Source organism: Podarcis liolepis, assembly GCF_965112155.1.
Source record: "Podarcis liolepis genome assembly, chromosome: 5".
Taxonomy (NCBI): Eukaryota; Metazoa; Chordata; class Lepidosauria; order Squamata; family Lacertidae; genus Podarcis; species Podarcis liolepis.
In genome coordinates this window covers 38,762,507-38,874,320 of record NC_139556.1, presented here as the reverse complement: position 1 = coordinate 38,874,320, position 111,814 = coordinate 38,762,507, and the positions used below count along the sequence as shown (strand labels likewise).

The following is a 111,814-nucleotide window of genomic DNA, read 5'->3' as shown; positions in this document are numbered from 1 at the left end:
ACGTTTTAAAGCACTGGGCTTCCACCGAATCACAATTAGGGCTATGCTTTTGAAGATCTACCATAGCTTTGGTGGGGCGCCAGATCGTTAGTGGCTGAGTGTTGGATGAGAAAGATAAGTTGGAGACCTACCCAGGCTATGGCTCGATACCAGACCTTTTGTTAGACAAACAAAATAGTGTGTGACGCAATGAAAAGTGGAAGCAGATATGCTGTATTACTGGATTACAACAATAAGAAAGAAGAAACAAATGGAAGCTTAACATCTCACACAGAAATTTACAGGACATAAACTCCTCTTGCGGAAATAAAATTTATTAAATATGCAATTACGAATGAAAGTTATGAAATCAGTGGCTGTTAAATAAAGGATTGAGACCAGAACTCTTGTAATTGGACAAATCAAGATTATGGAAGCAGATAGAAAGAAGAACTTTTTACCCTGAAGTCCAGCACACGGGACGTCACCCAAAATTGTTTAATTCTGTGTTTGAATAATTGACTTTTTAAATTGTATTGCAATTTGGAATTGTGATAATGTGGCTCTTATTGGATTATTGTAATTAAAAATTAATAAATAATATTATACACACATATTAAAAATGGACACAATTTTATTGATTACAACTATAGGTGGACTTTGGCTCAGCCATTTTGTGTAGAGTTGTGCCTCTGAAGTTGAACAGAATCCATTACGGAAGTCCGTTTGACTTCTGAAACATTTGACTTGACTTCCAAAGCACTGCTTCTGATTGGCTGCAGAATTGGAAGCCACAGAAGCACCGTCAGGCAGTCAATTTTCAAAATAACGTTCGAAAACTGGAACACTCACTTCCGGTTTTCAATCATTCAGGAGCTGAAAAGTTTGACTCCCAAGGTGTTTGGGAGCTGAGGTACGACTGTACATCTATTTTAACCTGTCAGAGGAATGACGGAGGGCTGAAATTTTGAACAGGGCTGTGGTAAAGGTCCCCAGCCGCTCGCCCCTCCCTCACCTGCCTTTGCTCTCCGGCTGGGCCAGGTTTCTGGAGCAGGGCTGGCAGACACTTTATTTTTCAGAATCAGAACATAACAGAACTGGTAATGCTGCCACCACTCCCTTTGTCTCGGGGAACCCAGAGCCACAGACCCAGGGAAAAGGCTGTGCCCCGTTATTGCTGGTTACCCCACTCTACAAGTTGTTTCTACATACTTGCAGACAGAAATTCTCAGGCTGAGTGCAACCAAGAAGTTAGGCATTGGACTTAGCTTTCCCCTCCAGATAGGCACACAGAACAAGAAAAGTTTCTTTCTTAAAATTTATTTTAAAAACATAAGGATAACATGCTTAAAAAGCAGGCACTTCTTTTGTGGATTACAAGCTAAGAAAAAACAACAACATTGTAGAATATAACTGACTAATACTCACTTCTAACACCTAGATAGAGATAAGGTAATTCAAAGTCCTTCAGATGATCCACGTTCAAAGACAAACAGGAATCTCCATCACAAAGAGGAGGACGACTGCAGCCAGGTGGGCTGCTAACAGCCGGGCGGGCGATGTTGCAAGTTGCAGAGAGCACTTTTCCAGCCATTCTCAAGATCTTTTATCCGCAATTTGCATGTGGAACCAGAACCCCCAGGTCCAATCAATCCTTGGTTACATTCAAATTCTCCAATGACCAGCTTGTGGGCTAATAATTTTAACTTGTGACAGCTGGGCTAATTAAGGCTCCAGAACCTAGATCAAAGATGTTTCCTTCCGTGGAGCTTTGTGGAGCTTATGCAGATGCACATACTCAGGCAATTAAAGGACAGATAACAACACTGGGTGAATGTGCATAACTTTAACCCCAGGTGTCAAACCGTCAAATTAACCAGAGATTTCCTCTCCCGTAATAAACATTTTACACCCTTGGAGCCCGCTGGTCTGCGGGTTAAAGCAACATGACCTAGTTCCCATAATTCTTGTGGCTTGCTGATTTCCCACAAGGCCTTGTTCTCTGCTTGACCAAAGAACAGCTTCTTGAAATGTACTAACTTTACTACAAGGGCCCTGCCAAGGATTATGGCCTCCCTAAGATCTACTGAGGTAGTCATCACCAGGCTGCCATTGGAAGCTCTATGGCCCATCTCCCCCCAGTTGACTTCTGGACAGAGACTTCCACCTGGACCCCTCTTACGGTTTGCTCCCAAGTTCACCTGGTTTAGGTCAGGGTGATGCACTAATTCACCTCTCTTACTCTTTGGCGATCACTCGTAGCCGAGTAAGATTGTCTTCCATGAAAACGGTTTTAACAATGAGTCAGTAAATGACTGTGGAGGCCAATTCTGGATCCACACATCCTTCCACAGTGGGGACATTGGTTTCCGGATGGGAGTTGATCACAGTGTGGATTTGCCAAGCGTGCCTTCCTCTTAGCCCGTTTCTCCCTTGCATCCTGAGTTCAAGCGTCTTCAAAGCCCATGACACCTTTGGTAAAGGCTGTTCTCCACTTGGAGCGCTCACAGGCAAGTGTTTCCCAATTGTTGGTATTTATACTACATTTTTAAAAATTTGCCTTGAGACAGTCTTTAAACCTCTTTTGTTGCCCACCAGCATTACATTTTCTAATTCACCCATAACCTCGATGACTAGGATTCCACCCAGTGGAATATGGACACTATTTGAGAACCATAGCAAAGTCAACTGCAGTGGGCACAGGAAGCAAAGCAAGGTTAAGACAAGTTTAAAAATAGAAGCATGAGGGAAGGAGGCTTTGCTCTTTGGTCAACCGTACTGCCAGTGTCAGGCGCAGCTGGCTTTTAACCCTGGTCAGTGAAGAAAAGTGAGAACTTTGCCGCTCTGGTCTGCCATCCCAGCTCCTCCCACTTGGCATGTTTGCATTTGTCATGTAGAAAGTCCATTGTGGATGTTAACCAAAGAGGAATATTCAAAGTGTATTTTTTCATCATGCCAGTATGTTTGGGCAGTATGAACACCATACAGGGACGCGGACTTGTAAAAAATATTGGGGGGGCCCGGGAAAGCTCATGAATAATAAATAAGCTCATGAATATGCAAATAAAGTGGCTCCGGCCCTAAATAGAGCAAGCCACGCCCCCCCAGCCAGCCGATTGGCTGGCTGGGAGGTGTGGCCAGTCGGGATTCCCCTGTTCTCGCGGGATTTCCGGCAGTGCCTTGGCAGTCGAAGCAGCGAGGCAGAAGCCCCCGCCATTAGGGCGCGCGGCTGGCTGGCTGGCTGGCGAAGGAGGAGGCGGGGGACGGCGGCGGCGCTCTGTTGGAAGGGCGCCCGAGATTATTGGGGGGGCTGAGCCCCCCCAAAATTTTTTTTGAGGGGGCTCAAGCCCCCTCAAGCCCCATGGAGTCGGCGCCTATGACACCATATGACTACAGTGAGAAGAACAATAATGTGTCTGAAACCACCCAAAGACATGAGATTTGAACAGGGCTCCCCCCCCAGCAGGAACTCACAGGAACTGAGCTCCAGCACCTCTCAGGTGGGTGTCGCTGCCATTATTAAAGAACAACTGGAGATGTTCATGGGAAGCTCCAGCACCTATTTTTCTAGAAAAATAGCACTGGATTTGAACCATCTACCTGCTGATTGATGGTTATTACTCTTAATTAGAACACTAAACTAGCGTTTACACTTTGACAAACCTTTTGTTAAACTGAGACTGCCTACTTGCCTGGAAGAACATCAAATGGAACTCAGTGGAAATTACATGAGAGGATTATCCTGGAAGTTATTCAAGACCAAACCAATAATATCAATTAGATATGACTTGCCATTCCATGTAGGTGGTGTTTGCTCTTGACAAATAATGTCAACCTATTTAAAGTCATGTTGTCTGTCATTTCATTCCGTGGAACCTAAGTACATCTTCTCGGTGACTGAGGAGCAGTCTTGTATATCTGGGCTGAAAGATGGATTTGCTTCCACGCCAATCAATGATATGGCTCTTCGTAATGGGGGCAGGCTTGGTCCAAGTGCTTATTAGTTCGGGGATATTGTGGAAAAGAAGAAACGTAGACCCAGAAGCGACTAGGAATATTGTAAGCCATTTTCCTTTTCCTTTCTCATCTTCTTACCTCAAGGCATCTTTGACAATTAGTGTTGCTTAATGGTGCTGTATACCACATCCTTGAAGTTAATTTTCCATGGACTGCTGGGGTTTTAGGGGACAAGAAAATATTTATTATAATATTTTGAAATACCTAGTAGCCTGCCCTCCCAATGCATCATTGCTGAGGGCAGCTTGGAATTTTATTTTATTTTTAAATCTCAATAAAATTCCCAACATTTGCTTCACGGAACACCAGTGCTCTGTGAACATCAGTTAGGTGCTCTGCAGTAGCAACTCTAGCATCCTGCACAGTGCATTATAATTGTTCAGCAGCAAGAACAAAAACCATTCAGTGGTCCACCAAGTCCCTCAGCAATTTTCAAGTGGTCCAAGGGAGGGGGAGAGGGGAGGACTTTGGGAACAACAGCCATAAAAATGTAGAACAGCAGCAACAGCAGCAATTGGCTGGGAAGGTATTCTGGGAAGACATTCTGCAACAAAAGGCTCCCTTCGTTTCTAATTTCAGCAGAGGGAGGCAGGTAATCAGTTCCTGGATTTCTTTGGAACTGACAAATAAGTGATTGTGTGAGATGGTTTTACTACCTTATCTGGCTTATCACCCATCTGCACACTCCAGTTATCAATTCTATCATGTGGAAAATAAGTGTTTAGTAGTGTTTTTTTCCAGGGGGTACTCAAGGATACACAGTACCGGCAACTCTGTTTGTTTGTTTGTTTGTTTGTTTGTTTGTTTAAAAGTATGGGACTTACTATAAAAACTTCATGGTGAGTACCAGCACCTAAAAAGCAGTGGTCTGTAGACATCTAACAGTTGCTTGTTAACCTGTCCAACCACACCATCTCCACCCTGCAGAGCGAAATTATTTCTTTCAGAGGATATCCCAGTGAGGAATATGAAGTGGTGACAGACGATGGTTATATTCTGAGTATTAACAGAATCCCTCATGGCAAAAGAAATCAGTCAAACAAGGGTGAGTGTGTGCTTTGAGGTATATATTGTGTGTATGCATATATACAAATGTTCGATATTTTGGGGATTTATTATTATTATTATTAAATGATGAATTCTTGCTTTGCTAAAATTTGATTTGGTGCAAAAGAACATAGGCAGTTTGTTTGGTAATGTGCACTATTATTATGATTGTTGAGTGTGTCCTTCTTCTATTTTTTCTACAATATTGCAAAAGATAGGCCATATAGGTAGTTGAGGTCAAGTGCTTCTTACTCCTTTCCTGAACTATTAAAGAATTAAGGACATATGGTGATAAGGAGATGAGGAAGCTGGAATAAATAGTTCATAGTCCATGTTGACAGCAGCCATTTTCTGTGCTGACGTAGCTGTGCTCTCCATATACTGGGAAATGATTTATGGGGAACTGAAAAAAAATATTAAAGATGACCCCCCCCCAAATCAGAGGCCTTCCTCTTAGAAGTAACAAACTCTGATATCCCCAAGTAGGTACTTAATCTCTTCTTGTATGCAACAACAGCAGATTGAGTAATCTATGCACAAAGGTGAAAAGACCAATAAATCCCAACTAAAGAGGAGTAGCAAAATAAACCTTAGACATTCCTTAGACCTGGTGTTTACCTCTATGGATGTGGGTGATCTGACACTAAATAAAAGTGAAACAAAAGAAGTGCCATGGTCAGATCACTTCTTGGTGCAACTGGACATCTCTGCAACCCTTCCCCTCTGCAGGATGGTCTGCCCCCCCCCCCCCCACTTAATGGATCCAAATGGTTTCCAGAGAGTGGTAGGATATATTTTATCCTATGTTGATGGCCTTTCAGCTGATTCCCTGGTGGCCCGCTGGAGTGCAGAGTTAAGTAGGGCTATCAACTGTCTGGCTCCAAAGTGCCCTCTCCAACTGCATGGAGCCTGGACAGCCCCATGGTTTTTCCCAGAGCTGAGGGCAATGAAACAATCATTGAGATGGCTAGAGCACCAGTGGCCGAGAATTAGAGCTCAACATTGAGCCTACCAAGTGGCAATAGTGACGTTGAAGAGGACCTTCTTCACTGCCTCTATTGCATCTGCAGAAAACAGCAGCAGGAGACTCTTTCAGGTGGTTCCTAATTTAATGGAACCACCTGTGCCATTGGGGCCTGATAAGGCCCCCAAGACCTCCTGCAATGATTTTGCAAAAAATAATAATTTGCAGTTAAAGTTGCTCAGATTCGGAATGAGGTAGACTCCACCATGGGAGCAGGGCTGGGGTGGGAAAGTGCTAGAGTCCTGTCTAGTCAAGTTGCATGGGATCAATTCCAATCTGCTACCTCCAAGGATGTGGACAGGCTGCTTGGACGAGTGAAACCAACTATCTGTCTCCTTGATCTTTGCCCATCCTGGCTAATAAAAGCGAGCCAGGAAGGGCTGGGCGATGGGCACTGCAGGATGGTGAATACTTCCCAGCCCTGCTGAAAGAGGTGGTCATTAAACTGCTTTTTTAAAAAAACACCTTTGGACCCGCCCGATATGGCCAACTATCTCCCAGTTTCAAATCTTCTATTCTTGGGAAAGGTGATTGAGTGGATGGTTGCAGAACAACTCCAGGCATGCCTGGAGGATGCGGACCATTTTTATCCCTTCCAATCGGGATTCAGGCCAGCTCTACCTCTCTTTTAAATCAGAACCAGTGAAGGCAGTGAAGGTGCTGTGTGAGTGCCTGGAGGTGGTTGGAGGATGGATGGCAGCTAACAGATTGAGGTTGAATTCTGACAAGACAGAAGTATTATTTTGGGGGGACAGGGTGTGGGCAGGTATGAGGGACTCCCTGGTCCTGAATGGGGCTACTGTGCCTCTGAAGCACCAGGTGTGCAGCCTGGGAGTCATTTTGGACTCACAGTTGTCCATGGAGGCACAGGTCAATTCTGTGTTCAAGGCAGCCGTCTACCAGCTCCATCTGGTACACTGGCTGAGACCCTTCCTGCCCGCAGACTGTTTCACCAGAGTGGTGCATGCTCTAGTTACCTCCCACTTGGACTACTGTAGCACGCTCTATGTGGGGCTACATTTGAAGGTGACCCAGAAACTGCAACTAATCCAGAATGTGGCAGCTAGACTGGTAACTGCGAGTGGCCGCCGAGACCATATAACACTGGTCCTGAAAGAACTACATTGGCTCCCAGTACATTTCTGAGCACAATTTAAAGCCCTAAACAGCCTCGATCCAGTATACCTGAAGGAATGTCTCCACCCCCATCGTTCAGGCCTGACACTGAGGTCCAGCTCCAAGGGTCTTCTGGCAGTTTCCTCACTGTCAGAAGTGAGGTTACAGGGAACCAGGCAGAGGGCCATCTCGGTATTGGCGCCCGCCCTGTGGAATGCCCTCCCATCAGATGTCAAGGAAATAAACAACAATCTGATTTTTATTTTATTTTTTAACAACTTTTTATTCAAAATTAAAACATATTATCAAAAAACATATCATCCTTATTTCCCCCCCATTTTTCCTCCCTTCCCTCCCCCCACAGAACCCACCCAACCACACCCCCTGACTTCCCTCAGTTCCAGTCTTTGATTTCTCTAAAAATGCTATTTTGCTATTTTCTGCATGTTACACAGTTGTATAGATCCTCAAACTATTTAGCTGATTATTATCAATAAAAAGTTTGTGAATGTTTATTCAAAGTCAGCCAAGGAGTCCAGTTTGCTTTGTTGCATTTTCAAATACTTTGTAAAGGGTTCCCCTTCATTCCCATTTAAAGTCCCATTCATTCCCATTCCCATTTAAAGTCACAGTTATCCTTGTCCAGTAGCTTGTATGTCAGTTTTGCCAGTTCTGCATAGTCCATCAATTTTTCTTGCCAGGATTCTTCAGTTGGGGTTTCTTCAGTCTTCCATCCTTGTGCTATTAAAACTCCCATGGCCGTTGTCGCACACATGAAGATGTTTTTCAGCTTTTTTGGCAGATCTTTTCCTACAATCCCTAACAAAAATGCTTCAGGTTTTTTAACAAATGTTAAATGGAACATTTTCTTCAATTCGTTGTATATCATTTCTCAATTTTTTTAAATTACCTTACAATCCCACCACACATGATAAAATGTCCCCTCCTTTTCCTAACAATCCGACTTTTAGAAGACATCTGAAAGCAGCCCTTTTTAGGGAAATTTTTAATATTTGAAGTTTTATTCTGTTTTTAATGTTCTATTGAAAGCCACCAAGAGTGGCTGGGGAAACCCAGCCAGAAGAGTGGGGTAGAAATAATAAATTATTATTATTAACCAATAGATTATGTGGAGCTGGCAAGTATGAAAGCAAAAATTTGGGATCAAGAGGGGACACTGCTAAGGAAGGAGTGGAAACCCTTTGTAGAGTACTTGAAGAGGTATAACAGTCAGGTAGATTTACAAGAAGGACCTGAACTGTGAGCAGCAGAAATTAACAATTTGGGTATTATGTAGAGTGAATGAGGGTGGTTAAAGGCAATTAACATATGTATGTATTAAAATTTGAGGAAATTCTTAAGTAATAATAATAAAAGAAATGCAAAGGACAGTCTAAGGGTGTTGCTTTTCGGAAAGATATTAGGGCCACCTAATACCTGAGAAGCAAAGGTGGTGTAATGAAGGAAAGGCAAGAGGACTTAGCCACCTGCTTCCAGTGCCAAGCTCCCAATATAAGATTATAATTGAGTAAAATGGCTTAAAATGTAAGAATAAGATGACTTATTGAATAATAAGATTATATTGAGTAAGATGACTAAAAATATATCAGTTCAAGAATTTGTAATGTCACTGGCTCACTTATGCACATGTGGTGGCAATGCCCCCAAGTTTTTTTGTTTTGGAAAAAAGCTTTTTCATGAAGCAGGCCTTATGACAAGACAACATATCCCTTTGGATTCTGAAACAACACTTCTATCATAATAGTCAGAAATATTTCAACAGCTTTCCCCAAAATGTATCATTAGTCATTTAATGACTGCAGTGTAGTACTGCAAGGTGTTGGAGGTTTCTAAAGGCAGACTTGTTTGAGATCTGGATCTCACCACTCTGTGATTTAACATTCATGGACAACCTGACAACCCATGTCTGAAGAGAGCAAAACAGACAAGGCAAGGTTGGGGGAGCTTGACCTGGTGTTGCATGTAGAGGTGAGGGAATTGGATTGGCTCCGCCAACATGCACTTCTCCCTTTCCCTTCTTGCTCTCCGAAAGCACCAGCAACCCAGTTTGCTGGGAAGCCATGAGATTAACATTGCCCCACCTGCACCACTTCACTGGGTGCTACTTGAAATATGGAATGACAACAACTGCCATTGAAGGTTCTGATGGATCACTGTCTTGTTGGAAAGAAACACTGAAGTTACCTCTTATAACTATACTTAAAAGACTTCTATTGCAGATCCGAAGCCCGCAGTGTTTCTGCAACATGGCTTGTTTGGCAGTAGCGATAACTGGGTGTCAAATCTGGACAACAACAGCCTGGGCTTCATACTGGCTGATGCTGGCTATGATGTTTGGCTAGGAAATAGTAGAGGGAACACCTGGTCCATGAAACACATTAACTATACTGTGGAGCAAGAAGAATTCTGGCGATTCAGGTAGAGTGATCTTTCTAAACTTCATTATGTGTTTCTGGTTCCTAGTCTTCCTTTTGGGGTTTTTAATCTGCCATGCTCTTCTCTCTTCTTCTGTTTCAACATTGAACAGCACCCTGACAATCTAAAGGTATAGAAATATATTTCCAAGTAAATATAATTGGTAGTTGTTTCTTTAAACAAACAAACAAACAGCACATATTGTTCATGTGGGGAATTAGATGCTCTGATGAAGACTGGAAGATGATAAGATCCCCCAAAGATGTTCTCTATGGGGAGCTGACTTCAGGCAGCAGGCCCACTGGCCGACCAACTGTGTATTACAAAGATGTTTCCAAACATGATGTGAAGGCTAGCAACATCAACTCCACCTTCTGGGAATCTCTTGCAGACAACAGCAGTGCCTGGGGACAGATAGTTAGGTGGTATATCCACAGTAAAGAACAGAGGAGAAATTACCACTGGGATGAGAAATGGCGTGGTACACCTGCATCAGCAGAACCAGATGCCTTGATCTGCCCCAGCTGTGACAAAACATGGCTCTCCTGTACAAGCACAGCAGGCACTGTAACGCTTTGACAAGTAAATAAAAAATTAAAAAATTGTCTAGTAGCACCTTAGAGACGAACTAAGTTTGTTCTTGCTATAAGCTTTGACATTTTGACTTCATCCTCGGAGGCACACTCTTCCTGACCCAGATGGATGTCGGCAACAAGACAAAGCACACAGCTGGGATAACTCCAACTGAAAGGATGAAATATGGCATTGCTAAACTCCGTAGATATAAACAGATCAGGCTGGCTTCGGGTGAAACTAGATTTTATGTGGGAGGACCAAGTGCTAGTGCCAAATTTTTGTGGTGGGTGCTCAGCACCCACACAACAGGGCCTCCAAGGTGACTTCCAGGGCTCCTAGGTGCCACTGTGGCGCGTGCAATGTAATGTGACTTCATGACCTCAAGGGGCAATGTGACATCCTGACCTCACATTACGTTGCACATGCTGCTGGGCACCCTTAATCTGTGGCACAAGTCGGCGCCCCTGGGACCAAGTGTGAGTCCTGCTGATTCTGAGTAAAGTTACTTGGCCAGAATTTGAAGCTCCTCAGATATGCAGGGAGGTGAGGCAGAGCCTCCTGAAACTTCGGTTTTTTAAAAAGCTTTATGTTTCTCCTTTTGCTTCCAGTATTAGTCACACTAGTGCCAACAACAGAAGCATTCCTCTCCCCCTTCTAATCTGCCTGTGTTTTATTTTTAGACCGCCCAACAGGTTTATGGGCACTCTACTGGCAATTCCTATTTTGTGCAAATGTGTTCTAAAGTCATGACTTATTTGGCTCTCCAGGTGCTGATATTTGAGATTTAGGGACAGCTTGCCTGTTAAAACTGTCACATTGCAGGAACCCTATGGGCACTGTGAACTATTTGGTGGACTTTTAAAGTTTTCAGTGAATAGCTCATAGTGTTTCATTGACTGCTAGTGAACAGTGCCAGTGGAAATATCTAAAGAAGATGAGTCATGGCTTAATTTAAATCAGATTGTTTCACAAATGTTCAGAGAACTGGTAGTCCATGGAGGAGGTGATCTCTGGTTTGCCAGATATTGTATTGCATTGGCTGGAGAAGTCTGTATGCAAGTCTGTAAAACACAGTCTGTTATTCCTTTTCTTTGCAGTTTTGATGAAATGGCTAAATATGACCTTCCAGCTTCAATAAATTTTATCCTGAGAAAAACTGGACAAGAGAAAATATTTTATGTTGGTCATTCCCAGGGCACCACAATGGGTAGGTTAGGAAGCTTCTGAAACACATGTTGCCAATTCTAATAGCAACATGTTTATTTGTACAGTTGGTATTGTATATTAATTTCAAGAGAGATTTTGGTCATAGTACAGTGGTTACACATAGAGCCACTGGACATGGAGAACCATCTTGAATAACAATCCCTGTGTAGATTTCCTGCATTTTCCCCTTAGTAACATTTCCTATAAAAGAAATGTTTCAAAGCTGCTATGGACTTAGAGAAAGAAGTGTATGGAATATAATACAGTGGTACCTCGGGTTAAGAACTTAATTCATTCTGGAGGTCTGTACTTAACCTGAAACTGTTCTTAATCTGAGGTACCACTTTAGCTAATGGGGCCTCCCACTGCTGCTGTGTGATTTCTGTTCTCATCCTGAAGCAAAGTTCTTAACCCGAGGTACTATTTCTGGGTTAATGGAGTCTGTAACTTGAAGTGTCTGTAACCCGAGGTACCACTGTACTCCCCTCGCAAACCTTGTTTTATGTGCTTTGTGTTGCTTCAGTTCATCTCAGCTGACAAAGTCTTGTTTAATTTGAATAAAATCCTGGATTTCAAGCCAGGATCAAACCTGGTTTGTAGTTGGAATTTAAACAGAAGTTTCTGAGTCTGGATGTAACAGGAAACTGTAGCTTAACAATCCTGGAAGTACGGTACTTTATTAAGGCTCCCAAGAGGAGGGGATATGAGTGTGTACTTTCCAATATTTCGTTTGACTAGAAGCATATGACATAAGCCATTCCTCACAGGTCTTACAATCATGTATACAGTCAAACCTCAGTTGTCAAATGTAATCCATTCAGCTTCCGAAACGTTTGACACTGGGGAGTGACTTCCAATTGGTTGCAGGAGGTTCCTGCACTCAAGCGGAAGCCGCGTCTGACATTTGGCTTCCGAAAAATGTACAAAAACTGGAGCATTTACTTCTGGGTTTTCGGTGTTTGGGAGCCGAAATGTTCCAAAACAGAGCCATTGAGGAACTGAGGATTTACTGTACTTTATTGCTTTTGTGTTATGAGAAAAGGCTAAGATTTTTTTCTTGTATTGTGATCAAGGAAGTAGTGCTTGCTATATTCATTTATCTTCTATTTCTTGCTATATTCATTTATCTTCTATTTCTATTTCCCATCTTGTTTCTTACCATTCATTGCATTTTCAACCATGCCACAGCTCGCCCAGAAGATAAAAATGTTCTTTGGATTGGCACCATTGGTCAACACGGTTTATTCTATCACCCCAATATCAGCTGTGATCACTCACCTTCCTGAATCCTTGGTCAAAGTATGCATTTTGGAACAAATATTTGTTTAAAATAGAGGGTGCAAATATCTCTGGCTGTAGCTAAGAACTTGGGAATGTATCCATTATTTGACCTGAGGCCATTTGTCATTCTCATAGACACCTAAGCTGTTCAAGCTGGTGAATGCTGAAATCTGGTAACAGGGTGTTGCTCAGTCTAAGCTGATCTGTAAAAATTGGGGTGCCCATTTTTCTATCTTGCTGTAAGTAGCATGGGTGCCAGCACAAAACACCTGCTGCGGGCAGGAAAGAAAGAGGTCTGGTGTGAGAACAATCCTCAAGTGCCCAAGCAAAAGGACTTGGTACAAACTTACATGAAGATCTTGATAGTATGATGGCAGATTACACCTGTGCATAACTCAGCTGCCTTTAAAGCAATAATGCTGAACAGTTATAGGAGTGTGTATTTATTACATGGTTTATTTTAAGTATTAAACAATGTATGACTATAGGACAAGAGAGCCAAACAATCTACTGAGAAATAACTTGGGATGATCACAGTGTGGTGGGCAGTTAGAGGCACATGAGCCCATTTTCTGGGCTCAGAAACATTTGCTGATTGTGTTGGAGGCTTTTGGGGGCTTCTGTGTTGGCCAAATGTCCCCCTCACCCACTTTTAGCTCAGTAATTCATACAACAACATTGTAACATGATCAGTTTTGTTCCCAGATTAGAGTCTGGTTGGTGGGAGGATTGGGAACGAGAGATTGCGGATTGTCTAAAGCCCCATACTGACTGTGGCTAGGGGGATATTTGATTACCTTGGGGGCTTTATGATTCACAGCTCACCCCTGGCTTCTATGCTACACTACTTCTACCCTAGACAAAAGCAGATTGAAGTGCCCTTTTCAGATTGTAGGAACAGCCACTCCTTGTATTCTCAACCTGGAGAAGTCAGAAGACAAGGCAGTAAAATCATTCTCCCTTATGTTACCATGTAGACTCCTACTGAAATGATGTTCCTGAACCACGTTGCAAGGGCGCCAGTTGCACATTGCATACATCTCAAGATGCACTTTAACTGTGTCATCCTGTCTCTTTGATGGCTGAAATTACAATGTCCATGTCTTGAATATAGCAGAAGGTCCTTTTGTTTGACTGTGCATGTGGGATTTGAATTATTGCTGTTATCATTATTATGGCCATGGATTGTTGAATGGGCATTCTAGCCTAACAATCTGAGTCGAAGATTCTCATAATACTGTTTGTGATATTTTCTTGCTACCTGATATTGCTGGAAGTATCTCTAGGGAAGCAGCCTTGACTAACAAAATGACCTGTGTACTAATGTTTTTGTTTTGACAGGTGATATTTGGAACCAAGCAGTGTGCTGCTCAAAGCAAAACTTCTAAATGGTTTGCTACTAACCTGTGTAATCGTTTCTTACTTGATCATGTTTGTGCCAGTTTTTTCTTCCTAGAGATGGGCTTTAATGTGAAAAACATGAATCTGGTAAGATTTCTAACTACATAATAGGAGGTAAAGAGTGTGATCTAAAGAAAAGTATGTGGAGGCTTCTTTGAAATGGTTGCTGCTTATAACATCCAAATCTTAATTACCCCTGGAGAAGTGGATCCCAGATGACTACTTCATTGAGCACTAGTGGATAGTGTAATTTGTGATATTTTGGGCTGCGTGCGCACACAAAAACCAACCCAGGACTGCCACTTAAATTTAAGTGTTTAATTTGAGTTAAATTGGTCTACCATATTGATACAAAATGGTGCCCTGCATGCAAACATAGTTGAAGACTAATATATCCACCTCAGGAGTCCTCGTACCAAGTTTAGCGATGATATATTGAGAGGCAACCTGATTGGTTGGAGCTGTCCCACATTTTGGGCAATGATATCTTCAGAGATGTCCAAGTTGGTGAAGGTTGAAATTGTCACCTCAAATTTAAAAAAGACTTGCAGAATGGGGTGAAATATCTTCAGAGGTGTCCAAATGGGCAGAGCTATTATTATTGTTGTTGTTGTTGGAAAATTATTGTCTGGTAGCATTAAGGCAGAAACCTTAAGAGGGCACAGCTGCCACATTGAGACAATACAATATAACAAATATTAAATACACAATAGAAATATATGTATACCTGTGAAGAGATCCAAGATTTAGAACCTCAAAGCCAAAGTGAGAGCATTTGGGTCAAAATTAAGGGAGAGAAGAATAAAGAGACCTCATTGTGGGAGTTTACTATAGATCCCCAAGCCAAACTGAGGACATAGATGATGCCTTCCTGGAACAGATGGCCAAGCATGCAAAAGGAAGGGAGATAGTAATAATGAGGGACTTCAATTACCCAGATATTTGTTGGATGTCAAACTCAGCCAAGAGCATAAGGTCAAACAGATTCCTCACTGGCCTTGCAGACAACTTCATTGTCCAGAAAGTGGGAGAAGCAACAAGAGGAACAGCCATTTTAGATCTGTTCCTAACCAATGTTGATGACCTGGTTAGTGGGGTAGAAGTGGAAGGATCATTAGGCACAAGTGATCATGCTCTTCTGAAGTTTACTATACAGCGGAAAGGAGCAGCCAAGCATACTAGGACTCAATTTCTTGACTGTAAGAAAGCCAACTTCATAAAACTTAGGGAAGTGCTGGGTGAGATCCCATGGACAGTAATACTAAAAGGAAAGGGAGTTCATGATGGCTGGGAGTTTGTTAAGAGGGAGATAGTAAAAGCGCAACGTCAGGCAATACCAATGAGACGGAAACATGGAAGGTGCCTAAAGAAGCCAGAGTGGCTATCTAAAGAACTTTTAACTGAGTTAAGATTAAAAAAGGATGTATACAAAAAATGGAAAAGGGGGGAAACCACCAAAGAGGAATTCAAACAAATAGCCAGCACGTGTAGACACAAAGTCAGAAAAGTCAGAATGAACTCAGGCTTGCTAGAGAGGTTATAAGCAACAAAAAAGTCTTTTATGGGTATGTTCGTGGCAAAAGGAAGAACAAAGAAACAGTGGGGTCACTCAGAGGAGAGGATGGTGAAATGCAAACAGGGGACACAGAAAGGGATGAACTCCTCAATGCCTTCTTTGCCTCAGTCTTCTCCAATAAAGAAAACAATGCCTGACCTGAAGAATTTGGAGCAAATGATTCAGCAAAGGAAACACAGCCCAGAATAACTAAGGAGATAGTACAAGAATACTTGGCTAGTTTAGATGTATTCAAGTCTCCAGGGCCAGATGAACAGCATCCAAGAGTATTAAAAGAACTGGCAGATGTGATCTCAGAACCACTGGCAGTCATCTTTGAGAATTCCTGGAGAACAGGCGAAGTCCCGGCAGGCTGGAGGAGGGCAAATGTTGTCCCTATTTTCCAAAAGGGGAAAAGAGAGGACCCAAATAATTACCGCCCAGTCAGTCTGACATCAATACCAGGGAAGATTCTGGAGCAGATCATTAAGCGAACAGTCTGTGAGCACCTAGAAAGGAATGCTGTGATCACCAATAGTCAGCATGGATTTCTGAAAAATAAGTCATGTCAGACTAACCTGATCTCCTTTTTTGACAGAATTACAAGCCTGGTAGATGAAGGGAACGCAGTGGATGTAGCCTACCTTGATTTCAGCAAGGCATTTGACAAGGTGCCCCATGATATTCTTGTAAAGAAGCTGGTAAAATGCGATCTTGACTATGCTACCACTCAGTGGATTTGTAACTGGATGACTGACCGAACCCAAAGGGTGCTCATCAATGGTTCCTCTTCATCCTGGAGAAGAGTGACTAGTGGGGTGCCACAGGGTTCTGTCTTGGGCCTGGTCTTATTCAAAATCTTTATCAACGACTTGGATGATGGACTCAAGGGCATCCTGATCAAATTTGCAGATGACACCAAACTGGGAGGGGTGGCTAACACCCCAGAGGACAGGATCACACTTCAAAACGACCTTGACAGATTAGAGAACTGGGCAAAAACAAACAAGATGAATTTTAACAGGGAGAAATGTAAAGTATTGCACTTGGGCAAAAAAAATGAGAGGCACAAATACAAGATGGGCGACACCTGGCTTGAGAGCAGTACATGTGAAAAGGATCTAGGAGTCTTGGTTGACCACAAACTTGACATGAGCCAACAGTGTGACGCGGCAGCTAAAAAAGCCAATGCAATTCTGGGCTGCATCAATAGGAGTATAGCATCTAGATCAAGGGAAGTAATAGTGCCACTGTATTCTGCTTTTGTCAGACCTCACCTGGAGTACTGTGTCCAGTTCTGGGCACCACAATTCAAGAAGGACACTGACAAACTGGAACGTGTCCAGAGGAGGGCAACCAAAATGGTCAAAGGCCTGGAAACGATGCCTTATTAGGAACGGCTAAGGGAGCTGGGCATGTTTAGCCTGGAGAAGAGGAGGTTAAGGGGTGATATGATAGCCATGTTCAAATATATAAAATGATGTCACATAGAGGAGGGAGAAAGGTTGTTTTCTGCTGCTCCAGAGAAGCGGACATGGAGCAATGGATCCAAACTACAAGAAAGAAGATTCCACCTAAACATTAGGAAGAACTTCCTGACAGTAAGAGCTGTTCGACAGTGGAATTTGCTGCCAAGGAGTGTGGTGGAGTCTCCTTCTTTGGAGGTCTTTAAGCAGAGGCTTGACAACCATATGTCAGGAGTGCTCTGATGGTGTTTCCTGCTTGGCAGGGGGTTGGACTCGATGGCCCTTGTGGTCTCTTCCAACTCTATGATTCTATGATTCTATGAAATAAGAGGAAAAATAAGAACAAAATGAACCAATATGGCTTTGTGTACAGATACTTGTAAACTGGAACTTAATATTTGTGTTGCATTGAAAGATGCTGCACATCAGCCCAAGAAACATGTGAAGAGGTGAGAAGTCATGGTGTGCACCAAGGCCTGGTTAAGGTGCTTGGGGGCCCTTGCGCAATTCCCCATACAGGGGTCCACTTCCCCAAAACAGAATGCAGGTAATGCCTTATGGGTCACAAGAAGGCTGTGTCTTCCTTGCCACCATGATGCAATAGGACCATAGTTAAGAGCAATACTGAGTTTCAGTTCATAGTTCCTGATAAGAGTCTAGGAGTGGCCCTTAATTATGGTTGGTAACACAACTGGACATGGCACCAAAGCAGGGTGGAGTGAATTCATGTCCTACAGGAGGAATGTACACAATGGTACGGCCCACTGCACAAACGGATGTTATTTGATATGTCTGTAATTGCCCTGGTTGTACTATATAAAGAAAAATATTATAACTGGGGCTGTAATCCTGTGCATAGTTACCTGGGTGTAACCTGGTTGAACACAGTACAATTTACTTCTTAGTAAATGTGCATAGGATTGCAGTATTAGTAGAAATGTATTTATGTTGTGGGGCAATGCTTTGCTGTAAGTGAATTTCCCTCTTGTTTGGTACCACAATATTGGCATTGGCAGCTAGTTTGAAGTGTCAAGTTGATCTCCAAAACTGGCATGTAATTGCTACTTAAACACTGATTCCTGCATGATATCCAGATGTTGAGCACTAGAGAGCACTTGTTTTGTTCAAACAAACCAAATGAAATTGAAATGGCTGTTACACTTTGAGATAAATTCAGCTAATCACTTTGCTCTTTCTTTCAGACTCGAATCAATGTATATTTATCACACTGCCCAGCTAGGACATCTGTGCAGAACGTGCTTCACTGGAGTCAGGTAGCACCTAATTCCTCAGGTGTTGGTAGTGCCAACTTGCTTAGATGACAACTCCCATCACTGGCTGGGGTTGATGAGAATTGTAGTCCAGAACATCTGGAGGGTTCTAGGCTCTAGGCTAGTGAAGGTTGTGTGCCAAGAAGGGCCATGATCTGGGAGAACCTGGTGTTGAATGTAGTTGCTGGTAATTTCTTCATGGCCTTGCAAAAACAAAACAGGGTTGGGGAATCTTTTTGATACCACAGGAGGTTTTTTTATCAGAATTAGTTTCATAGGTCACATTTAAAAGCAGGGTGGGAACGCCTACCTGTCAATTACCTTTTGTAGCAATGGAGGATTTCAAGGTGTGTTGCAAGGTGCAGATGAAACTGATCCCTCCTCTTTATTTTCCCTGGAGATTCTGATGCAGACCTCTTGCTGATCTGTTTTAACAAGTCTTTTAAGAGAAACTCCTTTCTGAATTGGGAAGTGATTTGCATGGAATTATGGCAAACTGAGTAGGATTTACACCCACACCCACACCCACACACCCACACCCACCCACACACCCAGCTGGCTTCAGCGGCAATCTCAGCTGGATAGGAGGTGGGAGACTTTGGAGAAGTGTTTGGGCCAAACTGGATCCCCTGGCAGAATAAGATTGTCTTGTGGCATGGGAGTTCCTGGTTCCTGGTATATATTTTGACTTACTTAAGTCCCCATAAGTTTAATCTTCCATGAAAGATTTGGAGGATGGCCCCATAGGAACTGGCCATTTTCCCAGTATCTTCCCATTTGGGAATGCTTTCCCCAGGGAGGCTCACCCAACCCCCTCAATATATTTCTTTAGGCACTGAGCAAAAACATTCCTCTTCTCCCTGGCCTTTGGCTAATTACACAACCTATGGCCTCCTCCCCAGTGACCTCCTCCCCAGCCTGACCCTTCCAGAGAAGAAGACAGTTCAGAATTACAACAGGGATTTGAGGGACGTCACAGCTCAGAGGCAGATGAGGGGGAAAGCTGGGAAATGGTGGGAGACGTGGAGGAGGAAGAGGAAGCATCAGAGGGAGGACAGCTGACAGACACAATGTGTTTAGAAAGCATTCCAAACCCCCTCTCTCTCAGAACCCAGTGAGCCTTGAAGGTAGTAAAGCAAAGAGCTCAGAAACAGAGGGCCCTCCATGGCACCCGTAGGGAGATGATGACAATGACAAATGAAAAAAGGGGGAATGGAGAGTCACTCGGGACAACGCCATTATCCCAAGAGGCTGTGTTCCAAGCCTCTCTCTGTAAATATTGAATAAAAAGCAGATGGTAAGAACTTTTTCTTCTCTTCTACGTTCCTCACAATCTGCCGTGCCTGTTGTGTCTGTGTGTATTGTTTTGTTATTATGTTATGTGTTTTTGTGCTTTTATATAGTAAACTGCACCATGATCCTCAGGTATTTATTGATTAATAATTAACAGCAATAATAATAATTTCCCCATTTAGTTTTTTCAAAATATGGTACACTTCTTTTTTCAGAATAGGAGGAGTACGGAGTTCAAAGGTTTTGACTGGGGTAGCAAGGAAGAGAACATGGCTCACCACAACCAGGTAAGAATTTTCACTAATTGCATCTCTTTCCCCCTCTTTCTCCTCCCCTCCCTCCCTTCTCTGTTTATATGATGGTAGATATTGGTAAGGTATGGCAATTGCTACTGATGGCAAAGGCTGCTGTTCATATAATACATGGTGGATAAAATGTAGCTGCAATATGAAACAAAATAGTTAAAGGTCATAATCTTACATGACGTTTATAACCAGGCTTTATATACACAAAATGTAATGATAATGATAATGATGATAATAATGATAATGATAATGATAATGATAATGATAATGATAATGATAATGATAATGATGTACACCCCACCCATCTGGCAGTTTTCCCAGCCACTCTGGCTGGCTTACGTACTGAGAGCCAATGTAGGTCTTTCAAGACCAGTGTTATATGGTCTCGGCGGCCGCTCCGAGTCACCAGTCTAGCTGCTGCATTCTGGATTAGTTGTAGTTTCCGGGTCACCTTCAAAGGTAGCCCCACATAGAGAGAATTGCAGCAGTCCAAGTGAGAGATAACTAGAGCATGCACCACTCTGGTGAGACAGTCTGCGGGCAGGTAGGGTCTCAGCCTGCGTACTAGATGGAGCTGGTAAACAGCTGCCCTGGACACAGAATTGACCTGCGCCTCCATGGACAGCTGTGAGTTCAGAATGACTCACACGCTGTTCACCTGGTCCTTCAGGGGCACAGTTACCCCATTCAGGACCAGGGAGTCCTCCACACCCGCCCATCTCCTGTCCCCCCAAAACAGTACTTCTGTCTTGTCAGGATTCAACCTTAATCTGTTAACAGCCATGTTGGCCGGTCATGCTCCCCACTGTGCAGACAGGCAGCAGGAGGCACAGCGTGGCCCCACTTGGCTCTGGGGGCAAGGGCTGGCCTCGCACAGTGGACTCCATTCACCAGAAAATGAAGCTGCATTGCTGCATTGTGTAAATAGAGTGATGGCAATAACCAATATCCCACAGACACATATATTAAAGTCATGAAATAACTGGAATGGCAAGAAATGTGGTATATTTTCCAACAAAAGTACATCTTCAATTTGTTACATAACAGATATCCATTTACGTCCTTCTTAAGTCCACCAAGTGCTACTGTACTTAATCTATAGATCCATGTGTCTGCCTTCCTTTTAAATTGTGTCTATAATTGTTTCTCTGAACTGTGTATGTTCTTAAAGCATGAAAATATTAGATTTAGCCTAATGTTGCTCTTCTTAACCTGAAGCACTATTTCTGGGTTAGCGGAATGTGTAACCTGAAGCATATGTAACCTGAAGCATATGTAACCTGAAGCGTATGTAACCCGAGGTACCAATGTACAGTGTTTAAGCAATGGCCCATGAAGCTCTTTATTCCTTATGCAACTGCTGCATTCTCCCATCCATAGCTTGATGTTTTTCACGGTAGTGCCAATGTATAAGGACACTTGCACTGATCTTCATTAATCACGCCCTTGAGTATTGTGTTTATATGATTCATAAAGATGGTAAACTTGATTACGATCAGGATTGCTAGCAGAATTCATTTTGCCACCATTAGTACATATTCTACAATGCCCACAGAGGAAATAGTTGGCCCAGCAATACCTCTATGGTGTTAAAGAGGTTTTGGATTTACTTTAGGATGTGCCAAAATATCTCTTAGATAAGATACAGTGGTACCTCAGGTTAAGTACTTAATTCATTCCGGAGGTTGGTTCTTAACCTGAAACTGTTCTTAACCTGAAGCACCACTTTAGCTAATGGGGCCTTCTGCTGCCGCTGTGCCGCCGGAGCACGATTTCTGTTCTCACCCTGAAGCAAAATTCTTAACCTGAAGCACTATTTCTGGGTTAGCGGAGTCTGTAACCTGAAGCGTATGTAACCTGAAGCGTATGTAACCTGAGGTACCACTGTACACTGTCTACACTTTCCTCCGAGGGTCTTCTGCTGGTTACTTCACTGCGAGAAGTGAGGTTACAGGGGAACCAAGCAGAGGGCCTTCTCGGTAGTGGTGCCCGCCCTGCAGAACCCCCCCTTCATATGTCAAGGAAATAAAGAACTATTTGACTTTTAGAAGGTTGATGTTTTATCATGCTTTTTCTATTCCCTTGGGAGCTACCCAGAGTGGCTGGCGAAACCCAGACAGATGGGCAGGATATAAATAAAATAATAATAATAATAATAATAATAATAATAATAATAATAATAATAATAAATATTATTATTATATTTTTATATAGCAATATGTCACCATTATACAGACTGCTTCTGTCCAGTATGTATGTTCCTTCAAATTTATCCATATGTAGATTTGCTAACTCAGATGTCTGCTTTGCATGATGATATCTGAAATGTGCAAGAAGGATCTCTTTTAAAACTGAAATAATGTTGATTTGGTGCTCGTGTCACTAATGCAAAAATGGAATGGGTTCTCCCTCCTTCCCTCTGTCTCTCTCTATCTGCCTATATGTGTATTACTTCCATTTTCCTTAAAGGATCCTCTATCATCAATATGACTTCCTCCTGGAATGTTAGTATAAAATGAAGCTCCATGAACACTTGGTTATCAGAGAACGATATGATAAAGGAAATAATTAGACAAATTTTGTATGCAACAACCTTCTTTGACCTAGTTCCTTCCAGATGTTTTGAAGGACAGCTCCCATCAACCCAGGAAATAAAGCCAATTGGCTGCGATGATGGGAATTATAGTCCAAAACATCTGAGGGCATAAGGCTTGGGAAAGCTGGCCCTATGAAATATAGAATAATTCTTATTATCAGGTTGTGTTGGCTCTCATAGTTTGACTTAGTGTCACATACAAAACAGCTCAATTTATATTCCCCTTAACATATTTGTTGTTGTTGTTTAGTCATTGAGTCGTGTCCGACTCTTCGTGACCCCATGAACCAGAGCACGTCAGGCACTCCTGTCTTCTACTGTCTCCCGCACTGTCCAACCATCTCGTCCTCTGTCGTCCCCTTCTTCTTGTGCCCTCAATCTTTACAAACATCAGGGTGTTTTCCAGGGAGTAGTCTCCTCTCATGAGGTGGCCAAAGTATTGGAGCCTCAGCTTCAGGATCTTCCTTCCACTGAGCACTCAGGGCTGATTTCCTTCAGAATGGATAGTGTAATGGGTATGGGGTTGCTCGTGCGTAAGTTGCCGCCTCTCCTGGTTATGTTGCCTTGTTAAACCTTTCTGTCTGGACAGCCCTTCAATTCGTGGCTGCCTCAGTCACTAGCAGAATCCATCAGTGGGTGTTTCTTAAATCTTTTCCAACATAAAAGTTGTTTGACACCCAGTCTCCTCCTACTCTCTCTGCGCGGAGGTCTTCTGCGCAGGGTGGGCGTGGGTAGCGGAGGACCTGTGCTCTCCCCACTGGTGTCGGTGAAGAGTCCTGGAGCCCTCTCGCCGATTCCCCCATCAGCCCCTCTATATCCCTGATGCTGCGCTGATTTGCTTCCCCATCTGCTGAGCTGCCTCTCTCCCTGCTGGGCCCTTCTCCAGCATCATTTGGGAGCCTTCCCTCCGCCTCTAGCTCCGATGTCAGGTCCCTGACATAGGTTTGATCAGATAGGTTTGATCTTCTTGCAGTCCATGGAACTCTCCAGAATCTTCTCCAGCACCATAATTATATGGACCTTTGTTGGCAAGGTGATGTCTCTGCTTTTTAAGATGCTGTCTAGGTTTGTCATTGCTTTTCTCCCAAGAAGCAAGCATCTTTTAATATCATGACTGCTGCCACCATCTGCAGTGATCATGGAGCCCAAGAAAGTAAAATCTCTTACTGCCTCCATTTCTTCCCCTTCTATTTGCCAGGTGGCGATGGGACCAGTGGCCATGGTCTTCATTTTTTTGATGTTGAGCTTCAGACCATATTTTGCGCTCTTCTCTTTCACCCTCATTAAAAGGTTCTTTAATTCCTCCTCACTTTCTGCCATCAAGGTTGTGTTATCAGCATATCTGAGGTTGTTGATATTTCTTCTGGCAATCTTAATTTCAGTTTGGGATTCATCCAGTCCAGCCTTTCACATGATGAATTCTGCATATAAGTTAAATAAGCAGGGAGACAATATATATGTGTTTGTGTGTGTGCGCGCGTGAGCACGTGCACATTTGTTTTGGTCAGGAATTTTTTTGCAGAGTCCTAACTTATAAAGTATTTTTTAAGCTGTTATTTCCCCCTCTCTTTTAGGAAACAGCACCTTCCTATGATATTAAACAAATGACTATTCCAACAGCTCTCTGGAATGGTGGAAACGACTGGGCTTCAACTCCAAAGGATTTTGCACTGCTGCTGCCTCAGGTCTCAAACCTAGTTTACCACAAGTTTATACCTGACTGGGCACACCTGGATTTCATCTGGGGCTTTGATGCCCCACAGCGCATGTATAAAGAGATAGTTGAGTTTATGCAGAATTATCAGTGAGTTTGTGATCCTGAAATAGTCCTTCAAGAAATCAGCACCATCAGTCTATGCCTATGATGATGACGACAACAACAACAACTACAAACACTACAACTTCCGGGTTTGTGACGTTCAGGGGCTGATTTGTTTGACAACAAAGGTATTAGACAGCTGAGGTACCACTGTAGTCATGAAGGAAGGACCTATGATCTTCCCAAACTCTGTTATGCAGCGCAGTGTGAGGTAGAGACAAGTTCTTTGCTAACATCTATGGAACTGACAATATGGAAACATGATTTGGATCGTACTAAACTAAGTTTTATTCAGAGTATATCTATTGAAATTAATTGCCATGACTAAATTGAATGCCGCCCCACTGGCCATAACACAGTTAGGAAGACCAGCTCTACATTCAAGTGTTCCAAAACACTCAATCTGCATCCTGAAAGCAACCTGACATGTCACAGTTACTGAAAGACTGGCACCTTGAGACTAAGCACAATTGGAAATAATTTTTGAAATATGCACTGATATCAGTCCCTACTTGTTGGAATGCAGGTTTTGTGCATGTATTAGAATGCTGCCCTCCATGGTAGAACACCTGCTTCACACCTAGGAGGCTCCATGTTCTGCCTATAGTATCTCCAGGTGGGATCAGGAAAGAGCCCATTGTGAAGCCCTGGAGAACATCTGCCAGTCAGTGCAGAGCAGTGGTGAGGAAGTGGATGTGATCAGGAGGTTTGGGCCTTATCTTCCCCAACTGTCAATCACCTGACGTCACAATCATGTGAGGTGATTGTCATGTAATATTCTCAAGACTGAAATGGTGTGAATAGTTTTCCTTTACATGTACAGTGGTACCTCGGGTTAAGAACGTAATTCGTTCTGGAGGTCCGTTCTTAACCTGAAACTGTTCTTAACCTGAAGCACCACTTTAGCAAATGGGGCCTCCTGCTGCCGCTGCGCCGCCAGAGTACGATTTCTGTTCTCATCCTGAAGCAAAGTTCTTAACCCGAGGTACTATTTCTGGGTTAGCGGAGTCTGTAACCTGAAGCATCTGTAACCCAAGGTACCACTGTATGAGCTTTACAATGCGTTTTCCTGAAACATTTTTTGATGTGTCTAGATCCAGCCATGGAATAGGAGGAGAGGTCTTGTTGTGAATTAGTAACTGTTAATAACATGAAGTAGGAAGTAGAAATAAATGGACAGTTCTCCCAATGGAGGGAGATAGATAGTGGTTCCCCTGACTCCAGGTTTGATATTGACCCAGTGTATCGCAGCTGTGAAAAAGGTGAATTCCATATTAGGGATCATTAGGAAAGGGGTGAAGATAAAACTGCCAGTATCATAATGGCATCCTGATCAAGAGAAGATATTGAGGTGCTAGACCAGTGTTTGGAGGCAGTAACAGGATGCCACAAGATGGAGCTGTGGCCCTTATGAGTGATACTTTGTAACTCGTTTATTACATCTTTAGCTGGGAGATGCTGTTCTTGCAACATAAACAGAACATGAAAGAAACCATCCCTCCATTTAAGTACTATATCTTAAAACAAGATTCCCAATATCTAGACTGCCCTGCAACGTCGCTTCCTTTGCAGCAGCAATTTTGTTTGCTTGAGGAAAAGACCTTGTGGGTTCCTGTGTGAAGATGCAAAAACATACAAATAATAGACCTAGTAGCTGCCTCCAGTACTGCAAGTGTTTTTATAGGAAGTATTTTAAAAAGCAAGTTTGAAGCCTTCGGACTCATTCAGGCCTGCCAGTGTAGTGTAATCATTTAGGGCACACCTGATCAGGAACGTAGCAAGGGGGGGGGCAGGTCACCCCGGGTGTCCCCACTGAGGGGGGTGACAAAATGGCGTGTGGCACTCACTGCGGGGCCAGCAGTGCGCCCGAGCCACGTGCCTCTCCTGGGAGTGACGTGGTGGCTTGAGCGCCTGCAGGTTCTGCGCTGCCCCCAACAGTCCGCCCGTTGCCTCCTCCTCAGCTGTAGGGGGGCTGAGTGGGAGGAGGCAGGCAGACTCCTCGGAGGCCCCGTGGAGCATCCTGCCCCAGCTTGCCCCGCTGAGTGACTGCTGAGGCATATGAAGCCTATGAAGAGTCATTTGAAAAACACTGAGGTGGCATGGTTCCCTATCTCCCCAGGCAGAACTTTAATGTGTGGCAGCTCATTCACAAGTTGAGAGCTCCTCAATTAGATGTTGGGGGCTCCTACTCCTTTTAACTTTTTAAACTTTTAAACTTTTTAATCTTTTAACCCTCTTCTTATCAAAAGTTTGGCAACCTGGGGTTTTATATCAGAGAACTTGTGATGTTGGCGCTGTAAATTAGATCTAATGAAGTCGAACAGCTGAACAGCCACCGCCCAGCCTATTTCAAGGACGCGTAACTCTAAACAATTTAATTAATCTTCTGAACTTTTTCCGAACTGACTCTGACTCAGGCTTTGACCAGGCGCTTTAAATGAACTAAGGGAGGTGAAGCTGTGTTGCAGGAGTGTTCCGCTTGTGCTTGCCTCTGCCCTCTTGGCTTGTGGGTGGGTCCAACTGTGCTGTGTGCCTGCTCTGTCCTCCCAGCTGTGGATCCAGCTGCCCTGCATGCCAGCGGTGCTCTTGAACTGAAACAGACTGGTTGGTCAAGATATATTACTCTGCAGATGACTCAATTGAAAGGCACCTAGGGAATCCAGAGAGGAGGGTTCCACCCTCAAGACTCCAGAGACTCTTAAGCCACAGGGCTGGCAGCTGGATGCAGCAGAGGAGAGGTATCATCCTGTGGCCCTGAGAACACCAGCTGTGGGGGAAACCAGAGGACTCCTGATGCCAAGGGGAACACTTTCTCTGCCACTACAAGTGCTAGCGTGTGACGCAATGAAAAATACAGCCCCTGAGAGCAGAGAGAGAGCAAAAAAGTGGAAGCAGAGATGCTGTATTACTGGATTACAACAAGAAGAATGAAGAAACAAATGGAAGCTTAACATCTCACACATAAACTCCTCTTGCGGAAATAAAATTTATTAAATATGCAATTACGAATGAAAGTTATGAAATCAGTGGTTGTTAAATAAAGGATTGAGACCAGAACTCTTGTAATTGGACAAATCAAGATTATGGAAGCAGAAAGAAAGAAGAACTTTTTACCCTGAAGTCCAGCACACGGGACATCACCCAAAATTGTTTAATTCTGTGTTTGAATAATTGACTTTTTAAATTGTATTGTAATTTGGAATTGTGATAATGTGGCTCTTATTGGATTATTGTAATTAAAAATTAATAAAAAAATATTATACACACACACTAAAAATGGACACAATTTTATTGATTACAACTATAGGTGGACTTTGGCTCAGCCATTTTGTGTAGAATTGTGCCTCAGAAGTTGAACAGAATCCATTACGGAAGTCCGTTTGACTTCCGAAACATTTGACTTCCAAAGCACGGCTTCTGATTGGCTGTAGCAAGCCACAGAAGCCCTGTCAGGTATTCAGCTTCTGAAATAACATTCAAAAACTGGAACACTCACTTCTGGTTTTCAATCATCCGGGAGCCGAAAAGTTCTGCCTGGAAGAACATCAAATGGAACTCAGTGGAAATTACATGAGAGGATTATCCTGGAAGTTATTCAAGACCAAACCAATAATATCAATTAGATATGACTTGCCATTCCATGTAGGTGGTGTTTGCTCTTGGCAAATAATGTCAACCTATTTAAAGTTATGTTGTCTGTCATTTCATTCCGTGGAACCTAAGTACATCTTCTCGGTGACTGAGGAACAGTCTTGTATATCTGGGCTGAAAGATGGATTTGCTTCCACGCCAATCAATAATATGGCTCTTCGTAATGGGGGCAGGCTTGGTCCAAGTGCTTATTAGTTCGGGGATATTGTGGAAAAGAAGAAACGTAGATCCAGAAGCGACTATGAATATTGTAAGCCATTTTCCTTTTCCTTTCTCATCTTCTTACCTCAAGGCATCTTTGACAATTAGTGTTGCTTAATGGTGCTGTACGCCACATCCTTGAAGTTAATTTTCCATGGACTGCTGGGGTTTTAGGGGACAAGAAAATATTTATTATAATATTTTGAAATACGTAGTAGCCTGCCCTCCCAATGCATCATTGCTGAGGGCAGCTTGGAATTTTATTTTATTTTTAAATCTCAATACAATTCCCAACATTTGCTTCCAGGAACACCAGTGCTCTGTGAACATCAGTTAGGTGCTCTGCAGTAGCAACTCTAGCATCCTGCACAGTGCATTATAATTGTTCAGCAGCAAGAACAAAAATCATTCAGTGGTCCACCAAGTCCCTCAGCAATTTTCAAGTGGTCCAAGGGAGGGGGAGAGGGGAGGACTTTGGGAACAACAGCCATAAAAATGTAGAACAGCAGCAACAGCAGCAATTGGCTGGGAAGGTATTCTGGGAAGACATTCTGCAACAAAAGGCTCACTTTGTTTCTAATTTCAGCAGAGGGAGGCAGGTAATCAGTTCCTGGATTTCTTTGGAACTGACAAATAAGTGATTGTGTGAGATGGTTTTACTACCTTATCTGGCTTATCACCCATCTGCACACTCCAGTTATCAATTCTATCATGTGGAAAATAAGTGTTTAGCAGTGTTTTTTTCCAGGGGGTATTCAAGGATACACAGTACCGGCACCTCTGCTTGTTTGTTTGCTTGTTTAAAAGTATAGGACTTACTATAAAAACTTCATGGTGAGTACCAGCACCTATTTTTTTAGAAAAAAGCAGTGGTCTGTAGACATCTAACAGTTGCTTGTTAACCTGTCCAACCACACCATCTCCACCCTGCAGAGCGAAATTATTTCTTTCAGAGGATATCCCAGTGAGGAATATGAAGTGGTGACAGACGATGGTTATATTCTGAGTATTAACAGAATCCCTCATGGCAAAAGAAATCAGTCAAACAAGGGTGAGTGTGTTCTTTGAAGTATATATTGTGTGTACACATATATACAAATGTTCAATATTTTGGGGATTTATTATTATTATTATTAAATGATGAATTCTTGCTTTGCTAAAATTTGATTTAGTGCAAAAGAACATAGGCAGTTTGTTTGGTAATGTGCACTATTATTATGATTGTTGAGTGTGTCCTTCTTCTATTTTTTCTATAATATTGCAAAAGATAGGCCATATAGGCAGTTGAGGTCAAGTGCTTCTTACTCCTTTCCTGAACTATTAAAGAAGTAAGGAAATATGGTGAAAAGGAGATGAGGAAGCTGGAATAAATAGTTCATAGTCCATGTTGCCAGCAGCCATTTTCTGTGCTGATGTAGCTGTGCTCTCCATACCTTCTTGACCCAAGTCATAGGGAACTGCATGCAATCTTTTTTGTGGGGAAAAATCTCTTTAGTTGCAAAAGAGTGTTTTTGCAGTTATTTAAGATATATCTTCTTCTACCATTTATAGGGGTCACAGCCTGAATTAAAAAAAAAGGAGAAAAACACCAGGGCTGTGAAGAGTTGGTGACACTGCCAGTTCCATTGCCCAATGGCTTTGTGTGCTGTATGCAGCTTTTTCTTGAGTGAAAAGTGAAATGCAAGGGGGGGGGGGAGAAGGGGGGGGGGAACCAAGTCATGCTGGAAATTCCAAAAGATGTAGGGCATCTTCTTCCACATGTGGTAGGCATGTAAGCAAGCCAAATATACTGGGGAACTGAAAAAAATATTAAAGATGACACCCCCCCAAACCAGAGGCCTTCCTCTTAGGAGTAACAGTGGTGTAGCGTGAGGGGTGCAGGGGGGGGGGCGGGCCGCACCGGGCGCAACATCTGGGGGTTAGGGTTAGGGGGTGCAAATCCACGGGTTAGGGGCACAAATCCACGGGTTAGGGGGTGCAAATTACTTGTCTTGCCCTGGGTGCTGACAACCCACGCTACGCCACTGAGGAGTAACAAACTCTGATATCCCCAAGAAGGTACTTAATCTTTTCTTGTATGCGACAACAGCAGATTGAGTAATCTATGCACAAAGGTGAAAAGACCAAGAAATCCCAACTAAAGAGGAGTAGCAAAATAAACCTTAGACATGCCTTGGACCTGGTGTTTACCTCTATGGATGTGGGTGATCTGACACTAAGTAAAAGTGAAACAAAAGAAGTGCCATGGTCAGATCACTTCTTGGTGCAACTGGACTTCTCCGCGACCCTTCCCCTCTGCAGGGAGGTAGGACCAATTCGGATGGTCCGTGACCCCCACTTAATGGATCCAAATGGTTTCCAGAGAGTGGTAGGATATATTTTATCCTATGTTGATGGCCTTTCAGCTGATTCCCTGGTGGCCCACAATTCTTCCCAGTTTGCCGGGAAGCCATGAGAGTAACATTGCCCCACCTGTACCACTTCACTGGCTGCTACTTGCAATATGAAATGACAACAACTGCCATTGAAGGTTCTGATGGATCACTGTCTTGTTGGAAAGAAACACTGAAGTTACCTCTTATAACTATACTTAAAAGACTTCCATTGCAGATCCGAAGCCCGCAGTGTTTCTGCAACATGGCCTGTTTGGCAGTAGCGATAACTGGGTGTCAAATCTGGACAACAACAGCCTGGGCTTCATACTGGCTGATGCTGGCTATGATGTTTGGCTAGGAAATAGTAGAGGGAACACCTGGTCCATGAAACACATTAACTATACTGTGGAGCAAGAAGAATTCTGGCGATTCAGGTAGAGTGATCTTTCTAAACTTCATTATGTGTTTTTGGTTCATCGTTTTCCTTTAGGGGTTTTTAATCTGCCATGCCCTTCCTCTTCTGTTTCAACATTGAACAGCACCCTGATAATCTGAAGCTATAGAAATATATTTCCAAGTAAATATAATTGGTAGTTGTTTCTTTAAACAAACAAACAAACAGCACATATTGTTCATGTGGGGAATTAGATGCTCTGATGAAGACTGGAAGATGATAAGATCCCCCAAAGATGTTCTCTATGGGGAGCTGACTTCAGGCAGCAGGCCCACTGGCCGACCAACTGTGTATTACAAAGACGTTTCCAAACATGATGTGAAGGCTAGCAACATCAACTCCACCTTGTGGGAATCTCTTGCAGACAACAGCAGTGCCTGGGGACAGATAGTTAGGTGGTATATCCACAGTAAAGAACAGAGGAGAAATTACCACTGGGATGAGAAATGGCGTGGTACACCTGCATCAGCAGAACCAGATGCCTTGATCTGCCCCAGCTGTGACAAAACATGGCTCTCCTGTATCAGTCTCTACAAGCACAGCAGGCACTGTAACTTTTTGACAAATAAAAATAAAATAAAATAAAATAATGTCTAGTAGCACCTTAGAGACTAACTTTGTTTGTTCTTGGTATAAGCTTTCATGTGCATGCACACTTCTTCAGATACACTGAAATGAAAGTCACCAGACCCTTATATATAGTGGGAGGGTGGGGTAGGGTAATGAGATATGCTAATCATCTGCATACCATCCCTTGCCTTTTCCTGTAGGACTAATTGCAGTCGTCAACAGGTTTACTATACCCATTTAGTCAATCATCCGTCTCCTACTACCCGCTTGAAAAGTTTTCAGTGAACAGCTCATAGTGTTGCATTGACTGCTAGTGAACAGTGCCAGTGGAAATATCTAAAGAAGATGAGTCATGGCTTAATTTAAATCAGATTGTTTCGCAAATGTTCAGAGAATTGGTCGTCCATGGAGGAGGTGATCTCTGGTTTGCCAGATATTGTATTGCATTGGCTGGAGAAGTCTGTATGCAAGTTTGTAAAACACAGTCTGTTATTCCTTTTCTTTGCAGTTTTGATGAAATGGCTAAATATGACCTTCCAGCTTCAATAAATTTTATCCTGAGAAAAACTGGACAAGAGAAAATATTTTATGTTGGTCATTCCCAGGGCACCACAATGGGTAGGTTAGGAAGCTTCTGAAACACATGTTGCCAATTCTAATAGCAAGATGTTTATTTGTACAGTTGGTGTTGTATATTAATTTCAAGAGAGATTTTGGTCATAGTACAGTGGTTACACATAGAGCCACTGGACATGGAGAACCATCTTGAATAACAATCCCTGTGTAGGTTTCCTGCATTTTCCCCTTAGTAACATTTCCTATAAAAGAAATGTTTCAAAGCTGCTATGGACTTAGAGAAAGAAGTGTATGGAATATAATACAGTGGTACCTCGGGTTAAGAACTTAATTCATTCTGGAGGTCTGTACTTAACCTGAAACTGTTCTTAATCTGAGGTACCACTTTAACTAATGGGGCCTCCCACTGCTGCTGTGTGATTTCTGTTCTCATCCTGAAGCAAAGTTCTTAACCCGAGGTACTATTTCTGGGTTAATGGAGTCTGTAACTTGAAGTGTCTGTAACCCGAGGTACCACTGTACTCCCCTCGCAAACCTTGTTTTATGTGCTTTGTGTTGCTTCAGTTCATCTCAGCTGACAAAGTCTTGTTTAATTTGAATAAAATCCTGGATTTCAAGCCAGGATCAAACCTGGTTTGTAGTTGGAATTTAAACAGAAGTTTCTGAGTCTGGATGTAACAGAAAAATGTAGCTAAACAATCCTGGAAGTACGGTACTTTATTAAGGCTCCCAAGAGGAGGGGATATGAGTGTGTACTTTCCAATATTTCGTTTGACTAGAAGCATATGACATAAGCCATTCCTCACAGGTCTTACAATAATGTATACAGTCAAACTTCGGTTGTCAAATGTAATCCATTCAGCTTCCGAAACGTTTGACACTGGGGAGTGACTTCCAATTGGTTGCAGGAGCTTCCTGCACTCAAGCGGAAGCCGCGTCTGATATTTGGCTTCCGAAAAATGTACAAAATCTGGAGCATTTACTTCTGGGTTTTCAGTGTTTGGGAGCCGAAATGTTCCAAAACAGAGCCATTGAGGAACTGAGGATTGACTGTACTTTATTGCTTTTGTGTTATGAGAAAAGGCTAAGATTTTTTTCTTGTATTGTGATCAAGGCAGTAGTGCTTGCTATATTCATTTATCTTCTATTTCTTGCTGTATTCATTTATCTTCTATTTCTATTTCCCATCTTGTTTCTTAGCATTCATTGCATTTTCAACCATGCCACAGCTCGCCCAGAAGATAAAAATGTTCTTTGGATTGGCACCATTGGTCAACGCGGTTTATACTATCAGCCCAATATCAGCTGTGATCACTCACCTTCCTGAATCCTTGGTCAAAGTATGCATTTTGGACCAAATATTTGTTTAAAATAGAGGGTGCAAATATCTCTGGCTGTAGCTAAGAACTTGGGAATGTATCCATCATTTGACCTGAGGCCATTTGTCATTCTCATAGACACCTAAACTGTTCAAGCTGGCGAATGCTGAAATTTGGTATCAGGGTGGTGCTCAGTCTAAGCTGATCTGTAAAAATTGGAATGCCCATTTTTCTATCTTGCTGTAAGTAGCATGGGTGCCAGCACAAAACACCTGCTGCGGGCAGGAAAGAAAGAGGTGCTGTTGTGAGAACAATCCTCAAGAGCCCAAATGAAAGGACTTGGTACAAACTTGCAGCTCCCACTGATGGGGAAAACTGTATATATAGAAGTTCCATGAAGATCTTGATAGTATGATGGCAGATTACACCTGTGCGTAACTCAGCTGCCCTTAAAGCAATAATGCTGAACAGTTATAGGAGCGTGTATTTATTACATTATTGGTTTATTTTAAGTATTAAACAATGTATGACTATAGGACAGGAGAGCCAAACCAATCTACTGAGAAATACCTTGGGATGATCACAGTGTGGTGGGCAGTTACAGGCACATGAGCCCATTTTCTGGGCTCAGAAACATTTGCTGATTGTGTTGGAGGCTTTGGGGGGCTTCTGTGTTGGCCAAATGTCCCCCTCACCCACTTTTAGCTCAGTAATTCATACAACAACATTGTAACATGATCAGTTTTGTTCCCAGATTAGAGTCTGGTTGGAGGGAGGATTGGGAACGAGAGATTGCGGATTGTCTAAAGCCCCATACTGACTGTGGCTAGGGGGATACTTGATTACCTTGAGGGCTTTATGATTCACAGCTCACCCTTGGCTTCTATGCTACACTACCTCTACCCTAGACAAAAGGAGATTGAAGTGCCCTTTTCAGATTGTAAGAACAGCCACTCCTTGTATTCTCAACCTGTAGAAGTCAGAAGACAAGGCAGTAAAATCATTCTCCCTTATGTTACCATGTAGACAATAGAGAAGGCGTCATTTGCTGAAATTACTAGGGAATTAAGTAGGATTGCCATATTTCAAATTGTTGAGCGTTTTTGCCCAACATCTGGGCACTACTTCTGAATGTGGTATTTTGGATATGTCCGGACGTATGGCAACCCTAAATTAAGTGATTTCAAGCACAGCACAACTATTAGTCTATTGGCTATTTGTGGCTAGGTTTGCACAACAGCAAGTCTTTTGCATATTTGGGCTCCTACTGAAATGATGTTCCTGAACCACGTTGCAAGGGCGCCAGTTGCACATTGCATACATCTCAAGATGCACTTTAACTGCGTCATCCTGTCTCTTCGATGGCTGAAATTACAATGTCCATGTCTTGAATATAGCAGAAGGTCCTTTTGTTTGACTATGCATGTGGGATTTGAATTATTGCTGTTATCATTATTATGGCCATGGATTGTTGAATGGGCATTCTAGCCTAACAATATGAGTCGAAGATTCTCATAATACTGTTTGTGATATTTTCTTGCTACCCGATATTGCTGGAAGTATCTCTAGGGAAGCAATTTTGACTAACAAAATGACCTGTGTACTAATGTTTTTGTTTTGACAGGTAATATTTGGAACCACGCAGTTTAGTGCTCAAAGCAGAACTTCTAAATGGTTTGCTACTAACCTGTGTAATCGTTTCTTACTTGATCATGTTTGTGCCAGTTTTTTCTTCCTAGGGAATGGCTTTAATGTGAAAAACATAAATCTGGTAAGATTTCTAACTACATAATAGGAGGTAAAGAGTGTGATCTAAAGAAAAGTATGTGGAGGCTTCTTTGAAATGGTTGCTGCTTATAACATCCATATCTTAATTACCCCTGGAGAAGTGGATCCCTAATGACTACTTCATTGAGCACTAGTGGATAGTGTAATTTGTGATATTTTGGGCTGTGTGCGCACACAAAAACCAACCCAGGACTGCCACTTAAATTTAAGTGTTTAATTTGAGTTAAATTGGTCTACCATATTGATTCAAAATGGTGCCCTGCATGCAAACATAGTTGAAGACTAATATATCCACCTCAGGAGTCCTCGTACCAAGTTTGGCGATGATATATTGAGAGGCAACCTGATTGGTTGGAGCTGTCCCACATTTTGGGCAATGATATCTTCAGAGATGTCCAAGTTGGTGAAGGTTGAAATTGTCACCTCAAATTTAAAAAAGACTTGCAGAATGGGGTGAAATATCTTCAGAGGTGTCCAAATGGACAGAGCTATTATTATTATTATTGTTGCTGTTGTTGTTGGAAAATTATTGTCTGGTAGCATTAAGGCAGAAACCTTAAGAGGGCACAGCTGCCACATTCCTTGAGACAATACAATATAACAAATATTAAATACACAATAGAAATAAGAGCAAAAATAAGAACAAAATGAACCAATAAGGCTTTGTGTACAGATACTTGTAAACTGCAACTTAATATTTGTGTTGCATTGAAAGATGCTGCACATCAGCCCAAGAAACATGTGAAGAGGTGAGAAGTCATGGTGTGCACCAAGGCCTAGTTAAGGTGCTTGGGGGCCCTTGTGCAATTCCCCCTACAGGGGTCCACTTCCCCAAAACAGAATGCAGGTAATGCCTTATGGGTCACAAGAAGGCTGTGTCTTCCTTGCCACCATGATGCAATAGGACCATAGTTAAGAGCAATACTGAGTTTCAGTTCATAGTTCCTGATAAGAGTCTAGGAGTGGCCCTTAATTATGGTTGGTAACACAACTGGACATGGCACCAAAGCAGGGTGGAGTGAATTCATGTCCTACAGGAGGAATATACACAATGGTACGGCCCACTGCACAAACGGATGTTATTTGATATGTCTGTAATTGCCCTGGTTGTACTATATAAAGAAAAATATTATAACTGGGGCTGTAATCCTGTGCATAGTTACCTGGGTGTAACCTGGTTGAACACAGTACAATTTACTTCTTAGTAAATGTGCATAGGATTGCAGTATTAGTAGAAATGTATTTATGTTGTGGGGCAATGCTTTGCTGCAAGTGAATTTCCCTCTTGTTTTGTACCACAATATTGGCATTGGCAGCTAGTTTGAAGTGTCAAGTTGATCTCCAAAACTGGCATGTAATTGCTACTTAAACACTGATTCCTGCATGACATCCAGATGTTGAGCACTAGAGTGCACTTGTTTTGTTCAAACAAACCAAATGAAATTGAAATGGCTGTTACACTTTGAGATAAATTCAGCTAATCACTTTACTCTTTCTTTCAGACTCGAATCAATGTATATTTATCACACTGCCCAGCTGGGACATCTGTGCAGAACGTGCTTCACTGGAGTCAGGTAGCACCTAATTCCTCAGGTGTTGGTAGTGCCAACTTGCTTAGATGACAACTCCCATCACTGGCTGGGGTTGATGAGAATTGTAGTCCAGAACATCTGGAGGGTTCTAGGCTCTAGGCTAGTGAAGGCTGTGTGCCAAGAAGGGCCATGATCTGGGAGCACCTGGTGTTGAATGTAGTTGCTGGTAATTTCTTCATGGCCTTGCAAAAACAAAACAGGGTTGGGGAATCTTTTTGATACCACAGGAGTTTTTTATCAGGATTAGTTTCATAGGTCACATTTAAAAGCAGGGTGGGGCCGCCTACTTGTCAATTACCTTTTGTAGCAATGGAGGATTTCAAGGTGTGTTGTAAGGTGCAGATGAAACTGATCCCTCCTCTTTATTTTCCCTGGAGATTCTGATGCAGACCTCTTGCTGATCTGTTTTAACAAGTCTTTTAAGAGAAACTCCTTTCTGAATTGGGAAGGGATTTGCATGGAATTATGGCAAACTGAGTAGGTACATCCACACCCACACACCCCCACACCCACACACCCACACGCACCCACACACCCAGCTGGCTTCAGCGGCAATCTCAGCTGGATAGGAGGTGGGAGACTTTGGAGAAGTGTTTGGGCCAAACTGGATCCCCTGGCAGAATAAGATTGCCTTGTGGCATGGGAGTTCCTGGTTCCTGGTATATATTTTGACTTACTTAAGTCCCCATAAGTTTAATCTTCCATGAAAGATTTGGAGGATGGCCACATAGGAACTGGCCATTTTCCCAGTAGCTTCCCATTTGGGAATGCTTTCCCCAGGGAGGCTCACCGAGCCCCTTCATTATATTTCTTTAGTCACTGATCAAAAACATTCCCTTTCTCCCTGGCCTTTGGCTAATTACACAACCTATGGCCTCCTCCCCAGTGACCTCCTCCCCAGCCTGACCCTTCCAGAGAAGAAGAAGACAGTTCAGAATTACAACAGGGGTTTGAGGGAGGTCACAGCTCAGAGGCAGATGAGGGGGAAAGCTGGGAAATGGTGGGAGATGTGGAGGAGGAAGAGGAAGCACCAGAGGGAGGACAGCTGACAGACACAATGTGTTTAGAAAGCATTCCAGACCCCCTCTCTCCCAGAACCCAGTGAGCCTTGAAGGTAGTAAAGCAAAGAGCTCAGAAACAGAGTGCCCTCCGTGGTACCCGTAGGGAGATGATGACAATGACAAATGAGAAAAGGGGAGGGGGTGGAGAGTCACTCGGGACAACGCCATTATCCCAAGAGGCTGTGTTCCAAGCCTCTCTCTGTAAATATTGAATAAAAAGCAGATGGTAAGAACTTTTTCTTCTCTTCTACGTTCCTCACAACCTGCCGTGCCTGTTGTGTCTGTGCGTATTGTTTTGCTATTATGTTATGTGCTTTTGTGCTTTTATATAGTAAACTGCACTATGATCCTCAGGTATTTATTGATTAATAATTAACAGCAATAATAATAATTTCCCCATTTAGTTTTTTCAAAATATGGTACACTTCTTTTTTTCAGAATAGGAGGAGTAAGGAGTTCAAAGGTTTTGACTGGGGTAGCAAGGAAGAGAACATGGCTCACCACAACCAGGTAAGAATTTTCACTAATTGCATCTCTATCCCCCTCTTTCTCCTCCCCCTACCTCCCTCCTCTGTTTATATGATGGTAGATATTGGTAAGGTATGGCAATAGCTACTGATGGCAAAGGCTGCTGTTCATATAATACATGGTGGATAAAATGTAGCTGCAATATGAAACAAAATAGTTAAAGGTCATAATCTTACATGACGTTTATAACCAGGCTTTATATACACAAAATGTAATGATAATGATAATGATAACGATAATGATAATGATGTACACCCCACCCATCTGGCAGTTTTCCCAGCCACTCTGCCTGGCTTACATACTGAGAGCCAATATAGGTCTTTCAAGACCAGTGTTATATCGTCTCGGTGGCCGCTCCGAGTCACCAGTCTAGCTGCTGCATTCTGGATTAGTTGCAGTTTCTGGGTCACCTTCAAAGGTAACCCCACATAGAGAGCAATGCAGCAGTCCAAGTGAGAGATAACTAGAGCATGCACCACTCTGGTGAGACAGTCTGCGGGCAGGTAGGGTCTCAGCCTGCGTACTAGATGGGGCTGGTAAACAGCTGCCCTGGACACAGAATTGACCTGCGCCTCCATGGACAGCTGTGAGTTCAGAATGACTCCCAGGCTGTTCACCTGGTCCTTCAGGGGCACAGTTACCCCATTCAGGACCAGGGAGTCCCCCACACCCGCCCATCTCCTGTCCCCCCAAAACAGTACTTCTGTCTTGTCAGGATTCAACCTTAATCTGTTAACAGCCATGTTGGCCGGTCATGCTCCCCACTGTGCAGACAGGCAGCAGGAGGCACAGCGTGGCCCCACTTGGCTCTGGGGGCAAGGGCTGGCCTCGCACAGTGGACTCCATTCACCAGAAAATGAAGCTGCATTGCTGCATTGTGTAAATAGAGTGATGGCAATAACCAATATCCCACAGACACATATATTAAAGTCATGAAATAACTGGAATGGCAAGAAATGTGGTATAATTTCCAACAAAAGTACATCTTCAATTTGTTACATAACAGATATCCATTTATGTCCTTCTTAAGTCCACCAGGTGCTACTGTACTTAATCTATAGATCCATGTGTCTGCCTTCCTTTTAAATTGTGTCTATAATGGTTTCTCTGAACTGTGTATGTTCTTAAAGCATGAAAATATTAGATTTAGCATCATGTTGTTCTTCTTAAACTGAAGCACTATTTCTGGGTTAGCGGAATGTGTAACCTGAAGCATATGTAACCTGAAGCGTATGTAACCTGAAGCGTATGTAACCCGAGGTACCACTGTACAGTGTTTAAGCAATGGCCCATGAAGCTCTTTATTCCTTATGCAACTGCTGCATTCTCCTATCCATATCTTGATGTTTTTCATGGTAGTGCCAATGTATAAGGACACTTGCACTGATCTTCATTAATCACGCCCTTGAGTATTGTGTTTATATGATTCATTAAGATGGTAAACTTGATTATGATCAGGATTGCTAGCAGAATTCATTTTGCCACCATTAGTACATATTCTACAATGCCCACAGAGGAAATAGTTGGCCCAGCAATACCTCTATGGTGTTAAAGAGGTTTTGGATTTACTTTAGGATGTGCCAAAATATCTCTTAGATAAGATACAGTGGTACCTCAGGTTAAGTACTTAATTCATTCCGGAGGTCGGTTCTTAACCTGAAACTGTTCTTAACCTGAAGCACCACTTTAGCTAATGGGGCCTTCTGCTGCCGCTGTGCCGCCGGAGCACGATTTCTGTTCTCACCCTGAAGCAAAATTCTTAACCTGAAGCACTATTTCTGGGTTAGCGGAGTCTGTAACCTGAAGCGTATGTAACCTGAAGCGTATGTAACCTGAGGTACCACTGTACACTGTCTACACTTTCCTCCGAGGGTCTTCTGCTGGTTACCTCACTGCGAGAAGTGAGGTTACAGGGGAACCAAGCAGAGGGCCTTCTCGGTAGTGGTGCCCGCCCTGCAGAACCCCCCCTTCATATGTCAAGGAAATAAACAACTATTTGACTTTAGAAGCTTGATGTTTTATCATGCTTTTGCTATTCCCTTGGGAGCTACCCAGAGTGGCTGGTGAAACCCAACCAGATGGGCAGGGTATAAATAATAAAATTATTACTGCTACTACTACTACTACTACTACTATTTTTATTTTATTTTATATAGCAATATGTCACCATTATACAGATTGCTTCTGTCCAGTATGTATGTTCCTTCAAATTTATCCATATGTAGATTTGCTAACTCAGATGTCTGCTTTGCATGATGATATCTGAAATGTGCAAGAAGGATCTCTTTTAAAACTGAAATAATGTTGATTTGGTGCTCATGTCACTAATGCAAAAATGAAATGGGTTCTCCCTCCTTCCCTCTGTCTCTCTCTATCTGCCTATATGTGTATTACTTCCATTTTGCTTAAAGGATCCTCTATCATCAATATGCCTTCCTCCTGGAATGTTAGTATAAAATGAAGCTCCATGAACACTTGGTTATCAGAGAACGATATGATAAAGAAAATAAATAGACAAATTTTGTATGCAACAACCTTCTTCGACCTAGTTCCTTCCAGATGTTTTGAAGGACAGCTCCCATCAACCCAGGAAATAAAGCCAATTGGCTGCGATGATGGGAATTATAGTCCAAAACATCTGAGGGCATAAGGCTTGGGAAAGCTGGCCCTCTGATATATAGAATAATTCTTATTATCAGGTTGTGTTGGCTCTCATAGTTTGACTTAGTGTCACATACAAAACAGCTCATTTCCTCAGAATGCACAAAATGCAGCACATTCCACAAAACCTGATTGAGATTATGCAAAATGGCCAGAGAATGTACAAAGGATAGTCAATATATGCACATTGTTCCAAGCCTGTTGGAAACCATGTATATTTACCAGGAAATGTGAACAAGTTCCGTTTCATGGATGATGTGCTTATTCTCCACAATGCATCTTAAATCTGCACAATGTCCAGTTGTTATGCACTTTAAGTGCTCAATTTATATTCCCCTTAACATATTTGTTGTTGTTGTTTAGTCATTTAGTCGTGTCTGACTCTTCGTGACCCCATGAACCAGAGCACGTCAAGCACTCCTGTCTTCTACTGTCTCCCGCACTGTCCAACCATCTCGTCCTCTGTCGTCCCCTTCTTCTTGTGCCCTCAATCTTTCCAAACATCAGGGTCTTTTCCAGGGAGTAGTCTCCTCTCATGAGGTGGACAAAGTATTGGAGCCTCAGCTTCAGGATCTTCCTTCCAGTGAGCACTCAGGGCTGATTTCCTTCAGAATGGATAGGTTTGATTTTCTTGCAGTCCATGGAACTCTCCAGAATCTTCTCCAGCACCATAATTATACGGACCTTTGTTGGCAAGGTGATGTCTCTGCTTTTTAAGATGCTGTCTAGGTTTGTCATTGCTTTTCTTTTAATATCATGACTGCTGCCACCATCTGCAGTGATCATGGAGCCCAAGAAAGTAAAATCTCTTACTGCCTCCATTTCTTCCCCTTCTATTTGCCAGGTGGCGATGGGACCAGTGGCCATGGTCTTCATTTTTTTGATGTTGAGCTTCAGACCATATTTTGCGCTCTTCTCTTTCACCCTCATTAAAAGGTTCTTTAATTCCTCCTCATTTTCTGCCATCAAGGTTGTGTCATCAGCATATCTGAGGTTGTTGATATTTCTTCTGGCAATCTTAATTTCAGTTTGGGATTCATCCAGTCCAGCCTTTCACATGATGAATTCTGCATATAAGTTAAATAAGCAGGGAGACAATATATATGTGTTTGTGTGTGTGCGCGCGTGAGCACGTGCACATTTGTTTTGGTCAGGAATTTTTTTGCAGAGTCCTAACTTATAAAGTATTTTTTAAGCTGTTATTTCCCCCTCTCTTTTAGGAAACAGCACCTTCCTATGATATTAAACAAATGACTATTCCAACAGCTCTCTGGAATGGTGGAAACGACTGGGCTTCAACTCCAAAGGATTTTGCACTGCTGCTGCCTCAGGTCTCAAACCTAGTTTACCACAAGTTTATTCCCGACTGGGCACACCTGGATTTCATATTGGGCTTTGATGCCCCACAGCGCATGTATAAAGAGATAGTTGAGTTTATGCAGAATTATCAGTGAGTTTGTGATCCTGAAATAGTCCTTCAAGAAATCAGCACCATCAGTCTATGTCTATGATGACGATGACAACAACAACTACAAACACTACAACTTCCGGGTTTGCGACGTTCAGGGCTGATTTGTTTGACAACAAAGGTATTTGACAACCGAGGTACCACTGTAGTCATGAAGAAAGGACCTATGGTCTTCCCAAACTCTGTTATGCAGTGCAGTGTGAGGTACAGACAAGTTCTTTGCTAACATCTGTGGAATTGACAATATGGAAACATGATTTGGATTGTAAAGGGAAGTCTTCTTTCTGCACATAACTGTTAGTTCTCTTTCTGCACAAAACTGCTCCATTATGGGGAAGCCTTGCCCCTCCTTTCTCTTGCTTTCTGAGAAGTCTTGCTTGTAGGCTTTCCCCTGCTTTTGCACACACTGTACGAACCTGCTCTTCATGCCTAGCTGACCACATCTACAGAACTTGATTGTTACATTGTTTCATGCTATGATCAATCATTAGTAACAGACATCCTAAGCTCATGGAAGACAAACTGTACCTGCTCTCCATGCCTAGCTGACCACCTCTACAGAACTTGATTGTTATATTGTTTCGTGCCATATTAATCTCTAGTTACAATTTAATTAGGAGGCTTCATGCCTGTCTAGTTATAGCTCCGATTCTCAGCCTTTAATGTATCAGTAATAAATGATCATATGTAAATCCCACCTCTCACATGTAATTCCCGCCTTAGTACTTATGTTAACCAATCACAAGTTTCTTTGTGTATGTATCAACCAATCAGCCACAGGCCCACCTGTGGCAATGCTTGTAATATTCAATAAAAGAGGCTCTCAGGGTCCGCCCAGAGAGACGCCTCATGCTACACCTGCCTCTCGTCTCCTGTGATTTTTCATTCCTACATCTGGTGACCCCGACGTGCCAGATCCCTTGCGCAGCTGAGCAGCCAGCCAGCCCTCATACTTCACTTCGACTGGAGAAGTCTTAGCGCGCTATTTCGTGAGTATGGGAGGGGAATTGAGCAAGCTTCAAAAATTGCATGCTAGGGAATTACTGCAGCTGGTTAGGCAAAGAGGGGTGGGTGTACATATTTCTTTAAAAGAGATTGAACAATTGCTAGGTGAGATCGCATTCCAATGTCCCTGGTACCCTGAGGCAGGCTCCTTGGGGGTAGAGGCTTGGCAAAAGATTGGAAAAACTTTTTGCAGAACCCAGGGCTCCTATTCATTGTCTGCTAACTTGGCAGAAATGTGCAGATGCCGTGGCAAAATTAGGACCTCAGGCGTCCCAGGCGTCTCCCTCGGCCCCTGCATTTCTGTCTGTTGGAGACAACCCCCCTCCTTATCCTAAGCTTCTGCCTCCCTCACAACCCTGCCTGTCCCCCCCCCCTCTTGCCTGTGTCTGCATCTCCAGGACCTGTGCCTAAGCCCACATCCACCCCCAACACCCCCCCTTCCCTCCCTCCCGTGTTTCCTTTGCCTGCATCTGCTTCTTCAGAAGCTGTGTCTCAGCCAACATCCACTTCTCCCCCTCTTTCTTCCCCCCTCTTTCTTCCCCCTTCTTTCTTCCCCCCCACTTTCTTCCCTCCCTCCTTCCACCCCTCCCTTGCCTGCCTCAGCTCCTGCCTGTCTCACGGGAGCTGTCCGTGTTGCACTTTCTCAAGCTAGGCAGAAAGGTCTCCTATCCTTAGAGGAAGAGTCTGAGTGGGCTGGGGTGTTGCCATCTGCTTTCCCTATTTCTTATGCAAACCCAGACACAGCACAACAACAGGTGCTATATGAAACCCTTTCTTATTCTGTAATGCGAGAATTAAGAAGGGCCATTGTTGATTCTGGTTTAAAATCCTCCTATGTAACAGGAATGCTGGAGGGAATAGCGAATGGTTATACGATGCTACCGCAGGATTGGAAGGATCTTGTGCGTATGCTTCTGTCCCCAGCTCAGTATGTAGTTTTTGACAGTGAATTTAAACATAACTCCTCGACCCTGTCTGATCCACAGCATACAGCCAACGAACTTTATGGTGCTGGTCTGTTTGACAATATAGCAGCCCAGGCGACGCTGACACCTGCACATTTTAGTCGCACCGCGACCTGTGTACAGCGCGCCTTTCGGAAAGTCCCTGTATCAGGGCAACCACAGAGCTCCTTTGTCAATATTAAGCAACAGCATTTGGAGCCTTACCATCAATTTATAGATAGATTAAAAGAAGCAGTTACTCGGCAGATTGATAACACCACGGCTCAGAATGAGTTGATGAAAAAATTGGCTTTTGAGAATTCTAACACAGATTGCAAAAAAGCTTTACAGTCTGTCATCCAACGTGTTAAATATGACCTGGCGGATATGATAAAAGCATGTGCGGATGTTGGAAGCCAGAGTCATGCGATGTCCTTGCTTGCCGGTGCCATCCAGGCTGGCAATAAGCCAACTGGTAACTGTTTTAACTGCAAGCGCCCAGGACATTTTGCAAAAGAATGCAGAGCACCTGGCGGTGGGGCGCACAGGAATGGTGATGCCAATAAGGCTAAACCTTCCAAAAAATGCCCGAAATGCGGTAAAGGCTATCATTGGGCTAATCAATGCAGGAGTCTGGGAAACTCCATTGCGGCCCCACTCTCGGGCCAGGACAATTAGAGAGTTTTCCGCCTTTAGTTTCCGCTGCTGAAAAACTTTCTAAACATACACCTTCTGAATTTGCCATTGATTTGATAAATCAAGAGAACAAAGACACTGTGTTACCTGGTGAAATTGTGCTCATGCCTTCCCAATTGGCAGGTCCACTACCTCCTAAAGTCACAGGTTTAATTTTACCAAAATTTTCTGCGGCGAAAGAAGGGATCCAGGTTATCCCTGGTGTTCTGGATCCTGACTATGTAGGCACAATAATGGTTCAGTTTTGGAGCCATATGCCCATGCAGTTAAAAAAGGGTGAGTCTTGGGCACATTTAGTGGTGCTCCCTTCTAATCCTACTGCTTCTATTATTGATAGTAATTTGCACGAGCTCTCTCCTCTTTCTCCACAGCTATTAGCTGTAATCCAGCGGATTGGTCATCAGAAACTTCTTCGTAAGTACAAGATCAATGGAAAAGTTCTGGAAGGCTTGATTGACACGGGCGCAGACATTTCTGTAATTTCCAGTGATTGCTGGGACCCCACGTGGCCCCTTGAGTCTGCCTCTGCAGTCTGGGGCGTGGGTGGCCCCCAAAATTCTTCTAAAAGCGTACAGTGGCTGCCTGTTTCTCTGCCTGATAGTTCTGAAACCATTGCATACATCCAGCCCTGTGTGCTGAAAATCCACCTCAATCTGTGGGGAAGAGATTTACTGCAAAATAACAAGCTACCATTCAATTTAATGAGTAAGCTTGCACTTCCCCTCAACTGGAACTCTTCTGGTCGTGCCCTGGCTATACGTTTAATTACATTCCAGCAAACATCAGCCATGGCACACCTTGCTGTTTAAGCTGTTTGTCCATCATTTTACCCAAGAAGCATAATTTATCCTGCTCTCGATATCGCCGCTCTGTGAAATTGACTAATGATTGTGATGCTTTTGTCTCTTTTCTCAGTAGGTCTGAATATATCTCTTTAGTTGTTTCTCTCTTAGGAGTCCCTGGATTGGCTGTACGGAATCGTATGAACATTAATTCTTTAGCTTATTCTGCAGAAAAAGCCCTGAATTTTACTTCGGAAGCTCTTCACCTTTTGAATAAAGAACAGAGTGGACTATATAATGGACTTTTACAAAATTCCGCTATTGATTATCTATTGATGCTTCATCATTATGGATGTGAACAAGTTGACAACATGTGATGTTTTAATATTATTGATAATTCTGAAGCCATTCAAAGCCAAATCTCTCATTTGCAAAATCTTACACACCACATTAAACAAGACGTTGGATTTTCTGGCCTCTGGGATTCTTTCACCCAGTGGTTTACTGCTTGGCTACCTAATCTTACTTGGTTTCGTACCTCTTTCAATATGCCCCTTTCATTATATGCATCTTAATTTTGTTATGTTGCTTCCTCCAATGCGTTCCTGGCCTCATAAGTCTTTTCTCCCGGCTTCTCTCTCCCCCTCAACCACCTAATAAACTCCTTGCTGCCTACTTTGCGAAATGGCAACACCAACAGTAAACCTAAGGTGAGATGTGGACGGATTTATTTTGGGCATGCGTTGGCAAACCACGTATCCCGAAATATTCTTGTCCCATCGACCCTGGCGAACTTATTTTGGGCATTCGCTGGCACACCACTAATCCCAAAATATTTTTGCCTTATTTACCCAAAACGCCTTGCTAACAAGAAAAGAAAGGGGGAGATAAAGGGAAGTCTTCTTTCTGCACATAACTGTTAGTTCTCTTTCTGCACAAAACTGCTCCATTATGGGGAAGCCTTGCCCCTCCTTTCTCTTGCTTTCTGAGAAGTCTTGCTTGTAGGCTTTCCCCTGCTTTTGCACACACTGTACGAACCTGCTCTTCATGCCTAGCTGACCACATCTACAGAACTTGATTGTTACATTGTTTCATGCTATGATCAATCATTAGTAACAGACATCCTAAGCTCATGGAAAACAAACTGTACCTGCTCTCCATGCCTAGCTGACCACCTCTACAGAACTTGATTGTTATATTGTTTCGTGCCATATTAATCTCTAGTTACAATTTAATTAGGAGGCTTCATGCCTGTCTAGTTATAGCTCCGATTCTCAGCCTTTAATGTATCAGTAATAAATGATCATATGTAAGTCCCACCTCTCACATGTAATTCCCGCCTTAGTACTTATGTTAACCAATCACAAGTTTCTTTGTGTATGTATCAACCAATCAGCCACAGGCCCACCTGTGGCAATGCTTGTAATATTCAATAAAAGAGGCTCTCAGGGTCCGCCCAGAGAGACGCCTCATGTTACACCTGCCTCTCGTCTCCTGTGATTTTTCATTCCTACAGGATTGTACCAAACTAAGTTTTATTCAGAGTATATCTATTGAAATTAATTACCATGACTAAATTGAATGCCGCCCCACTGGCCATAACACAGTTAGGAAGACCAGCTCTACATTCAAGTGTTCCAAAACACTAAATCTGCATCCTGAAAGCAACCTGACATGTCACAGTTACTGAAAGACTGACACCTTGAGACTAAGCACAATTGGAAAGAATTTTTGAAATATGCACTGATATCAGTCCCTACTTGTTGGAATGAAGGTTTTGTGCATGTATTAGAATGCTGCCCTCCATGGTAGAACACCTGCTTCACACCTAGGAGGCTCCATGTTCTGCCTGTAGTATCTCCAGGTGGGATCAGGAAAGAGCCCATTGTGAAGCCCTGGAGAACATCTGCCAGTCAGTGCAGAGCAGGGGTGGGGAAGTGGATGTGATCAGGAGGTTTGGGCCTTATCTTCCCCAACTGTCAATCACCTGACGTCACAATCATGTGAGGTGATTGTCATGTAATATTCTCAAGACTGAAATGGTGTGAATAGTTTTCCTTTACATGTACAGTGGTACCTCGGGTTAAGAACGTAATTCGTTCTGGAGGTCCGTTCTTAACCTGAAACTGTTCTTAACCTGAAGCACCACTTTAGCAAATGGGGCCTCCTGCTGCCGCTGCACCGCCAGAGTACGATTTCTGTTCTCATCCTGAAGCAAAGTTCTTAACCCGAGGTACTATTTCTGGGTTAGCGGAGTCTGTAACCTGAAGCATCTGTAACCCAAGGTACCACTGTATGAGCTTTACAATGCGTTTTCCTGAAACATTTTTTGATGTGTCTAGATCCAGCCATGGAATAGGAGGAGAGGTCTTGTTGTGAATTAGTAACTGTTAATAACATGAAGTAGGAAGTAGAAATAAATGGACAGTTCTCCCAATGGAGGGAGATAGATAGTGGTTCCCCTGACTCCAGGTTTGATATTGACCCAGTGTATCGCAGCTGTGAAAAAGGTGAATTCCATATTAGGGATCATTAGGAAAGGGGTGAAGATAAAACTGCCAGTATCATAATGGCATCCTGATCAAGAGAAGATATTGAGGTGCTAGACCAGTGTTTGGAGGCAGTAACAGGATGCCACAAGATGGAGCTGTGGCCCTTATGAGTGATACTTTGTAACTCGTTTATTACATCTTTAGCTGGGAGATGCTGTTCTTGCAACATAAACAGAACATGAAAGAAACCATCCCTCCATTTAAGTACTATATCTTAAAACAAGATTCCCAATATCTAGACTGCCCTGCAACGTCGCTTCCTTTGCAGCAGCAATTTTGTTTCCTTGAGGAAAAGACCTTGTGGGTTCCTGTGTGAAGATGCAAAAACATACAAATACTAGACCTAGTAGCTGCCTCCAGTACTGCAAGTGTTTTTATAGGAAGTATTTTAAAAAGCAAGTTTGAAGCCTTCGGACTCATTCAGGCCTGCCAGTGTAGTGTAATCATTTAGGGCACACCTGATCAGGAACGTAGCAAGGGGGGGGGGGCAGGTCACCCCGGGTGTCCCCACTGAGGGGGGTGACAAAATGGCGTGTGGCACTCACTGTGACATGGTGGCTTGAGCGCCTGCAGGTTCTGCGTTGCCCCCAACAGTCCACCCGTTGCCTCCTCCTCAGCTGTAGGGGGGCTGAGTGGGAGGAGACAGGCAGACTCCTCGGAGGCCCCGTGGAGCATCCTGCCCCAGCTTGCCCTGCTGAGTGACTGCTGAGGCATATGAAGCCTATGAAGAGTCATTTGAAAAACACTGAGGTGGCATGGTTCCCTATCTCCCCAGGCAGAACTTTAATGTGTGGCAGCTCATTCACAAGTTGAGAGCTCCTCAATTAGATGTTGGGGGCTCCTACTCCTTTTAACTTTTTAAACTTTTAAACTTTTTAATCTTTTAACCCTCTTCTTATCAAAAGTTTGGCAACCTGGGGTTTTATATCAGAGAACTTGTGATGTTGGCGCTGTAAATTAGATCTAACGAAGTCGAACAGCTGAACAGCCACCGCCCAGCCTATTTCAAGGACGCGTAACTCTAAACAATTTAATTAATCTTCTGAACTTTTTCCGAACTGACTCTGACTCAGGCTTTGACCAGGCGCTTTAAATGAACTAAGGGAGGTGAAGCTGTGTTGCAGGAGTGTTCTGCTTGTGCTTGCCTCTGCCCTGTTGGCTTGTGGGTGGGTCCAACTCTGCTGTGTGCCTGCTCTGTCCTCCCAGCTGTGGATCCAGCTGCCCTGCATGCCAGCGGTGCTCTTGAACTGAAACAGACTGGTTGGTCAAGATATATTACTCTGCAGACGACTCAATTGAAAGGCACCTAGGGAATCCAGAGAGGAGGGTTCCACCCTCAAGACTCCAGAGACTCTTAAGCCACAGGGCTGGCAGCTGGATGCAGCAGAGGAGAGGTATCATCCTGTGGCCCTGAGAACACCAGCTGTGGGGGAAACCAGAGGACTCCTGATGCCAAGAGGAACACTTTCTCTGCCACTACAAGTGCTAGCGCAACAGCAAGAGGGGGCCCCCCTGAGACCATCGGGCATGGCATTGTCATCGAACAGGGCATTTACTGAGCCTGATCTGCCTTCCTCTGCCCGTCCCCTGATGTCGCCTGGTTGTTCAGGTTGGCACATTCAGAGATCATTCGAGCAGACTCAAGCTGGCGCGTGATGCTACAAGAACTTCGTCTGCTACAATAACTTTTTTTCTTTCCTTTCCCCCCCTCCCACCTTCCTTTGCCATTTGTTTTAGTTTTTTATAGTTCGTTGTTTCATGATAATATTTAAGTTCCTTGCTTACTGTTAGGTGTTTAATTGTTGCTCTTTTGCTATTTAGGTGTTTTTTCTTCCCTTAATGAATAATTCCCTTAAAGAATATCTGTGCTCACTTCTTCTTTTGCATTTTTTGGGATAAGAAAAATGGTAACTTAGAGAGATTTCCCTGCCAGACCTTTTGTTAGACTTTGACAAACAAAATAGCGTGTGACGCAATGAAAAATACAGCCCCTGAGAACAGAGAGAGAGCAAAAAAGTGGAAGCAGAGATGCTCTATTACTGGATTACAACAAGAAGAATGAAGAAACAAATGGAAGCTTAACATCTCACACAGAAATTTACGGGACATAAACTCCTCTTGCGGAAATAAAATTTATTAAATATGCAATTACGAATGAAAGTTATGAAATCAGTGGTTGTTAAATAAAGGATTGAGACCAGAACTCTTGTAATTGGACAAATCAAGATTATGGAAGCAGAAAGAAAGAAGAACTTTTTACCCTGAAGTCCAGCACACGGGACGTCACCCAAAATTGTTTAATTCTGTATTTGAATAATTGACTTTTTAAATTGTATTGTAATTTGGAATTGTGATAATGTGGCTCTTATTGGATTATTGTAATTAAAAATTAATAAAAAATATTATATACACACACACTAAAAATGGACACAATTTTATTGATTACAACTATAGGTGGACTTTGGCTCAGCCATTTTGTGTAGAATTGTGCCTCAGAAGTTGAACAGAATCCATTACGGAAGTCCGTTTGACTTCCGAAACATTTGACTTCCAAAGCACGGCTTCTGATTGGCTGTAGCAAGCCACAGAAGCCCTGTCAGGTATTCAGCTTCTGAAATAACATTCAAAAACTGGAACACTCACTTCTGGTTTTCAGTCATTCGGGAGCCGAAAAGTTCTGCCTGGAAGAACATCAAACGGAACTCAGTGGAAATTACATGAGAGGATTATCCTGGAAGTTAAGCAAGACCAAACCAATAATATCAATTAGATATGACTTGCCATTCCATGTAGGTGGTGTTTGCTCTTGGCAAATAATGTCGACCTATTTAAAGTTATGTTGTCTGTCATTTCATTCCGCGGAACCTAAGTACATCTTCTCGGTGACTGAGGAGCAGTCTTGTATATCTGGGCTGAAAGATGGATTTGCTTCCACGCCAATCAATAATATGGCTCTTCGTAATGGGGGCAGGCTTGGTCCAAGTGCTTATTAGTTCGGGGATATTGTGGAAAAGAAGAAATGTAGATCCAGAAGCGACTATGAATATTGTAAGCCATTTTCCTTTTCCTTTCTCATCTTCTTACCTCAAGGCATCTTTGACAATTAGTGTTGCTTAATGGTGCTGTATGCCACATCCTTGAAGTTAATTTTCCATGGACTGCTGGGGTTTTAGGGGACAAGAAAATATTTATTATAATATTTTGAAATACGTAGTAGCCTGCCCTCCCAATGCATCATTGCTGAGGGCAGCTTGGAATTTTATTTTATTTTTAAATCTCAATAAAATTCCCAACATTTGCTTCACGGAACACCAGTGCTCTGTGAACATCAGTTAGGTGCTCTGCAGTAGCAACTCTAGCATCCTGCACAGTGCATTATAATTGTTCAGCAGCAAGAACAAAAATCATTCAGTGGTCCACCAAGTCCCTCAGCAATTTTCAAGTGGTCCAAGGGAGGGGGAGAGGGGAGGACTTTGGGAACAACAGCCATAAATATGTAGAACAGCAGCAACAGCCGCGATTGGCTGGGAAGGTATTCTGGGAAGACATTCTGCAACAAAAGGCTCCCTTCGTTTCTAATTTCAGCAGAGGGAGGCAGGTAATCAGTTCCTGGATTTCTTTGGAACTGACAAATAAGTGATTGTGTGAGATGGTTTTACTACCTTATCTGGCTTATCACCCATCTGCACACTCCAGTTATCAATTCTATCATGTGGAAAATAAGTGTTTAGCAGTGTTTTTTTCCAGGGGGTATTCAAGGATACACAGTACCGACACCTCTGCTTGTTTGTTTGTTTGTTTGTTTAAAAGTATAGGACTTACTATAAAAACTTCATGGTGAGTACCAGCACCTATTTTTCTAGAAAAAAGCAGCGGTCTGTAGACATCTTACAGTTGCTTGTTAACCTGTCCAACCACACCATCTCCACCCTGCAGAGCGAAATTATTTCTTTCAGAGGATATCCCAGTGAGGAATATGAAGTGGTGACAGACGATGGTTATATTCTGAGTATTAACAGAATCCCTCATGGCAAAAGAAATCAGTCAAACAAGGGTGAGTGTGTGCTTTGAGGTATATATTGTGTGTATGCATATATACAAATGTTCAATATTTTGGGGATTTATTATTATTATTAAATTATGAATTCTTGCTTTGCTAAAATTTGATTTGGTGCAAAAGAACATAGCCAGTTTTTTGGTAATGTGCACTATTATTATGATTGTTGAGTGTGTCCTTCTTCTATTTTTTCTATAATATTGCAAAAGATAGGCCATATAGGTAGTTGAGGTCAAGTGCTTCTTATTCCTTTCCTGAACTATTAAAGAAGTAAGGACATATGGTGATAAGGAGATGAGGAAGCTGGAATAAATAGTTCATAGTCCATGTTGACAGCAGCCATTTTCTGTGCTGATGTAGCTGTGCTCTCCATACCTTCTTGACCCAAGTCATAGGGAACTGCATGCAATCTTTTTTGTGGGGGGGGGGGGGAATCTCTTTAGTTGCAAAAGAGTGTTTTTGCAGTTATTAAAGATATATGTTCTTCGGCCATTTATTGGGGTCACAGCCTGAATAAAAAAAAGGAGAAAAATACCAGGGCTGTGAAGAGTTGGTGACACTGCCAATTCCATTGCCCAATGGCTTTGTGTGCTGTATGCAGCTTTTTCTTGAGTGAGAAGTGAAATGCAAGGGGGGGGAGGGGGAGGGAACCAAGTCATGCTGGAAATTCCAAAAGATGTAGGGCATCTTCTTCCACATGTGGTAGGCATGTAAGCAAGCCAAATATACTGGGAAATGATTTATGGGGAACTGAAAAAAATATTAAAGATGACACCCCCCCCCCAAATCAGAGGCCTTCCTCTTAGAAGTAACAAACTCTGATATCCCCAAGTAGGTACTTAATCTCTTCTTGTATGCAACAACAGCAGATTGAGTAATCTATGCACAAAGGTGAAAAGACCAAGAAATCCCAACTAAAGAGTAGCAAAATAAACCTTAGACATGCCTTAGACCTGTTGTTTACCTCTATGGATGTGGGTGATCTGACACTAAGTAAAAGTGAAACAAAAGAAGTGCCATGGTCAGATCACTTCTTGGTGCAACTGGACATCTCTGCAACCCTTCCCCTCTGCAGGATGGTCTGCCCCCCCCCCCACTTAATGGATCCAAATGTTTTCCAGAGAGTGGTAGGATATATTTTATCCTATGTTGATGGCCTTTCAGCTGATTCCCTGGTGGCCCGCTGGAGTGCAGAGTTAAGTAGGGCTATCAACTGTCTGGCTCCAAAGTGCCCTCTCCAACTGCATGGAGCCTGGACAGCCCCATGGTTTTTCCCAGAGCTGAGGGCAATGAAACAATCATTGAGATGGCTAGAGCACCAGTGGCCGAGAATTAATTCTGAATCGGACCGGACACAGGTTAGAGTTCAGCATTGAGCCTACCAAGTGGCAATAGTGACGTTGAAGAGGACCTTCTTCACTGCCTCTATTGCATCTGCAGAAAACAGCAGCAGGAGACTCTTTCAGGTGGTTCCTAATTTAACGGAACCATCTGTGCCATTGGGGCCTGATAAGGCCCCCAAGACCTCCTGCAATGATTTCGCAAAAAATAATAATTTGCAGTTAAAGTTGCTCAGATTCGGAATGAGGTAGACTCTGTTGGCTCTGTTGCAGTATGGTAACGCTGCAGAGAGCTTGCTGGGGAGATCATGCATTAAAAAGAAAGGACTCAAAAATAACTTAAAGAAGGTTTTAATAAGAAAAACAAAAACTCCATTAACACTAAATATATTAACAAACAAACATGACCCAACCACCAACCCATCCCCCAGGGTAATGGGAGAGCTAGGTGCTGCTCCTTATATACTACACCCAGATGCTGACACACCTTAATCAAATACAACTCAGCAGCACCTGCTATGTTACACAGCTGTAAAGCTGGGTCTCGTTATCTTGCTCTGGCCCTTGCTCTGGCCCCTTAAAGACATACACATGGAGTGGAACAATGATGAACCTTTACATTTAAAGTAACCATTCAACATTTCCCCTGCGGTTCATCATTGTGGAACAAAAACATAAAGCATACTTTGTACATGTTTTTCATGTGTAACCTTTGGAAGTGCTTCTTGTAAACTGCAACCTATAATGTTTGGTATGTTTAAGGTACATTACCACTCTCTTAAGAGCAGAGAAACATTGTGTAGTGGGCTTTTCCACAAATTGATGCATCTTTTAACAAAAGCTTAACTGTTTCATATTTTACACTTGGTGAATAGCACAAATCATAATCTTCGCCTGGAATTTGTTGAAAGCCCCTAGCAACTAATCTAGCCTTGTACCTTACAACGTCATTTTTGTCATTCATTTTAACTCTATAAACCCATTTTGAATCAATAAGTCTCATATCTGGGGTTTGTGGTACAAGAGACCAAGTGTTATGCTCTTTTAAAGAAGCTATCTCAGAGTTCATAGCTTTATACTAATTTACAGCTTGGTGCATAGGTAAATTCTGAACATCACCGTAGCTTTTTGGCTCAAAAACCACCTTATTGGCATACACAGTATTAAAATGTTCATCTGCAAAACGTTGTGGCTTCTGCCTCTTTCTATCTGAACGTCTCAGTCCGGAAGGAGAGTCAGACTCCTCAGACTTAATGGGACTCAGTGAACTACTAGTTTCAGGTTGTAAATTATCATTGTCAGACTGAAGAGGTGCCTGTAGGCTAAGCTCACGGTCAGAAAACTCAAGAGAATCTAACTCCCCTCAGATGCCTGTGACTTTAAATCATCAAACAAATTATCAGATTCAACAGGCTTTTTGTCTTTTTCTATTAATTCAGAATCACCATTTCCTCCTCCTGCTGCTGCTGCTTCCTCTTCTTCCTCAGTATCATTTATACCATCAGTATCTTGGAAAACAGCAACCCATTCCAATTTACAGTTTGTATCATGCTTCTGGTAATATGAAATTTGCCAGTTGCTGGTATGTAAATTCTGTACGCCCCCTGCTGGTAGCCCATTAGTTTTCCCTGAACACTACGTTCACCCAATTTCTGCTTAGCGGGATAATGCATAATTACATCTGAACCCCAAATACGTAGGTATTTCAGATTAGGGCGTTTTTTAAACAACTTCTCATAGGGGGTGACATCTAAACCAGAATGATAACTGCGATTTCTAATATAACAAAAAGCATGGAGTGCTTCAGCCCAAAACGCTTTGGGCAGATTAGCATCGTGCAGATAAGTTTTAACCCCTGCCTGCAAGTCACGCTGCACAACTTCAACAAGCCCATTTTGCCAGGGACTTCGGGGGCAAGATAACTCATGAGTAGTCCCCTGCGCTTCCAGGAATTTCTCAAAATCCTCAAAAACAAATTCCCCACCCCGGTCAGAAAACAGGTTCTTAATTGGTTTGTTAAAGTGTGTTTTTACCCAGTTGCAAAAAACCTTGTACTTCTCAAATGCTTGGGACTTCTCAGCTATTGCATAAGTCCAACAATATCTACTATACTGGTCTATGAGAGTAAGCCAGTACTTAGAACCTCCTAATGATGGTGGGAGTGGCCCAACTAAATCACAATGTACACGCTCAAATGGCTCAGTTACTTTCCTATCTGAGCACCTACCCTTGCGTGCAACCTTAATCTTATTCTTGCAACAGGATAGACACTGCATAAAGAATTTACATGGTTTTAAGTTGAGGCCATTGACAATATTCTTTGTCTTAATTACATCAGCAAAATTCAGGTGTCCCAGAATTCTGTGCGCCACGTGGATACACCCAGAATGTGGTCTTACATTCCTCAACCCCTGGCTTGACTGTGCTGCTCTGCAATTTATATGCGATTGTGAGTAGGTGTGAAAATACAGTCTATATAAACCATCAGATTCCCGGGCATACAATAGACGTTTGTTCCCCTCGAAAAACTCACACGTAGACTTTAAGAAACGCACAGTTATGCCTTGACGGGCAAAGCACCTTACTGACAATAAATTGTCCACTGACGGGCAGTAAATGCAGTTCGCTATTGTAATGTTTAAAGAGTCAAGTTTAACGGTACCCCTGCCAAGCGACTGCAAGACTTGTGAATTGGCTAAATGTACATTACCAATTTCCTCTTCGAAAGAAATAAACAAACTTCGATCATTGCAGATATGCTGAGATGCTCTTGAGTCGACAACAAAAGACTGCCACTTGGCATCTTTAATTCTTTTACGATCTTTAGTCCGAGCGTGAAAAGCTCGCGGCTCGTTTCTGTCTCTACTATACGATGCCGGCTGCTGGGCTGACGACCGTGATTGACGAACAGAAACAGGCTTGGGAGTACTTTGCTTTCTTTTGGATCTGCAGTCCCTTGCAAAATGTCCTTGCTTATTGCAGAACCAACAACGCTTTGCAGCTTTAAATGCAGTTGTATCACCACAGGTTTGCATATGGCGTTCCTCATTCTTTCTGGAAACAGGAGTGCTTATGGCACAAGCCTCCCTTCTATCCAACTCGCCCATTAATCTTGCCGTTACCCCTTCCACAGTTAATTGTGCTGGTGGAACAGCAGATATCTGGCTAGCTATACCATCAAAGTCCTCATTAAGGGAACAAAGGATGATAAAAATATACTGAATATCAGGTATCTCCATGTCCCTTTGAATTGATTCGCCGCGTATTGCCTCCAGACGTCTCAAGTGTGCTGCCAAATCACCACCAGGCTGCAACTTCGTCTGGTACAACTGCTTGAAAAACGTCAATGCAGACGCTGACTCTTTTCTAACATGCACTGTTGCAAGACTGTCCCACATTTCTTTGGCAGTTTTCTTATTCCTTATATAGACTACTTGCTGGTCGCTGACTGCCAAATTAATTATCGCCCTGGCTTTTGCATCTCCTTTCGACCAAGCATTAGTTACAGGGTCAGGAGGGTCATCAGTTACATAGGTCCATACTTCTCTAGAGGTCAAAAGCGCCTCCACCCGAAAAGACCATAAACTATAGTTCTCATCTGTTAGCTGTGGGAAGACCAGAGCCTTCTCAGCTTCAGGAACCCGGTCAACCATTCTGGAACTCTTCCAGACCCACAAAAACTACGCTAACAGGAGAAGGAGTTTTCAAACCTTTCTCAGAGTCCAAAAATATGCAGTCATCCACTCAGCAGCTGGGCCCATAACCAAAGATGTTGGCTTTTTGCAGTATGGTAACGCTGCAGAGAGCTTGCTGGGGAGATCATGCATTAAAAAGAAAGGACTCAAAAATAACTTAAAGAAGGTTTTAATAAGAAAAACAAAAACTCCATTAACACTAAATATATTAACAAACAAACATGACCCAACCACCAACCCATCCCCCAGGGTAATGGGAGAGCTAGGTGCTGCTCCTTATATACTACACCCAGATGCTGACACACCTTAATCAAATACAACTCAGCAGCACCTGCTATGTTACACAGCTGTAAAGCTGGGTCTCGTTATCTTGCTCTGGCCCTTGCTCTGGCCCCTTAAAGACATACACATGGAGTGGAACAATGATGAACCTTTACATTTAAAGTAACCATTCAACAGACTCCACCATGGGAGCAGGGCTGGGGTGGGAAAGTGCTAGAGTCCTGTCTAGTCAAGTTTCATAGGATCAATTCCAATCTGTTACCTCCAAGGATGTGGACAGGCTGCATGGACGAGTGAAACCAACTATCTGTCTCCTTGATCTTTGCCCATGCTGGCTAATAAAAGCGAGCCAGGAAGGGCTGGGTGATGGGCACTGCAGGATGGTGAATACTTCCCAGCCCTGCTGAAAGAGGCGGTCATGAAACTGCTTCTTAAAAAACCACCTTTGGACCCGCCCAATATGGCCAACTATCGCCCAGTCTCAAATCTTCTATTCTTGGGAAAGGTGATTGAGTGGATGGTTGCAGAACAACTCCAGGCACGCCTGGAGGATGTGGACCATTTTGATCCCTTCCAATCGGGATTCAGGCCAGGTTTACCTCTCTTTTAAATCGGAACCAGTGAAGGCGAGGAAGGTCCTGTGTGAGTGCCTGGAGATGGTTGGAGGATGGATGGCAGCTAACAGATTGAGGTTGAATTCTGACAAGACAGAAGTACTATTTTGGGGGGACAGGTTGTGGGCAGGTGTGGGGGACTCCCTGGTCCTGAATGGGGCTACTGTGCCTCTGAAGCACCAGGTGTGCAGCCTGGGAGTCATTTTGGACTCACAGCTGTCCATGGAGGCACAGGTCAATTCTGTGTTCAGGGCAGCCGTCTACCAGCTCCATCTGGTACACTGGCTGAGACCCTTCCTGTCCGCAGACTGTTTCACCAGAGTGGTGCATGCTCTAGTTACCTCCCACTTGGACTACTGAAGCACGCTCTATGTGGGGCTACATTTGAAGGTGACCCAGAAACTGCAACTAATCCAGAATGTGGCAGCTAGACTGGTAACTGCGAGTGGCCGCCGAGACCATATAACACTGATCCTGAAAGAACTACATTGGCTCCCAGTACATTTCTGAGCACAATTTAAAGCCCTAAACAGCCTCGATCCAGTATACCTGAAGGAATGTCTCCACCCCCATCGTTCAGCCCTGACACTGAGGTCCAGCTCCAAGGGTCTTCTGGCAGTTTCCTCACTGTGAGAAGTGAGGTTACAGGGAACCAGGCAGAGGGCCATCTTGGTATTGGCGCCCGCCCTGTGGAATGCAAAAATTTGGGATCAAGAGGGGACACTGCTAAGGAAGGAGTGGAAACCCTTTGTAGAGTACTTGAAGAGGTGTAACAGTCAGATAGATTTACAAGAAGGACCTGAACTGTGAGCAGCAGAAATTAACAATTTGGGTATTATGTAGTGTGAATGAGGGTGGTTAAAGGCAATTAACATATGTATGTATTAAAATTTAAGGAAATTCTTAAGTAATAATAATAAAAGAAATGCAAAGGACAGTCTAAGGGTGTTGCTTTTCGGAAAGATATTAGGGCCACCTAATACCTGAGAAGCAAAGGTGGTGTAATGAAGGAAGGGCAAGAGGACTTAGCCACCTGCTTCCAGTGCCAAGCTCCCAATATAAGATTATAATTGAGTAAAATGGCTTAAAATGTAAGAATAAGATGACTTATTGAATAATAAGATTATATTGAGTAAGATGACTAAAAATATGTCAGTTCAAGAATTTGTAATGTCACTGGCTCACTTATGCACATGTGGTGGCAATGCCCCCAAGTCTTTTTGTTTTGGAACAAAGCTTTTTCATGAAGCAGGCCTTATGACAAAACAACATATCCCTTTGGATTCTGAAACAACACTTCTATCATAATAGTCAGAAATATTTTAACAGCTTCCCCCAAAATGTATCATTAGAAATTTAATGACTGCAGTGTAGTATTGCAAGGTGTTGGAGGTTTCTAAAGGCAGACTTGTTTGAGATCTGGATCTCACCACTCTGTGATTTAACATTCATAGACAAGCTGACAACCCATGTCTGAAGAGAGCAAAACAGACAAGGCAAGGTAGGGGGAGCTTGACCTGGTGTTGCATGTAGAGGTGAGGGAATTGGATTGGCTCCGCCAACATGCACTTCTCCCTTTCCCTTCTTGCTCTCCAAAAGCACCAGCAACCCAGTTTGCTGGTAAGCCATGAGATTAACATTGCCCCACCTGCACCACTTCACTGGCTGCTACTTGAAATATGGAATGACAACAACTGCCATTGAAGGTTCTGATGGATCACTGTCTTGTTGGAAAGAAACACTGAAGTTACCTCTTATAACTATACTTAAAAGACTTCCATTGCAGATCCGAAGCCCGCAGTGTTTCTGCAACATGGCTTGTCTGGCAGTAGCGATAACTGGGTGTCAAATCTGGACAACAACAGCCTGGGCTTCATACTGGCTGATGCTGGCTATGATGTTTGGCTAGGAAACAGTAGAGGGAACACCTGGTCCATGAAACACATTAATTATACTGTGGAGCAAGAAGAATTCTGGCGATTCAGGTAGAGTGATCTTTCTAAACTTCATTATGTGTTTCTGGTTCCTAGTCTTCCTTTTGGGGTTTTTAATCTGCCATGCTCTTCTCTCTTCTTCTGTTTCAACATTGAACAGCACCCTGACAATCTAAAGGTATAGAAATATATTTCCAAGTAAATATAATTGGTAGTTGTTTCTTTAAACAAACAAACAAACAGTACAGCAGGCACTGTACAAGCACAGCAGGCACTGTAACTCTTTGACAAATAAATAAAAAATAAAAAAATTGTCTAGTAGCACCTTAGAGACTAAGTTTGTTCTTGCTATAAGCTTTGACATTTTGACTTCATCCTCGAAGGCACACTCTTCCTGACCCAGATGGATGTCGGCAACAAGACAAAGCACACAGCTGGGATAACTCCAACTGAAAGGATGAAATATGGCATTGCTAAACTCCGTAGATATAAACAGATCAGGTTGGCTTCGGGTGAAACTAGATTTGATGTGGGAGGACCAAGTGCTAGTGCCAAATTTTTGTTGTGGGTGCTCAGCACCCACACAACAGGGCCTCCAAGGTGATTTCCAGGGCTCCTAGGTGCCACTGTGGCGCGTGCAATGTAATGTGACTTCATGACCTCAAGGGGCAATGTGACATCCTGACCTCACATTACGTTGCACATGCTGCTGGGCACCCTTAATCTGTGGCACAAGTCGGCGCCCCTGGGACCAAGTGTGAGTCCTGCTGATTCTGAGTAAAGTTACTTGGCCAGAATTTGAAGCTCCTCAGATATGCAGGGAGGTGAGGCAGAGCCTCCTGAAACTTCGGTTTTTTAAAAAGCTTTATGTTTCTCCTTTTGCTTCCAGTATTAGTCACACTAGTGCCAACAACAGAAGCATTCCTCTCCCCCTTCTAATCTGCCTGTGTTTTATTTTTATACCACCCAACAGGTTTATGGGCACTCTACTGGCAATTCCTATTTTGTGCAAATGTGTTCTAAAGTCATGACTTATTTGGCTCTCCAGGTGCTGATATTTGAGATTTAGGGACAGCTTGCCTGTTAAAACTGTCACATTGCAGGAACCCTATGGGCACTGTGAACTATTTGGTGGACTTTTAAAGTTTTCAGTGAATAGCTCATAGTGTTTCATTGACTGCTAGTGAACAGTGCCAGTGGAAATATCTAAAGAAGATGAGTCATGGCTTAATTTAAATCAGATTGTTTCACAAATGTTCAGAGAATTGGTAGTCCATGGAGGAGGTGATCTCTGGTTTGCCAGATATTGTATTGCATTGGCTGGAGATGTCTGTATGCAAGTCTGTAAAACACAGTCTGTTATTCCTTTTCTTTGCAGTTTTGATGAAATGGCTAAATATGACCTTCCAGCTTCAATAAATTTTATCCTGAGAAAAACTGGACAAGAGAAAATATTTTATGTTGGTCATTCTCAGGGCACCACAATGGGTAGGTTAGGAAGCTTCTGAAACACATGTTGCCAATTTTAATAGCAACATGTTTATTTGTACAGTTGGTGTTGTATATTAATTTCAAGAGAGATTTTGGTCATAGTACAGTGGTTACACATAGAGCCACTGGACATGGAGAAGCATCTTGAATAACAATCCCTGTGTAGATTTCCTGCATTTTCCCCTTAGTAACATTTCCTATAAAAGAAATGTTTCAAAGCTGCTATGGACTTAGAGAAAGAAGTGTATGGAATACCTCGGGTTAAGAACTTAATTCATTCTGGAGGTCTGTACTTAACCTGAAACTGTTCTTAATGTGAGGTACCACTTTAGCTAATGGGGCCTCCCACTGCTGCTATGTCATTTCTGTTCTCATCCTGAAGCAAAGTTCTTAACCCGAGGTACTATTTCTGGGTTAATGGAGTCTGTAACTTGAAGTGTCTGTAACCCGAGGTACCACTGTACTCCCCTCGCAAACCTTGTTTTATGTGCTTTGTGTTGCTTCAGTTCATCTCAGCTGACAAAGTCTTGTTTAATTTGAATAAAATCCTGGATTTCAAGCCAGGATCAAACCTGGTTTGTAGTTGGAATTTAAACAGAAGTTTCTGAGTCTGGATGTAACAGAAAAATGTAGCTAAACAATCCTGGAAGTACGGTACTTTATTAAGGCTCCCAAGAGGAGGGGATATGAGTGTGTACTTTCCAATATTTCGTTTGACTAGAAGCATATGACATAAGCCATTCCTCACAGGTCTTACAATAATGTATACAGTCAAACCTCGGTTGTCAAATGTAATCCATTCAGCTTCCGAAACGTTTGACACTGGGGAGTGACTTCCAATTGGTTGCAGGAGCTTCCTGCACTCAAGCGGAAGCCGCGTCTGATATTTGGCTTCCGAAAAATGTACAAAATCTGGAGCATTTACTTCTGGGTTTTCAGTGTTTGGGAGCCGAAATGTTCCAAAACAGAGCCATTGAGGTACTGAGGATTGACTGTACTTTATTGCTTTTGTGTTATGAGAAAAGGCTAAGATTTTTTTCTTGTATTGTGATCAAGGCAGTAGTGCTTGCTATATTCATTTATCTTCTATTTCTTGCTGTATTCATTTATCTTCTATTTCTATTTCCCATCTTGTTTCTTAGCATTCATTGCATTTTCAACCATGCCACAGCTCGCCCAGAAGATAAAAATGTTCTTTGGATTGGCACCATTGGTCAACGCGGTTTATACTATCAGCCCAATATCAGCTGTGATCACTCACCTTCCTGAATCCTTGGTCAAAGTATGCATTTTGGACCAAATATTTGTTTAAAATAGAGGGAGCAAATATCTCTGGCTGTAGCTAAGAACTTGGGAATGTATCCATCATTTGACCTGAGGCCATTTGTCATTCTCATAGACACCTAAACTGTTCAAGCTGGCGAATGCTGAAATTTGGTATCAGGGTGGTGCTCAGTCTAAGCTGATCTGTAAAAATTGGAATGCCCATTTTTCTATCTTGCTGTAAATAGCATGGGTGCCAGCACAAAACACCTGCTGCGGGCAGGAAAGAAAGAGGTGCTGTTGTGAGAACAATCCTCAAGAGCCCAAATGAAAGGACTTGGTACAAACTTGCAGCTCCCACTGATGGGGAAAACTGTATATATAGAAGTTCCATGAAGATCTTGATAGTATGATGGCAGATTACACCTGTGCGTAACTCAGCTGCCCTTAAAGCAATAATGCTGAACAGTTATAGGAGCGTGTATTTATTACATTATTGGTTTATTTTAAGTATTAAACAATGTATGACTATAGGACAGGAGAGCCAAACCAATCTACTGAGAAATACCTTGGGATGATCACAGTGTGGTGGGCAGTTACAGGCACATGAGCCCATTTTCTGGGCTCAGAAACATTTGCTGATTGTGCTGGAGGCTTTGGGGGGCTTCTGTGTTGGCCAAATGTCCCCCTCACCCACTTTTAGCTCAGTAATTCATATAACAACATTGTAACATGATCAGTTTGTTCCCAGATTAGAGTCTGGTTGGTGGGAGGATTGGGAACGAGAGATTGCGGATTGTCTAAAGCCCCATACTGACTGTGGCTAGGGGGATACTTGATTACCTTGAGGGCTTTATGATTCACAGCTCACCCTTGGCTTCTATGCTACACTACTTCTACCCTAGACAAAAGGAGATTGAAGTGCCCTTTTCAGATTGTAAGAACAGCCACTCCTTGTATTCTCAACCTGGAGAAGTCAGAAGACAAGGCAGTAAAATCATTCTCCCTTATGTTACCATGTAGACAATAGAGAAGGCGTCATTTGCTGAAATTACTAGGTAATTAAGTAGGATTGCCATATTTCAAATTGTTGAGCTTTTTTGCCCAACATCTGGGCACTACTTCTGAATGTGGTATTTTGGATATGTCCGGACGTATGGCAACCCTAAATTAAGTGATTTCAAGCACAGCACAACTATTAGTCTATTGGCTATTTGTGGCTAGGTTTGCACAACAGCAAGTCTTTTGCATATTTGGGCTCCTACTGAAATGATGTTCCTGAACCACGTTGCAAGGGCGCCAGTTGCACATTGCATACATCTCAAGATGCACTTTCACTGCGTCATCCTGTCTCTTCGATGGCTGAAATTACAATGTCCATGTCTTGAATATAGCAGAAGGTCCTTTTGTTTGACTATGCATGTGGGATTTGAATTATTGCTGTTATCATTATTATGGCCATGGATTGTTGAATGGGCATTCTAGCCTAACAATCTGAGTCGAAGATTCTCATAATACTGTTTGTGATATTTTCTTGCTACCTGATATTGCTGGAAGTATCTCTAGGGAAGCAGCCTTGACTAACAAAATGACCTGTGTACTAATGTTTTTGTTTTGACAGGTAATATTTGGAACCACGCAGTTTAGTGCTCAAAGCAGAACTTCTAAATGGTTTGCTACTAACCTGTGTAATCGTTTCTTACTTGATCATGTTTGTGCCAGTTTTTTCTTCCTAGGGAATGGCTTTAATGTGAAAAACATAAATCTGGTAAGATTTCTAACTACATAATAGGAGGTAAAGAGTGTGATCTAAAGAAAAGTATGTGGAGGCTTCTTTGAAATGGTTGCTGCTTATAACATCCATATCTTAATTACCCCTGGAGAAATGGATCCCTAATGACTACTTCATTGAGCACTAGTGGATAGTGTAATTTGTGATATTTTGGGCTGTGTGCGCACACAAAAACCAACCCAGGACTGCCACTTAAATTTAAGTGTTTAATTTGAGTTAAATTGGTCTACCATATTGATTCAAAATGGTGCCCTGCATGCAAACATAGTTGAAGACTAATATATCCACCTCAGGAGTCCTCGTACCAAGTTTGGCGATGATATATTGAGAGGCAACCTGATTGGTTGGAGCTGTCCCACATTTTGGGCAATGATATCTTCAGAGATGTCCAAGTTGGTGAAGGTTGAAATTGTCACCTCAAATTTAAAAAAGACTTGCAGAATGGGGTGAAATATCTTCAGAGGTGTCCAAATGGGCAGAGCTATTATTATTGTTGTTGTTGTTGTTGGAAAATTATTGTCTGGTAGCATTAAGGCAGAAACCTTAACAGGGCACAGCTGCCACATCGAGACAATACAATATAACAAATATTAAATACACAATAGAAATAAGAGCAAAGATAAGAACAAAATGAACCAATATGGCTTTGTGTACAGATACTTGTAAACTGCAACTTAATATTTGTGTTGCATTGAAAGATGCTGCACATCAGCCCAAGAAACATGTGAAGAGGTGAGAAGTCATGGTGTGCACCAAGGCCTGGTTAAGGTGCTTGGGGGCCCTTGTGCAATTCCCCCTACAGGGGTCCACTTCCCCAAAACAGAATGCAGGTAATGCCTTATGGGTCACAAGAAGGCTGTGTCCTCCTTGCCACCATGATGCAATAGGACCATAGTTAAGAGCAATACTGAGTTTCAGTTCATAGTTCCTGATAAGAGTCTAGGAGTGGCCCTTAATTATGGTTGGTAACGCAACTGGACATGACACCAAAGCAGGGTGGAGTGAATTCATGTCCTACAGGAGGAATGTACACAATGGTACGGCCCACTGCACAAATGGATGTTATTTGATATGTCTGTAATTGCCCTGGTTGTACTATATAAAGAAAAATATTATAACTGGGGCTGTAATCCTGTGCATAGTTACCTGGGTGTAACCTGGTTGAACACAGTACAATTTACTTCTTAGTAAATGTGCATAGGATTGCAGTATTAGTAGAAATGTATTTATGTTGTGGGGCAATGCTTTGCTGTAAGCGAATTTCCCTCTTGTTTGGTAACACAATATTGGCATTGGCAGCTAGTTTGAAGTGTCAAGTTGATCTCCAAAACTGGCATGTAATTGCTACTTAAACACTGATTCCTGCATGATATCCAGATGTTGAGCACTAGAGTGCACTTGTTTTGTTCAAACAAACGAAATGAAATTGAAATGGCTGTTACACTTTGAGATAAATTCAGCTAATCACTTTGCTCTTTCTTTCAGACTCGAATCAATGTATATTTATCACACAGCCCAGCTGGGACATCTGTGCAGAACGTGCTTCACTGGCGTCAGGTAGCACCTAATTCCTTAGGTGTTGGTAGTGCCAACTTGCTTAGATGACAACTCCCATCAGTCAGGCCACACTGGCTGGGGTTGATGAGAATTGTAGTCCAGAACATCTGGAGGGTTCTAGGCTAGTGAAGGCTGTGTGTCAGTAGCAGAAGTCTGGCCAAGAAGTGCCATGATCTGGGAGCACCTGGTGTTGAATGTAGTTGCTGGTAATTTCTTCATGGCCTTGCAAAAACAAAACAGGGTTGGGGAATCTTTTTGATACCACAGGAGTTTTTTATCAGGATTAGTTTCATAGGTCACATTTAAAAGCAGGGTGGGGCCACCTACCTGTCAATTACCTGTTGTAGCAATGGAAGATTTTAAGGTGTGTTGCAAGGTGCAGATGAAACTGATCCCTCCTCTTTATTTTCCCTGGAGATTCTGATGCAGACATCTTGCTGATCTGTTTTAACAAGTCTTTTAAGAGAAACTCCTTTCTGAATTGGGAAGGGATTTGCATGGAATTATGGCAAACTGAGTAGGATTTACACCCACACCCACACCTACACCCACACCCACACACCCACACGCACCCACACACCCAGCTGGCTTCAGCGGCAATCTCAGCTGGATAGGAGGTGGGAGACTTTGGAGAAGTGTTTGGGCCAAACTGGATCCCCTGGCAGAATAAGATTGCCTTGTGGCATGGAAGTTCCTGGTCCCTGGTATATATTTTGACTTACTTAAGTCCCCATAAATTTAATCCTCCATGAAAGATTTGGAGGATGGCCACATAGGAACTGGCCATTTTTCCAGTAGCTTCCCATTTGGGAATGCTTTCCCCAGGGAGGCTCACCCAGCCCCTTCATTATATTTCTTTAGGCACTGAGCAAAAACATTCCCTTTCTCCCTGGCCTTTGGCTAATTACACAACCTATGGCCTCCTCCCCAGTGACCTCCTCCCCAGCCTGACCCTTCCAGAGAAGAAGAAGACAGTTCAGAATTACAACAGGGGTTTGAGGGAGGTCACAGCTCAGAGGCAGATGAGGGGGAAAGCTGGGAAATGGTGGGAGATGTGGAGGAGGAAGAGGAAGCACCAGAGGGAGGACAGCTGACAGACACAATGTGTTTAGAAAGCATTCCAGACCCCCTCTCTCCCAGAACCCAGTGAGCCTTGAAGGTAGTAAAGCAAAGAGCTCAGAAACAGAGGGCCCTCCGTGGCACCCGTAGGGAGATGATGACAATGACAAATGAGAAAAGGGGGAATGGAGAGTCACTCGGGACGCCATTATCCCGAGAGGCTGTGTTCCAAGCCTCTCTCTGTAAATATTGAATAAAAAGCAGATGGTAAGAACTTTTTCTTCTCTTCTACGTTCCTCACAACCTGCCGTGCCTGTTGTGTCTGTGCGTATTGTTTTGTTATTATGTTATGTGCTTTTGTGCTTTTATATAGTAAACTGCACTATGATCCTCAGGTATTTGTTGATTAATAATTAACAGCAATAATAATAATTTCCCCATTTAGTTTTTTCAAAATATGGTACACTTCTTTTTTCAGAATAGGAGGAGTAAGGAGTTCAAAGGTTTTGACTGGGGTAGCAAGGAAGAGAACATGGCTCACCACAACCAGGTAAGAATTTTCACTAATTGCATCTCTTTCCCCCTCTTTCTCCTCCCCTCCCTCCCTTCTCTGTTTATATGATGGTAGATATTGGTAAGGTATGGCAATAGCTACTGATGGCAAAGGCTGCTGTTCATATAATACATGGTGGATAAAATGTAGCTGCAATATGAAACAAAATAGTTAAAGGTCATAATCTTACATGACGTTTATAACCAGGCTTTATATACACAAAATGTAATGATAATGATAATGATGATGATAATCATTTATACCCCACGCATCTGGCAGTTTTCCCAGCCACTCTGGTTGGCTTACATCATATATAAAAACATAACAAAACATCAGTCATTAAAAATTTCCCAATACAGGGCTGCCTTCTGATGTCTTCTAATTTCTGTGATGCCCATGAATACGTTAACAAATTCTAATAAATTATTTATCAAACTATTTATCTATAAACTATTTATCAAAATAATATATCCACAATTATACAATAAACCCTAATAAAAATAAAATTTCTGTACAATGCATGAGATGGTCTTATACTTCTTTAATTATATTAATTAGATAGCTGATATTGCTATATAAGATATTTTTAATGTTTTTTAATCAAACTTTCTGGATAACTGAAGTACCAAACACATTTTGGCATTTTACACTTCTTCAGTGGACTATTGTGCTATGCAGTATTCTGCATGCATGAGTTCAGTCTCTCAGTTTTGTCAAAAATTGTAACTAAAATCCAAATAAACCAATCACTTTAACGAAAAATCTCACCAAACAAGATCCAAATATTACCTTTGCTTGTGTCGTGGTCAAAATTCAATATCTTCAGTCAGTACAGGTTTGCAAAAATGCAATCATCTGTTAAAGCAATTCATATAACATTAGAAACATATCTCAAAAATAGGAACGTATGAAAGTAAGTAAGTAAATATAATGAGAAATTTACCAATTAAAATTTCTACACCGTGGGGATCATGAGTGTACTTAAGTGAAAGAAGCTATTATTTTACCCGCAATATTGCACTGTTGATCTGATGACAATAGTTTTCTAGCTCCATTTCATAGAAATTCCCCACACTGTGTCAGGGGCGCAGCATGAGGGGGCAGTGGGACCATGGCTCCGGGCACACAATTTTGAAGTGGCACAAATCAGGCACCCCTATGCAGGGATTCCTGCCCTGTTTCTGGGGGTTTCTGGGCCCTGGAATCTGGCCCAGCCTCACTGCTGTGTCCCTGGCCACCTCGCCCAGACAGCACATGCTTGCTCCTCAGTCAGATGGTGAACAGGTAACAACAACAACAACAACAACAACAACAACTTATTATTTATACCCCGCCCATCTGGCTGGGTTTCCCCAGCCACTCTGGGCGGCTTCCAACAAAACACTAAAATACAATAACCTACTAAACATTAAAAGCTTCCCTAAACAGGGCTGCCTTCAGATGTCTTCTAAATGTTTGGTAGTTATTTTTCTCTTTGACATCTGGCAGGAGGGCGTTCCACAGGGTGGGTGCCACTACTGAGAAGGCCCTCTGCCTGGTTCCCTGTAACGTGGCTTCTCGCAGTGAGGGAACCACCAGAAGGCCCTCGGCGCTGGACCTCAGGGTCCGGGCAGAATGATGGAGGTGGAGACGCTCCTTTAGATATATTGGACCGAGGCTGTTTAGGGCTTTAAAGGTCAGCACCAACACTTTGAATTGTGCTCGGAAACGTACTGAGAGCCAATGTAGGTCTTTCAAGACCAGTGTTATATGGTCTCGGCGGCCGCTCCAAGTCACCAGTCTAGCTGCCGCATTCTGGATCAGTTGTAGTTTCTGGGTCGCCTTCAAAGGTAGCCCCACATAGAGCACATTGCAGTAGTCCAAGCGAGAGATAATTAGAGCATGCACCACTCTGGCGAGAAAGTCTGCGGGTAGGTCTCGGCCTGTGGGGAACCAAGCAGAGGGCCTTCTCGGTAGTGGCGCCCGCCCTGCAGAAAACCCTCCCTTCATATGTCAAGGAAATAAACAACTATTTGACTTTTAGAAGTTTGATGTTTTATCATGCTTTTGCTATTCCCTTGGGAGCTACCCAGAGTGGCTGGCTAAACCCAGACAGATGGGCAGGATATAAATAAAATAATAATAATAAAAAATATTATTATTATATTTTTATATAGCAATATGTCACCATTATACAGACTGCTTCTGTCCAGTATGTATGTTCCTTCAAATTTATCCATATGTAGATTTGCTAACTCAGATGTCTGCTTTGCATGATGACATCTGAAATGTGCAAGAAGGATCTCTTTTAAAACTGAAATAATGTTGATTTGGTGCTCATGTCACTAATGCAAAAATGAAATGGGTTCTCCCTCCTTCCCTCTGTCTCTCTCTATCTGCCTATATGTGTATTACTTCCATTTTGCTTAAAGGATCCTCTATCATCAATATGCCTTCCTCCTATGGAATGTTAGTATAAAACGAAGCTCCATGAACACTTGGTTATCAGAGAACGATATGATAAAGAAAATAAATAGACAAATTTTGTATGCAACAACCTTCTTCGACCTAGTTCCTTCCAGATGTTTTGAAGGACAGCTCCCATCAACCCAGGAAATAAAGCCAATTGGCTGCGATGATGGGAATTATAGTCCAAAACATCTGAGGGCATAGGCTTGGGAAAGCTGGCCCTCTGATATATAGGATAATTCTTATTGTCAGGTTGTGTTGGCTCTCATAGTTTGACGTAGTGTCACATACAAAACAGCTCATTTCCTCAGAATGCACAAAATGCAGCACATTCCACAAGACCTGATTGCTATTATGCAATATGGCCAGAGAATGTACAAAGGATAGTCAATATATGCACATTGTTCAAAGCCTGTTGGAAACCGTGTATATTTACCAGGAAATGTGAACAAGTTACTTTTCATGGATGATGTGCTTATTCTTCACAATGCATCTTAAATCTGCACAATGTCCAGTTGTTATGCACTTTAAGTGCTCAATTTATATTCCCCTTAACATATTTGTTGTTGTTGTTTAGTCATTTAATAATGTCCGATTCTTCGTGACCCCATTGACCAGAGCACGTCAGGCACTCTTGTCTTCTACTGTCTCCCGCACTGTCCAACCATCTCGTCCTCTGTCATCCCCTTCTTCTTGTGCCCTCAATCTTTCCAAACATCAGGGTCTTTTCCATGGAGTCTTCTCCTCTCATGAGGTGGCCAAAGTATTGGAGCCTCAGCTTCAGGATCTTCCTTCCAGTGAGCACTCAGGGCTGATTTCCTTCAGAATGGATAGGTTTGATCTTCTTGCAGTCCATGGAACTCTCCAGAATCTCCTCCAGCACCATAATTCAAAAGCATCAATTCTTCGGCGATCAGACTTCTTTATGGTCCAGCTCTCACTTCCATATATCACTACTGGGAAAACCATAGCTTTAATTATACGGACCTTTGTTGGCAAGGTGATGTCTCTGCTTTTTAAGATGCTGTCTAGGTTTGTCATTGCTTTTCTCCCAAGAAGCAAGCGTCTTTTAATATCATGACTGCTGTCACCATCTGCAGTGATCATGGAGCCCAAGAAAGTAAAATCTCTCACTGCCTCCATTTCTTCCCCTTCTATTTGCCGGGAGGTGGTGGGACCAGTGGCCATGGTCTTAGTTTTTTTGATGTTGAGCTTCAGACCATATTTTGCGTTCTTCTCTTTCACCCTCATTAAAAGGTTCTTTAATTCCTCCTCACTTTCTGCCATCAAGGTTGTGTCATCAGCATATCTGAGGCTGTTGATATTTCTTCTGGCAATCTTAATTCCATCTTGGGATTCATCCAGTCCAGCCTTTCGCATGATGAATTCTGCATATAAGTTAAATAAGCAGGGAGACAATATATATGTGTTTGTGTGTGCGCGCGGGCACGTGCACATTTGTTTTGGTCAGGAAATTTTTTGCAGAGTCCTAACTTATAAAGTATTTTTAAAGTATTTGTTATTTCCCCCTCTCTTTTAGGAAACAGCACCTTCCTATGATATTAAACAAATGACTATTCCAACAGCTCTCTGGAATGGTGGAAACGACTGGGCTTCAACTCCAAAGGATTTTGCCCTGCTGCTGCCTCAGGTCTCAAACCTAGTTTACCACAAGTTTATTCCCGACTGGGCACACCTGGATTTCATATTGGGCTTTGATGCCCCACAGCGCATGTATAAAGAGATAGTTGAGTTTATGCAGAATTATCAGTGAGTTTGTGATCCTGAAATAGTCCTTCAAGAAATCAGCACCATCAGTCTATGTCTATGATGATGACGACGACAACAACAACTATAAAAACTACAAAAAAAAATCACCTTGGAAAGAAATCCCTGTTTGTTCACACAAAATAATTCCTTTGAAAATAATATTTTTGAACTGCTTATCATTATTTATATCCATGCATTTTTAATGGAGGTGTTGAGACATAACTCAAGTGACTTCTCATCACAGTACAGTGGTACCTGAGTAGGAGGAGGCAGGCAGACTCCTCGGAGGCCCCGTGGAGCATCCTGCCCCAGCTTGCCCCACTGAGTGACTGCTGAGGCATATGAAGCCTATGAAGAGTCATTTGAAAAACACTGAGGTGGCATGGTTCCCCACCTCCCCAGGCAGAACTTTCATATGTGGTGGCTCATTCTCATATTGTGCTTGGCATGGCAGTCTCTTCACCCATCCCTCAACAGGACCACATTTGCACCATTTGCTTCCAATTTGACACAGCTAGGCACTAGAGTGCCCATATGCCTTACTTTCCAGAGGACACTCTGTTTGAGTAGCTGTATGGTCCAAGTCCAGTTTAAAGATTGAGAAAAGACAGCAGGAGTCTTGGCATCATGCCCCATCAATGGATAACACATGGTCAGGAGTTGTTCTGGTTTAAAGTAATGGTTCATCTAGTCTAGTATTATGTTTCCTCTGTGGGTAAGCCAGATGCTTCTGGCGACTTTACAATTGGGAAATGAAGGAATCAGTTCTCTCCCTCTCTCTATCAGCGAAGCTCAGATGCTGACAGGAGAAGAAGAAGCAGGCATAGAGAGAGAACAGTTAACAGCAGAAGGCAGATAGGAGAGGGAGAGCAGCTGTAACCTGAGCTCTGAACAAAGGGGAGGTGAAAGACAGGGCCAGAGTGACAGGTGGCTGTGTGAGAGCTTCAATAGTGAGTCAGACATTGGAATGCAGGAAGCATTCTCTCCCAAATCTCGTAGGATCTCAAAAGTGGCCAAGATGTGCGAAAGATACTGGAAAAAAGGTGGGGGCTTCCGTGCTGGGGAAGGGGGAGGAACTCAGTCCGGGCAGCTCCATCTTCTGTGGAGGATGATGAGTAGAGGAGCTCCGTCCTTGTTTGTTGTTTTAGCAATAAATCTGAAATAATTAACAGCCAGAGTGGTCTCCTGTTTGTGGGAGAGACCAAGCCATAACACTCTCCCTCCCTCTCTCTGTCTTCCACTTATCTGCAAGGTCTAGGCCAGGGGTAGTTAACCTTTTTATACCTACTGCCCACTGATGTATCTTTCTTGATGGTAAAATTTCCTTACTGCCCACCAGTGCTTGATGGAAGGAGGGTTCAGCTTGTGCCATAGAACCCCCTACTGCCCACCTAGAATCCTGAAATGCCCATTAGTGGGCGGTAGGGACCAGGTGGACAACCCCTGGTCTAGGCTTTCAAGGGATATGCATTCTAAGTACGAATATTCACATTTCATTAACATGACTACTAACTCTGTGAAATTGTTAAACAACATTTTCAAAATCATCTCTGTAAGCTTCCTTGCTCTCCCGGTCTACCCAGAAGTTTTAGAGATACAGGATGCAAACTGTTGCACGGATGGATCCACCCACCCACCCACCCACATAATCTGCTCTGGATGGCTGGAGGGCCTTCCAGGAGAGAGAGAGAGAGAGAGAGAGAGAGAGAGAGAGAGAGAGCGCAAATGCTTGGGGAGAATCTGCCTTTAACTACAGTTTTAGGTTTTACATAATCATTTAAATTATAACACTAGTAGCTATTTGATTTGAATATATTGCCTGATCATCTGTGGCCAAGTAGCATGGTGTGTGATTCCATATATGTTGATATTTCTGTTTCTTCTGAGTTCTGGGAGGTAAAAAACACAAGTAAAAACCATTCAAGGTGGGCACAGATATCTTGAGGTTCCCGATCGTTACTTCAGTCAGATGGAGTGAATAAAGTTTTTTGCCTCAACTATTTCTATTGAGCAATAATCATGACATATTATTTTACTGTATTCATGATGCCTTTGATATTTCCTTCCACAATGCAGTTAATGCTTTTCTTTGAGTCTTGAGTTGTTTCAAAAAACTTTTTGAGACCTAAACTGTTTAAGAATCCCAGAGAATTAATCTCAGAGAGAAGTTTTTCAGTCTGACTCTTAAGGGGTTTTCAAAGCTTGGGGACTTCTTTATAGAAATTCCCTTGACCACTGCCTTCGTTGCTTGCCACCCTCTCTGCAGCACAGTGAAGCGGATCATGTTCCAAGTAAAGGGATGTATAAGAATCTCTGGTATCTATCAATCATCTATCTATCATCTATCTATCTATCTATCTATCTATCTATCTATCTATCTATCATCTATCATCTATCTATATCTATCTAATCTATCATCTATCTATCATCATCTATCTATTTACAAAACTGTAATAAAGTAGAAACACGAAGAGTTGTAGCCAAAACGGCACAAATTGAGTTCCACTCATGCGAAAGGTCTTGCCTTGACTTACCTATTCCCACCAAATCAGTTCCAGATGGTCCTGCAACACACTGGAGCAGCTTTTGAGGGTGCACAGGAGGCTGTAGGGGGAAGAAGAGGACATGGAATTCCACTTTGCAAGTAGAGGTCTGTTGCATGAGTGGAACAGCAATGTTGGATGCAAACTAAAGTACTCCTAATGTTTCTTTGGGGTGTTTCTAATTGGTGAATATGGTAGCACCTTGTGAATTACATAATTGGCTGTTGAAAGGTGTTTGTTGCTGCTATAAAGATAGCCACACCCCAAGTTTTCAAAGGGCCCTGGGTTAAAAAGTGTTGCCTAAACCATTTGTGTTTCACTAACCTTTTGTGCCTATCTCTCAGATGGTGTTCTTGGAGCATAATTACAGCTGCAGGAAAACATTTTATATGACTTGCCATAAGGGGTGCTGCAAGTGTGACTCAATCTGCTCCAACTTCCACTCAAATTATCATTTGGTATTTTCCATTCTGCTGCAATTGGTTTATTTTACACAAGTCTTTCTTCTATATTGTTTATTGATATTGAGATACTTAGAAAGAATTAAATCTCATAACACACAATACACATGCACACATCAGCCACCAGCAGATATTCCAAAATCAATTACCTTACCTGTGTATTCACATTCAAAGTTGAAGAATTTCCAGAAAGTTGGTCCTGTGGAACCTTAAAGGCAGAGCTCATGAAGTGAAGAATGGCCCATTTGAAAGCCATCTCTATGACTGCAATTCTAATGTGCATGTTTTAAAAAACTGTTGCGTGTTGAGTCCCACAATGCCACCCCCAAAAAATTCACACATCACACATCAATTTTTGTTTAAGGTTTTTGGCATAATTTTGGCCACAACTTTATTCAAAATACACACAAAAAAGTGAGTGGTTGCTTAGGCATTGGTTATGACTATCTGTCCTTGCCCTCAGGGACAGAGCTGGCCTTCCGGATTCCAACGGAAGCCAGCGTGGGAAACAAGTATTGGGTGAGAAAATGAAGCTGGGCATCAGTCCCTCACTTCTCACCCTCATGTTCCTGTGGGGCTTGCACAGCCCAAGTCCGATGCCAGGGACAAGGATGAAAAGAATGGCAAGCCGCTGGATTCCTTTAACGGAATTCCCTTTCCGCACCACCATTGGAGGGGTAGGCACTTACCCCTCCAACAACCAATTTTAACCAATGCCTAACCGCCATGGAGCCCTCAGCTCACCGCCAAACTACTCACACACCCAACCAAGCCTTCAGCTTAGCCACCACCGCACTCAGCCAAGCCTCATTCCCTAAGGCAGAAAGGTGCACGCCATCAGCTCTGAAAAAGGATTCAGCCTGAAAAAGAATCTCAGGATGGGAAATCACATCTCCACCCAGCTCAAAAATCTTTTTAGACACAGCAGAATTGATGCGTTTCCTGGCCCTTTTGGTGGCAGCTGGGCAACGGCTACCCATCCAAACGTGTCGTTGCAAAAGCTTTGACCAAAATATTTTTGCTGTCGGCACCACTGCCAGCAGCTTCTCCAGGTCACCCAAAATTGCAGCACGTACTGAAAAACAGTCCATGGAAACCAGGTCGTTCTCACCCAGCTGCACCACGATAGCTGTGGGTGGCCCTTCCAACAGCATCTGCCTCCGAATCAGCGGCAGGAACTCTGACCAGCGCATTCCCCGTCTGGACAGCCAAGACAACTGCACATGTGGAGAGGCACACTCAATGATGTGGGGCCCTCAACCCCGCCCTGAGTTGAGCCAGGCATGAACAGAAAGGGCGCCCAGGAGCCACCACCCTGCACATGAAATTCAGGTGTCCTAATAGTGACTGGAGTTGCCTTAGGGACACCTTCTTCAGAGGGAGCAATTCCTCTGACTTTCTTCAAGGCTACCAGCTTGTCTTTTGGCAAGCTGGAAGTTTGGGAAACCGTATCCAAAAGGATGCCCAGGTAAGTAAGCTGGGTCGAAGGACCTTCGGTCTTTTCCACAGCGAGCGGAACCCCCAGTTCCTCCGTAAGGTCAGCAAAGGCTCACAGCAACACCAAGCAATTGCCGGTATCGCGAGCCGAGGCCAATAAAAAATCATTCAAATAATGTGTGACTCCGCCCAGTCCGGTTTTAAATTTGAGGGCCCACTCCAAAAACGTGCCGAAAGATTCAAAAGCAGCACACGCTATTGAACAGCCCATAGGCATGGCTTTGTCAAAGTAATATTTGCCCTCAAACGGGAAACCTAGCAGCCAAAAATCCTCCGGATGAATTGGCAGTAAGCGAAATGCCGATTCAATATCGCATTTTGCCAATAAAGCAGCGTGGCCGAACTTCCGAATCATCTTGATCACATGATCAAGAGAGGCATACTTTACGGAGCAAAGCTCCGGAGGAATAACATCGTTGACTGAGGTACCGCTGGGATGTGATAAATTATGAATTAAACGAAATTCACCTGGAGCTTTCTTCGGCACGATACCCAATGGGGATACATGCAAATTATGAAGGGGGGGGCGCCAAAAGGACCAGCCATACAATGCAAAGCTACCTCCTTTGCAATCTTTTTCCGGGCGACCTCAGGTAGCTCGCGAACTGATTTTTGGCTAGAAGGATTCCGTGCGGGAGGAATCTGAAAACCAACAGAAAAACCATTACTCAAATAACGTGCAGCATCCCTATTGGGGTAAGACTGCAACCAAATTTGAAGGGCCGGCAAACGAACAGGAGAACGAGCCAAGGAGGTCAATACGCTATTTTCCTGTTCCTGAGGTTGAAGGGAGGGGGGCTGGCTTGGGGGGTTGCTGAGAACCCCCTCTTCCCCCACGAAAGGGCCGCCGACCACCAAAACAAGAGGAAGCTGAATGCAATCCATTGCATTTTTCACACATGTGAGCATACTTGCATGCCTGGCGCTGACAAGAGCCCTTATTAAAATCCCAGCATAGCAGACGGCGGCTAGTTCTAAAAGCTGAAGTCCTTGACTTCTGTTGTTCCGGCACTTTTTTATCGATGAGTGGGGACACGTGGGTGGTCCATACATCGAGATCCTTACAATCTCAGTGGGCCGAAGGGATCCTGGCAGCGTGGCGCCTGAAGTTCTCATCATATTTGATCGCAGCTTTTTCACCAGCTTTGGTGAAGGCGGAGCGAACAATGGATAGATAAACTATCAAATGAAGAGATCTCCGTGGGTACGCTGCCGTAACCACACAAGCAAAGACCTGGAAACAATCGAGCCAGTGTTCAAATGTCCTGTCCACAGTGGTGGCGCCAGGGCGTTTTTTGGAGGAAGAGTTTCCCTTCTCCTGATCCTCCGAAGGTGGGGCCAATTTGAAAATGTCTACATAGCGGCCGTTCAATATCCTGGAGCGTAGCTTTGCTGACTAATGGGAACCTGGTATGATATCCCTGGCAGAATTGGTAGAGACGTTAACATCAGGTACTAACACACCGTCCCTACACTTCTGGACAGCCCCATACTTTGCCCGGTATGTGTTGGCCCTTCGATCCCAGGCCCACCGTGGAAGCCCCGAAGCCAATTCTCCAAAACCCCAGTAAAGTTCCATTGAATTACCCACCTCATCATTGGAACTAGAAGGTGACGTACCAGTATAAGAGGACGATGTGTCATCCCTCCTCCGCTTGGCATGCTTCCGGGAAGACCTCCTGTGGCGATGTTTTCCGCCCGAAGACTTCCTGGCAGGGACTGGTAGACTTTCCTCAATTGACGACTCGGAGTCAAGATTCAGCTGCGATGCACCCAGGACTGACTGCGGAGAAACAACACGTGAGAGGCCAGAACCTGACGCCACTTCAGCTGAAGGCTGAGCGGGCGTACCCCGGCGGGTGGATGCTGCCAAAGGGCCCCTTCTCCTGGTGGAACGAGCTGTCCTCCGTGAATTGCCCTGGACTGCAGGTAAGTCGGGGGACTGGGTTAACTGGGGATGCACCATTGAACCCCTCGATGATGACCTTCTCTCCCATCTTCGCTAGATGATGGCAAAACCGGAGACGACACCAGTGCTGAATGAAGCGGCCTTCCAGACACGAAAGGCTGGGTGGAGCAGTGTTGAAGGAAACCATCCATTTCCACTGCAAAGCAAGATCCAGCATGGCTGGATCACCGGCCATGCTCGCCACCAAAGATTGCACCCGCCCCACCGGTTGACTTGGGGTGGGTGAGCGAAGCACCTGGGATGGGCCTCTAATAGGCCGTTTTGAGGCAGAGGCTGAGCCGGGGCGGGCGGCGACTTTCTTCGGAGCCATACCTGCTAGTTAAGGATAAGATCAACAGTCAAAGACAGCTCCCAAAAGGGGGGTGCCACAACCAATTAAATGGCTATCAAATATCAAATGAGAATTAGCAACTGCTGGCCAGTCACCGTCCAAGACGGAAGCACCACTGCTTCCCTATCAGCGCCTTCTCTAAAGAAAATAAAATAATAAATTAAATTAAAAGTGTCTATATACGGTAATTAAATTAGGTAAATTAAATAACCAACAAATTGAGTCAAAGGTAAGTAGGACAGGCTGGTATCTATCTATCATCTATCTATCTATCTATCTATCTATCTATCTATCTATCTATCATCTATCTATCTTTATTCCTAAAGAATAAGCAAGGTGCACCTCCTCAAGCCGGCCAGCAGGGGTCACCAGCTGGCCCAGGCTCAGTGGGAAGAGGCGCAGTACCAGGCTAGGCCACCGGGGGGAGCCCGGGCGCTCAGCCAAGCTGCAATAACTCTGCACAAGCACAAGGGGGCCAGCAGGGAGAAACACACCACAACAGGAAAAGTCTTCTTCAACGGAGCTGCGTACAGAAAACAGGTAAAATGGCGAGCACAATACAGCTTGCAGCCCCCCGGCACCCAGGGGGAGCTACGCAGCCGAGCCGGGCGATTGATATTGGGCGTGCAGGGAGCCCGAGGCCCAGTGCGGCAGCCACCGGCCAGTTCTTTTGCTAGGCGATGCCTGCAACGATTACGGCCGCAAAATCGGCTGCCTGTACTCTCGCACCACGTGCTCTGGGCAGCAAAATGCCGGGGGAAGGCAATTCTCCCCACAACGTCTTCCACTTGCCCCCCAAGGCCTTCAAGGAAATGCCCCCCCCCAAGAAGCGGCCGCTGCCGCAGCCCCAAGGTAAGGCCGGGACCCCGCGAACCGCCCCCGTGGCGCCGAAAGAGCTGCGAAAGGTAAGAGGGGGGGGGGGGAAAGCGCCCTTGCAACTGTCCAAAATAAAATTAACAACAAAAAAACCCCAATAAAGGAAAAAACGCTCGGCAGGTACCAGAGAGGCCCGCCGTAAGGTTCCTCCGCCAGCTGCTTGAGTGCCGGGCCTCGGGACGGGCCTGGCATCCACAGAAAGGCAAAAGTTGGGGCGCAGGAAGCAGCTACCAGCCCGTGAAAGAACCGGCCTCCAAACGCCTAAATAGAGAGGCAAAGCCTCAGACGGCCGAGGGGGGGACACCCTCTGAGCCTGGCATTTTCATCCTGCTAAAATATTTTTAAATTTTAAAACTGGGTTGAAGGGAAGAATACAATGGGATGGGAAAGGGGAAGGGGAAATGGAAGGGAGGAAAGTACTGAAGGGAAGGCGCGAGGGAGAAAAGTACTTAAAACCTAAGGCCAAGGGAAAACGAAAGTAGATTGCAAGCAAGCTCATATACAACCGTCTCCACAGCTCCTGATCTGGTGCAAAACGGCCAAGAGGACGCCCAACGTCGGGCGTCCTGTATTTAAAGACTCTGACCCCTCCTCCAAATTGGCAACAATCAAAACTCCCCAGCAACCCAATTTTAACCACTTAATGGCTTGGGTTCCTCCCAAATCTGCCCAGTAACAGCAGGGTGGCTTGTTCCCCCAACCGCAACACGTGCTCTCTGTTAGGGAGAACACACTTTAGAGGGAACTAAGGTAAAAATCATAACAGGAGTCTATGACATGAAAGAGGCTGTGCAGTACAAATACAATCTGGTTCTCATTTCATTATCAGAAAATAATTCAAATTTATTTCTGCTTCCAAGTATCTTTATTATTTTAACCACTTTAACCATTTACACCAGAATACTTTGATAATAAATACTCACAATATAAAAAGGAAGAAAAGGAGGATAAAGAAACAACTAATAACAAACTACAACAAAGAGAAAAAATATTATATAGATAATTATCTTAACCACACATATCTGTTTAACAATATAGCTAAATTATATCTAATCTTATTCCCCAATAAGGTGCTACTGGAAGGAATTTTTTATTTTGACTATGGCAGACCAACACGGCTACCTATCTACTACTGGAACCATGGAAGGCACCACATTGAGCCGCATGAAATGGAAGTCCATCAACCTCACCAAGAAACTTGCACAGGTACAGACTGATATCTTCTTTCTTACTAAATGCAAGAACCTGGACATTATACCCAAGGGTCTTAGAATTAAGAACCCTCTACAATCCACATATCCCACTGAATATGCAAGAAAACTATGCAACACTTTCTCTAAGAAGCTGCTCAAACATCTGATCAGCGTTCTCTACTCTAAACAGAAGCTAATAAAGGAGGAACTCCTTGTATTAGACAACTCTATCAGGAACCACCAAGCTTAGCAAGAGTTTCAAAAGGAAGAAACAAAACATTTACCACTCTCAACTGGAGCTACTGAAAAAACAGAAAAACAAGAAACTCTCCAACCTTTCCAACCTACAGGCTACTAATCAAAACAAGATCAACAATATTGTCAATCTCTCACAACAAGCACTCAGCCCAGCCGAGGAATCAGTCCTTTCACGTGGACTGTCATTCTGCCCTGCCAAATCCCCACACATGATTCAATTCTACGGGGATTTGGAAGCATTTTTCCGCCGTTTACTCCTGAAGGAGTATTTTCAACACACACAACAACAAGACAAATCAGAACAAACATCAACTTCACAACACAACGCCTCTCAACCCACTGGAGAACAACAACCACCCTCCCAACAGAACACGGACCACCAACTACCACCGAAAAAGTGTTACACAAAAAGGGACTCCACATGGACCCCTCCTGAGGGACGCAATACCACACTGGACTTGTACATTGACTGCTTCCGCCACAGAATCCAAACAGATGTGACCAGAAAACACCATCACTTACAACAAAATCTAAACCATGCTGAAAGGAGAGCCATAAATAATCTCAGAAACAACCCAGACATTATAATTAAAGAAGCAGACAAAGGTGGAGCTGTCGTCATCATGAACAAAACTGACTACATTCAGGAGGCTCACAAACAACTTTCCAATACCGCCTTTTACACAAAATTGGACTCAGACCCCACACAAGAATACAAGAAAGAACTAAACAAGATTGTTAAGGAGCTACCCCCACACATCCAAGAACAGATCCTCACCAACACACCAACAGAACCTCGACCAGGAACTTTCTATCTTCTACCCAAAATACACAAACCAGGAAATCCAGGACGCCCCATCATTTCAGGTATTGGCACTGTTACAGTGGGTGTCTCCAGTTATATGGACTCTGTTCTGAAACCATATGCCATCAATGCTCCCAGCTATGTACGTGACACCACAGATTTTCAGTGTATCTGAAGAAGTGTGCATGCACACGAAAGCTCATACCAAGAACTAACTTAGTTGGTCTTTAAGGTGCTACTGGAAGGAATTTCTTATTCCCCAAATATGTGTCATTCCAGGCCATAATAAATAAGGACCATGTTTCCATACAGCTACTAACAGGCACAGCCTCCTGTCTTTTATAAAATGTGAGTTCTAATAATGTTACGATTTTTCATATTTCATCAAGCCATTGTTATATAAACGATGCTGTGGTTTTCTTCTAAGAGTTTGCAGTTGCTGATTTTGCTGCAATTGGCAGAGTTATGACCATTTCCAGATCAGAATCAGGTGCCAGGAGACCTTTCTTTTTTTTTTTTTTAAAAAAAGAAATATCAGAACAGACACATATGCACTTTCTGTTGACCATCATCAACTCGGGAAATGCTGCTGAATCCTCCCCAAAGAACAACAGAGCTCATCAACTGCCCTATTCTAAAGCTTTTGTGTTCTTTTGGAAGCCCTGTTTCACCCACCCACGTGCTTCTTGTTTCTCAGTTGCCCCATGTGGACTCTGAATCCTGCTGGCACTCACCAGCTGAGGCAGCTATTAGGGGGAATGATAATTACAAGATTCTTTGTTAAAATAAAAATAAATAAACTTTAACACTTTTTGTAAATCCATTCATCCCTTTTTCACCATCTGCTAGTATCATGGAAACGACTTTTAAAATAGTGAAATGGTATCATGCCATTATATTCTTTTAAAAAGGTGACATAATATAAGTCAGAAGATATGGGGCAATAGAGGAGCATGGCTTTGAACTCTTCCATTAAATGAAGCCATTGCATGCAAGAGGGGCGGAGGAAGGGGGTGCGGTAGGTACAGCCCATCCCGGGTGTCACCATTGAGGGTATGTGTGACAAAATGCTGGGTGGCACTCACAACGGGGCCTGCAGTGCATCCAGCTATGCATCTCTCCTGGAAGAGACGTGGTGGATTGGATGTGCACAGCCTCCACACTGCCCCAACAGTCCACCCACTGCCTTGTCTCCCCCTAAGCTGTAGGGCGGCTGAGTGGAAGGAGGCAGGTAGATGCCGGAGGCCCTACGGTGTGCCCCGCCCCTGGGCGTGCCGCCCCAGGCACCCGAGAGGCTCCCTCTGGCACTGATTGCATGCAGCTTCTGGGTGTGCATATAATTGAAAAGCATCATTAAGGGCTGGATCCTGGCATCTTTTGCATGCCAAAGGGCACAGCAGCAAAAACAGGAAAGGGCATATATATAAGTTCTACTTGTACATATTCTGATTTATTAACGTGCATATCCTGATTTGTTAATGTTAAGTAACTGTTTTAAAACACCTCTCCTGGGTAGTTTTGACTTATACATTATACAATATACATGAGGTTACCAGTAGTTGCTGTATTGATTACAGTCCTGTGGAGAACCAGTGACCTCCATAATTCTCTGGAAAATTCTGGAAGCAGATTCACCCCTGGGAATGATTGGGGAGTGACTGCCTCTCTGTGCGGTTGCTGTTGTCATGTGATCAGCTTTCTCAGAAGGTCCGTTGTGCATGTCAATCACATTTGCAAAGTGTTCTTTTTCATCAATCCAACATTAACTCCATATGTCTGGGATGCGGGTGGCGCTGTGGTCTAAACCACTGAGCCTCTTGGGCTTGCTGATCGGAAGGTCATCAGTTTGAATCCACGCAAGGGGTGAGCTCCTGGTGCTCTGTCCCAGCTTCTGCCAACCTAGCAGTTTGAAAGCATACCAGCGCAAGTAGATAAATAGGTATCACTGCGATGGAAAGGTAAACAGTGTTTCCATGTGCTCAGGCACTTGTCCTCTGTGCACCAGTAGCAGTTTAATTATAATAGCTACATGACCCAGAAAGCTTTCTGTGGACAAAAGACAGCTCCCTCGGCCTGAAAAGCGAGATGAAAGCTGCACCCCATAGTTGCATTTGACTGGACTTAACTGTCCAGAGGTCCTTTACCTTTACCTATAAACTCCATAGGATTATGGTCTAAAAAATAATGTGCCTCAGGTCACCCAGATGAGCTTTGAATCAGCTACTTGCAGATTGAGCATTGCACTCTTATCTGCTGTACTAAATGATCTGCTACACGTTGACTAATCTTTTGTTGAACTGAGACTGCAGTCCTATGCCCACTTGCCTTGAAAGGTGTCACATGAAAGTCAGTGGAAATACCTTCTGAGAAGTTTGCGTAAGATGATATTGGGAGTTGGGCAAGACTGAACCAATGATATCAATTAGAGAGGATGTTTCTGTTTGTTCCAGGAACGTGTTGTACTTGGTGAAGTGTGGCAACCTACTTAAGCCACACTATCTGCCAATTCATTCTCTAGTATATGATATAGGTTAAAGCACATATTTTTAATCCAGTTTTGTGGAGCCCAGTCTTGTACTCTACACTGAAAGATGGATTTGCTTCCATGCACATCAAGGATGTGGCTCTTCATAATGGGGGCAGGATTGGTCCAAGCCCTTGTTACTTCAGGAATGTTTATGAAAAGAAGAACTGTACACCCAGAAGCTACTATGGATGTTGTAAGCCACCTATCTGTTATTCTTTTATTTGCTTAACTCAAGGCATTTTTGGTTATTCGTGCTGCTTAATTGTGCTATATTCCACATACCTAAAGTTTGTTTTTCATGGAATGCTGGGATTGCAGGGGGCAAGAAAATGATGATGATGATGATGATTTTGAAGTATGTACCCTGCCCTCTCAATGCATCATTGCTCAGGGCAGCTTGCAGCATTTTTTTGTTTTAGTTTTTTAAGCATTAACAAAGTATCTCCAAACATCTGCTTCATGTAACCCCAGCGCTCTTTGGGCTTCATTTAGGTATCAGCAGTAGCAAGTTTAGCATCTTGCTCTATGCATTATTGTTGCTCAACAGCATGAAGAAAAATAATTAAGTGGTCCACAAAGACCTTCAGCATTTTTCAAGTGGTCCAAGAGGATTGGGTGGAGTTTGGGAACCATTGCTATTAAAGATGTAGTCTTCTGTGGAAAAGAAGTGTCCAGGAGTTTTACACTCCCAGCCAAACCTTGCCTTTTCTTTTCTCCCTTTCCGCCAAGGGTGAAATGATTTCCTTCAGAGGATATCCCAGTGAGACATATGAAGTGGTGACAGATGATGGGTATATCCTGAGTATTAACAGAATTCCTCATGGGAAAAGAAATAACCGGAAATCAGGTGAGTGTGTTTTTTGAGGTATTTATTCTGTATACATGAAAATACTATGAGGACATTTAAAATTATTATTTTAAAAATGATAAGTTTTTGCTTTGGAATTCGTTTACTTATTGCAAGAAAACCTCAACAATCTGTTTGGTTATGGGTGATTCTTAATATCATTATATTAATTATATGTTTTGGTCCTATTTTTTCTAAAAAATTCCATATGTTCCGGCATACAAGGTGATCTTTTATCGCTGGAAAATCACCCCAAAAGTCGGGGGTCGTCTTATACGCTGGTTATACGCGTTGGAAAGGAGGCGAGGGAGCTGGTGAGCAGAGGAGCCCCTTCTGCCGCCACTCCTCCTCCCTCCCCACAGAAGGGGATGCAGAAAGCCCTTCCGAGTGTGGCACTCACCTTCCCGCCCGCCAAACGCTTTGCCTCGGGCTGCTGCTGCAATGTCAGAGGCAGGGGAGTGGTGTGCGCTCTGCCCCTGGCAGTGCTCAAACTCTATAACTCTAAAACTCTAAAATTGAACAGCAAAAGTTGGGGGTCGTCTTATATGCCCAGTTGCCTAATATGCCTAATATCTATGGTAGGTTAAACACATTTTAGTCCTTTCTTGAGCTATTAGCTCCTCTGCATGGAGAATATGGAGATATGCTCTTGGGTGACAGAGAAAAGGCAGAACTGCTTTGTCTTTGTCTTCTTTTTTAAATTTTTAAAATTAATTTTCACATTTAAACATTATCATCATATAAACCATAAGAAACAACTTCAATAAAATAGAAAATAGAAAATAAAACATCTTCACACCATATTAAATCCATATTTTGGGATTACTCAGATCCCCTGACTTCCCTCCATTTCCTCTCCTGGTTCTTTTATAATATCTTATATTATACATGTCTATAATTTATTAAATTTATTAAAATTTTCAATTTTAAACATTCTTAATATTGCAAGTGTTTTTAAAAGCCTGCTATTGTATTAACTTCTTTTACAATGCCTTTGTAAATATGCAGTAAACATTTCCCATTCTTTTTTATATTTGTGGTCTTCTTGATTTCTTAGACTTCCTTCCAGTTAATTTAGCCATTTCAGCATATTCCATTAATTTAAATTGCCAATCTTCTTTGGTTGGCTCTTGTTCTTTCCAATGTTGAGCTATCAATATCCGGGCGGCTGTTGTTGCATACATAAACAAGTTTTTATATTCTTTCGGAATATCTATTCCAGTTATTCGTATTAAAAAGGCTTCTGGCTTTTTAACAAATGTTATTTTTAACATTTCCCCCCCAATTCATTATAAATCTTTTCCCAGAAACTTATTATAACCTTACATTGCTACCACATATGGTAAAAAGTGCCTTCTACTTCTTTTTACTTCTAGTACTTATGATCTTTTGTCTTATGCATTTTTTTTATAATTTAACCAGAGTTAGATACCATCTGTACCTCATTTTCATATAATTCTCTTTAAGAGCCGTACATGCTGTGAATTTTATATCATTTTCCCATAATCTTTCCCCATCTGTCATCTGTATATTATGTCCCACATCTTTTGCCCTTTTTATCATAACACTTTTGACCTCTTTGTCCTTTGTTTCCCATTCCAACAAAATATTATACATTTTTTATAGTTATTTATATTCACTTTCTATTATTTTTCTCTGGAATTTTGAAATTTCATATGCAAATCCTTTCTTTTTATTTCTTTAAAATGTTTCATTTAATTGAAAATATTGTAACCAATCTGTTACCTCTTCTTTTATTTCATTATATTCCTTTAATTTTAATTTATTATCCACTTCCATTAACAGCTCTCTATAAGTTGCCCAGTTGGCTTTATTTTTTTGAATGCTATTGCTTCCAGTGGCAAAAGCCACCATGGTGTTTTTTGTTCTAATAGATCTTTATATTTCCCCCAAACTTGAAAAATTGCCTTTCTTATTATGTGGTTCTGGAAGCTTCTGTGTACCTTGGCCTTCTGTTAATAAGCCTACATTCTTTAATGTTATCCAATCCTGTATCCAACACAAACAAGAGGCTTCATAGTATAATTTTATATCCGGTAGTGAGAAGCCTCCTCTTTCTTTAAGGTCTGTTAATAATTTATATTTTATTCTTGGCTTCTTGCCTCTCCAAATGAATCTTGAAGTATGTCTCTGCCACTCTTTAAAGCAATTCACATTACTTATCACCAGGATTGATTGAAATAAAAATAACATTTTTGGCAATACATTCATGCCAGCTTCGTTCCGGAGCTGACAGAGGCTGGGAATGAGAACAGACAAAGAGAGATAAGGACCCGGGAATGTGAGCTGGAATGTGAGAGGGAGGAGGGCAGCCTAGCGGCATGGCTTCAGAGAACAGAGAGCAGGCAGCAGATAGCAATGGTAATCTGATCCCTGAGCATAGTGACCAAGGAAGGGAGAGCCAGAGCAGGGATAAACAAAATACCAATCTTAGCTCAGAAACAGATGGAGAGAGGTCAGGAATAGCCAGCCCAAAAACTCAAAGGCGTGAAAAGGTCAGTGAGAGCAGGGAAAAAGAGCGGAAGTGTAAGGGTTTTTTCCCCTGTTGGAAGAAGAGGAAGGGGTGGAGTTTAGACTCGGCAACTGAGAACTTGGAGTCAGACACAGAGTGAAGGAGCTCCAGAGTGATTTATGTGTTTGAGCAATAAACCTGAGATAATTACTACCGGTGTCTCGCTTCTGTGGGAGAGCCAAGCCATTACAATTCATCTTGACTACCCCTTTCCTTCCTAGTAAAGATAAATTCATTCTTCCCCAGATTTCTAAATTTCTTAGGGGCCGCTAGGGGCGCCTTGGAAGATGGCAGATAATAACATCTATCCAGCTCGCACGAGGTAATTAGAGGCTGATTATGGGGAGTAAATCAGTCTCCCTCATCTCTCCAGGGGGGAGAGATGCAGTTTTCACCCACAGTTGCCATAAATCACCCCCGAGTTCGGAAGAAGGAGGGGGTGAGGCACTGGGTGCACAACTCTCGGTGGGTCTTGGAACTCCTCCGAAGCTGCTTCCAGGAGCCAAACTAGTTGCGTTACTTAAAAGGAAAAAAATTGGAGAAAGATAACGCACATGCTTCAAGAGAGGCAGGAGTTTTTTATCTGCTAATAATTTTACCACCGAAATGAAGAAGATTGAGACGGAAGATTACATCAAAGTACTACAGACATGCTGGTATGTGGAATGCATCAGACGGAAAGGGGGGGGGGAATGACTTTATTTCTTGTCTTTCATGTGATTACCTAATAACCCTCCCTCTTAGAAGATCCGTCACAACAACTAATTGGCAAATGGGATTAAAAAAGAACTGTGTGGGAACAATGTGAATTTAAAGGCTGTACTCTGTGAAGGATTTGGAAAGAAGAAGGGCTACTCTGTGACGCAGCAAGAATGGAGATTTGATACGGAAAGAAAGACCTTGTTGCAGGCGGTTTGGTCTTGGGGAGGGCGAGCCGAAGATTTATTATTTGGATGCGATTGTGAACAGGAAGGGGCAGCCCTCCTGGAAAAGACTAATTTATGATGCAACAGGTCAGGAAAGTTAACGAGCGAGCTTTTAGACTGTATTTCATCGGAATGACAAGATGGCGATTGCTTGCTCGAGCAGAAACGCCTGGACTATTGGATGAGAGTGATTTATGAGAGAGCAGTACAAAGTCCACACAGAAATATAAATAAGACTGTTTTTTCATCCCACTTGCGGAGCAACTCGGAGGTGAATGAAAAGGAAATGAGTAATGACAAGGATTGAGAAGAGGGGACTGAAAATATCATTCTTAATATGAGAGCAGCAGAAATATTCAAGGATTGGACTCCTGCCGATCAAAAAGCATGGGTACCCCCCACAAAAATTTATAATTTGGAAAACAATTGGATTATATGATATGTATTGTTATAATTGGGATTAATTGGTTTGATGTGTTTAATTTGGTAATATGGAAACTTAATAAAATTATTTAAAAAACAAAACAAAACAGATTTCTAAATTTCTTTTTATTTTTTCCATATTTTTCCATAATTATCTTTTAATATATTAATATTTTTGCTGTTAACCATATTCCATCCGCCATTCATGCCGAACCGGAAGTCCCTTTGCCTCTATCTCTAACTCACAAGGAAAGTGATCCCCGACATGGTGATGACATATTAAATGATGTAAGGATGGAGCTACAGCCCAAGATAGGAAAAGAGGTGGTAAGGAAACACCTAGCTACTTTAAATGAATTCAGATCTACAGGGCCTGGTGAGCTGTGCCCCCAAATACCTCTGCCTTGCTTTCCATATTGCATTTAGAAGATACTCCTTCCAGACTCAAATTCCAGACACGTGAAATTGCTGGCCTGCTCTGCGTCCCAAGTTTATAGTTGGTGATACACACCAGTGGCCAGTGAGGGCATCGTTGCTCTCCTGGCTTCTTAACACCACTGTCACTGGTGAATATTGGGAAGGAGAGAAGAGGTCCCAAGTGAGGAGAGCTTGGCCAGGTAAGGCTGCATCTTATTGGATGGAGACACTGAAATTACATATTGTAACTATGTTTAAAACAAGGAAATAGGCAGAGGGCCTTCTTAGTAGTGGCACCCACCCTGTGGAACGTCCTCCCATCAGATGCCAAGGAAATAAATGACTTTTAGAAGACATCTGAAGGCAGCCCTGTTTAGGGAAGTTTTTAATGTCTGATGTTTTATTGTAGTTTTAATTGTGTTGGGAGCCTCCCAATGGGGCTGGGGAAAACCAGCCAGATGGGCTGGGTATAAATTCTTCTTCTTCCTCCTCTTCAGGTCCCAGGCCCGCAGTGTTCTTGCAGCATGGCCTGTTTGGTTCTAGCAGTAACTGGGTGTTTAATATGGACTACAACAGCCTGGGCTTTATATTGGCTGATGCTGGTTATGATGTTTGGCTTGGAAACGCCAGAGGTAACACTTGGTCCAGCAAACACATCAACTATACTGAGAAGCATCAAGAATTCTGGCTATTCAGGTAGAGTGAGCTTTCTAAACCTAATTTCTTGTTTCTGGTTCCTAGTTTACCATTTGGGGAAAACTTTAATTAGTCATGCTCTTCCTAGTGGAGCCATGTTTTTCCACCTCCTCTTATAATATATGATATGGAGGTATAGAAATACATTTCCAAGTAAGTAAAATTGGTAGTTGTCCCTTTAAACAAACAAACAATTTGTTTGTTCCTGGGGAAAATATGGCCTTGGTGAACTCCATAGAATAGATGATAGCAGATCAGCTTAACTTCAGGTGCAATTAGACTTGATCTGGAGAGACTCAATATTGGTCCTTCTGAATCTCTGCTGGAATTTGAAGCTTCTCAGACAGACATGGGTTGGAGGGAAAGCAGAGTCCTCTCCTGCCCACAGCATAAATACTGTTCCTCCTGAAACTGACTTTTTCAAAATGTTTTTGGTTTCCCCATTGCAGCCACATGGTTGCTCTTAACTGTGTGGTGGGCATTTTCAATTTCCAGTGAACAGCTCATAGTGTGGCCCTGCTTGCTAGTGAACAGTGAAAATAGAAATATATAAGGAAGATGAGTCATGGCTTAATTCAGATAACTGTTTCACAAATGTTCATAGACTTGGTGACTTGATGGATCCATGGAGGAGATGATCTCTGATCTGCCAGATCCAAGCCTGTTCTTGTATTGAACTGGGCGGAGAACAGGGCATTTTAGGCTTTCACAATGTAGATCCCACTGCATATACATGTCTGTTAAACATAGGCTGTTCCCTTTTCTTTGCAGTTTTGATGAAATGGCTAAATACGACCTTCCAGCTTCAATAAACTTTGTCCTGAACAAAACTGGCCAGGAAAAAATATTTTATGTTGGTCATTCCGAGGGCACCACAACGGGTAGGTTAGCAAGATTCTTAAACACATGCGGGTAATTCTATTCGCTACATAATTATATGTGCAGTTGCTGTTGTATATTAAATTCAAGAGACGTCTTGCTCATGGTACAGTGATGTTCCATGGAACCTATGGACACCCATGGAGAAGCATCTTGAATAAGAATCCCTGCATTTCGGTTTCCTGCATTTTCCTCCTTTGTGATATTCCCCATATAGGTGATGATTCAAATTGGTTAAGGGGCTTATAAAAAGTGGTTTGTCTGGACTGAGAAACTGTTAAAATCCTGGATTGCAAACCAGTATCAAGCCTAGTTTGCAGTCAGAGTTTAGGGAACAGTTTCCCAGTCTGGATGTAACAGCAAGCTATAGTTTAACAACCCCGGGATGTTAAGGCCCCTGAGACAAGAGGAGAAGAGAACTTGTTGGCTGAACACTCCTTCTTGGTCTCATAAATCATAGTTGTCAGGGAATTGACATCGGAGCAGAGGGAGAAGACGGTGCTTCCAGACTCTGCAGAAGAGGGAACGAGTAAGGGTAGAGAGAGAACGTCATCTGGGGAAGAATGTCCAGGTGACACCAGGAAGAAGGGAGAGGAAGAAAGAATCTCGGAGGAAAGGCTCCGAGACTCTGGCAGTGAAATCAGTGAGGAGGGTGGAGGGGCACCACTAGGCACGCCCACTCTGCGCAGAAGGGTTACGCGCAGAGAGGCAAGGTGAAGGTTGTCCGTCAAGGAGCTCTTATGCTGCAGGAAATTTAGGAGACGCCCACTCACGGATTCGTCGAGCGACTGAGCAGCAGCAGCACCCAGGCTGCTCAGTCAGGGAAAGACGCAATCGCCCCTAAGCAGTTTGGAACAGCTAGAGGTTTACACACAAGCAACCCCAATTCCCGTGACAATAGTTCTATAACGGAAACAGTTTGAACTTCACCTCACTTCTGTTTAACAATCCCGGGATGTAATGTGTTAAGGCCCCTGAAACAAGAGGAGAAGAGAACTTGTTGGCTGAACACTCCTTCTTGGTCTCATAAATCATAGTTCTATAACCAAACCGGTTTGAAAGTCACCTCACCTCTGACTGTCACTTCATGTTTTATTGGTTCTTAGTACAGCCTAGAGTGGCTGGAGAAACCCAGACAGATGGGCTGGGTAATTATTATGAATGTTGTTATTAGCCACAGAATGTATTACGTAAGTGAATTTACAATTATTACACCACTGAAAAAACTTATGCAGCACTAAAAAGTTTTAAGAAGGTCAGAAACAAGGCAGGGCCTTTTCTGTTGTGATGTGTAGATTATAATGCACCATTTCTAGTAGGGTCCTAGGTCAAAATGATCCCAGATCCTGAGATTTCAGGGCCGAAACCTGAGACCTAGTGGAGTTGTTATAGGGGTGGCTGTTGGTGGTGTCAGAGAGGTGAACCCCAGGGATGTCATGAAAAATGGCACATTAATCATGGTCTCTGAGAGCATGTCATTCAAATAAAAAGCTACTGGTTGGAAATCAAGACAAGAACCTCAACTGAAGGGTTGTGTGCCCAGCTACAGCTGCTCTACGAATTACTAAAGATTCTTGCTATGAAGGGGTTGAATAAGAGTGGCACTGGAGAAGTCAGTATAAGGTGCATTTTCAGCTCTGCAACAGCTGAAAGTCTGTAAATTTTGATAATATGCCCGATTTGCAATTTAGGTTGAAAAATTTCAATTGCAACTGTCTTTCTGTCTTCATTCCAGATTTTAGTTTGGAAAAATCCTCCATTTCCTTAAACACACTGCTCCCTCTTCCATCATGTCATTGATCTGTATCTCAGGTTACATGCACTTCAGATTACATACGCTTCAGGTTACGGACTCCACTAACCCAGAAATAGTGCTTCAGGTTAAGAACTTTGCTTCAGGATGAGAACAGAAATCATGCTCCGGCGGTGCGGCAGCAGCAGGAGGCCCCATTAGCTAAAGTGGTGCTTCAAGTTAAGAACAGTTTCAGGTTAAGTATGGACCTCCGGAACGAATTAAGTACTTATCCCGAGGTACCACTTTATATCCAAAAGGATTTCTTGGTGATTTCTCTGCTTCAGATTGTTGCTGTTGTTGTTTAGTCCAGTGTTTTTCAACCACTGTTCCGTGGCACACTAGTGTGCCGCGAGATGTTGCCTGGTGTGCCGTGGGAAAAATTGAAAAATTCTAAAGATTTTTTTTTTAAAAAAAAAGTCAAAATTTCGCCCACTAGGCGGGCGCTGGACTGTGTCCACCCTATTTTCCATCCATCCTGGGTGGGGATCAGATTGGATGGGATCGGATGAGAGCGGACAGGCGGTCCGCTCTCATCCGATTCCCCATAGAGAGCAGCGGGGCTCTGACATCTCCCTCTCCGCACACAGTGGTGGTGTGCCTCGTGATTTTTTTCATGAAACAAGTGTGCCTTTGCCCAAAAAAGGTTGAAAAACACTGGTTTAGTCGTTTAGTCGTGTCTGACTCTTCGTGACCCATGGACCAGAGCACGCCAGGCACTCCTGTCTTCCACTGCCTCCCGCAGTTTGGTAAAACTCATGCTGGTAGCTTCGAAAACACTATCCAAGCATCTTGTCCTCTGTCGTCCCCTTCTCCTTGTGCCCTCCATCTTTCCCAACATCAGGGTCTTTTCCAGGGAGTCTTCTCTTCTCATGAGGTGGCCAAAGTATTGGAGCCTCAGCTTCACGATCTGTCCTTCCAGTGAGCACTCAGGGCTGATTTCCTTAAGAATGGAGAGGTTTGATCTTCTTGCAGTCTATGGGACTCTCAAGAGTCTCCTCCAGCACCATAATTCAAAAGCATCAATTCTTCGGCGATCAGCCTTCTTTATGGTCCACCTTTCACTTCCATACATCACTACTGGGAAAACTATAGCTTTAACTATACGGACCTTTGTTGGCCAGGTGATGTCTCTGCTTTTTAAGATGCTGTCTAGGTTTCTCATTGCTTTTCTCCCAAGAAGCCTGTGTCTTTTAATTTCATGGCTGCTGTCACCATCTGCAGTGATCATGGAGCCAAAGAAAGTAAAACCGCTCACTGCCTCCATTTCTTCCCCTTCTATTTGCCGGGAGGTGGTGGGACCAGTGGCCATGATCTTCGTTTTTTTGATGTTGAGCTTCAAACCATATTTTGCGCTCTTCTCTTTCACCCTCATTAAAAGGTTCTTTAATTCCTCCTCATTTTCTGCCATCAAGGTTATGTCATCAGCATATCTGAGGTTGTTGATATTTCTTCCGGCAATCTTAATTCCGGCTAGGGATTCATCCAGCCCAGCCTTTCGCATGATGAATTCTGCATATAAGTTAAATAAGCAGGGACACAATATGCAGCCTCGTCGTACTCCTTTCCCAATTTTGAACCAATCAGTTGTTCCATATCCAGTTCTTGTTGGGAAAAAGCACCAAGGCAAAAGCCAGCTCCAGATGTCTGGAATGCAAAACAGTATGTTGTGGTTTCTCACTGTACTGTTGGAGAAAAGGTGGAGCCTATTCTCTGTACTGAGCACCGGATGTTAGCTCAGTGTGTCATCTGACCTGTGCTGGAAGTACAGGGGAGGAGTGTGTGACTCTTCTGATGGAGACTGAAGGGTGCAGTCACATTTCTATGTACTGTTGAGTGACAGGAATAAAACATGTAGAAAGGACTCCTGTCTGTCTCATTTCTCCTCCCTGGGAGAATGCAGGGAGGGAGAGAGAAGCAGAGAACCAGAGGGTGTGTTCTTCTCACGACTAATGAGAAGAATCGCCGGGTTTGTTTACCTAGCCTGCCGGAGGTCGCAGACGGACGGTAAGCACAGTATCTCGCTCAATTGCCTCGGGGGAGGCCAGGTACCTCTGCCTGTGAGCTGAAGATACTAACAGTTCTAACTGTAGCTTCTTGTCCCACATAGAGATTTCTCAGGAGACAGATGTGGTGATCAGGCACTCCCATTTCTTTAAGAACTTGCCATAGTTTGCTGTGGTCCACACAGTCAAAGGCTTTTGCATAGTCAGTGAAGCAGAAGTAGGTGTCTTTCTGGAACTCTCTAGCTTTCTCCATAATCCAGCGCCTGTTTGCAATTTGGTCTCTGGTTCCTCTGCCTCTTCTAAATCCAGCTTGCACTTCTGGGACTTCTCGGTCCACATACTGCTTGAGTCTTCCTTTTAGAATTTTAAGCATAAACTTGCTAGCGTGTGAAATGAGTGCAATTGTGCGGTAGTTGGAGCATTCTTTGGCACTGCCCTTCTTTGGGATCGGGATGTAGACTGATCTTCTCCAATCCTCTGGCCACTGCTGAGTTTTCCAAACTTGCTGGCATATTGAGTGTAGCACCTTAACAGCATCATCTTTTAAAATTTTAAATAGTTCAGCTGGAATACCATCACTTCCACTGGCCTTGTTATTTGCAGTGCTTTCTAAGGCCCATTTGACTTCACTCTCCAGGATGTCTGGCTCAAGGTCAGCAACCACACTACCTGGGGTGTACGAGCCATCCATATCTTTCTGGTATAATTCCTCTGTGAATTCTTGCCACGTCTTCTTGATGTCTTCTGCTTCGGTTAGGTCCTTACCACTTTTGTCCTTTATTATGGTAATCTTTGTACGAAATGTTCCTTTCATATCTCCAATTTTCTTGAACAGATCTCTGGTTCTTCCCATTCTATTGTTTTCCTCTATTTCTTTGCATTGCTCATTTAAGAAGGCCTTCTTGTCTCTCCTTGCTGTTTTTTTGGAAATCTGCATTCAATTTCCTGTATCTTTCACTATCTCCCTTGCATTTTGCTTGCCTTCTCTCCCCCATTATTTGTAAGGCCTCGTTGAACAGCCACTTTGCTTTCTTGCTTTTCCTTTTCATTGGGATGGTTTTCGTTGCTGCCTCCTGTATAATCTTGCGAGCCTGCATCCATAGTTCTTCAGGCACTCTGTCCACTAAATCTAAATCCTTAAACCTGTTCCTCACTTCCACTGTGTATTCATGAGGGATTTGACTTAGATTGTATCTCACCGGCCCAGTGGTTTTTCCTACTTTCTTCAGTTTAAGTTTGAATTTTGCTATAAGAAGCTGATGATCTGAGCCACAGTCTGCACCCGGTCTTGTTTTTGCTGACTGTATAGAGCTTGTCCATCTTTGGCTGCATTGAATATAATCAATCTCATTTTGATGCTGCCCATCTGGTGATGTCCATGTGTAGAGTCGTCTTTTGTGTTGTTGGAAAAGAGTGTTTGTGATGACCAGCTTGTTCTCTTGGCAGAACTGTATTAGCCTTTGCCCTGCTTTGTTTTGAACTCCAAGGCCAAACTTGCCAGTTGTTCCTTTTATCTCTTGATTCCGTACTTTAGCATTCCAATCCCCTATAATGAGAAGAACATCCTTCTTAGGTGTCATTTCTAGAAGGTGTTGTAAGTCTTCATAGAACTGGTCAGTTTCAGTTTCTTCAGCACCAGTGGTTGGTGCATAAACTTGGATTACTGTGACGTTAAAAGGTCTGCCTTGGATTCGTATCGAGATCATTCTATCATTTTTGAGATTGCATCCCAATACAGCTTTTGCCACTCTTTTGTTGACTATGAGGGCCACTCCATTTCTTTTACGGGTTTTTTGCCCACAGTAGTAGATATGATGGTCATCCGAACTGAATTCGCCCATTCCCGTCCATTTTAGTTCATTGATGCCCAGGATGTCAATATTTATTCTTGCCATCTCATTTTTGACCACATCCAACTTGCCTAGGTTCATGGTTCTTACATTCCAGGTTCCTATGCGATATTTTTCTTTACAGCATTGGACTTTCCTTTCACTTCCAGGCATATCCGCAACTGAGCGTCCTTTCGGCTTTGGCCCAGCTGCTTCATCAGCTCTGAATCTACTTGTAGTTGTCCTCCGCTCTTCCTCAGTAACATGTTGGATGCCTTCCGACCTGAGGGGCTCATCTTTCAAACTAAATAATAAAAACCTCCTTTAGTCTAGAACAGGGGTAGTCAACCTTTTTATACTTGCCGCCCACTAATGCATCTTTCTTGATGGTAAAATTTCCTTACCACCCACCAGTGCTCGATGGAAGGAGGATTCAGCTTGTGCCGTAGAACCCCCTACCGCCCACCTAGAATCTTGAAACGCCCACTAGTGGGCGGTAGGGAGCAAGTTGACAACTCCTGGTCAAGACTCTCTAGTCTCCACTTCTGTTAATTTTTGTCTTTGCCTCCTCTGACTTATTTGAGAGCCATCCAAGAATTGTTTTGGGGATTTTTTGCATGGGGGGAGGCAGGAAGTCTCAGCTATGGCTGTTACTCTTCATGTGCTCTGCAGCAATACACCTTGTGTCAACCACACATGCACACTCTAAAGACTTTCCTCCTCTAGAGCCCAGCCCAGTTCCTTTTCTTCCTCTGCACTCCTTCCCACCACAAAGCCCTGGAAATGGAGATTAATGAGGAGAGGGTAGGAATGAAGGAGGGAAGAGAGTCAATGTTACAATTTACAGCCAGCTCTTGCTGAGCTGAAGCTTGCAATCCTCCTGGAGGGGACCAGGCAAACCTGGAGACTAGGTCAGCCCTAGAACCCTGGCAACCCTAATACCTATAGAGTTCTGGTTTGCTGCTTCTCTTTTAAGCTTCAAGCCTTTCTATTCTGTCAGTTTTTCACTGTGATTTCATGCTCCTATTCCACTTCATTAACACTTTGCAAAACAATATGTGAGCTGAAACACAACCATCCTTCCAAATTCACACTTCTTCAGATTTTGAAATGAACTTCTGCATCCAAGAAATGTGTACAAAAATGTATAAACTAGGATAAAAATGCATGAGTGGAAATAGCATACAAAAGCATTATTTTGAGGGAAAGTGCTTTGCAAAACTGTGGGTACTAGGTAAGATTGCAGGCAATTTATGCACACAGTAATACAATTGATTTTCAAATGATACAAATGATTTTCATAAGCACTTAACAAATTGCTGTGGAAACATGGAGAACTCAACTTGAGATTTGCTCATCCTCAGTTCTAGCTACAATTATTGCTGTTGTGGTTTATTTCACTAATCTTGCAAGTGATTTTGAATTTAAAAGCAAACTTCAGATTTAATTATGAATAAATAACAGTTCATTTTGACTTGAAAAATGGCCATAAATGGTCCCCCACAGGACATACAACATTGTGTACTTGATTGCTTTTGCATTATGCAAAAATTCGGTTTAAGATTTTGTTATTGGGTTTTTTCAAGACTGCATTGCTAACTCAATTCATTTCTCTCCTCTCCCCCCACCCCACAGCATTCATTGCATTTTCAACCATGCCACACCTAGCCAAGAAGATCAAGATGTTCTTTGCATTGGCACCAGTAGTCACTGTAAAGTACTTGACCAACACGGCTTTGACCAAACTTGCAATGGTTCCTGAACCTAAGCTCAAAGTATGTATTTCGGGCAAAATATTTGTTCAAACAGAATGCAAATATTGCAGGATGTAGCTGAGTACAGTATTTGGGGATGTCTGTTTCATTTTACCTGAGGCCATTCATAATGCTCTTGGACATCTAAAAAGCTCAAGCTAGCCAATGCTGCAACTTGATAGCACAGTGTCGCTTTGGCTCTTCTGTGCCAGAACTTTTTTGGGGTAAAAAGAATGAGGGGATGGCTTTTCTCCCTTGCTATATGTGTCATGGGTTCCAGTTTCTGCTGTGCGCTGAAAAAGAAAGCTCTTGGTGCTCTATACTCATGGATACTGTTTGCATCCAGTGCCCATATTAAAGAATTTGGCGCAATTCTCTATGGTTCCTGTCAGAGCTGCTCTCAGATCCTAGCTCACAGAGGATCACGCTAGCCAGCGTTCACTTTATAAAAGTCTTTATTGAGTTACAGTTTCCATTTCCAAGCTGCTGCGTGCAGCTCTACGTCTTATAAGCTAGACCGGCGAAGCTCCGTCTGAGTCTCCGCCCCTTGTACACCAACTTAATACCCTAGCCTTACTCCACCTTTTCCGCCTGACCGTTCTCCTCTGAGTCCCTCTGCCCCCCGTGGTCTCTTCCTTCCTGGACTCTTCTGACGCTGACCCCCCGCACCCTCCTGTCTCCTTGCGTCGGGCTTTAGGACCTGGCTCCCTTTCCGGGCTGCTCACTGCGCCGCTTTCCGGTGCATTTGAACTTGGCGCGCGCGCCCAACCTTCCACTTTCCGCTTGACCGTTTCTTCGCTCTCCGATGGAGGTGTGGCCACTCCTGACTCATGCCCTCCCCCCTGCTGCGAGCTGCCAGAGCTCGATACCTGGCGCCTTTCCTCCCCACTGCGCTCTGTTGGTGGCGCTGGCCCCGATTTCCAACTGCTGCCCTCTGAACCCTCTCTGGACCCTTCTTCCTGGGGTGTCCCCCTAAGCTCCCCCCTTGCTCTGGCCACTGGCGCTCCTTTCTGTGAATCTTCTGATTCACTGGACAGGCTCGGAGATCTCGGGTCGTCGTCGTCACTCATCTTTTCTTCGGACTCCTCCCCCTCGCTCTCTGTTTCCTCCCTTGCCCTCGCCTCTGCTCCTGAACCCCTGACAGTTCCTAATAAAATTGTCACGAGAATCTTGTCAGTATGGTGGCAGATCACACCTGTGGGTAGCTCAGTTGCCTTTAAAGCAGTACAGTGGTTGGTACCTTGGGTTACATACACTTCAGGTTACATATGCTAACCCTAACCCAGAAATAGTACCTTGGGTTAAGAACTTTGCTTCAGGATGAGAACAGAAATTGCGTGGCGGTGGCGCAGCAGCAGCAGGAGGCCCCATTAGCTAAAGTGGTGCTTCAGGTTAAAAACAGTTTCAGGTTAAGAACAGACCTCTGGAACAAATTAAGTACGTAACCAGACGTACCACTGTAATGCTGAGCAGTTACATGGGAATGTATTTATTACAGCATTGCTTTCTTTACAGTACAGTAAGCCTATGCTCCAGGGATCTTGCTTAAAGCCAAAATCAAGTAGAATCAAAACCTACGGGGTTTAATGGCAGGTGGGATTGCCAAAGCCCTTTTTCCTGAAACCCTGTACCCTTCCTTCCTTCCTTCCTTCCTTCCTTCCTTCCTTTCTTTCTTTCTTTCTTTCTTTCTTTCTTTCTTTGTTGCGGACTTACTTCCTTACGAACAAGGAATAGCTGTAGGGGAAGAGAGACATGCTGATCAAATTACAGGCACATGCACCCATTTTTAGGGCTCAGAGAAACTCACTGATCATGTTGGAGGCTGTTTGCTTGGGTCTCCTGTGTTGTCTATCCCTTCCACCCTGCTGCTTTTAGCTCTGTAATCCATAAAACAACATTGGAGCATGGTCAGTTTTATCCCCATACTACAGTCACCCTTGGTTGCTATGCTACACTCATCGGAGGAATAGCTACTTCTCGTATTCTTAGCCTAGGTTCAAGTCAGGAGACATGATATTAAATTAAGTCACTAGGCATACAATAGAGCAGTAAGACACTTCTGCTGAAACTACTGGGGAATTGAATGATTTCAAGCACATCTATTTAGCTACTGGACATTTGGCAAAATGTTTGCATAACTCATGTGCTTTGTATATTTGGGCTCCTACTGAAATAGTATTCATGTTGTGGGATGCATTATAATCTAGCTTGTTCCTGAACCACTTTAGAAGGACGCCAAAAGTCTAGAAATCAACGAAGATGATAGACTATGTGGAATTACCAAAGCTGACAGGCAAGACCTGAAAGCTGAGTGACAAAGCGTTCCAGAGAGACTGGAGTAAATTTATTCAATATATAGACAGTTATTGTAAACATGTAAAGACACTTGCAAGACTGCGATAAATCTCACAACGCTCATTGGAAGGAACCTTCTACTTGTGCTTTAAGAGTATAGGACACACTTTCCCACCCCCCCCCCCAAAATGAAGGGGAAATGTGTGTGCGTCCTATGGGTCGAATGCAGGCTTTCGCTGAAGCCTGGAGAGTAAGAGGGGTAGGTGTGCACTGACCCCTCTTGCTCTCCAGGCTTCAGGAAGCTATCCGCAAGCCTTGCAAGCCCGGCGGGAGTTCCCGCGGGCTCGCAAGGCTTGTGGGCAGCAGCCTGCAGCCCGAACCATGGGGCGCCCTCCGGAGGGCACCCCGTGCTTCGCGCAGGTGTCCGCAAGCCTTGCGAGCCCGGCGGGAACTCCCGCCCTGAGCTCGGGGGACAGCGGGGAGGCGCAGCGCCACCACCCTGCTGTTCCCCAACCTAGTTTGGAGGCTGCCAGCCCCACAAGCTCGGGGGACAGATATCCACAAGCCTGGGGAGACCGGCGGGACTTCCCGCCAGGCTCCCTAGGCTTGCGGATAGCAGCCTGTTCTGGGGGCTGGGGTCGGGGGAAGCTCGGGCATCCCTCACCCCAGCCCCCGCCTATGGGGAAAATAATTCCCCCCCTTTATTTACCCCCAAAAAACTAGGTGCGTCCTATGGGTCAGTGCGTCCTATAGGGTGAAAAATACGGTACGTGGGAATGTATTTATTACAGTATTGCTTTCTTTATAGTACAGTAAGCCTATGCTCCAGGGATCTAGTTTAATGGCAAAACCTAGTAGAGTCAAAACCTTTTGGGTTCAATGGCAGCCCTTTTTCCTGAAACCCTGTCCCATTTCCACCTTCCTTCCTTCCTTCCTCCCTCCCTTCCTTCCTTCTTTCTTAGTTGCGGACTTACTTCCTTACCAACAAGGAATGGCTGTAGGGGAAGAGAGCCATGCTGATCAAATTACAGGCACATGCGCCCATTTTTTAGGGCTCAGAGATACTCACTGATCATGTTGGAGGCTGTTTGCTTGGGTCTCCTGTGTTGTCTATCTCTTCCACCCTGCTGCTTTTAGCTCTGTAATCCATAAAACAACATTGGAGCATGGTCAGTTTTATCCCCATGCTACAGTCACCCTTGGTTGCTATGCTACACTCCTGTCATTTTCAGATTGGAGGAATAGCTACCTCTTGTATTCTTAGCCTAGGGTCAAGTCAGGAGACATGACACTAAATTAAGTCACTAGGCATACAATAGAGCAGTAAGACACTTCTGCTGAAACTACTGGGGAATTGAATGATTTCAAGCACATCTATTTAGCTACTGGACATTTGGCAAAATGTTTGCATAACTCATGTCCTTTGTATATTTGGGCTCCTACTGAAATAGTATTCATGTTGTGGGAAGCATTATAATCTAGCTTGTTCCTGAACCACTTTAGAAGGACGCCAAAAGTCTAGAAATCAATGAAGATGATTGGAATGTGGAATTACCAAAGCTGACCGGCAAGATCTGAAACCTGAGTGACAAAGCGTTCCAGAGAGATTGGAGTAAATTTATTCAATAAATAGACAGTTATTGTAAACATGTAAAGACACTTGCAGGACTGCAATAAATCTCACAAAGCTCATTGGAAGGAACTTTCTACTTGTGCTTTATTACTAAAATAACCAAGAAAAAAAGTGTAGGATTGAGATGGTATAAATGTGTGGAAATATGATGTTGTTATACAAAAACCAGATAACGGAATGGAGGGAAGCCGAGTGGTTCGGTAGAGCTATGAATTAGTAAAAGGAAAGAAGATGTTATAATAATGTTAAAAATGAAAAATAATAATAAAAATATTATAAAATAAAATAAAATAAAATAAAATAAAATAAAATAAAATAAAATAAAAGAAACCAATGCCCTTAGAGGCTATGTTTGCATAACTCATGTCTTTCTTATATTTGGGCTCCTACCTAACTAGTGTTCATCTGACCATCTGACTCGGTTCATCTAACTATCTGACTCGGTTGCCCCAGCCACTCTGGGCAGCTTCCAACAAATATGAAAACATAACAAAACATTAAACATTAAAAAACTTCCCTCTATAAGGCTGCATTCAGATGCCTTCTAAAGGTTGTCTAGTGACTTATCTCCTTGTCTCGGGGGCTGCAAAGCTCCATACCCTTCATCATTTCTCCAGTGAAAATAGGGGCATCCTAAGGAACAGTGGAACTTTCTGGGATCAAATCAGAAACCAGGATGGCTTCTGTAAATCTGGGATAGCCTCCGGAAAATAGGGAAACTTGGATGGTCCAGAGGGTCATTCTGTCTGACTGTGCTTGTGGGATTTGAATGGGTATTCTATTCTCATAACAGTTTTTTTTTGGTAATATTTTGTTTCTACTCAATAGAAGTATCCATAGGAAAAAAGAGAATTGACTAACAAAATGGTGTATGTACTAATGTTTTTGTTTTGGCAGAAGATGTTTGGAACTAAGCAGTTTTTAGCTCAAGACAGAACAATGAAATGGTGTGCTACTTACTTGTGTAACCGTTTCCCAATGGATTATCTTTGTGGCAGTGTTGCCTTCATCGGAACTGGCTTTAATGTGCTAAACTTCAATGCGGTAAGATTACTTAGTAGGAGTGTGCTCTAAAAAAAAAGGTAGGTGTATGGAGGCTTCTCTGAAGTGATTACTACTTGTGCCATCCATAACAAGTGGATACCTACAAAACATAGAAGATACCTACACATTTTGCCCCATCACTTTGTGTCTATGATGGATAGAGGCTTACTTTTTAAAGGAGAGCTCAGATTCTGGGGCACTAGTAAAAGGCTTTTACTAGTCTTTGCCCTTTCTTGCTTCCTTTCCAGCTAATATTCCTCTAAATTTATTCATTATTTACATTCTACATTTCACCAGGTGGTCACAGGGTGGGTGGGATACCTTTTAAAAAAACCCAACAACAACACTTTTGTATATGTGCTGTAAGCTGCCCGGAATGGGCGGGAGATAAATATTATTATTATTATTATTATTATTATTATTATTATTATTATTATTATTATTATTATTATTACTACTACTACTACTACAACAATAAACAGCAGTCAAAAAACAGGCAATCATTTAATCACACACTTAGGTCCAATATTTGTATAAGGGTTTGTGTGCATATGCTTGTAAAATGGAACTGAACATTTGTGTGCATTGAAAGATGGTGCATATCAGCCAAGGAACATGAAGTGAGAAGCCATAAGTGCACACCAAGGCCAGGTTTGGTACTCAAGCAGGATAGGGTGAATTCATGTCCTGTAGGAGGAACATACACAATGCAATGCCTATTGCATCAATCATTGTTAGTAACCATACCTGGATTGGTTCTAGTTGTACTGTATGATGAAAAGCATTATACTTAGGCTGTAATCTAACCAGAGAGCCAGTGTGGTGTAGTGGTTAAGAGCAATAGACTCGTAATCTGGGGAACCGGGTTTGCCTCTCCGCTCCTCCACATGCAGCTGCTGGGTGATCTTGGGCCAGTCACACTTCTTTGAAATCTCTCAGCCCCACTCACCTCACAGAGTGTTTTCTGTGGGGGAGGAAGGGAAAGGAGAATGTTAGCCACTTTGAGACTCCTTCGGGTAGTGATAAAGCGGGATATCAAATCCAAACTACTACTACTACTGCTACTACTACTACTACTACTATTCTTCTTCTTCTTCTTCTTCTTCTTCTTCTTCTTCTTCTTCTTCTTCTTCTTCTTCTTCTTCTTCTTCTTCTTTTCTTGTGCAAAGGTACATGGGATGAAGCCTGGTTGAACACCGTACAATTTGCTTCTTAGTAAATGTGCATAGAATAGCACTGCAAGTAATTTGATATATAAAATGTAAAAAAAATGCATTTAAGTTCTGGGACAGTTAAAATTGAAATGCTTTGCTCTAAGCTAATTTCCATTGGGTTTTTTTTTGTTTTTTTGCAACATCATATTGGGATTAGCAACCAGTTTAGAGTGTCAAGGTGTGTAGTTACTATGTAAACATGGATTCCTGTGTGATATCCCGATGTTGAGCTCTGATGCACTGCTTTTGTGCAAGGAAACCAAATGGAAGGGAAGTGGCTGTTGCAATTTGTGATAAATTCAGCTAATCACTTTGCGCTTTCTTACAGAGTCGAATCGATGTTTATTTATCACACTGTCCAGCTGGGACATCTATCCAGAACATGCTTCACTGGACTCAGGTGGCACCGAAATCCTCTTTTCTCTTTAGAAAAAGGGTTTTCGTATCGATTGAAGAATGGGCAATCAGGACAGGCTTTGACAAAGACTTTTAAGAATGAAAATAATAAATATGATTGAAAGAAAAATTCTTAATAACTCAGCCTCTCTTTTTACAGACTCCAGAAATATGTTTTGTTTTTATGAGAAAAGGTTTAAAGCTGAGAGAGTTTTATTGTATTTAAATGTTTCCAAACAGGAGTATTTCAAAAGCTATCGATACAATAATATCCCCAATGGATTTGTTTTTATTGTCAAAATAGTCCCTCTGCATGTAGATGGACAAAATACTACGTTTCTGTGGTATTTTACTGAATTGTGTGGTACTGGGAGCTTTGCCCGCCTGTTTGGACTCCAACTCCCATCAGCCAGGACAGGCTGCCTTTTGCTGATGGGAGTTGGAGTCCAAAGCATCAGGATGGCTCCAGGCTAGACAGGCACTTTAACTTAGTGTCATCTGAATTATTTGTATAGAAACACAAAGATGACTCGCTAAAGCCACACAGTAGAAGCTTGGAGCATCTAGCTAAGATGTCCTTTCTGATCGGATATACATGGTGGAAAAGAAAATGAATAATGGCTTTGGTAACCTTTCCTTCCAAAGTGAGGGGGAATGACCTAGTTAAGCCTCGCTGGACTGTCTTAAACCCATCATGCTAACCTATAGAGCTAAACATGCTGGTTATTTGAGGCTCATATATCCCACAATCAAGTTGTTTCTTCCTAGCCACTGCTTCCCTTGAAGCTGCTCTCTATTTTGGATCAATTGTGTGAAATAATCTTTAGGATGGAGTTGGTGTTTTCTAACTCTGATTCTGTGACTTAGCCTGCATTTCTAGAAACACTTCCCTGGGAATAAGTTGAAATGAATGGTTCTGAATAGACATGATTAGATGGTATCCGCCCTCCCTTCCCCACAGGTGGGCGGGGTTTGCGGCACCAAGCGAGGCTCACCTGGGTGGGTGCCACCCACCTGCTTGAGCTGGCCTTTGAGCCACCCTCGGCCAGGGAGGACAATGGACAGATGGCCAGGGGTGGGCCTAAGGGCAAAAGAAAAGAGGCTGACTCCTATGCTCAAGCCTCTTTTGCCGTTCTTCCTTCCAGGAACCTACCATACTTCCAATGCAAACTCCTTCCTTCATCAGGAAGAGGTTTGCATGGAATACTGCCAAGCAGAGCAGAATTTAAATGAGTGAGATCAGCTGATGGGCAAGTGGGTGTCTTTGTGGGAAAGTGTTTGGGTGAGACTGGATCCCCTGGCAGACTAAGTTGGACTGTGGAGTGGAAATTCCTGATCCCTGCACAAAATTCTGATTTCTGAGCAATGGGATACCTGGGCTACTTATCCAACCACCCAACTTAATCCAGCTGCCAAGAGGCAGAGAGGAGAATTCATATTAGATCGGAAGAGAAATTTTCAGCCCAAACCTATGTGTGTATACTAAAGCCCCCCTAAGTTAGATGAGAGTTGCTTCTAGGTAGGTGTAAAACAGACAACTCATATCTAGTAGGACACATGTCAAATATTCTCAAGATATCAGATAAACTGAGGAGATGTAGAAGGTTAAGCAGTACTAAAAAACAGGTCTACTGCTTTCAAATAGCTTTGTGTAGCTTTTTTTGTATGTTTACATTAACTTTTGTTCTTCTCACTAAAGATGAAATTAGACATTATTGCATAGCCTTAATCATAGCATGGTTTTTGACACGTTCAACATCCTTGTTTATGCTGGTACCACGGTCTATTCATATCGCACAATTCTATGTAATCTGCTTTTCCCATTTGGTTTTTCAAAGTATGGCACACCTCTTTTTCAGATTGTGAAGGCTGGGAAGTTCAAAGGCTTTGACTGGGGAAGCAAGGAAGCAAACATGGCTCACCACAACCAGGTAGGAATTTATCACAAATTGAGTATTTCTCTCTGAAGGAGTTTATATGAGGGTAGATAGTGGGTAGCTTAAGTAAATCCATAGACTGAGCATGTATTAAAAGAATCAATCTACAAGGTGTTTTTAAGTTTTCTGAGCTTTATCAGTCAACTATTTTGTTATATAGCATCCTTTATGCAGAGAACCTTTCATTTAAAAAGTATTAAAGTACAAGTTGCAGAGCTGTTCCAGACAGAAAATTCCTGACTGGCAGGCTTAGTGAAGACCAAACCTGTTAACATGACAAAAAGTGTTTATGGCCCATTGGGGAGAGAAAGCTTTTAGCCTGGGGAATGAGATGTTGCCAAGGTGATAGAGTGTGTATTTGAGGGGACAGGAACAGGGTGTTTTTGAGCAAGGATCGCTGGGAGGAAGAAGCAGGTAGAAGAACAGAGACCAGGGGGACAGAACAGGGGGAACTGGTTTGGAACTGGGGGACAGAACAGGGGGGACTGGTTTGGAAGAGACACCTCAATCAGATCAGAGCCAGTGCACCTCTGAACACGGAACTTCAAGTTGAACCAGAGGGCAGAGAAATGGGTACTTAGTGAGATTCTGTGCCCAGGCCAGGGTGGGAACCAGACGGGTTACTGGTGACTGAGTTACCCAAGCAGGGCGACTTCAGGCTGGAATCCTCAGTGGCTCCATCAGCAGGGACCACTTCAGAGCCGGTCTCGCTGAGCTCCCCACTCAGACCGCGGGTACTGGAAGAACCTCCTAGGTCACCCACTCGGGCACAGGAACCGCGATGGCCCAAGTGGGAGCGGAAAAGGCCTGCACACCTTGATCACTATGTTTGTTCCTTTTGTTAGGAAGTTGGGGGGATGAGTGTTATGTATTGGGTTTATCACATTTTATGTTACAAGGCACGTTCTAGCCAATCATATAAGCGTTGGTAGACTAACGTTCTAATGACAAGTAAGCACATGCACTTTCAGCTGTCAACTGTCAACTGTCAGTGTTCATGCTCGGGTTTATTATTGTATTGTCCAGTCAGTTTGGTTCTTGTGTTCCTATGAGTGAGTTGTTGTCACTGACAAATGTTGAATAAACTTAGTTGACGAACTTATATTGCCTTGGGCTTCAGACTTTTTCTGAACATTTAACACCACTCTTGCCACCACTCGGCCGTTGGAGGGACGGGCACCTGACTTTTGTCACAGTATGCTCACCAAATCAGATCGAAATATCACCTTTGCTTATGTGAAGTCAAAAGCCAGTTAACTTTAGTTGATACGGGTTCAACTCATGTAAGAGGATCTGCTATAACTTTACCAACTATAGCAACTGCATTGATAATCAGGTTTCTAGCTCCATTTCATAGAAATTCAATGCATTATGTAAATATAGTGACAACAATAATAACTGATATGGCAATAAATGTGACACAATTTCCGTTAAAAGTACATCTTTAACTTGTTGCATAGCAGACACCCATTTTAGGTTCTCCTTAAGTCCACCGGATGCTACTGTCCTTAATCTATAGATCTCTCTGATTTCCTTCCTTTTAAATTGTGTCTACAATTGTTTCTCAGAACCATGTATGTTCTCAAAGCACCAATATTTTAGATTAAGTATCACGTTGCTCCTCTATACAGTGTTTAAGCAATAACACATTGAGGTTTTTTTTTGTCCTTATGCAACTTTTGCATTCCCATGTCCAGATCTTAATCTTTATTGTGGCAATGCCAATGTATAAAGGCATTATCATTAATCACTCCCTTGAGTATTGTGGTTATATGCTTCATTAAGGTGGTAAATTTTATTTAAATCAGGATTGCACAAGGAATTCATTTTACCACCATTACAACTCCCACATGGGAATTATTTGGCCCAGCTTGATAATATCTAGGAGGTTAAAGAGGTTTTGGATTTACTTTAAGGTAAAGGGACCCCTGACCATTAGGTCCAGTCGTGACCGACTCTGGGGTTGCGGCGCTCATCTCGCTTTATTGGCCAAGGGAGCTGGCGTACAGCTTCCGGGTCATGTGGCCAGCATGACTAAGCTGCTCCTGGCGAACCAGAGCAGCACATGGAAACACCGTTTACCTTCCCGCCAGAGTGGTCCCTATTTATCTACTTGCACTTTGACGTGCTTTTGAACTGCTAGGTTGGCAGGAGGAGGGACCGAGCAACGGGAGCTCACCCTGTTGCAGGGATTTGAACCACCGACCTTCTGATCTGTAAGTCCTAGGCTCTGTGGTTTAACCCACAGCACCACCCATGTCCCTTTACTTTAGGATATGCCAAAATATCTCTTAAATTAGATGCACATTTACTATAGCAAATGGTCTCCAGATTCCCTTGATAATATCTAATTTCTATAGCCAAAAAATGTATCTCAAATGTAAATTTGTTGACAAAACTGCCATATGCCAGGTGTCTAACTTCACTCCCCTTGTCTTATAATGAAGATCATTTTTTTTATAAAGCAATACACACCAATGAGGATTGTTTCCATTCTTTCTTTCAAATTTATCCCTCTATAGATTAGCTAACTAAGATATGTCTGGTTCTAACAGCCATACTTGAAATTTGCCAGAACAGTCTGTCTTGAAACTGCAATCATGTTTCTTCAGTGCTAACAAAACTGGTGCAGTAGGAAGAATCACAGTGATGATAGTTGGGAATAATGAATCAAAGACACTGAGCTGGTTTGTAGGTGACGGTAAGCCAAATCAAAGCTTGCCATGAATGCTGGTGTGGAAGAGCTTCCTGAGAGGAGATCTGGCCACTTCACCCTTCCCTTGACTCCCCTGCTGCTGCTCTTCTGCACTCTAATCCGTAGTTTGGTTTAGTAAGTTGCTCAACCCAGGCATGTGGCTTGTCTTTCTCCAGACACTGCATGAGTTGTAAATACGAGAACAAACTTTGGTTCCATCTTGTGGTTTGTTTGGAGTGAGACAAACCATGAGCCTGGCTTTGTCCTTCATGCTAAAGCAGCAGTAAGGAGACCAGAGAAGGGTCAAAGTGTCTGTGCACTCCTTTGAGGCAGAGTGCACATTCATGCTCAGTCATAGTTGGGCTTAAAGCTACATGTAAACCATCCCATTATTTTGGAACAATCAGTAAATCCAGACAATCAGTGCTGAATTTACAGCCAGGCAGAGCGGCCTGCAGCTCAGGGTCTTGGCCACTTGATATTAAAAACGAACAAACAAACAAATTGGCAGATGTTTCTATCTAGGATCAGTTGCTTAGTAACAGTAAGGACAAGAACAAAGTTTAGGTTCTCAAAAAATCATAGAATCATCACATTATAGAGTCAAACCCCGTACAATGCAGGACACCTTTGCCCAGCATGAGGCTTGAAGCCACAACCCTGAGATGTAGATTGACCAGACAATCTGCACAATTTCTTCTTCATGGATGGATTATGTGCACTTTCTTGCACAACTTCTGATGAATGCGCACAATGCCCAGTTGTTACACACATTAACTGTTCAACCTGCATTCTCCTCAAATAAGAAATATATTTGTGTTTTGCATGTTTGTACCTATGTGTGTGTGTTTGTGTGTTTTGATCAGGAAGTCTTTGAAGACTGTTTTTAAACTTTTTTTATCTTCTCTCTTTTAGTCAACACCACCTTTCCACAACGTACAACGGATAACTCTTCCAACAGCTGTCTGGAGTGGTGGTAACGACTGGGTTGCAGACTCAAAGGACTTGGCCCTCTTGCTGCCTCAGATCCCAAACTTAGTTTACCACAAGGATATTCCTGAATGGCAACATCTGGATTTTGTCATCGGCTATGATGCCCCACAGCGCATGTACATAGAGATAATGGATTTAATGCAGACTTACAAGTGAATGTGAAATATTCCTTCAGAACCCATCACTGTCAATCTGTGTTGATGAAAAGCACTACAAGATTTCTTAAGATCCCATTTCTCATACAGCTTCATCACAGTCTCAGTTATAAGAAAGATTTGCTTAGTAACCTTGCCTTTTCTAATTCTGTCAGTGACCATGGGTGTTCCTCTGTTGTTTTAGGAGCGGCTAAGATTCTTTGCTGCTCTTGCTTTGTCATGCTGTGTAGCAGATTCTTGTTCTAGCACAGCATGACTACTGAGGGTAGAAAAGTACTTGTGGTGATATCCAAGTCTTTACCTTTGAGGAACTGGTCCATTTTCAGTTGTTTCCCAGCCATGGGATCTATCTGCTCTGGGATAGAGTGCTGCCTTTTCTTAGCTCCCTCAGCAGTTTCTGGTCTAATCTCTCTCTTCCTCTCTG

General features: G+C 43.1%; 3 protein-coding genes and 1 long non-coding RNA gene across 7 annotated transcripts; 3 read left to right on the top strand and 1 right to left on the bottom strand.

The window, feature by feature from the left end:
- The first annotated feature begins 3,787 nt into the window (after positions 1-3,787).
- LOC310706826 (putative lysosomal acid lipase/cholesteryl ester hydrolase) lies at positions 3,788-24,470 on the top strand. Its single transcript, XM_083503160.1, has 9 exons — positions 3,788-4,038; positions 4,924-5,041; positions 9,424-9,622; positions 11,293-11,402; positions 12,561-12,700; positions 14,024-14,170; positions 18,307-18,378; positions 19,884-19,955; positions 24,144-24,470. Exons 1-9 carry the CDS (start codon positions 3,910-3,912, stop codon positions 24,375-24,377), a joined length of 1,221 nt encoding a protein of 406 aa, XP_083359286.1. The 5' UTR covers positions 3,788-3,909; the 3' UTR covers positions 24,378-24,470.
- Positions 24,471-24,743: 273 nt separating this feature from the next.
- Positions 24,744-27,216, bottom strand: LOC310706892. Its single transcript, XR_014526228.1, has 2 exons — positions 26,036-27,216; positions 24,744-25,989 (listed from the first exon to the last, which is right to left on the bottom strand). It is a non-coding gene; the product is annotated as an uncharacterized lncRNA (long non-coding RNA).
- Positions 27,217-28,099: 883 nt separating this feature from the next.
- On the top strand, positions 28,100-42,708 carry LOC310706825 (putative lysosomal acid lipase/cholesteryl ester hydrolase). 4 transcript variants are annotated; one of them, XM_083503156.1, is made up of 9 exons: positions 28,100-28,289; positions 29,174-29,291; positions 30,851-31,049; positions 32,148-32,257; positions 33,416-33,555; positions 35,159-35,305; positions 36,825-36,896; positions 38,414-38,485; positions 42,385-42,708. In XM_083503156.1, the coding sequence occupies exons 1-9, from the start codon at positions 28,161-28,163 to the stop codon at positions 42,616-42,618; spliced, it is 1,221 nt and encodes a 406-aa protein (XP_083359282.1). In that variant the 5' UTR covers positions 28,100-28,160; the 3' UTR covers positions 42,619-42,708. The 4 variants fall into 4 exon arrangements, with proteins under 4 accessions (XP_083359282.1, XP_083359283.1, XP_083359285.1 ...); XM_083503159.1 differs by having other exon boundaries at positions 28,102-28,289; positions 30,838-31,049; XM_083503157.1 differs by lacking the exon at positions 35,159-35,305.
- Positions 42,709-51,091: 8,383 nt separating this feature from the next.
- Positions 51,092-111,455, top strand: LOC310707872 (uncharacterized protein). The gene is made up of 21 exons (XM_083505327.1): positions 51,092-51,659; positions 52,548-52,665; positions 60,386-60,584; positions 61,912-62,021; positions 63,167-63,306; positions 64,909-65,055; positions 66,565-66,636; positions 68,174-68,245; positions 72,237-72,466; positions 76,803-76,938; positions 78,576-78,896; positions 79,619-79,807; positions 84,991-85,119; positions 85,656-85,773; positions 90,570-90,768; positions 91,540-91,649; positions 98,910-99,049; positions 103,854-104,000; positions 105,543-105,614; positions 107,470-107,541; positions 111,158-111,455. The coding sequence occupies exons 1-21, from the start codon at positions 51,531-51,533 to the stop codon at positions 111,389-111,391; spliced, it is 3,084 nt and encodes a 1,027-aa protein (XP_083361453.1). The 5' UTR covers positions 51,092-51,530; the 3' UTR covers positions 111,392-111,455.
- The last annotated feature ends 359 nt before the right edge of the window (positions 111,456-111,814 follow it).

Excerpts from the sequence above, each read along its gene's own strand:
- LOC310706826 (XM_083503160.1), top strand. The coding sequence starts at position 3,910 with ATGGATTTGCTTCCACGCCAATCAATGATATGGCTCTTCGTAATGGGG. Across the intron at positions 5,042-9,423 it reads AAGAAATCAGTCAAACAAGG|ATCCGAAGCCCGCAGTGTTT; the intron begins GTGAGTGTGTGC and ends CTTCTATTGCAG. Across the intron at positions 18,379-19,883 it reads ACGTGCTTCACTGGAGTCAG|AATAGGAGGAGTACGGAGTT; the intron begins GTAGCACCTAAT and ends TTCTTTTTTCAG.
- LOC310706825 (XM_083503156.1), top strand. The coding sequence starts at position 28,161 with ATGGATTTGCTTCCACGCCAATCAATAATATGGCTCTTCGTAATGGGG. Across the intron at positions 29,292-30,850 it reads AAGAAATCAGTCAAACAAGG|ATCCGAAGCCCGCAGTGTTT; the intron begins GTGAGTGTGTTC and ends CTTCCATTGCAG. Across the intron at positions 33,556-35,158 it reads TTCCTGAATCCTTGGTCAAA|GTAATATTTGGAACCACGCA; the intron begins GTATGCATTTTG and ends TTGTTTTGACAG.
- LOC310707872 (XM_083505327.1), top strand. The coding sequence starts at position 51,531 with ATGGATTTGCTTCCACGCCAATCAATAATATGGCTCTTCGTAATGGGG. Across the intron at positions 60,585-61,911 it reads GAAGAATTCTGGCGATTCAG|TTTTGATGAAATGGCTAAAT; the intron begins GTAGAGTGATCT and ends TTTTCTTTGCAG. Across the intron at positions 90,769-91,539 it reads CAAGAATTCTGGCTATTCAG|TTTTGATGAAATGGCTAAAT; the intron begins GTAGAGTGAGCT and ends TTTTCTTTGCAG.